At 38.5% G+C, this 101,735-nt stretch overlaps 6 protein-coding genes across 8 annotated transcripts; 4 read left to right on the forward strand and 2 right to left on the reverse strand.

Annotated features, from left to right (window-relative positions):
- Positions 1-4,791: 4,791 nt before the first annotated feature.
- Positions 4,792-30,649, forward strand: dnajc7 (DnaJ (Hsp40) homolog, subfamily C, member 7; the record flags this gene model as incomplete). 2 transcript variants are annotated; one of them, XM_079819675.1, is made up of 14 exons in its annotated part: positions 4,792-4,955; positions 10,411-10,499; positions 12,918-13,042; positions 21,283-21,396; positions 21,500-21,574; positions 21,808-21,926; positions 25,237-25,390; positions 25,470-25,634; positions 25,836-25,927; positions 26,005-26,078; positions 26,156-26,302; positions 26,488-26,637; positions 26,857-26,919; positions 29,080-30,580. In XM_079819675.1, the coding sequence occupies 14 exons, from the start codon at positions 4,792-4,794 to the stop codon at positions 29,115-29,117; spliced, it is 1,569 nt and encodes a 522-aa protein (XP_079675801.1). In that variant the 3' UTR covers positions 29,118-30,580. The 2 variants fall into 2 exon arrangements, with proteins under 2 accessions (XP_079675801.1, XP_079675802.1); XM_079819676.1 differs by having other exon boundaries at positions 4,840-4,955; positions 26,857-26,928; positions 29,080-30,649.
- A 149-nt stretch (positions 30,650-30,798) lies between these two features.
- On the forward strand, positions 30,799-39,401 carry odad4 (outer dynein arm docking complex subunit 4). Its single transcript, XM_079823651.1, has 12 exons — positions 30,799-31,025; positions 31,143-31,274; positions 32,459-32,612; positions 32,735-32,796; positions 32,925-33,072; positions 33,174-33,398; positions 35,613-35,741; positions 35,837-35,915; positions 36,016-36,102; positions 36,214-36,410; positions 36,597-36,697; positions 38,180-39,401. The coding sequence occupies exons 1-12, from the start codon at positions 30,909-30,911 to the stop codon at positions 38,213-38,215; spliced, it is 1,467 nt and encodes a 488-aa protein (XP_079679777.1). The 5' UTR covers positions 30,799-30,908; the 3' UTR covers positions 38,216-39,401.
- Positions 39,402-41,093: 1,692 nt separating this feature from the next.
- On the forward strand, positions 41,094-47,188 carry cnp (2'',3''-cyclic nucleotide 3'' phosphodiesterase). 2 transcript variants are annotated; one of them, XM_079823216.1, is made up of 4 exons: positions 41,094-41,284; positions 43,023-43,724; positions 43,809-43,936; positions 45,451-47,188. In XM_079823216.1, exons 2-4 carry the CDS (start codon positions 43,040-43,042, stop codon positions 45,916-45,918), a joined length of 1,281 nt encoding a protein of 426 aa, XP_079679342.1. In that variant the 5' UTR covers positions 41,094-41,284; positions 43,023-43,039; the 3' UTR covers positions 45,919-47,188. The 2 variants fall into 2 exon arrangements, with proteins under 2 accessions (XP_079679342.1, XP_079679343.1); XM_079823217.1 differs by having other exon boundaries at positions 41,137-41,284; positions 43,026-43,724; positions 45,451-47,181.
- Positions 47,189-50,381: 3,193 nt separating this feature from the next.
- On the forward strand, positions 50,382-82,139 carry aclya (ATP citrate lyase a). Its single transcript, XM_079823132.1, has 28 exons — positions 50,382-50,571; positions 55,727-55,907; positions 57,288-57,410; positions 59,604-59,666; positions 60,081-60,271; positions 62,567-62,646; positions 63,512-63,642; positions 66,109-66,227; positions 68,337-68,473; positions 68,735-68,796; positions 68,897-69,014; positions 69,118-69,272; positions 69,520-69,613; positions 70,355-70,496; positions 70,673-70,841; positions 70,962-71,066; positions 72,962-73,158; positions 73,270-73,351; positions 73,472-73,582; positions 78,179-78,306; positions 78,382-78,475; positions 78,568-78,722; positions 78,827-78,977; positions 79,065-79,208; positions 79,313-79,426; positions 80,011-80,093; positions 80,910-80,986; positions 81,067-82,139. Exons 2-28 carry the CDS (start codon positions 55,749-55,751, stop codon positions 81,159-81,161), a joined length of 3,279 nt encoding a protein of 1,092 aa, XP_079679258.1. The 5' UTR covers positions 50,382-50,571; positions 55,727-55,748; the 3' UTR covers positions 81,162-82,139.
- Positions 82,140-86,711: 4,572 nt separating this feature from the next.
- Positions 86,712-92,087, reverse strand: LOC307124132 (coenzyme Q-binding protein COQ10 homolog, mitochondrial). The gene is made up of 5 exons (XM_079813171.1): positions 91,718-92,087; positions 90,652-90,804; positions 90,374-90,566; positions 89,573-89,674; positions 86,712-88,638 (listed from the first exon to the last, which is right to left on the reverse strand). The coding sequence occupies exons 1-5, from the start codon at positions 91,810-91,812 to the stop codon at positions 88,480-88,482; spliced, it is 702 nt and encodes a 233-aa protein (XP_079669297.1). The 5' UTR covers positions 91,813-92,087; the 3' UTR covers positions 86,712-88,479.
- Positions 92,088-97,303: 5,216 nt separating this feature from the next.
- On the reverse strand, positions 97,304-101,519 carry hsd17b1 (hydroxysteroid (17-beta) dehydrogenase 1; the record flags this gene model as incomplete). The annotated part of the gene is made up of 6 exons (XM_079810597.1): positions 97,304-97,471; positions 98,597-98,777; positions 98,915-99,008; positions 100,756-100,935; positions 101,112-101,273; positions 101,423-101,519. The coding sequence occupies 6 exons, from the start codon at positions 101,517-101,519 to the stop codon at positions 97,304-97,306; spliced, it is 882 nt and encodes a 293-aa protein (XP_079666723.1).
- Positions 101,520-101,735: the final 216 nt, after the last annotated feature.

A 101,735-nucleotide genomic window follows, 5' to 3' on the forward strand; every position in this document is an offset into this window, starting at 1 on the left:
TGACCTACACAACCAATACGCTCTCTGATTGTTTTCTCCTCTTCTGGTTTTTATAAAGGCTAGTGAAGCTTGTTTCAGTCTGAATGAGTTGTTTTTACTAAATTTATTGAATGAATAATGAATTGATTCTTCTGACATCAGGAGACTACAACGGACAGTCCGGACTGCTGAAAGGATTATTGGTGTTCCCCCTGCCCACCCTCCAGGACCTGTACTGTAAAGTCATCACAGACTCCACTCACCCCATGATCTATTTGAACTGTTTCTGTCCGGCCAGAGATTCAGAACACTGGGCACTATAACATCTAGACACAGGAACAGCTTCTGCACAGGCCATTTCCCTCTTAAACAGTTAAATCCCTACCAGGGCCACTCTTGGTGCAATAGATGCTCCCCCTGCTAAGTGCAATATTGTTAATTCACTTTATACTACAGGGCTGTTGAATGCTTGAATCTGATTGGCAAACATCCTAAGGTGTGCAATTATTTTAGTTCTAGGCAGGTCTTGACCGCATTACAGTTCCACATCACTTCACCAAATGATTTCAGTTATTTTTCAATTCTTTACAGATTACAACAGCAAAACCCAACAAGCAAATAAATATAGTAGACTATAGGATAAATCTACAAATGATTTCCTAGGGGTTTTTTTGCCACAAAATTACGTTTTATTATGTGCGGAAAGCACATACTCTCTCTCCCGCTCTCTCTGATCTCCCACTCAAACACACACACATACAGTACGGACACACACTCGCACACATATTTGTTGTCAGCGCGGCTCTGAGGATTTTATCAGTAAAATAGTTTAGCTACTTAAAAGCTATACATGACACAGAGCTGGCAACTTTTCGAAAAATCTTGGAGTGAGATTTGGTGGGGCCAACCAAAATTTTGTTGCCATACAAAGCTATTTGTTTTTACCTCATTCAGCATAGGTATATATATATATCAACTTCATGTCATTTGTAAATATGCATCCTTTCCTGTCATTCAGACCTGCAACACATTTCACAAAAAGTTGGGACAGTAAAGCATTTACCACTTTGTAAGGTTGCCATTCCTTTTCACAACACTTAAAAGACCTTTAGGGACTGAAGACACCAAGTGATGAAGTGTTTCAGGTGTAATTTTGTCCCATTCTTCCTGCAAACAAGTCTTAAGGTGGGCAACAGTACGGGGTCTTCGTTGTCGCATTTTGCGCTTCAAAATGCGCCACACATTCTCTATTGGAGACAGGTCGGGACTGCAGGCAGGCCAGTCAAGTACCCGTACCCTCTTCCTCCGCAGCCAGGACTTTGTAATGTGTGCAGAATGTGGTTTTGCATTGTCTTGTTGAAATATGCATGGACGTCCCTGGAAAAGATGTCTTCTTGAAGGCAGCATATTATGCTCCAAAATCTCTATGTACTTTTCAGCATTAATGGTGCCTTCACAGAAGTGCAAGTTACCTTTGCCAAGGGCACTGACACAACCCCATACCATGACAGACCCTGGCTTTTGGACTTGTTGCTGGTAACAGTCTGGATGATCCTTTTCTTCTTTGGTCTGGAGCACACGGCGTCCATTCCTCCCAAAAAATACCTGAAATACTGATTCATCTGACCACAGTACACGTTTCCACTGTGTGATGGTCCATTCCAGATGCCTCCGAGCCCAGAGAAGTCGACGGCGCTTCTGGACGCTGTTAACATAGGGCTTCCTTTTGGCACAGTACAGTTTTAACTGGCATTTGTGGATGTAACTACGTATTGTGGTACTTGACAAAGGTTTGCCAAAGTAGTCCTGAGCCCATGTGGTGATATTGCTTATAGATGAATGACGATTCTTGAAGCAGTGCCGCCTGAGGGATCAGAGATCAGTTCAGCTTAGGCTTGCGCCCTTGTCCTTTACGCACTGAAATTCCTCCAGATTCCTTGAATCTTTTAATTGTTATGCACTGTTGAATGTGAAATATCCAAATCTCTTCCTATCTTTCTTTTAGGAACATTGTTTTTAAACATTTCAATAATTTTCTCACGTATTTGTTGGCAAACTGGCGATCCTCGGCCCATCTTTGCTCCTAAAGGATTAGACCTTTCTTGGATGCTGCTTTTGTACCAAATCATAATTACAATCACCTGTGGACATCACCTGTTTCAAATCACATCATTATTTAACCATTTTACCTCATTACTAGCCCTAAATTGCTCCTGTCCCAACTTTTTTTGAAATGTGTTGCAGGTCTGAATGACAGGAAAGGATGCATATTTACAAATGACATGAAGTTGACCAGACAAAACATGAACTATTTTGTGTTCATATTGTCTGCAATGAAATACAAGTCAAAGTAAAATTAGAAATCACTTCTTTTTTTTTTTTTGCGTTTTCCATTTCCATTTCCGATTTGGGGTTGTATATATACACACACACTTCAGTGTTTCACCACAGAAAACTCTCTGCATCAGCATTTGAATGGGGTAGTATTGTTTTTTTGTTGTTGATTTCTTTGTCTATTAAGACAAAATGCATCTATAAGACACAATTTTAAAGCACTATGTAGTAGAGGCATGATTTTGTTTAAATAGAACTACTTTAACTTACAAGCTACTTGTAAGTTAAACTAGTTAAGTTACATTCAAGCTACCCTTTTGAAAAAATAGCTAAGTTACTATCAAAAAGCATTTTTACAATGGCATTGTTACAAATAACTGAACAATTGTTAATTAAGAATGTCATAATATTTGGGGTTTCAAGCAACATAATGCAATGTAATTATGATTTCAAAGAGAATGGAGTTAATTCAGGGTTATTGGGACACTTTTTTCCCAGTCATTTCAATGGCAAAAACTGTCAGAATCATTCGATTTTGTAAACCCAATACTTTTTTGGTTGAATAGTTGAATCTGTACTTATTTTAATAATAATTTTATTTCACATCCTGCCCACTGATGTCCTAAAAGCAATGATGATGTTGAAATACAGTGAATGTAATGTAGGCTATGCAATACATTGTGCAAAAAGGGAGTTTATAGGGTGGCCAAAAACAAAATTAATAATATTTTTTAAAAATTCACTAAACAAAAAATTAACATAAAAACAAAAGCATATGAGAATACTTGATTACCCCATAATGTTCACTTTCATAAAAATATATTTACTTGTGGGTTAAAAATTCCACATATGACACATTTACTGTCCAACAACAAATATTTTAGAAATATGTATATTTTAGTCCGAATTATTGCGTTCCTATTCTACTGCGCTCCGTCTGTAAGGCTCGTTCTCGTCAGAACCCAAAACGGAATGTAGCTTTTGGTCGCACTAAGCCGTATTTATTTTCACATTTATCTTCTCTCTGAAAGCATAACTACCATAGTCGATAACGAGTAGCTGGTAACTGGTAGATCTATAAACTCATCTTTCAGGCATTTGACCGACCAGGATGACACTTCAGTGTGAGAAATGGGGGGTGTGGCGTGTGAGCGTGTGAAACCAATCAAATGCGTTTGTCTCACGGCTAATGCGTGAGAGCTCTGATGACATTTCTCACTAGCGAGATAATGATGGCGCTGTTCTTACAGTTCTGTATTAGTAGATGCTGCTGCCGAAGCTGAACACTGTTGAAAGAGACGCACAGACTGAGGTAAGTCACATCTCTCTCTCTCTCTCTCTCTCTCTCTCTCTCTCTCTCTGCGTTGTGGCCGCATTATTACCTCAGGTGTGCATTTTTTTCCTAATAATTAAACGGCCTGTTGTCAATTATTCCTTACTTAATTATCAATACTGTTAACTGTAAATTCATGTCTATGTCTCTGTGAATATGCCTATTCTGTGTCTTTTATACGTTTCATATTTTCATTCTTTCATTTTATGGTAATACTTTACAATAAGGTTCATTAGTTAACTACATTAGTTAACATGAACTAATAATGAACTGTATAAACAATTTATTTATCTTTGTTAATGTTAATTTCAACATTTACTTATGCATTATTAAAATCTTCTTAACAAATGCACTGTGAACTAACATGAACAAACCATGAACAGCTGGATTTATATTAACTAACGTTAACAAATATTAACTAATGCTGAACAGAGGTGTTGTTCATAGTTCATGTTAACATGTTAACTTATACTTTATTGTAAAGTGTTACCAATTTTATTATTATGCATCTTGTCTGTTTTTGTATGTGTGTGCACTGGAAGCTTCATATATTGAGAAAAATCCCTTGTGTGTGTTAGCACATTTGGGGCAATAGAAGCTCTTTCTGATTCGGAATAATTGAATTGAAGGTATGAAGTTCAACAACGCCTAAATATAAGGCTTTGTGTGAAAAATAAAAACCGTGTAAAATATGCAAATATTAGCCTACAGGGCTAGGCATTTTAATGTTTAACTGTGTATTTCTATATTTTATTTTTATCCTAATGTAATCCTGGCTGTACTTGTAAATCGAAAACACGGTCATTTGTCGCCACCTACTGGTGTAATAACACAGTCACCCACGACCACTGAGCGAACTGACCAGTCACAGGAATTAATCTAAACCCCCAATATAAATGCATCCAGTTTTCGCACATTATAATAAGAGTTATTATACATTTTGAGAGGGGTGTGCAGTCTTTATAGTCTCTAGTTTGAAAACTGGCTAAGAGTAGCCTACAGTTTTGAAATACTAAGTGAAGCTTTTCACTTTATCTATAGGCAAGATACTTTGAGTTAAACTTTAGTGTACTTTTATGTTGAAGTTTGAAAAATGTGTTTCTCCACACTATCTTTTGGCAGGATCTGGTATCCGTTGACCTACTATGGGCATATTGCGCACGGCTGCGGAAGGCGGAGCTGAAGGCAGTATGAAAGGCACACATGCCTCGTTTCATTCTCCGCCTCTCTACAGCAAAATGGCGACTGTTGACTACGACTCGTCCGTGGATCCAGAGATGGACTTAACCAGCGACGAGGAGTTAGAGAGGTACCCGAAAAGAGCGATCACTTTCATATGAGTCCGGCCGAACCGTCCGTGCGGTAGCTGGGTTTTAGGGAAGCTCCGATCGGGAATACAGATGTATAAGGACCCTGAGCTCGTGATTGCCGCATAACTTGAAAATCAAGGGGTGTCCATGGCCTAGTGTGCCAGGCAGCTGCTCTTAGTGTTGGGGTGCCTTGCGATCAACCTGGTGTTAATCTTAAACATCCTAAATGAGCGTTGACCTTTTCAAGCGACGTTCAAGGGTGCCATGCATCGTATTATTACGCCAGCTCTGCTGTTCGCCGTGACACAGTTTTAGGGTTAGAATTGGGTTGAAGGCAACGTGACATCATCACTGCTCTTAAGAACACAATGCAGACCCGCTCAAACCGGCACTCGTGACATACAGTTGTGCATCGATGGCATTGTTGCATCTTGTATTAGAAACATTAATAGTTGTTAAATGATACTCTGGGTAGGTGACAAAAAGGTGGGAAAAATTGCACATATAGAGTGAGTCTATAGAGGAAATGACGTTCTGTACCTGCGGATCTCATATCGTAACGTTGGGGGGGCTCGACTTCTGACGCTTGTGTGGACATTTTGTCTATATTAGAAACAAGAACACATTCGCAACTTTTTAAAATGTATCTCTTAAAGGGACAGTTCACCCCAACACTTAAACATTCTGACATTTACGTGCTCGGATTACTGATTTTGGGACACGTTAAGGAGAATGACAACATCAGTCACCGTTTTGTTTTATTGTAATGTAAACAATAAAAAAAAAAGTGAATGGTGAAAGAGGCTGTCACTTCCTAACATTCTGCATGTCTGCTTTGATTTACCGAGTTTTAATTTGGGCTGTACTTTCCCTTTAAATGAATCTGACTTTTCGATTATATGTATTCATTGCCAATTTAGGTGGCTTTCGAGTCATGGCATTCATTTGAACACCGACTCATTGTGTGCGAGCTCTAGCTGACTGGAGCGAGTCGTTCACTTCTGGAACTTTCGGTTTGTCCGAAGTGACTGTGGGTGGACGGGCGCATGACGTGAACTTGATCGGTGTAACGTTACCGAAATGTAACTGTACGCGCCGAAAAAGTCAACCTCGTGTCTGACATAACTTTCCTCGTGCGAACTGTAGTTAAGAGTATTACCTGTCAGACCCATATACTACAAGCCTGTTGATGTTATTTATTAACTTTCAATACTTGCCATGGAATTTGATCTAATTTGTCTGCTGTTTTATGTAGACTTATTAACAGTATCTCTTATACTCTAAATATTGTCATTTGGGCTTTATGAACCTAAAAAATGCACCAATTTGGTTCCTAAATCCTATTCACTTTCTCCATAGAGGAACTGTTTTTTTAAACATTTGTATGCATGCATATTTTGTATCCTCCATACTACTTTTTAATTGGAGTATGTGATACACAATTCTTCATGGGGATTGCAACTCTCTCCCTCAAAGTTTAGTAATTGTGAGTCACCTCATAGTTGGAAGGTTTGGTTCATGGCTTAACTCTTTAACAAAGACCTTTTTAAAATCCCTGTGGGGAAAAATACTTCCGGAACCAAGGCGACTCAAAATGTGAACCGGTACTGTTGCACTCTATAGGAGGAAACACATACTAGGTTTCAAGACTTAATTGTTCGTGTGATCTAAATTGTTGTCAGGTCATGAAGCTGCTCTACGAATGATTCACATCATTACGCCATTCTCTCAGAAAGCACCACCAGCCTGGTTTTGGTGTCCAGATTAACTGCAGGGTGTGTGAACGTGACGTCATCGTGTTGTAGGTCTGAATAAAGCACAGTATTTGCATGACCACACAGGTGGTGTGGAACAAACGCTTCACTACAGCTGCTGTCTGTCAGAGGGAGTGTGAGGGTGAACATTGGTGTGCGATTTGTTGTCCCCCCTCCCCCTGAGAATATTCCAGAATATTCAGCTGTGATATGCAAGTAGGTTTTGAGGAAGATGACATGCTAACTTCCTTAGCATCTGTGACTTTTGTGAATAATCACGTTTCTTGTTTCTCATTTGAGTTAACGGGTACTCTTCAGTGGTTTAAGTCAAACATGATGCCATTGGGGTCTTGGGTAGACCCCAATAGATGGTTTAGTTAACCCAGAAATGAAATTTGTCATTCCAAACCTTTCAGAACACAAATTAAGATATTTTTGATGAAATCAGAGAACTTTCTGACCCCTCCATAGACAGCAACACAATGACCACTTCAAGGCCCAGAAAGGATAAATAGTCCATGTGACTCCAGTGGTTCAACCTTAAAGGCCTGTTCACACCGGGACGATTTTCGCACGCGTTTATCGCCGACGTTTAACGCCTCGGGACTAAACAATGGGCGCCAATGTGAGTGTTCACACCGATGCGCAAAACGCCAGGCGTAAAAGCGTCATTTAAAAAAAAACGCCTCGGGTTCGTTTTTTTATTTTGACGCGGCGCGTAAAAAACTGTCCGACCAATGAGATCGGCGCTTTTGTTCACGTGCCTGGAGCTGCTGAAGTGACAGTAAAACACGACTTGGTGGCGCTCAAGCACAAAACGGTCTTGCCGAGCACACATTGATACGAAGAAGAAGTAGTAAGTAGACAAAGAAGAAGATGAACTGCTAATGCTGCTTGCCAGTTAGCAAAAAGTGTGTGAATGGTTTTGTCCATATACATAATATGTCTATGGTTTTGGCAAGCACGTAAATACTGTCTCTCTTCTCCTTCTGTGTGACAAGCGAGTGTCAGAGGCTTAAAGTGCCGCAGCACCATCTTGTGTACCGGGAGCGCATCGACTGAATGTGCACGTTCACTCGGCGCAGCGCCAGTGAAAATCGCTTGGGTGTGAACACTCAAGACGCGCCGAAAAACGGCACGAAAAACGCTGGCGATAAGCGCGCGCGATATTCGTCCCGGTGTGTACAGGTTATGAAGTGTCTAGAATACTTTTTGTGCGCGCAAAAAAAAAATTTTTTTACTTTAAAAATAATTACTTTATTCAACAATTACTTCACGTCTGTGTCAGTCTCCTATGCTGTTAACAAACCATGTAATGTTTAATCAATCGACCATCCTGTGAAAAAACATATTTCTGCCTGGTGACGGATGAGCTGGATCAACCAGGGGTCGGTTCTTCATACCTCGCTTAATACATCCTGAGATAATTTGACCGATCCCAGATCTTTTAATGGTGATAACTGATCTCTGACTAATTTGGTTCTTCAAACAAATTTGCGGATTGGATTAAAATATCTGGATTAAGTTGTCTAAGATTACTGCGCGTCCCTGTGTTCCCTGAAGAGGGCAGATGCATCGATACTCGAAACCACGATCAGCAATGCTGAGAGCACGATCGTAACGTAATGACATCATATAATTAAAAAAGCCACCTGGCAAAATATAAAATTTCTGGACCTTTATAAGGAAACAGCCAAACGACCAAACCAACATAAATTATAATAGATAAATGAAATGTGCACTTTTAAAAAAAAAAAAACATGATTGCCAATAATTTTATTCACAATTTTATAGTATTTGTACACCCTTTACATTTTTATTTCAATGTTGTAATTGGCAATTAATAAAAAAAAATTTTTTTAATTTGAAGCAGATTTGTTATGTGACAGCATTAATTAAAGTTTCTTAAGATCAAGTTATCTGCATCTCTTGTGCCGCATCAAGCCACTCCCATAAATGAATGCAGTCCCATACCACTCAAATTAATGCACGGCTCAGAGTAACTGTACAACGTGTGTAAGACTGCAATAAAATTATAAAGTAATTATTCCATCACAAATAAATCTCTCAATCAAGTGGCTGTGTCTATAGTATTATACACAACATTATAATATTATTTTCAAATATATTTTTATTATTGTATCATTTTAAATGATTATTGCCCCTGGTTCGGTAAGGAACTCTTGTAATAAAGTAGCAGGGGCTGGGACATATTTTAAGTATCAACGCCTCTTAAAAAGATGCAATCTAATCCTGTTTACATGAGATAAACTGCTCCTGAGAAGGTTTAAGCTTACGGACCAGTCGCTATAACAGCAAGTCCAGTATGAACTCCGAAGAACCAAACTATCCAAGATCATGCCAAATCGTCTACAATCAAATCCTGCTAACTGAGTTAGCCACGTATGAAGAACAGACCCCAGGTCATTGAAAAGAACTGACTCTCAAGAATGATTCAGTTTAACTTTTGTAGCTTTACTAATATAGTCATGGTTATAGAAAAGATCCACACAAAGATTCTTCAATAGATTAAATTTTTCAATGTGAAAATAACAGCAACATTGGCAAATATGGTGCCAAAAATCATCTTCATATTGTCTTAAAATATGTAGAACTGTTTCCTTGTGCCCCACTCATATGTTTTACTCTTCAGTATAGATGGGTAAAGTAAAAGCTGGTAATGTGACACTTGTTGTCCATTCATCTTTTAACGTATGCTGCCCTGCATTGTTTCCCAGAAAGCACTCCATACCACCTGACTATACATCTGTTGGTGTTTCATTGATTTAAAACAGACACTATTGGTTGGTAGGGGAGGATCTGTGTTTGTTTGGCAGGCTAATCTGACTTTGTACGCTTCCACCAGATTGCTATAGTTCAGAAAATAATGTATTTGCTAAATAGACACACACAAACACCCTGTTAATGTTGTGTGTTGGATTATTTTTTTACTCGTGTGTTGGCAGGTATTCTGATGCTTGGGTCCTGACAATGCAGCCCATTCTTCAATGGTCTTAGATTTTCGAAATGTGATATGACTGTGCCAGCAGTGTTTTCTGATCTATATCTAGTTTTTTTTTTTTTTTGTGAGGACCTGTGCCATATGCATGTCCCACAGCACAAAGAGGGTCTTCTGTTTTTTTCTTTTTTCGAGCAGCCGCACTATCACAATTTGTTTCAAACTGAGATCATGATTCTGAAGAGACAACTACACAAAATAACACTATTTACTAGAGGTTCTGACAAACTGTTAATTGCTGCAGTCTATTTAAAATGTTTAATTCATCTTAATTATAAACAAAGAAGATTCAATGACTGAGTCATAAATGGTGTTTTTGAACGAATCTCTTTAACGAATGATTCAATGACACATGCATTTTAACAATCACTAGTTGCCACCTGGTGGTGTAAAGATGTAATCAATATAATCATAATTTGATGTGCCAGTTTGCTCTATTTTGCTTCAGTAGTCATCAGTGTTTTTACCCAAACTATAAACTGTTTTTTCCCAGTACTTCTGTGATTTAATAAGTGTTTGTAACACAGAAATAAAGATACTGTGTTTAAAAAAGACTGTTGGTGAAGCTGTTTCATACCTATCCATGACAACTGCTCTCTTTGGCTCCGCGGCAGCGCGAACACAGATTTGAATGTTCCGCTATGAAATTATCATATTTTTGTTTGTGCTTTGAATCTGTAGGGAAGCTGAAGGCTTCAAAGAGCAGGGAAATGCATACTATGTCAAGAAGGACTACACTGAAGCGTTCAACTTCTACACCAAAGCCATCGGTAAGAACCCTTAAGAGTGTACTAGGCTGTTTATGCCGTTCTTATCTCGCCTTCACTATCTGTCTGCCTGCCTAGCTTTTTGTAGGGATCTTTTGCAATGCCTTAATGTTGCTGGTTTGTAGGGCTGGGACGGTTACCGCATTACCGCAATACCGCGGTCACGTGACGCCTACCGCGGGTCTGAGATCGTCACCGCCATCACCACCACAAAAAAAAAAAAAAAAACCTTGGCCTGCCCTTGTGTGCACGTTGTGTCTAATTCCATGGATTCATTGATTCTAATGACATGGATTGTGTCTAATGACGTGTGTCTTATATGGATTCAAGGTTTTCTAAACAAAACATAACAAAAGATGGAGCAAATCCGACCTTTCGCGAGTTGGGAGCGCAATGTTCCATTATAACATTCCATTTGTACCTGTGTAATGTCTTTTAGCCTATTATTTGAATTTAATTTTACTAAAGCATAAAATACAGGCGCATAAGCAGGACCTCAGTTTTTAATTGCACGTGCTTAACACAATTCTCTCACATGGTTGCGCAGCCGACAATAGCGGGTAGGGAGATAGAAGTCATGAAAGCAGAAAAAGAACGCACCGCCCGGGCCATGGGTTTGTGCCGAACGCTGACCGATTTCTCCCATAGCTGGCAAAAAAAAAAAAACGGCTTCAGAAAGAACAAACTGAGCTGGACCTGCCTCAGCCCTCCTTAGTACTGGTAAGTTTTTACTCTCTTCCAACTCTGTTTGGGAAAGATTGACTACAAATAAGCTGAGCCTGTGAAATTTCATTCAATATAATCAATAAATAATCTATTGTAGGCAATTAAATATAAGTTGGCTATGCGATTCTGAAATTCCAATTTCATTAAAAGGTTATCGAAAAAGATATCCTTCTGGCAGGCTTACAAGCACAGTAGTGTGCGACACTTTGTTAAATTAAATAGCCTTCGTTAAATATTTGAACCACTGAGACAAAAGCGCACACGAGATATATCAATTAATATGAATATGTAAAAATATGAAATATAAATATAAATAATAATTAATAGGCTATACAATCACGGTAGTGTGAGCAGCGACACTTTTTGTTGACACAAAATTAAATAGCCTTCGTTAAATAGCACCACTGAGACAAAAGCGCACACGAGATAGGCATATAGCCTATATATAAATTAATATAAATATGTAAAAATAGGCCTAATATAATATAATAATATGTAAAAATTATTTATGTAATATAAATAACATAAATATAAATAATGTATATGTATGTGATATACAATCATTAGCCTAAATAGCCTTGTTAAATTAGCCTAAAAAGTCTTCGTTAAATAGCCTTGAACCACTGAGACAAAAGCGCACACCACACGAGATATGTAAAATAATATAAATATGTAAATGTTATAAAATAAAATAAAAATTGATATAAATAATAAAATTAGCATAATATACAATCAAGGTAGTGTGAGCAGCGAGTGACTACACTTTGTTAAATTAAATAGCCTTGAGCCTTCGTTATTCTTCATTAACCACTGAGACAAAAGCGCACACGAGGTGTAAATTGTAGCTAAATGTAAATTAATAGCCTGAATATTTTAAAATGTGTAATATAAAAATATAAATACTATAAATATAAATAATATATTAGGCTATAGGCTATTATATGGGCGGGTGTGCGCAAAAGTCGTTATAGTTTAAGTGATTGTTTAATGACGACGACTGTAATCTGAAAGTAAAAATATGGGAAATAAATAAACAAATAAATATATATTACTGATCAATACCGATAAATAAAAATGTTTGTTTGTCTTTTGTTTATGCTGTTCCATCATCAAATCTCTCAGTCGTGATCTGATCTGCTCTCTCAGGAAAAAATATGAAGGCTGGGATGTAAACCATAGCCTAGTCTATATTTCGTTTTGCCTGCACTTTTTTTTTTCAGACATCATTCCATTTCTGTTCTAATTGTTCCTGTTCTAAACGTGAAAAAATAAATGTAAAATAAACATGTTCCTTATTATGTTCAATCGCTGGGGTGTGCGTGTGCTGCTGTGCGCGAAAGTCCAGCGGGAGCCATTTAAAGCGGTTTACCGCTGAACCGCGGGAATTTTTTGCTTTTCAACCGCGGTAAGAAAAAATCCATACCGTCCCAGCCCTACTGGTTTGTTCCTACACACTTCTGATTCATGTGCTGCCCTCAGATTAGACTCAATGTTCACTCAAATGCACATGATTTCTCTTTTCTCCGCACGTTTTCCTCGAAGGCTGTAACGTAATTGCCCAAATAGATTTTGTCATGGCAACCACTTGTTTTAGAAAGAAAAAGGGCACCAAAACGTGCAACAAAAACAACCAGTTTGTTTCTTATCGTTTACTGAAGTGTCTGTCTACATCTTCTGTTTGTGTCCTTTTAACAGACCTGTGCCCGAAAAATGCCAGTTACTACGGCAACCGTGCAGCCACATTGATGATGCTGAGTCGCTACAGAGAGGCACTTGAAGACTCCCAGCAGGCTGTGCGACTAGATGATACCTTCATGAAGGTGAGACGTTGGAGCCCTTTTTACATTCTGAGCATTTATGATCTCTAAAAGGTCTAGTTGGAGCCATGGTCTACATCAGGGTTTCCCTAAACTGGGGTTTGTGAGGGAACTGCAGGGGTACGCGAGTTGATGAAAAGCTAGTAATTAACGTTTTACATTTTTATGACTTCATTAAAATAATTAAAAGATGTAAACAAAAATAAAACTCTTATTTAAAGAGATTTGTTTACCTGCATGTCATGGGACATCAGAGACCCGTGAATGTGGTGTTAAATTATTCAAATATTATTTTAAAATCTCTGAGTATTTCAAGTAAGTATTAGTGATGCACTGAAATATCAGAAGCCGAACATTTGAACTAAAACGGCAATTGTCAATTTTGGCTGAAATTGTTTTGAAGGGCCGAAATCATTCACTGAAACAGTGACATTTGTAATTAGTAGTGCTTCTTTTTTTTTTTTCTTTTTTTTTTACTTTTGAATGCTTTCTTTTTGACCAAAAGAACTTGTTTTTAACTGCATCAGCATCCATTTCATTTCTTACCGACCCCAAACTATACAACTCAGTTGCACACACAAGATATTTTTCATAAGCACTTGTCTTCATGACAAACATATTTAAGCATACATATATAATTAACAGTAAGTAAGCTCCTCTAGTGTTTCTTTATTGCTAACTAACAAACTGAATGAACATAGGGTGACTTTCTGAGGTAGGCTAAATGCAATATATGAGACCTATTGTTTACAACACTGATTGAGTGATTATATGAGTCACGGATTTCGGTAAAATGTAGTGTATCTTTCAACATACCTTTTGATATTCAGGCATGTTTTTCAAGATATAACTTGTTAGGGATGAAACGGTATGGAAATTTAACATCACGATTATAGTGACCCAAATTATCACGGTTATCAATATTATCACGGTTTTGTTCAAAAGAGATGAAAGTGTTCAAAAAGAACAGATGCACACACTTAAAACATTTCAACAAGTTTTATATTTGAAAATCAACAAACAACAAATAACTAAAGCAGCTCTATGCACTTTTTTAAGCTAGATTGTATTCAGTGGGATTTCCTTTCTTATAATGGCCGTCGTCAATAGCAACGCATAACGCATAAATAATAATAATTTGTCCTAAATATAATCTCTAATATTATCTCTGTAAATATATTCTCAAGCAATATTCTCATCAGTGTTCAGCAATGATGCATTTAAATCAGCATATTTTGTGTAAGAGCCCAAACAGTATCCTAGTGAAATAATGCATATCCATATTTCCATATGATTTGACAGTTTATTTTATTAAATATCAAAATGTGTGCATCATACCTGACACCTAGATGATCACTTTACAGTCAGTTTTATGACTGATTCTCTTCAAATGCGAGTGAAATTTGAATCGTGTATAACGTTACCAATGTTGTATGTAACTTTAGAGACAGTCCCTAAATTCGCCAGCGTTATGCCAGTCATATCAGATGCGCTGTGGTTCTGCTGTGTTTTTTTTAAAACCATTTTTGCTGCTGAAATAGAACAAAAACAGCCAACCACTGTATGATGAATGAATCTCCTGCCTACATCACACGTTTATCTCTGCTTTGAGTGCAGATTTCAGCGAGTGAGAGCGGCGCGCGCTCTGAATGAAACTCGACATTGCATTCATAAACTCAATAGAAACACGTGTAAGTGGTTATAATGCGCAACGCGATTGTAACCGATGGCTTTTGAGAAGACTATAATAAGTTCAACCGCCAGAGTGGCAAGTGTGCAGCCGAAGTAACGTTAACGTTACACCCGCAAATGGCAGTTGTTAATGTCAAGCCCTGATTATTATCCCTTAAATGTCACCCTAGTCTTGTCTGAATTTGTTCGTTCGCTTCACGTTATTATTTCCCAGACGTAGTTTTGGTATTTAGGTCAAAGTCCACTTGCCTTGCGTTCGTAGTTTTGAAGTGTTTTAGCGACTTTCTTCTGGCATGTTCTGCAGACAGGGTGACCATCTTCGATTAAGTTTCCCTCAGGACTTTTGTTAAAGCTAAAATATGACCGCCTCAGATTTGGTCCTTTTAATAGTCTGAAAAATCTCCCGGTGCTGTCACTGCCTTCTTCCATTTCTTCTAATTCAAAAAACAGCGGTGCGTTGCGCCAGACTGACGCTGACTGGACCGCGAGTTTTCACAATCGTGATAATCTCACGCGGTTTTAATGATAATTAAATTTTACACGATATTACTAACCGTCACTACATTTTATTGTGAAACCGGTAATCGTTTCATCCCTATAACTTGTATTAAAGTGGAAGAGATTTAGCGCTCTGTGCTGCTGCTTGAACTGAGGCACTACTGTGATCTGTCACGTCACATTTAGGAGCGTCAAAACGGCATTTATTGTTTGAATTTTGTGATAAAATGGACAGAATTTGAAAGATGACACTTTGTTTCTTTTTAGAATTATTGAATGAGAGGTGTGCTACAAATAATGTTTAGCGTAGGGAAAAACTGCAGACCTGGTTTGAATTACGGGTGATTTTCTAGGGCTGGTCCAAATACCATTTTTTGAGCTTCGAAGCTTTGGTAGTAATAAACATTGAATATTCGAAGCTTCGGAGGGAAGGAGCTGAACATATCCTTCTCTCTAATAAAGGCTGGAATCTGGAGAAGCGGCGCGCCTCACGCGGGCAGGCTTATATGCTCCGCGAACGGCCAATGAACTAGTGATACAAAACACACAGGTCTGTTACGTCCCAGTTTTGATATATTATAGTAGCTAGTAAAAATAATTCTGCCCCTGGCTTCGGGCCAATTTTCACGTCATACCTCAAATGCGGGCTTTTTCCTTCATTTTATATTTAGACATTCATTAATTAAAAGAAACAATGAGGTGTGCTGCGCTGGTGGAAACTACATGAGACCATGACACCACGACTGTCAAGGCGGCTTGCACAGTGTTTAGAGTATCAAGTTTACAAGCCAACACGCAAACTGCCGAACGTCTTAGATGCTCAAAAACACAATCATCTTCATTAAAACCAATGAGACTAAATGCTCTTACTGTGCTTAGGTCACTCGTTCTGATATTGCGTTGACGTGAACTCCGTTAAATGTGCACAGGCTAGCGCAAGAATTGAAGATCGGATTTATATTAATTTTGCGGAGAGGTGTAAGACAACCTGCCTGTTTTTTATTTATTTATTTTTGAACACTCAAAAAAGTGATAGTATAGGCTAAACGTTTAAACCAACATTGTGATGCTTGAAGTGTTTTATATCTATGGATTTTTATTATAAGCAAGACAAGTCAAGTGTTGATTTAAGAGGATAAATGGATCAGACATGTGGTGTTAACTCACTGTCGGCCACTTGGTCGTTACTTTAAAAAACTAAAACTTTAATTTAACAAACAAAAAATGCTTTAAACATTTTTCTAAATTAACTTAATAAAGAAACGAAACAAAATATAACTACTTTGACATTAAAAACAAAACTGAACCATTTTAATGGCTGCAATGGTGTGTAATAGGGGGGAATGTTTACTCAAAAAAGAAAAGGTTCTATATGGCACTAAAATAAAATTATAAAATAAATAAAAAAAACACGTCACTTACCCTTTATTTGTTTCGTTTGCGCCGTTGCGAGCAGCTTATCAGCCTGCCTCATCTTGTCAAAAATGCCTTTTTACTGTGGTGCATCACCACATCACAATTTTAAAACGTTTAGCCTACTATCACCACCACCACCGTGATAGTAGGCTAAACGTTTTAAAATTGTGATGCTTGAAGCGTTTTATATCTGGATTTTATTATAAGACAAGTCCAGTGTTGATTTGAGAGGCTAAATTGATCAAACATGCAGTTAACTCACTGTCGGCCGCTGGCCGCTTGGTCGTTACTTTAAAAAAAACTTTAATTTAACAAACAAAAAAATGCTTTAAACATTTTTTTTAATTAACTTTAATAAAGAAACGAAATGAAATATAACTACTTTGACATTAAAAACAAAACTGAACTATTTTAATGTGTGCAACAATGTGTAGACCTAATAGGGAGGATAAAAAAATAAAATAAAAAAATCGTAACTCGGGCCGATAGTTTTGGTAAGCTGTCGGACACGGCCGGGCAAGGGCCTTGATTTGAGGCCTGTGCAGGGCTCTAAGACTAACTACAATTAAAAAACTGAACGTGCCACTTGAGCCAAACTAACGGGTGTCTCAGCACATCAGCAGCAGCAGTCAGATCATATTCTTCACGAGAGCGAGGAGCTAAATTACAAGATGATCACGGAATATTTGGTTTCAAAGCGATGTAAAAGCGCCTATTTAAGAGAGTTTGTCATTGTACTGTTTTGTTGCTATGTTTTTCATTATAGAATAATAGCTAATGAACCCACAATTCAAGCAACCCGCCCCTGAATTTGCAAACCTAAAGTAAACTGTGCACGGCTGCATGCGTTCAGCCGCTCAGTGCACAAGCACTGCAATGAGGGAAACGCTGAGGGAACATGTTTTCACCGTCACATCCCTAACATGTAAAAAGGATAATACATTTTGATTCTATTATTCTATTTTCCACAATGTCAAACGAACGCAGTTTAACCCAAAATGCAAGCTCAGACATGGCTTCTGCCATATAAGCTCATGCAGTTGTGCGCTCTGCTGCAGGGAACACTAAGAAGAAGCAAATATATTTATTAAGTATATCGAGGCTATTAAAAATGGATTGGCTATAAGATGATTGAAAAAAAGTTTTGTATTTTATAGTGTACACATATGCAAGCGCGAATGAGAGCCATTTCGAGCAGGATGCCAGGTGTTTGCGGAAAAAAACAACAACGAATATTCGAATCACAAATTTGAAAATCGAATACCAACCCATCGAACGAATATTCGAATATTCAAATATTCTGGTCCAGTCCTAGTGGTTTCATACTGTCAAATAGAGCCTTTTTTTTATGTAGCAATTTTTTTAATGCACTATTGTTGCCTTAACTTGCCCTAAATTTCTTCACACACAGTATGAATTTCAGTCGGAAATGTTTTTCTGCAACCTTTTTATTGACCGGATACCATCAGCTGATACCGATAATTGGCTAATACACCTGAGCATCTCTAATTTTAATATGTTTTAAGTTGTAATTACTCCTGTGAGGGCCAAGCTGAATTAATTTTTATTGCAGCCATTTTTATTTTAGCATTTAAATGTTGTCGCTTGTGGTAGAATTTTTTTTATTTTATTATAAAGTCAAAAGAAGTATTAAAGCAGCACTAGGTAACTTTTCAACCTTTTATAATATATTTTCAAACCTCTTGTGATGATACATCGACTTACAATAGGTTGAATGACACGTCTGCCATAGCCTGACGGGGTCTGTATCGTTTTTAATCGTACTTTTAAACTTCGGGTTTTGGGTAGTAACCCGAGAAAAAAAAGAACTACAAAATTCGACTGCTTTACGGCTTCAGGCCAATTTATACTTCTGCGTCGAGTGCACGCAGAGGGTACGGCGTACCCTACGCATAGACGCGTTGGATACGCAGTACCCTACGCCGTAGCCTGACGCGCACCTCTCCAAAAATGTAACAACGCGTCAATTCTACGCGGACCGCAAGCGCTGTGATTGGTCTGCCAGAACCCTTCCCTCAGGTCAATAAATAAATAAAAAATCTGCGATAGGAGTGTGTGTGTGTCCAGAAATTGGATGATAGTTCCTTACGTCTGCTATAACACACTATTTTGCAGTCCAGCGATTCTTTATGGTAGTAAATAAATACATAGATCCGCTGAGTATAGTTTATTTATTTTCTCATTAAAACCAAAGATGTTAATCAGTAATTGTATATCAAGAACAGGGACACATTAGGGTATATTTCGTGAATGAAGTCTCCGCAACAACAATCGCTTGCTGAGCCACCGCTGCTGAAAACAGCGGCCACGAGCTCCGCATAGTTTCACAAATGCATTCCAGCGCCAGATCGCCTTATTTAACTTTACTAATCAACTAGAGATGCTAAATTTGTATTAGATACAACAACTCAAGCTGCAAGAAAAGCCGCTCTCTCACTGCTGCTGATATTCCGACATGAATGTACAGATTCTACACATCAAGCTGCTTCTTCTTCGGCTGTTGTCTTGATTACACCAACATGCCCGAGGACACTGCCTCCTAGCGTATGCATGTGGAATTGCACATTGACGCAGACAACAGCGCAGAAGTATAAATGCTCACGACGGCGTCGGCTACCCGCGTAGCCTACGGCGTACACTACGGCGTACACTCGACGCAGAAGTATAAATGGGCCTTTATACGTCACTTCCACCACCACCCCCACTTCCTTAAATTCGGACGTGCAAGAAAAACTATCATTTGTTTGCCGAATGTTATAGTCATGGCCGAAGCAGCACAGAAAAATAAGAAAGCAAAGGTTTTGTCGGAGGAAAGCAAAAAGAGGAAACGAGAAAGTGATCGGATTAAAGGCAGGACGAGGATCAACATTGGCCAGCGTTTGCTCGTTGGCGTGAGCTGAAGGAGGAGGGGCTACATTCTTGCAAGTAAATACATAAGACGTACAAAATCATATTTTAGGATACCTAACATGTCTGTGATATTGGTTTATTTGTCTTGCCTCAAGCTATAATGCAAATCGATTTTTCAAATTTGCAGATTCATCTATGGTAGCTTGATATTATAATATTGACGATATATGGTTATTACCTACCACTCAAACATTGAATTGAGGTATCATTATAGATTCTGTAAAACGGGAACCAATAGACTAGGCTACTATAATGACGCTGGCTTGTAAACTTGAGCATCGCGATCATTTGGCGTTTGAAAAAAAATAAAACCCATGAAATTATATTCAAATGACATGCTGAAACATATGCCACTGTACCTGAGATGAAGACATTTCACACGCGACGCAAGCAGAAAACCTGCATGTGAACTCCTGCAGTGTTCAGGGCTATCATAGTTGTCATGTCAACAAATGCACGTGCGATGCATCCACTGATGTAGAATGACAGAGTTTACGACAGTAGTAGAGGACAATACTGTTTCACAACTGTAGGGGGACCCCGAGAGCAAAAACTACCTAGTGCTGCTTTAATGTTTGTACAACTTGGTTAAAGTCCCTGTAAAGGCAATTCTGAGATTTGTTTCTAAACACATTATAAATGTTAGAAATGTATTGCTGAAACACATTACAAAGACTGTGAACTATTAAGTACTGAATTCAGAAGTTAGACCGTTAAACAGTTTTTCACCGTTGCTGTGTTCAGGATTTTCTGGGCGGGGCTAAAACGGTGGCTCGATGACGCACTGGAGCCACCGAGCCTGGCTCCTCCCCTAACACGATCATAACTAGAGCACATTCGCATCAGTTCGATCGCGAGTTACTGTCAGTACTGTTAGTTACTATAGTCAACAACTTACATAACAGCTTACAAAACAAAAACGATGAAGAAGTGGATTAATTTTGTGAACAGCAACCTTGATGGAGAGCTGAGAATGATCATCACCGACACCTACCTCTGCAGTGACTTTACACCGAATCGTTTTACAAACTTTCACCGGAGACAACTGGGATTCACTGATAATCCGCTGCAGAACCGACTATCCCCCGCCCAGGCTTTCATCCTCCCGTCCCGCCGACATCTGGTGCGTCGTGATCATAGATGCTCGGGATCAGTGAGTGTTGTCCTGTGTGCTACTGCCGCTTTCCCGCGAGTGGGCGTGGTTTCGGCGCCGACAGCGGACACTCCCCCAGCGTTTGAGAGCAGAGAATGCTGCTCATTTTTTCAGGTTTTTGATAAGCTATTTTATGTACTTCCCGGATTTTGTTATGATTCAAATTTGGCTGGGTGGTTAATAACACATTTATCTGTGGTGTGAGAAACTCAGAACACATGTTTAGTTTTGACTTTACAGGGATTTTAAATAAAGGTTATTAATTAAACCAATCTTTATTTTCAGTTTTTGTTTTAAATGAAAAGTTTAATTTTGGTTAAGTAAAAAAATTCAATTCAGTGCATCACTAGTAAATATTATTGATCAAAGGGGTTCATCTGACAAAAAAAAGTTTGGACTGCACAAATTGCATTCAAGATATACATTTTATCAGTTTAAATCGCTTTGGATAAATGTATCTGCCGAATGCATAAATGCACAATTAAAAACACTCAAAAGCATGCTGACTGCATTTACATTTTATATCACTCTTCATTATCATCCTGTCCCACAGGGCCACATGCGTGAGGGCAAGTGCCACCTGCTGCTTGGCAATGCTATGGCCGCCAGCCGCTGCTTACAGAAGGTTCTAGAGCTGGAAACAGACAACAGCCAGGCCCAGCAGGAGGTAGAGTGACCATAAATACCACTCGCAGTCACGTCTCGTTGCAGACATCCATGATTTGGCAGGTGTCATTCAAAAGGCCTCTGACCTCCTGTGTCTCTTGCAGCTGAAGAACGCAGAGTCCATCCTGGAGTATGAGCGCATGGCTGAGATCAGTTTTGAAAAGCGAGACTTCAGGATGGTGAGTGTTCATATTGCTCCTCTATGTACTGCAGGTATGATTTTTATCAGAATGCAATTTATATACATGCACACATACATGCACATACGCACACACGCATACATACGCACATACATACATACACACATACATACACACACACATATACATACACACATATATACATACATACACACATATATACATACATACACGCATATAATAATAATAATATACTGTCTGTCTCTCTGTAGGTGGTGTTCTGTATGGATCGGGCGTTAGAGTCTGCATCTGCTTGTCATAGGTTCAAGGTGCTGAAAGCAGAGTGTCTGGCTCTGCTGGGCCGGTACCCAGAGGCACAATCTGTTGCCAGGTAATAGCACTACAGTATTATGGGAATTGTTTAGAAGTGGTCAGCAAATATGGGGTTGTTCAAATGCCAATACTGATATCTAGAGAACATAAGCTTTAATTTTTACATAAAATGGTTCAGCGATAGCAAATGAAACGCATCACATTAATCTTAAGAGTGTGCTTTTTTGTTGTTGTTTTTGATGCTTTTAAGAGCTCACCAGGAAAGGTATTTTCTTAAATATTTAGTAGTTTTTCTAACAGTGCTGTGAGAGATTTTGCGATAGACTTGGTAGGCGTCGTGTCGTAGCTGGGGGCGGAGTCGACGTCGGGGAAAACAGTCCAATCCCCCACAATGTAAATGGATGGGATTAACCCAGTTTAGCCTGTGTAGAATCACTTTTGCCGCCCGACAGAACAAGATATATAGAAAAACAGAGCCATATTGGGTCAGATTGTCCGTACAGTATCTGTGACTGATAAACGACCCAACGGAATCAATGGCCAGAGGTGTCATTTTCTCATCAAAATACATGCTGCTCCCCTGACCCTCAAACAGGTATGACATGCCTACTTCATAAATCACCCAGTCTTTCGATGAAGACGTTAGTTCAGTGTTCATGAATTTAATGGATTAAAAGTATGTATTGCATACATTTAACGTTTTAAAAAGATCATAAACTTGTCATGTGCTATGAAATTGATATGTGGAGTTGACAATATGTTGTCAGTGTCACAATATCATTAGAATTACTGACAGTAGTGAATTTTATTTACTTTTTTATAGCAACCGTCTTCATCAAAAGACTGGGTGATTTATGAAGTAGCATAGCTATTATGTCATGTAGTATTTGTGGGAGCAGCATGCATTTTGACGAGAAAATGTACAAGTGTCGTACATATAATGTGACTATCAGCTTGAAGCACAAGCATGAGGCCAGCCCTTCCCACCATTAAATAAAGAAGACTTTTGAATGTTTTGTACATTAATAACCTCATGAATTATCTGGCTATGTGATCGCTCCTCATGAAAAACTGCTTTAACGAGTCCCGTACGTGACAAGTATGACTTTATTGGCGTTTTGTTCACCAAACTTTTGGCATTGCAATTAATGAAATCTGTTTTTCATTATACCAGCAGCATGTAGAGCAAATGTTTAAAGGTGCACTATGTAAAAAATTTTGTTAAATATCCAAAAACCTCTAGGTCAGTGTTATATATTTTGTTCAGTTGAGTACTTACAATATCCCAAAAGTTTCCAACTATTTGTAAATCGTGAGAAATAGCTATTTTAACCGAGGAACCGGGACGTGTGAGGGAGTCACCTGTCGATTGCGTCATATCTGCATAACCCTCGTTTTCCGGTTTTATTTTGCAGTGCGAACAAGTGTCATAGCAGCCGCCGAGAGAACGCACAGAGTGACGTCATAACATAATTTTCAACACACTCATATGTGTCTAATATGATAAACAGAGCTGCGTTACCTCATACTCATGAGCGGAAGTGGCGCTGGCGACTGTGTCATAATAAAAGTCCCACCGCTCTTCTCATTAACAATCGCTAGCGCCCTTGCTCAGCTCCACAACACTCAGTCCTGCTCCGCTTCATACTACAGTAACGTTAATAATCATATCCATCAACATGATTTCTACCTATCCTGATTCTTTTCCACTGACTGTGAGGTGAAGACCACGTCCCAAGATTCTGCGCTCAAACGTGGCGTCATCAAACTACACCTTTGTTTTGAACAGGAGACCTCTAGTGGATGGAAAAGTTAAATTGTGCACCTTTAATTATAATGGACATATTGCACAGGCTTTCGGAATTGACTGACGGCTTCATCTGTTTATTTGGCAGTATAAAACTTCAGATCAGGGTTTTTTAACTTACTAGAGGTGCAGAACGCCACATGGCAACTTTTTGTTACTGCACCAAGCAAAAAAAATAGTAATCATTACAAAGAGTAAAGATAAAGCGTCTATCAAGGTCTACGTGCATTTCTTCTAATGGCTTGTTTTCCCCCACGGTATGTGGTGGATATGACGTTCTGTAGACGTTCCCGGTAATGCCGACCAAGTCTATTGTTTAAACTAGTTCTTGCTGTGAAAACAGCCTTTGGTTCTGATTTAAAAAAGTAAAACCAAAAATAAATGTATCTGTAAATTCTTGAGCAGTTAGTCCATGAACAGAAATGGCATTTTGCTTGGTATAAGTGGATATAATTATTGGTCAATGCCTATAATCTCAAAGGGTAAAATAACTGGCCTGGACGATATATATTGATCTTTCACTTGTCTCTAGTATAGCTAATGACTAATAATTTTTTTCCCTTTGTGTTTGTGCATGTATTGTGTATTGTGTATTGTGCATATACTTTGAGTACTCATTTTCAGCAAAGATGCATTATTGATAAAGTGAGAGTGAAGACATTATTAATGTTACAAAAGATTTCTATTTCAAATGCTGTTCTTTTTAACTTTTTCGGCGACGGTCCCACTTTTAATGCAAGTAGAAAACAACATTTTTATGAAGTAAGCTCACTTAAACCTTTTCTGGTAAAATCTTACTAAATAAGTACTTTAGAAATTTTATCACATGTGCTTGGTTTTGAATTTTGTGTATCTATGTAACTCTTATTTAATGCCATGTCAGCATCTGTGGCTATTTTCAAAAATACAAAACTATACTGATACGGAACTTTTTTCGGACTTGATGGTAAATGTTTGTTGAGCAGTAAATCAGCAGTGTATGTGGGGAAAATGTTGGTCTATGTTAACGTTTTATTGGCCAAGCTGCTTGATCAGCCAAGCAAAAGTCTGAATATTCAGACTGCACAATTTCTATATGTAACCCTAGACCACAAAACCAGTCATAAGTCGCACAGGTATATTTGTAATAGCCAACAATACATTTGTATGGGTCAAAATGATCGATTATTGATATTTTGTAAATTTCCTACAGTAAATGTATCAAATTTATTATTAGTAGTAATATGCATGGCTAAGGACTTCATTTGGACAACTTTAAAGGCGGTTTTCTCAATATTTAGATTTTTTTCGCAACCTCTGATTCCAGATTTTCAAATAGTTGTATCCAAATATTATCCCATCCTAACAAACCATACATCAATGGAAAGCTTATTTATTCAGATTTCATATGATGTATAAATCTCAATAAAAAAAGACTGGTGACTGGTTTTGTGGTCCAGTGTCACATATTCTAGCCATTATCAGCTGTTGCCACATTGTTTTCATCGTCCATTGAAAATCAATGTAAGTTAGCCACTGTTTTTTTTTTTTTCCCCTCACTCTTGCCGTCTTGTACTTTCAGCGACATATTGCGGATGGATTCCACAAATGGCGACGCCCTCTATGTGCGGGGATTATGTCTGTACTATGAAGACTGCATTGATAAAGCTGTGCAGTTTTTCGTTCAAGCACTGCGCATGGCACCAGACCATGAGAAGGCCCGCCTGGCCTGCAGAGTAAGTGCAGCATTACTTTGGAGTTTTAACTGATTGCGTATTCAAATTAAATGTGCCATGTCTTTTTTTCCTGTTATAGAATGCTAAAGCCCTAAAGGCGAAGAAAGAGGAAGGCAACAAGGCATTTAAAGAGGGCAGCTATGAGGAAGCATATGGCCTATACTCTGAGGCTCTGACCATCGACCCGAACAACATCAAAACCAACGCAAAGCTATACTGCAACCGAGCCACAGTTGGATCCAAGGTCAGCATTTGATTTACTCCTTGTTTGGGAGTAACATTTTGTTTGAATGCATTATCAGTGTTTGAGTGCCCTACAAGGCCAAACTCTAGACCCTTTTTCCTGTTCTGAAACTGGGTCAAGTGTCTCATTTTTGTCATTGTTTGGCACTATTACATAATGTTTCTGTCTCTCTCTCTCTCTCTCTCTCTCTGGTGTCCTCAGTTAAACAAACTGGAGCAGGCCATTGAGGATTGCACAAAGGCTATTAAACTGGATGAGACCTATATTAAGGCTTATTTGAGAAGAGCCCAGTGGTACGTTTGTAGTTCTTTCTACACTTTAAATTAATCTTTGAATCTTTGGTGTTAATCTTTTGAATTTTGTATTGTAGTTACATGGACACAGAGCAGTATGAAGAGGCCGTCAGAGATTATGAGAAGGTTTATCAAACAGAGAAGACTAAAGGTGTGTGTCCATCTTGGTTGGATGCATCAGAATGTTTTTGATGTGCCAAATCTCATTTCATCTGTGGTGTGTTTCAGAACATAAGAACCTGTTGAAGAATGCTCAGTTAGAGCTGAAGAAAAGCAAAAGAAAAGATTATTACAAGGTTCTGGGGGTGGATAAAAACGCCACTGAAGATGAAATCAAGAAGGCCTACCGCAAACGAGCACTGATGCACCACCCAGGTACATATTTCATTGAAAGAATTTTCACCTTATACAGTCTATATCTGCAAATTCCTGTGACCTTACCCATAAATCTGTTCTATAGGCAGTACTGGGACCACCAGTATGCAAGAAAGTCCCCAAGTTGTGGTGTTTTTTTGTTTCTGCTTCTCTATAATGCAGTCTCTCTGTTGTATTTTTCAAAGACCGACACAGTGGAGCGAGTACTGAGGTGCAGAAAGAGGAAGAGAAAAAGTTTAAGGAGGTGGGCGAGGCCTTCACTGTGCTCTCTGACCCCAAGAAGAAGACCCGCTATGACAGCGGCCACGACCTGGAGGATGATGACATGAACATGGGTCTGTCTCCGTCACACATTCAGGCTCTTGTTCCTTCTGCCAACACCATATTTTTCTTGAATACGAGTTTCACTAATTTGAACGTTTCATGCTTTATTACTTACTACTGTGGTTAAGTTTTACGTGTTACTGAAGCTTAAATAAAAAAGACTTCCATCTATGTTGGCATGTGATGAGTAATGATTTTAACGATGTCTTCTTTTTGTTGTTTTCTTTCAGACTTCGATGCCAACAACATCTTCAAAGCGTTCTTTGGTGGCCCTGGGGGGTTCAGTTTCGAAGGTAATTCATGTAAGGCGGTGCTTTTTACTTCTCTTCATAATCATCCATTATTCAGATGTTCAGACTGAAAATTACTCTACACTAGTGTTCAAAAGTTTGGAGTCGGTATGATTTTAAAATGTTTAAAAGACTTCTCTTATGCTCACCAAGAAAGCATTTATTTAATCAAAAATACAGAAAAAAAAAATTTTACATCGTAAAAATATTTGCACAGTATTCTATGCGGTTTGGCCGTTCGTCCACACGCAAACGCAATATAAGGTCACTGAAACATTTTTGAAAACTCCTGCCAGGGTGAAGATTTTCAGACACTCCGGTTGCAGTGTAGCCGGTGAAACTGGAGGTTTTGGCTTGTGATGTTGGAGGGCACATGGTTATCTCCTTTGTTTGACGTCAGATCGTGCGCCCCTATCTCCTTTGTTTACATGAGGCGAGTCTGTACAATGGTGGACGTAGCCAAAATATTGCTGCTAATAACTGTGCTAACAGGGCTTATCACGTGCACATACATGCACAGTTCTCCCATTATAATGTGAAACAGAGGCGCGTCGAGGATAAACATGGCTTTAAAGTGTCCGAGAAAGACGCATTCACAGTCCGAAATAGACAATTCAGCAGAACAGTGTCTGCAAATGGCCAAGCACCCTCAAATGCAAGCAAGAGCACCCTCAGTTGATATTGTAATAATATATTGGCAAATGCTCCAGTGCATGTTTGTGTCTGTAGAACATACAGTATAACTGAAAGCTCCCAATTTCAACATTTATTAGGCTTTAAAAAAACTTTTAATTTAAGTGAACTTAAAACAATCTTTACATAACCCCATTATAATAAATGTTATTTTTACCTGTGCCTTCCCTGTTAGACATATACAGAAATGTAATAGTTATCAAACACAAATAATCAATTAAAAATAGATTAATCATCATTAAAGCTACAATTTTCTCTGTTGCCGTTGTTCTTTGATGAACATTAATGACAGGCATCATCAGTGCTCCTGTCACTTTAAGAACAGTCGCGAACGAACACGCGGATCTGACGCGCTGTCCCACGCATCTCATTTCCTCACAACTCTTTAAGTTAATTTAAGATGTTATTTAACTAATTTAAGACTCCTAATATGAGTACTCAAAATTATCTGTGTTGGTGTTGTTTGTTCAAGAGCAAAAGAGAACTCGATGTGAGCAGGAGTGTGTGTGTGTGTGTGTCAGTGTCCCTCGATTAGCTGACATGAGACGCGGCCACACAGACAGGACATTGACATACAGCGTGTTCTCTTGTGTCTTGTCGCGCTTGGAAGCATTTACATGAACAGGAACGTAATCATGTAACGCTAGGCAAAAATGGATATAAAAACAGACGCTGCGTTAACTATTTTTAATGCGTTAAGCTGAAAAAATGAATCGCCCGCGTTAACGCGTTCATTTGCCCAGCCCTAGTTTAAAGTTAGTCAGACTCCACTCACTGCTCAAACCGCCAGTTTTTATTCAGTGCCGAGTTATACAGGTTCGCAAAACCTCTCATGAAAAAACAAACTAAATTTGATTAGGATACCTGTAGGCATAATAAGCCTGAGATAAGATGGCTAAGATTTTATTTTGTTATATTGTGCTTTGTTTGTATAATGTCTGCTTTATTTATTTTTGTTTTGTAGTTTATTTTAAAAGTAAGACAAAATGGTAAAAAAGAATTTACGCAATGGTGAGAATTTTTTTCTTGTTATATTGTTTATAATGGATTGATCTAGGAATACTAAAGGTTGATGTCAAACTTTAAAAAATGAATGCGGAGGAGTGTAGTGAATGACGTCCCTGGTCACTAAAGACCCGAGTTATGCATTTTAAGGGTTAAGGAAGTTAACGCTTGTCAATGAAGAGTGGCCAGACTCTGTACAAATAAAATGGTAGGACCGGGCTAGTGCATCCCTATTATACATATAATTACCGTCACTTGATTAATTTAATTCATCCTTTCTAAATATTTTTTTTATAAAACAATCTTACAGACCCCAAACTTTGAAATTGATGTGTACATGTCTTAAATTTAAGACAACTGTAAAAAAAACACTCCGCATCTGATGTAATTCATGTTTACTCCAATTCTGATTCTTCTCTTTTCTGATTCACTTAACTTTTTTTTCCCCCTTCTTTTGTCCTGCAGCATCTGGACCAGGAAATTTCTTCTTTCAGTTTGGTTAACTTGGCAGATTCCAGCATGTATGCAGTAGTTCCACAACCCCTGAATTCCCCTGAACCGGACTGCTCCCCTCCATCCCTGCTCTCTGATGTGCTACACTCTGGTGTAACGGGCCTTCGGGCCCCACAGTTGGACCTGCATCTGTGCCATTGACTTGTTTTACTGCTTACGCACAAAGACACCAACGGCAGGGGCATGACCATTCTGTACCAGGAAAAACATGATGCATTGCACAGTTCTCTCTCTGATCGGTGTCCTATTGGCCCTTGTAATCCAGCTCTAGTTTTTTTTTTTAAATCCACTGTATCGAATGTACCCGACTGCATTGTCATTTTCACATTTATTATTTTGAAAATCAATTTAGAGTTTTTCAGTTCTCAAAAGTGTTGGGGGGAACACGGCATAGGAGTACGTAATACTCGAATCTATTTTCCCATCAGCCCCCTAGACAGCCCCTCTCCCAAGCATTTTACTGATTCGCATCGTCCAAATCCAAAGCATGTCAGAAAAATCACGGGTTAGTACAGGAATTCATTACCGCTAGCGACGTATAGATTGTTTAAATGTGTACAAAGCCAGAATTCACACAGATTATATTTATGCAACATTGCAGACCATTTTAAAGACCTCAGTAAACTTATGTGAATGCAGTGCCTCATGCCAAATCTCATCGTAAGAATAACGCTAGTTCTCATCCGACGATTGGATTGTTGGACTACTGCATACAGAGGTTCAGGGAGAGCGAGTTCATTGGAGCACCTGTTGGCCACGCCCCTCTCTGTAAGGTTCATTTGTCAATGTTGCCATTCAACCCCTTGCTGCATTGTACATTTTACTGGAATGTAAAGTGTTTCTTTGTGTTGATAGTTTATGACTGTTTAATTTTTTTTAACTATGAAAAACACACTTTTTTGATATGTATATTTATTGTAAATTCGCTGGATGTGAGCTTCGGACGGATGGGTGATCTTTAAATACACTAGGATCTGCACTCTTACAGGTTAAAACCAGGGAGAGACCTTGCTTGGCTACTTCTGAATTAAAGAGCCTCTGGAGGGAGTGATGTCAGAAGTGAATTGATCTGGTTATTTGTGGACTTGATTCTGTTGACTCCACAGTGTATGTAATATTGATCTATGTAAACTGCAGGCATGACCAGTGAGCCATGTTTGGTGATCTCTCCCATTTTAACTAAATGTTCCTTGACATTGGATCGCTGAAGATTTGTTGTGTTCCAGCATTCTCTTGTTTATTTGACCAGACCCTGTACTAAAATGTAAGATTTTAAGCAGTTGTCTGGAATACTTTCATATTGTTTATCATATTAAGATCTTCAGTGTATTCAAACGTCAACGTCCATGCTGATTTTGCTCACTCCGCTGGAACAGTCTTGACAATGGACCGTTTTTAAAAAGCCATGTAAATAAAGTAAGCCTCTTTCTGTTTTCCCCTTCACCAAATACTTAACTTCTCTGTCTCTGTTTAATACATTGTTCTTTATTATTAATATTATTTTACGTCTCCAGGCATGTTCACAATCTCGCTTTATTTACTTTTTTATAATAATAATATTTTAAATGTATAAATATATTATACCTAAGCTTTTCAGATTGAATAACGTAGTATGTGTTGGCATGTCAATCAAAGTTCCTACAACACGGTTCATTGGCCCCACTGGGTTTTGTTAGGAGAGTTGCTAGGATACGAGAGGACGGGACGGTCCTGTATTACAACTGCTCTTATTGGTGTGTACTGAAAGGTTTTGATATAATTCTGCTTAGAATACGATTAAGATGTCCGATAACGAGAAAGAACAAGTGCCGAGGAGTACCTTTACCACCTATATGGCTGAAGGTGACCAGCTGTGTCAGAAGGGAGAGTATGTCAAAGCTATCGAGTGCTTTTCCATGGTAAGCTAATAAAAACTAACGTTATGCGAGACGCATATTACATTGCTTACATTCAGATGAAATTAAATCGATTGCTATATTTTACATTTTAAAAGCCTCTTCACTGTTATCCAACAGGCTTTAAGTTTACAGCCGGATGATAAGAACTGTCTGGTCGCCAGATCCAGGTGTTTTTTGAAATTGGGTGACGCAGAGAGCGCGCTGAAAGACGCCGAGACCTCCCTCAAAGACGACAAACGCTACTTTAAGGTGTGTTTATCCGTACTATATTGTTGTGTTTGTGTGTGTGGTGTTTTTTTTTTTTGTCTCCTCGTTTGTTCCAAAAGGTCCCAGAAGCCACAGCTTTGAGCTGCTGTACGTGTACCTGCAGTAAAGACACTTGTCCTGAAGAGGGCGAAGTCGCATGATCTGTTATGTTATCAGATGACGACTCGGTCTCTGAAAATGTTAGATTTACAAGCACGAACACAAAATATATTAGGCTACAAAATTGAACTTTGTGATTTGAATATAAGTTACTGTTTAAGATTTACACTAAAAGTTTTAAGGCAAAAAGGACACTTAGTGAAACATGATAGACTCTGCCTGTGAGGGGCGAATCCACTAAAATGCTAAATGGCCCAGAAAAGAGAGGCTAGTTCTGTGGAAAGTGGCTTTTTCAGATGACACTTGGCTTGATATTTTGTAATGCAATGAAGTTGATTAATTTTTAACCGTGGCGTAAGTTAAGTGTCTGAATACTTTTTGGGGCCACTAAACTCTCCAAAAAAGAAGTGTGTCCAATCCCTTGTGTAATTGTTCGGGGTCAGATGCATTAAATTAATCAAAAGTTATAGTAAAGAGTTCTTCATTTTTTTACTTAACATTATTTTACTTAAATAAAAATAATTTCAAATAAACTTTTATATTTATCAAAGAATTCTCACAGGTTCAACAAAAATATTAAGCAGCACAACTGTTTTCAACATTGATAAGAAATGCTACTTGAGCACCAAAGCAGCATATTAGAATGATTTCTGAAGGATCATGTGAAGAACAGCTATGATCCGCACTCAAAATTTGAAAAAAATTGCGTTACTTTATTTTACGTTGTTTACAGAGGAATGACACTGGCCTTCAGTGTTAATAAACTACACACTGAAGAAGGCCTGCGAGCCGAAACGTGTGTTATTCCTATGTGAACAATGTAAAATAAAGTAACTAAAAGGATCTTCGCTGTACTTTGATGCACCAAAACAGAATACAAGGTATGAGACGAGAGAGCGTGGTATAAATGGCTCTGAATGATCATGTGACCCTGAAGACTGGAGTAATAGCTGCTGAAAGTGACATTTCAAAATTGATTAAAGTATTTTGTAGTAATATATTTCACAATTTTAACTGTATTTTTGTAACCTCTGATTCTCTTTCGTTCTCCATCCTGTCTCCTGCAGGGTCTGTATCAGAAGGCAGAAGCCCTCTACACTATGGGCGACTTTGAGTTTGCATTGGTCTACTATCACAGAGGCCATAAGCTACGTCCAGAGCTGCAGGAGTTCAGACTGGGAATCCAGAAAGCTCAAGCTGCGATCGACAACTCAGTGGGCAGTAAGTCCTCAGACACAACATGATGAGAAATAAGATCATCATATTTTGGTTACACAGCAAAGGGACTTTAGTTACTTTTATCAAAGATTTCAAAACCCACCTCTCTCTCCCCAACCTAAAAGGTCCTTCCTCTGTGAAGCTGGAAAATAAAGGAGATCTGTCTTTCTTCCACAAGTCTCATGGGGTGAGCGCTCTTCTCTTTTCTGTTATACCACCTGCCCTGTCACTCACCCTGCGATTGTTTGTATCTTATGTATATGTTCATTGTAGCAGTGAGTAACACACATTTGTTTGTTTGATACAATCCCAAAGGTTCGTCCCAAGCCTTTGAATCATTCTCATAAGAAGGAATCCAAAAAGCATGCCCAGAAGATGGGCAAATGTGAAAAAACAGCCAAGCAACTTCTGGGAGAACTGTACAGTGACAGAGAATACTTAGAGAAACTTCTACAAGATGAGGGTGTGTGTGTTTTCATGTTTTTTTTAGGCCTTGTTTGATGTTAGTTTGCATCTATGAGGGCGCATATTCTATATAAAGTGTGGCAATCTGCTCCCATACAGATCTTATAAAAGGTAAGATACGAACTGGAGAGCGTGTGCAAGATCTGATCGTGGGCTGTATCTCGTATCTGGACACGCGGACGGCATTCTGGCAGCAGCAGAAACCCATCTATGCTCATCAGCGAGACAGAAAACTAATGCAGCAGCAGCGGAACCGGGTTCTACACAAGCCCCCCTCGGACCCAACCCGATATGTCCTCACCAGTCTGGAGGATATTGACAAAGGTGAACTTCTGCAGAGTTTGAGAGGGGTCATTAGGTTCCTAACAAGAAGGTTTAGCATTAGTTGCACACTCGTTTTACACATGCAAAACCAGCATTAACTACTGTCAAAGTTGGGGGTCAGTAAGATTTTTTTCAAATGTTTTATACTCTTCAAGGCTGTATTTATGCGATCATATTGGTAAATATTATTACAGTTTAAAAGCATTTCTATTTGAACGTTTTAATGTAATTCATTTCTGTGATGGCAAAGCTGAATTTTCTGCATCATTACTCCTGTTTTCGGTGCCATATGATCGTTTAGAAATCACTCGAATATGATTTGAAAACTTTTTTCTTATCAATATTCAAAAAAAGTTGCGCTGCTTAATATTTTTGTGGAAAACGTGATAACTTTCTTTTGTAAAATAAAGGTCTGTACTATCACTTTTGATCAGTTTAATTCTCCCTTGCTGAATAAAATCTTATCTTTCCAAAAAAAATTAAATCTTACTGACCCCAAACTTTTGAACTGAAGTGAATGCAAATGATTATTAGCTAACTGATGAGTGACTGACTTATGACAATATGGAGATAATGTTGGAATTATGATACTAATTATTCTATACATCACACCACAATGTTTGTTTGCAGGTTAGATACATAACACACCCAGCTGATTATTCAAATCTTACTAATAACAGTTAATAGTGCTTACTAAGGACATTTAAACAAACCCCTAACTATCAAAATTAATGGTGTACCATTTGTTCCATGGACATGAACAATACATCAAATTTTGCTGCTTGAAAAGTGCTATTACTTTTATGAAGCTGCAATCAGATTTACTGTTCAGCCAATGTTCGTGGGCAAAATCTAATCTTTTCAGTGGGAATCCACGCATTCTGGAATTTCACATGAGATTCACGTTTTTCACGTGGGTTCACCACGTTGACCAACAGGAAGCTGCTTGATTAAAAAAGAATGACTTCTGTGAAACTTCACTGAAATTGCCACACCTTAAGAGATTTAAAGGGTTGGTTCTATCAAAAATTATTAATTGCTCACCCCTAATGCCGTTCCAAACCCGTAAGACCTTTGTTCATCTTCAGAACACAAATGAAGATATTTTTGATGACACAACGACCACTTTCAAGGCCCAGAAAGGTAGACATGAGGGTAATTAATGACAGCAATTTTTTTCATTTTTCACCCAAATTTCACTCCATTTTTGGGTGAACTAACCCTTTAAGCCAGGGGTGGCGAACTCCGGTCCTGGGGAGCCTCAGTCCTGCAGAGTTCAGCTCCTACCCTGGTAAAACTCACCTGCCTGTCAGCTTCCTGTGGTGCTTCTCAATTCTTATTTGTGCATCCTTGTTTCCTTTCCTCACGTCTTATCTCCACCCCTTCAGGATGCGAGGGTAGGACGCAAGGAAAAGACGTGAGGATGGAGGAATTGAATCAAGTGAGAGATGTCCTCGCTCCCTTTAGCGTCACTTTAAAGCTTCGTCAATTATGTTGCAATAGCTTCAACCTCCATAAAATACCACATTTGTCCATATTTACCATATTACCAGTTATTATTAACAATGAATTATTCCCAGTTATTAACTGATTTTTATTTGTTGTATAGTATTACAGTTTGTTTAATTTTCTTGTGCTTTGATATAATTCTGCTACTGTCCTGCAGTTGTTGTTATTTGACATTTGTGTCTTGTACATATAAACGTAATAATAATAATGAATAAACTCTGGCAAGATGTGAAGGGGGAGGAGAATTAATATCACGTTAATAACGATAAAAACACAAAAGGGTACACCTGTGTATCCTCGCTCATGACTCCTCAGAAAGCCTCCTCGCAGTGCAATTAGAGAGTTTAGATGTCCTACAAGATGGCTGAGCTCGGTCGGTTTCCAGGTCATAGGGTGGAGGACGGAGGAGCGAGGAAACGAGGAGGGATATTGAGAAGCACCCCTGTTAACCCTTCAGATCTTGATTAACTTGTTCAGATTTGTTTGATTAGGGTTGAAGCAAAACTCTGCAGGTCTGTGGCTCTCCGGGACCGGAGTTCGCCACCCCTGCTTTAAGATGTCATGATTTTTGACTAGTGGACAATAAAACAGACCAGAAAAAAATCAGAACACCGTAGCAACACTCTGGTATTGCATGACTTTTGGATGGATGAACATTGTTCAGTATGTTATTGAATTTATGATAATTATTTGTTTAATTGTCAGCCTTGAGTACAGGCAATGCAGAAAGCGGCCTGAAGAAGGCCCGTGAGCTCATGAAGGTGGTGAAAGAATGGTCTGAGGAGGTGCTGCCCAATAAGAGAGAAGTGCTTGGGAACCTGCACAGCTGCATTGGTAGAGTCTGGGAATCTCATCTGCCCAATACTTAAATGTATAATATTAAAAGCACAAGAATCAGAGACTCTGTTAAAAGTTTATGTTCTGTGTAGGCAATGCACTGATGGATCTTGGGAATATGGACAAGGCTCTGCATCATCATGAGAAAGATCTGGAGCTGGCCGAAAAAGGGTGAGTGCTCATGAGAGCAGGAAAACTACCTTTTGTTTTTCTTGGTTGGTTAATAAACTACAATTCATCAGGTGTGTTTGTTTTGTGCTTTGTGTCATAGCGACCTGACAGACAGTAAATCCAGGGCTCTGGACAGCATTGGCCGTGTGTACGCACGGATTGGCAAATTCCAACAAGCTATAGAAGTGTAAGGCATTTGCCTTTAATTAATGTTTACTTTGGTGTTGATGTACACGGACAAGTCTATTGTAATAGTCGTTTTGTTTTCTTCTGTGTGGTTATGTATGCGTTTGCATAGCTGGTTGGAGAAGGTGCCTTTAGCATGTGGCGGGTTAGAGAAAGCCTGGCTGTTCCATGAGATCGGCCGCTGTTACCTTGAGCTGAAGCGCTACGGTGAAGCGCGAGACTACGGCTCCCGCTCGCTCACAGCCGCAGATAATATCAGTGATGAGAAATGGCAGCTCAATGCTGGTGTGCTCATGGCGCAGGCCGAATGTGAGTCCAAACTACATCGCCCAGAATCACAGGAAGTCAGCGGTTTAATGCACTCCGTGACCATGAATAATCTGATTTCCCACAATGCTCAGAATCAATAGGAAGTTAATGTGGTCATCATGTATATTTGATCTACACCGTACTGTGCGATTAGATCATTTTGCATCCTCTTTCTGTCTTACATAGTGAAGCTGGGTAACTACAAGGCCAGTGTGTTACACTTTGAGAGCGCACTGGACCGGGCAAAACTGCTGCAGGACGACTCTGCCAGCGAAGCCATCCAGAAGGTCAACACAGACATTCCTATCCTGCTCTCTCACTCTTTCCCTCATCCCTCTCACCATCCATCTCGCTCGTGGCCTTTTCTATAGTCCCATTCAAACTACATTAAAATGACTGAGATTCTAAATCACACAGGATGCATGCTATTGTTTCTGTGCATTTCAGTTGGACCAAAGGTGTGGTCACATTTACTGTTGTTCGGAAAGTGTTTGCAGGAAAAATCAATATTTCAATAGGAATCCATCCAATCAGAAATTTAGCAAGGGCAAAAGATGCCCCCTATGCAGATTTCCCAATGGGGTTAAAAGCTTGGTTTGGAAAGCTGCTTGGTTTGAAAGTGACTTCTGTGTGAGCTATGCTTCATACATCGCTACTGACAATGGACAACTCACCTTTTTTGCCTGCAAAATTTTGCTGAAATTTCACTAATGTGACCACACCTTATGTTATTTACTTGTCTGGCTATCACCAGACCAAGCTCAATTTAAGATTGAACATTGGTCTGGGGAGTCTGCTCTGTATTTTCTACTGCACAAGAGGCGTGATAAACGAGCATAAATTAAATGACTCTGTACACAATTGGATAGTCCTTCAACCAATCAGACCACAAGAGGCGTGATCAACAAGTATAATTCAAATGACTCTGTATTCAATTGGATAATCCTTCAACCATTCAGACCACAAGAGGCGTGATCAACGGGCAACCACCCATCACTTCTGTATCTGTCATTGTGTTAATCCCGCCAGTAGAGCGGCTGGTGGATAAGCCAGTCTGTGATTGGTTCCCGCAAAAGTGTAACAGAAACAGTAGAAATGAATGTACAGGCAGATCAGGCTGGGTTTACCCAGTCTAGTTATTTACTGTACTATTGTCTAAAGTCTATCCTGTAGAATTCCCTTGAAACTGTCAATTTAAGTCACTCTCGTTTAAAATGGGACATAACCAGACATGAGGAAGCAACATTTGATAAAACATGCTTCTCTTCCATGTTGATACCTGTGTCAGACAACACTATATTTTGTTGTTCGCTTAGTTCCTACTTCTATGGCATTACCCTGTGGAGCTTGTGCATATTAAACATTAAACTGGGATTGATTATGGAAGCTAAGAAACATCTTGTATGACAAAACCGGGACTTTCATAAGGAAAGCAATGAAATTGAAAATAAAAAAAGTTGTGAAAATGCCATCTTAGTTTTATGGCAGGAAAACAGCTGTTCTGATGTTACATTGCGCACATTACATGTCACTGGAATCTTGTTGCGTTGTGCGTAGTAAATACATAACAGCATATTTATCAATACTAGATGTTTTGTCATATCAACTGATAATTGTAATATTTACATGCATTCATTGATCAGGTTTCATTTTTTTTTTGTACGTTATCTGATTCTTGACTATCCCATTGCTCTAATATCATATTTCTTCATGTTGCTCTGATATTATTTGACTCCCTTTAATCAATTCCTCAATTAATCACCTTGCAGGCTCTTCATGAAGCAAGACACAGAGTGACCCAGTAAGACGAGAAACCCCACTGAATAAAATGTCTGCAATCCACCTCCAAGACAAGTCAGAACTAATGCATCCTTATAGTGGAATAAAATCTGCCTGAGGAACATTGTGTTGGATTGCATTTGGGTGTCATTGGTTAAGGATTACTTTATGACTGCCTTCTCTGTGCTTGTTTCCAAACGGTAAAAAGATGTTTTGCATAAACAGACTATCACAGTTTCAGAGGTATAACCAATCATGTTTGATATTTGTGATCCAGTGTCTAAGCGATGTTGCCCAGACACTCTTAATGTTTTGCAGTAGACACACTTGTGCTGTGACCATCTGTTGATATAGAGAAATACTCATAATCCAAACATGGGTTTGAACTGAAAATCATTAAAATGAGTTTAGGTTCGACCTCTAAATAAGTTTACACTCCATCTATTGAGTCAATATTGACTTGAACACAAATATATACCCCTGACGAATTGCTGCCAATTTATGTGTGTGAGTGAGTATGTTTGTGTGGATTACATCTGGTAGTTATATGAATAGGCCTACACCACAAACACTTGTGACAAAGTGGTTGCAGCCAAACTAATGATAAGATGAAGCAGCGAATGTGGTGTTTTTTTTTTTTGTTTTTTTTTTAAACTGCAAACCCTGTCAGTGCAATGTCAAAACGGATAAACACTCAGTGGAGTTCACACGTCCCTCACAGACATCAGCAAGACATAACATGCAATCTTTTTTGCTTGGTATGCTCTTGAACAACAGGCCTGTAAGAATACATTCAAAGAATAATAGATGCCTACGGATACTTTTTTTTTTTTTCATCTTTCCGTAACCTCAAAAATGTTCAAATGCAATATGGAAATGAATACTTTGAAAATGTAATTGGCATGTATTCATTATAATATAATCTCACAATCTTCATATTTCTGTCAAGTTCGCTAGAAGTCAAGTTCATACTTGTAGACAAGGCATGACAATTTTGATGTTTGCATTCACAACTTATCCAAAGATTGTTGAACTGTTTTTAATCTGGGGGGAAACGAAAATGAGTGTGTGGTGGTTTTGTCTCGCTAATCACCTCATCAGGTTCTGCACTCCTATTGGGTTTTGATTTGATTGTTGTTGTAGGTTTATTCAGATTTTGGTGTATTCATATTCTGATAATGTATTGATTAAATTGAAGAATCTGACATAAGATAACACAGATATAACAATACATTTATATATATATGTATATATGTATAAATGTTAATCATAATTAGCACTTTATTGCTTAGTGATAGACTATTTCAGGGGTTTGGTCTTTCAACTGAGAGAGAACATATGCTATTGTATTTAATGAGAATGATGAATTGTTCTGGGAATCTCGAAGCATAATTTTTGTGAGACTTCTAGTTGTCATTTGTAGTGTAGGTAGGGCCCAAACATAAATGCAACACTGTATGTGACCCGCCCAACACATAATTCGCACCCTCTAGCTCAGGGTTGCCAACTCTCTCACGCATTTGGCGTGAGACACACGCTTCCAGGCTCTGTCTCACGGTCTCACCCTGTCCAACTTAATCTCACGCCAAATTGATACTTTTGATTTTAAACAAAGTCTAAGCTTTTACATTTTTTAAGGTTTAATACGAAATTCAAACAATAAATATCGATGTGGCGCACTTAATGAGGCACAACAAAAGCCAGAGAGGGTGCGACATGCTTTCATCTCGCGGTGGCGCGCGCGGTCACGGGGTTCATGCCATGGAGCTCTCAATACTTCTAGCACTGTGTCAATACATTTAAATGGCTTAAGCGGATACACAACAGCTTCACTCTACAGGTGTGTGCAGCAAGTTTTGGTAAACAGTACAGCATAGTGTACATTGATTATTACGTCAACCATATTTACAGTATCAGTTTATGATGGAGATGCAACATTGTTAACATTAATGTTTTTCTTGTATTTAGCCCTCGGACATTCCTTACTAATTGCTCATACTCATTGGTGGTCAAATGTGACCATACACCTTAACAATTTTTCAATTAAATAAATGTTCTATATTTTAGTTCAATAATATGTATTTAATATTTGGAGATCTTTTGGTACTAAATACTATTTGTGCAATAATTATTGTCAATTAAGGACCAACTTAAAATATTTTTCTTCTAATATTTGTATTATTTATATTACAATTAGTGTGGTAATTAAGGTTAAAATGGAGAATTCCAATTCAAAGTCAAATTAGAGAAAAATAATAATTTTCATTTGTAATGCCATTACCCACCAGGTGCCTGTATTAATAATTATAATAAATATACATGTATCTAGTCTAGTTGCTCAAAAAAGTATTGCAGATCATAACTGCTCACTTGTTTTTATGTTTTGCATTTTAATAAATATTTAGACATGATCAAACACTAGATTTCTTTAAATGTGACATTTTAAAACGTTAATAACCTAATATTTTTGAATGATACTTATATGAGCACACACAGTTAATATTAATGAATTCAAGCACATATAATTTTACCCAAGAAACGTTTAAAATAGTACTAAGGCAAACTTATTTTTCGTTATGTACAGTAGGCTATATGCAAATCACCCCCCCCCCCCCAAAACTTACTCTAACCTGAAATTGTAAGTTGGCAACCCTGCTCTAGCTACTCACATTGACAGTATTTAGAATTAAAATGAGTCATTGTTATAAAATTAAAGGTGGATAGGTGTAATAATGGAGGAGTTAAACCATATGATAATTTGAAGCGGAAAGATGTCAGTCAAAAAAGTACAAAATACAGGTTGCTGAGTCTGACGTGCACGGCACTCTGCAAAGCGAAGTAGCGGGAGCGCGCTTAAAATTTGCCTCTGTTTTATCTGCCTCTCCCTTCCGTGTCCGCGCGCTCGTGCACCCAGGGAGCGTGCTCAAGTGCCAGTGGTTTCCGTTTTGTTTCCTGATTATTGCTAGTGCTCGGCCAGTCGGGGGTTTTCTGCGCAGCGCTTTGGAGAAACGTGGAATTTGGCTGTGCGGTGCTTTGAACCTTCAGTCCCGGGGAACGGTGACAGCTTTTCATACATCTGCCAACGTTGGAATCAAGTGAGTTGCATTTACGCGGAACACTGACTATTACTTTTTAATCGTGCATATCATATTTGCAACCAATAAGTTTGATTATGCAAATCTAAGTTTATGCAAAACCCCCCCAAAAAACCCAAAGATTTTACATAATGTGTTTCTGGCATGTGCTCTCTTTTCCAGCTGCGCGAGGCATTGCCACGCTGATTTGTTTTGTCTGCATGCAGCGTGGCCGGGCACTGCCACTCCCCGAATCCCTGGCTTTGTATTGTTACCGTTAATTAACGGAGTTCGCTCGTTTGGTCCTATTTATTTACAAGCTTCTGTAGATTTTAGACATTCGTTGAATGAAATGTAGTTCGCGTTTCTTTTGAATAGGCGCACAAATTGTCCACCAAGTTATCTAAATGTGTGTGCTCATTGTCGTTAAATCAAGTACAGTTATATGCGTGTGACCCGTGACTTCTGCTTGATTTGCCGCTACTGTCTAAGTGAATCTACGGGGCGTTTTGGGTTTTCTTTGTCTTCCATAGATTAGGTGGCGTGCCCGAGTCTAATTTGATCACACAAAGGCTGCGTATCAACCCAGTGAGCTGCCTACCTAGACAGCATTTTGGGTATCGGACATATTGAAATGACTCGCAACGTGTTTGCTTCCTAGAAATGCTGCCTAAGTAGGCAGCTCACTTGAGATTAAAGCACAGCCACAAAGAAGTGGCCCAAATGATGTGCAGGTGTTGGTGTCTCACGGCTCGCTGCTGGGCTCCTGTAAAACAGGCCCCTGCTTCTGCTTTTCACACACTTTCATCAGAATCTGGACTGTGTCCAAGGTTAAATTAAAGCCTTACTTTGTCAAATCTGGCCGCTGCGTAGAAGAGGTAATGTTATTTATTTAGGGGAAGTTATAGGTGCCTTCTGAACCCATGAGGTGTGAATTATCTTGCCTGGCTGATATGAAGGTGTCATTTGATTAAGCTCTATTAATTTGCATGGTTCCATTAAAATGAGGAACAAAAGATGATGACAACTGGTTTCACAATAAAAGCGTGGCATTGCCATTTAACATCTGATGACTCGGTTTCATGTATCTGAGCTACAGAGTACAGACATCTGCTTATTACTCTGGAAACTAGCAGCTAATACATTAGGAGACCGTGATATGATGGTGCAAAATGGCATTGAAACTGAAGACTTCCAGCATAAAGAGTTTCTGTGTGTTTCTTTAGGCCTCTTTAATAGAGTAAAAGATGTGAGGCAAAGAGAAATGCGGAGAAAAAGCAGAGTAATGTGTAATCCAGAGAAAAAGCAGCTCTAGTGTTGGCAGTCTGATGGCTGCTCAAATTTCACTAGAAATGCACAGTGGTGTTTTATTTCATGAGTTTGAATGTGCATTGGACTGAACGGAGCAGTGGTTTTCAGATTTGCTTGGAAGGACAAGAGCTGGATTCTGTACAGAGGTTGCAGAACTGAAATATGCAGTTGTAAAGTTTAAATTTCCAAGAGCCTACGTGCTGTGACGGGTCTGAAGAAGTTGTCATTTCAACTGCATCATGTGTATTGCTTTGCATTTCTGGGCAATTCACTAGAAAACAGACTGGCAGTGAGTTTCTGTTAATCTTTACCAAGCGTTCCTGGAGCTGCCTGTCATTTATCCCCTTGTAAACATTTGCATGTAGTTCTGATCATGTAATTCCACAGCGTAGTCTCCTGTAAAAAATGCATTCACACTCACTATTGCAAATTTTGTCTTGTTTGTTAGCAGCCTGCTGTGTAGCAATGGAAGCTGAACAGAATCAGGAAGTTCCAGAGGCTGTTACTGAGACTCAGGAAGTGGCAGTGCAGCAAGAGGAGAAACCAGAGCCCAAGTCTGAAGAGGTGGCTCAGGCACCTTCAGAAGCAGCAGGTCCCCCAGATGCGGCCTCTGAACGGGAGAAAATCCCAGAGACCACTGGGGAATTGCCAGAAAAGGAGAAGGCGTCCGAATCTGAAGCACCTCCTGTCCAACTACCTGAGCCCAAGGAGGCTCCGGCGAAGTCTCCTGAGGAAACCCCAGCTGCCGAGTCTTTGGAGAAACCCCCTCAGCCGGAACAGCAGGAGAAATCTGAGAAGCCCCAGGTTCAAGTGAGTTCTGAACCCGAGAAGCAGGAGGAAGAAGCTGTGAAAGAGGTGGAGCCTAAGAAAGAAGAGTCCAAACCCACTGCTGAAGATAAGCCAGAAGAATCTGATAAAGGTGAGAAGACTAAGACAGAAGGAGGAGAGGATGAGGTACAACAACAAGAGGCTGATGGGGTTCAAGCCGAGCTTCCAAAAGAGGCCGAGACCCAGCAGAAAGAGCCAGGACTGCCTTTCTTCTTTGGCTGGTTCCTGCTTCCAGAGGAAGAGGAGCGAATTAAGTGTGCAACCATGGACTTTCTCAAGACTCTGGACACTTTGGAGGCCTTCAAAGAACACATCAGTGAATGTGAGTGGCCTGTGAGAACGCGCAGACTCGTGATTCTTCTCAGAGTTTGTGGATATGTTGCTGATATTGTTTTTGCTTTCCCAGTTACTGGTGAGGCAGAGAAAGAGGTGGATCTTGAGCAGTACTTCCAGAATGCACTGCCCCTCCACTGCACTACAAAGTTCTGTGACTATGGCAAAGCAGAGGGGGCAAAAGAATATGCAGAGCTACAGGTCAGTTTTCCACATAAGCGCTCTTCCTCTGTTTCGTATGTAGTGCAAATGTAAGGAGTGCACGGGTGTGTTTTTGGAAGATCTCTACTAAATTATAAACTTTTTGTTGAAGCCGTTAACTAATAATCTGGGGTCTATACTTGTTTTTCACAATATAAATTACAGTATTATAATATTACATTTGGAGTCAGTCATTTAAACATTTTGATTTACAGTAAAGAATGGTAGCTATTTCTTTAGATCAATACTAATAATGGTATATCTGATATGTCGTGTCCCTGAAATTTGGTTAACCCTCTGGGGTACTTCACTTATGGGTCACACTCAGGACCTTCGGGTCAAATGACCCGGAGGGCGGGATTAAGATAAAAAAGATTTGAGTAAAATCAATGAAATATATTTTTGTTAAATATTTTTTCTTTTCTTTTTTGGTGTTTTGAGAGAATTTTATGATTTATAATGAATATTTATGCAATAATTGACCCATTTTTTCCCCATTGAATATAATAATAAAAAAATAAAAAAAATATATATATATATCCACACACACACTTTTATTTTATTATTTTTTATTATTATTATTATTAAAGCTGTATTTCATTTTCGAGTCAAGCCTAGGCCACATGAAAGCAATTTTTAAAATGAGATCGGTGCCATCCGGTGGACACATTGAGCATTTTTATCACGCAATAGCACATTTTTACCACTATAGTGGATCTTGCGTTTTATAAAAATAAAAAATCGTAGCTTCATCGGAGTGGTCTGAAACTTGGTGACTTTATTGGTACTTGGTATATGAACACCCAAAAAAATTGGGGACAGGATTTAAAAAGTCTTAAGTGGTCGTAAAAAAAATAGTCACACTCAGGTCATTTGGGTCAAAAATGACCCCCATAGGAAATGAATGGGAAATTGGCAAAAATATGAAAATACAGAGGTTTTTTTGGTGCATCCAATCTACAAATCAGCCAGGATGCAGAAAAAAAGGACTCAACAGTGCAGGGGTGAATCTTTTTTTTGTCTTTTTTGCACTCTTGATGTTTTAGAGATTCACCCCTTCACTGTTGAGTCCTTTTTTTCTGCATCCTGGCTAATTTGTAGATTGTATGCACACAAAAAAACTAAAAGATGAACACAAGATATTTGGAAGAATGTTTGTAACAAAGCAGAGAGAGCAACCATTGACTACCATAGTACATAGTAAAAAAATACTATGGTAGTCAATGGTTGCTCTCTCTGCTTGGTAACAAACATTCTTCCAAATATCTTTTGTGTTCAGCAGAACAAAGAAACTCATACAGGTTTGGAAAATCTTGAGGGTGAGTAAATGATGACAGAATTTTCATTTTTGGGTGAACTAACCCTTTAACATGCATCATGACATGTCAGTGTATACATGTGTGAATGTCGAAAAATAAATGCTGTACAATTGATGAAACCTAATGCATTAACAAATTGAACAATTGTAAATTGCTACCAAAACATGCAGTACTTATTTGAGAATTTTCTTGCAGGCGGTCAAGGAATCATTTAGCAAGTCTGATGAGCTTTCAGTCACTGCTCTCATAGTGACCCCTCGTACGTTTGGGGCCCGTGTGGCATTGACAGAAACCCAGATGAAGCTGTGGCCCGAGGGAGCGGACAAGGAAGGCGTTTCTCCGGCCCTCCTGCCCAGCGTTGAGTCTCTCCCGGCGGGTAGCCGCGCCCACGTCACATTAGGCTGCTCGGCTGGCGTGGAGTCGGTTCAGACCGGTTTGGATCTGCTGGAGATCCTGGCTCTGCAGAAAGAGGGCAAGGAGGGCACCCAGGTCGAGATGGAGTTGGGTACTTTGTCCTACCTGAGCGAGGGCCGTTGGTACATTGCCCTGAGGGAACCGATTACCGCAGACACCACCTTCTCTAGCTTCTTCGAGGACAAGCCTACCAATGACCAGGGCAAAAAGGATGGAGAGAAGAAAAAGAAAAAGTGTACCATCCTGTGAGTGGAAAGCAAGAAGGAGGAGGAGAAGAGAGGGGGAAGAAGACATTTTTCCTTAGGGCTCCAGCCCTCGGTTGGCTGAGGATGTTGTGTTTTTGCATGTGTAGGTGGATTGCGTGTATGTTTCGCGGCTTTAGTGTGCGCACAGGGATGGCTTGGGATGATTTGGCAGGCAGTGTGAGACCAGACGTTCCAAAGTGGCCTGCTGGCTCCCGGCTCTCTCTTAGCTGGTGCCTTTTTTCCTTTTGCCTGGCAACACGAGCTCAGAGGCCTTAGTATCTGCCTTAAGGTCACGGTTCACTCTGCTGGAAAGTTCCCTTTGCTTTAGGAGCTAGTTCACACGGCTGTTTGGCCGCCACACCATCCCTGTTCCCTTTACACAGGTACATTCACGATTGGTCTTCCTTACACGTGACATTCATGTAGAACACTTAGATTTAGCACAACTTCACTGGTTTGATTAACTGATTTGTACTCTTTCTGAGCTTAGTCCAGATACATGGTTCGAACTGCCTTCAAATTCGGTTTGAGGCTGGCGTTGCTGTATTTTAGAAGATTTCCATTTAGATCTTCCAACACTGGAAGTTTTGGTATAGAGTATAAATCTGTTAGTTTAGTATGTGATTCTTTGGTGTCCCTCTCTTTCTTCTGCTTTTTGTGGAGCTGATAATTTCCAAGAATTCATTCTGCACCACTGTAATCTCACTCCTCTGATAGTGATCAGGTGTGTGTGCGCGTGTGCATGCCTTTTGCAAAAAACAAAACGCATTATTCTTCCTTTCAATCGCGTTACATTGACTAAGGTTTTTCTTTTTATCAAATAAGACTACATACTCTCCGTGACGTTTTTATGCTAAAGTGTGTATGTGTATGAAATGGAACATTCTCTCCTAAACTGTCTTACCGTTTACAGTGTTGGTCAAACCATCGGAGACCCCTTTTGAAATTACAGCCTATCACGTCGGATGAGATATGCCTGTGCTTCTCCATTATATCTGTATGATCAGCGCTTTCATAAATCCAGTATATTCACATGTGATGGTACATTTACTCTCTCTCTGTCTCTCTCATTCATATCAGTTTTGAAAAAATGTGCACTCTAAATACTGTGACGAGCATCTATCTGGTGCCTTCCTCTTCTGTAGGTTTCTAGATGGCCGAAGCCATGCTTCTCATAGGTCTCTGACATCAAGGCACTAAATTTTTGCACTTATCTTGTTTTTCATTTGTTTTTGTACACTTAATAAAGAATGTGCTTGGCTCTGACAACCCTGGCTTTCTGTTCTTGCTTTAAGTGAATTATGTTCTTGATGTTTCTGGGATTTAATTTATTCGTTAGCTTGTTCTAATTAAAGACGCGTGTGTGTGTAATCGTTTTTCCAAATGGGTGGTTGCATGCTCATTCGTTCCACTTCAAATAGTTTCCACCTTTGCCCAAAATGTGTTTAGGCGTAACTGGAGCTAACATCTGGTTCCTAATCAGCAGCAGTTTTGGCATTCATAGGAAATGTAATTATCTTAAAAATGCAGGGAAAATAACTAGTTTAAGATGCTTGTGAAATATACAAGTTTTAATTCTTGACAGTCGGCAGCTTCCCATTCTTAGTTCACTCCTGGGTGTGTCAGTCAGTGTTCTGCCTTTTCCAGTAGGTGGCGATTTTCACCACTGAAAGCTTCCAGAATCTAGATGGAATCTAGATGGAAGCCCATGTAATCAATCTGATGTAGCTAAACAGCTAGCGAGTTGACCAACAAGAGAGGCAAGAATATGTTGGTTTATTCCTATGAATATTCCCTCCATATAATATTTTATTTATTTTTTGCCTTGACAGTATGTTTGTATTAGCTTGCTCAATATCTCCCTGGTGATGATTTCCTGCCAAGTCTCATTTCTCTAAATATGATTGATTGTGTTTTCATACATGCATATAGCCTATATTACAGTTAAGTGTTCTCTTCATACACACACACATATATATATACATATATATATATATATACATATATATATATATATATATACATTTCATTCATTCCATCCTATCCTGCTGGGACCCAGGAATAGACTTTTGTTCACTGTTGTGGACATATTTTAGTACATTTCTCTGACACAATACATGACAGAGTTTTAAGTCTTGATGTCCTGTAAAGAGCACATTCAGGGGTTTTCAGAGATACCAAATGTTTGGAGGTTTTAACAGGACAACAACTTAGTCTCTAGAAATGACACATTAATTTAGTGATCAAATCTAGCACTCCTATGGAAAATGATATTTTGTAATTATCATTTAAATCAGACATTTTCAAATTGTTTGTCTTAAATCAACATCTCAGAAAACTTGATTGGCTTTCTAATCAGAATATGTCTACAAAACAGGGCATTGATTTCATACATTTCTACAGAGGATGACACCAAGCATGTTTATCAGGCATTTTGGGAGACAAGTGAATAGCGAAAGAAATGTATCAATATTCCTTTGAAATATTAGATTATGAAAATGTTGCCAATTGTTACTCCCATTATTACACTTCTCTTTTCATTATATGTTGCTCCAAGAACATATTAGATACAGTGTATAGTTTGAATGGGACTAAAAAAAAATGATATTTGTACTTGAAATACGACAAAATGCTCAGTTTGAATGAATGAGTAAAGTATTTAAAAACTGCTGGCACTTTTAAAAGGGGGAAGAGACAGAAAGAAACTCTGGGTTTACCAAAGAAAACCTGCTCCCGACCAGGTTACGTTCACAGAGTAAGTTACCATGGTATCTGACTCTGAGTAGAAGTTACCTCTCTTTTAGAAACGGGCTTGACTTATACCCTGCTTTCTCGGGTTTAACCTCCCATTCTGAAACAGAAAACCCAGAGTTCATTTCAAGGTTACTCAGAGTTTTCATTTAACCACCTTTCTGAAACGGGCCCCAGGACTTAAAGCATGTTTATCAGGCATTTTGGGAGACACAAGTGAATAGTGAAAGAAATATATCAATATTCCTTTGAAATATTAGATATTATTATGAAAATGTTGCCAATGTTACTCCCATTATTACACTTCTCTTTTCATTATATTTTGCTCCAAGAACATATTAATATTAGATACAGTGTATAGATATATTGTTCTGAACGGGACTAGTACACATGTATGGCCATTTTACCCATATATTGTATAAAGTCAAATGGTATATCAATTAATTCCGTTATATCTTTTGTAACATAGTTGAGAATCATCTTTGGTTTAAAAGAAATCCTGAACCTTAAAATGGAGTGGTTGTTTTTGCCTATACATGTAATTTCATGACATTGAAATTTTTTTAAACAACTGAGTCCTGGTGTCCACTACAGAGGACATAGCATAACGTGAATAAAATATCACTTTTCAAACAAACAAAAATTCTCAGGAATCAATATCGTATAGCCTACATGAATGCAGCCGACTCCCCTGATCAGTGCTCTGACTGCTGAATAGGGAGCTGATTGAGACGCATCCTGTATCTCAGCTGAGGCACAACTTTATCATTGAAATTCACTGCATTAATAATATGGAGCTTACTTTTAGTTCTAATGCTTTTCTTTCAACTGGGCACCAGGCCACGCTGTTAAACTTGTGGCTCCACACTGACTTATCAAAGTCTTGCTTCTGCAAACACTGTTGACATCCAGTGATCAATGGCAATGTTTCTATTTAAAGCCAGCACTGACTGTCTTTGTACATTCATCTTGAGTCATATCTCTTGGCTGGGACCCTTCAAACCCATTAACTGATGCTGCCGAGGACAGAGGAGCCAAACAGTGCATTAGCAACAGCCAGTGCTGCAATGCCCTTTGTAAAGGCCAATTAATTCACCTGAGAAGCTGCATCACTTTGATTTTATCTTACATGGAGCAATAGATATGGAGCTAAATTGAATTGTAAAAGTAAGATTGCGCTGCCTGGGGAGCCTGCCTTTAAAAGCCTCCGAATGTGTGTACAATGATTAATGATTCGGGCTTTGGTTAGCAAATGTGAATATTATTTTGAGACAATAATGGATGTTGCATTTTTCAATACTTTGGTTTGTTGTAATATTATAAATGCCCCTCTCTTCTTGCTAATCCATAGATTAAATAATCTAATTAATATAACGACCTGAATATGTGACCAGACTGTACGTGCAATATGACGCAATTTCTAGCGTCATTGTTTACTTGTCTGGCAAAATAGAAATGATTGCGACAACTTATTTTAGAAATCGTGATTTTCAAAACCCAAGTCCGCATTGCACATTCGGGTCATTTTTCGGGTTCATTGCGGCGCGTTGCTAAACTAAACGCTTGATGGTGCAGTCTGATTGGCCGAGCGGAGCGGAATTAGCCAACCAAACCCTGGTCCGATGAATCGTTCACTGTTCAAGTGGGTGCGGCCTCGAATCACGGCGGATGGCGAGAGCCAATCAGAGACAGAAGAAATCAGCCAAGGCCATCGTCAGATGTCAGCGTAGAGAAAACAGGAACGGCTGAAAGGATACCGAGGGAGGGAGCAAGCCACGCTGTCCAGAGGAGGAGGATAAGTGTCTACTGCAACCATATCTCGACTGTCAACACACTCGGAGAGGCTGCGTACAGTAGGAAGTCACTGAAAGGAAGAAACTTGCAGTCCTTAATCGTACATAGACCGGTAAGTGACTTAAAAACCCTCAAGGTAACGTTACAAGTAATATAAACAGTGAATACCGTAAGCAGTCTTTCATTTGGAAGTAAATTTAGCGTAATCTATGAAAGAGAGAATATAAAACGTACAGTGACACAGCTGTTTTTGCTCAAAACGCTGCAGAGACCAGTGTTGACGAACATTAGCGTAGCTAATCTAAGTTACATTTATTGTTATTTTCATCATGAATATCAGTCACACACACAGAGACCCAAATGAGACAGGTTTTACTGGTCTTTACCTGTCATTGAAATAAATGAATAGCTGAGGTAACACCTTTTCACGTATACGGAAGTGTAAGGTGCATGTTATGTTCTTGAAAAGCAAAATAAACAAATACAGCGCACAAGAAGTAAAAACAAATGTTAATTTCCTTTAATTGTAGTCTAGAGATGTTTTACAGTATATGGCAAGCCGTTTTAAACATATTCCTTAAAAGTACTAGTATCTCTTTTATGCTACTATGTATGTTACTATTAATTCGATTGTAGTGCTTGCACACTATTACTAACTCTATTAGTTGGCATATCTATTCAATTAGTCACTAGTACTTATGCAGTGGATGCTAGTAGGTATTCTCTTGCTGCTAGTCACTATCCCAGGTGCACCAAGACTAGTGTGCTATCAAAGGAATAGGTATTTGTATTTAATGAATTGTTGTTAGTGAATTTGAATCTCAATTGGATTACTTGCTAGCGATTAAAACATTACTAGTAACAACTAACATGCTTATTAGTTTTATAAGAATATTTTTTAATGGATTGCAGTAATGATGCATTTGATTAAAGTAAAATAAAGTGAATACATGTTTGGATGATGCATTATAAGCTTGAGCCTAACTGAGGAGGATTCGTCCTTACTCTTTAGGTGAGTTGAGATCAATCAGGATAGAAATTAGATTAATAACGGCAGTCATAAACTTTAGATTTGGTGTTTCAATTTCTTTAGTGTTGTTCAAATGTAACAGTCTAATACAAATATTTGTATCAGATGTGTGTTGGATTAGTCTGGAGGGTAATAAGATCAATATTTTTAGTCTGACATCCCCCTTTCTCCCCGCATCCTTCCTATGTGATGAATGATACTGCTGCTGTTTTGTGAGTGAGGGAAACGCAGGTTATAAATCAGCCGCATCACTAGTAGTGTGAAACACAGCTGGTTAAGTGTGTGTGTGTGTGTGTGTGTGTGTGTGTGTGTGTGTGTGTGTGTGTGTGTGTGTGTGTGTGTGTGTGTGTGTGTGTGTGTGTGTGTGTGTGTGTGTGTGTGTGTGTGTGTGTGTGTGTGTGTGTGTGTGTGTGTGTGTGTGTGTGTGTGTGTGTGTGTGTGTGTGTGTGTGTGTGTGTGTGTGTGTGTGCGTGCAACTGGCCTGCACTTACAGAAAAGTACCATGGCATTGCTGTCTGACCTCACCATTGTAAATGTGATCAGATTCGGGCACTGGTGACTCTGTGTGCAGTAAAATCAATACTACTAAAACACTCCACCCCGCTCTCAGTAATATAGGAAAGTACATGGCATATCAGTCGCTGAAGCGATGACTATCTACTGAATCTAGAGATGCACTGCCAGTTTTTCCTCTTGCTCATCTATCTTACAAAATGTACCACGGAAACCATGGCTTCTGTTACTGCACTTATTACTAATATCCTAAATGTGTAATAAAAAAATATCCTCAGAATCCTTCAGTAGTTTCTTGTTTTGATGAAATTGCCTAATAGGAAGTTACATTTGGTATATTCTTCAAGAGATGTGCATGGTGAACAATCAGGAAAAAAATACATAACTCTTTATAAATACATTTTATGTGCTCTATATGGTTATCTTAAAAGCTGCACCATTATCTATTTTGGATGCTGTGTTGGTTTCGCAAGTCTACTTGGTTATCTGTCGTATTGTGGTTGACTTATTTTACATCACTGACCTGTGAGTCCAGTGTGGCCAGTGCAATGACTCATCATTTCTGCTGATGCTGGATATCAAATCTAGGAGTAAATTGATACAGCAATGTGTGTTTGTGCATATGCATGTGTGTAGGAAGTGGGTTGTGGTAAGATGTTGTTGGTTTTTTTTCCTTAAAGTCTTTAAATGCTTATCTTTCTTCTCAGTCTGTACATACATTTACAGCACTCCAGTGAGCTGGATGGGTGGTGTGCAGGGAGGATGTTGGGGGTGGAGCGGTCCTCTCTCTTTTCATTAGTAAATTGTTTGGGTCAAGGACCCGACTGTCTACTAACTGAACGCTTTGTTCTCCTCACCACATGCATCCACATCAATTCTCATTACAGAAGGGGGGCTTTATAAAACTGTTAGACTATTATAAAGGTGCATAAAGAAGATGGCATTCTTATTTAGAGCATTCCTTAGTAACATTTGTCCTTAAAGACATTGTTATCCATGAAATCAATGACAATTTTGGGGTGTTTGTAATAGGCAACATTTATCTTCTTAATGTTCATCAATAGATTTTTTATTTTTCAACTGGAATACTTAGCAAATATCAAATTAATAAAACCGTTTAAAAAAGTGTTAGCTGTAATTTTGTGAGAACCCATTTCTGACCGGAGAATTTAGAATAAAAAAATAATAATAATTTGAATCATCAGAATGGTATGAAACTTGGTGACTTTTGACACTTGGAATGTGAACACAAAAAACATGAGGCCGTGATTCGAACAGGCTAAGTGGTTGTAAAAAACTCCTTTGGTCAAAAATGACCGACCATAGGAAATGAATGGGAAATTTACAAAAATCTACAAATCAGCCACAATACTGAAAAAAAAAATACACAGCAGTGAAGGGGTGACACTATAAAACATCAATAATGTGATCTAGACATATGTCCACAAACACACACACACACCTATGAACCACTGTGTGTGTAAGACAGAGCAAAGTTTTGAGAATATGTGAAATCCATTCAATAATTCGGTCAAAATTCTGAAAAAGCTCACAGCAGTGAAGGGGTGACACTCTAAATCATCAAGGCTGTGAAACACACACACACACACACCTATGAACTGCTGTCTGTAACACAGAGCAAAGTTTTGAGAGTATGTGAAATCAATTCAATAATTCAGTCATAATGCAGGAAAAGCTCACTGCAGTGATGTGGTGTCACAGGGTGATTTGAATGAATTGCATTTTTTAAAATAAATTCTGAATCAAAAATTGGGTATCAAAATGCTTCCTTGAGTTCTCTTTTCTAACACAAAGTTCAGGTTTGACTGTAATCATGATGCATAAACTAACACTTCTAATCACTATTTCTAACAAAAAAAATTATATCTTAAGCTTGACAAAAAGTAGTCTTTGAGATTGTTTAAAGGGTCTGGTCACTTTTGACCGCTAAGACCACCAGTGTGACTCCCAAATAACCTCACAAAAAATACTTCACACACTACCACAAAAGTTTGGAGTCAGATTTATTTAATTGTTTTAAAGTCACTTTTACTCACCAAGGCTTTTTTTTGTTTGTTTGATGATGATAATAAAGTAAAAACAATAACATTGTGAAATATTACAATTTAAAAGAACTGTTTTAATATATTTTAAAATGTTATTATTTTCTGTGATGGCAAAGCTGCATTAGCATCATTATTCCAGTCTTCAGTGTCACATGATCCTTCAGAACTCTTCCTAATATGATGATTTGATGCTCGAGAAACATTTCTTATTATTAAAAACAGTGTTGTTATATTTTTTTGTAGATAAAGTTACATTTTTTAGGATTCTTTGAATAGAAAGCTCAAAATATATATATATATATTTTTTAAACCAACACACACACACACACACAATCTTTTGAATGGTAGCGTAATAATTTTGCGACACATTCTTTTTTTGTTGTCTGTGTTTTAGCCAGTATAGTGTTGAATGCAGACTGAGATGGTTGGCCCTTGTCATTCTCTGCCAACTGGTTTATCTAGTCTTTTTGAAACAAATAGGGTTGTGTTGACCCTGCTGACAGCTTGGCACTTTCGTCCTACTGCACGTCCTGGCAGGGTTCAGACAGGCGGCTATGATGTCATCTGAATAGGACTTTAGCCTGCCAATCACAAATGCAGTCATGCATGAGTCGAGTTTTCACTGCGTGGCACTGTTGATGGAGAGAATGGGAATAATAACTTCTAGCTCATATTCTAGCTAATGCATACGATTTGGTGAAATTGTTTGTACCTCATACTGTAAATATGTCTGTCTGGATGGTTTTTCTTTTCTCTTGGTTTAAAAAACGCTTATTTTATTAGTGCTGTACCTGATTGTGCTTCTATCATGTGCCAATCAGGCTGCAGTTAAATGGCACCGCACGAAGTCCAGGTCTAATCAAATCGGGGTGAGCATCAAGCCTATTTTTAGCTGCCTTCCCTGATTCAGGAAAAGGTAAACCGAGAGAGACCAGCAGATGTACTATAAGTGGCAAAGACAAATGTAATTCCGCAAAAGAGAAAATGCATGCAAAATTTACAAATTCTACAGAATATTTGTACATTTACTTGTTTATTTACATTTATTAATTTAGCATTTAATCATTTAGCAGACACTTTTATCCAAAGCGACATATAATATGAGGAAGCGATCTGTCATGAAGAGGTGAATAATTACAAAAAGTGCTCGAAATACTAAATTTTGGACATTGGAATGGAGGAAAGTGGAAGATTTTTTTTTTTTTTTTAAGATGAGGTTGACATGGTGTAGATGGCTTTGTAGATGTTACGTTTGTTTCAGCAGGATGCTGTGTAGATGTGGTCTTTAAATGTGTTAGTTAGGGTGTTAGTGTCACTTAGCCACTTCCTGGTCAGTTTCCTGGTTAAAGCAGAATGTACAAAGCAGTTTGGCTCCATGTATTGAATTTATATTGCATTTTAAAGACATACCAACCTAACATAAGCAAATCTAGTGGAAACTCTATGTATTTTTTAGTCGTTTATTTAGCTGTATTTATTTTAATTACTTTTCATTTAGCTTTTTTGTTGATTTATTAGTCTTTTATTGATTTCTTCTTTGCACTGATCAGACATGCATACCTGCTGCAGGTCCGTAAAGCATTTTGAAAGATTGATGTCATTTATTAGTCTCAAGGGGCTGATGGTTAATGAGTTGCTGTATGTCTTTCTCTCTGCAGTGCTTTTTAGTCAACAAGCACCATGTCAGCCAAAGCCATCTCTGAGCAGACGGGGAAGGAATTCCTTTACAAACACATTTGCACTACAGCCGCTGTACAGAACCGCTTCCGCTATGCTAATGTGACCACAGAAACTGACTGGGAGCGACTGGTCCAGGATCACCCCTGGCTTCTGACGGAGGTAAGACATTTGGCTGTTGGATGTAACTGAGCTGGGATCACATTTGGGTTTGAGATTAAACTGTAACGGCCATGTCGTGCAAGTCAATGACCAAACACCTCATGATCAGTGACCATGAGACCCTTGTACAAAGGCCAACAATTAAACAACAGTGCAGGTGAAATTAGAGAACTCGTTCAGACAGATTTACAAACTCTGTTGCAAAATGAATCGCAGTGTACTCTTGGACAGTAATCGGTACCTTGGTTTTAATCTCTATTCAATTGTTTACTTTGCCATAATAATGCAATGTCTTCGTGTGGGAGGAGGGGGAATATTCAGCAAATATTATGTAAATATTTTTAATATTTAAAAAAAAAAGTAATGTAATTTGAGTACGTTTTTCTAAAATTAGATCATATGCTAAATATTGTTAAATTATAATTCATTATATTATGAATTCAGTTATATCTTAATTCAATTATATCAAATTATGCATATTATATTTTAAATGTAATTCAATTATATTCATTTATTTTATATATTTTTTCCAATTATTACCAAGCATTAAGAAATATGCATCGTATTTTATTGCAATAAAAATGTAACTGTTACAATGATTGTTGTTGTCATATAAAGTAATCTTGAGAAGTTTCTCCAAATGATTCACGAAGGATGTGAAGGGTTATTATTACCAGCAATTCCATCTTATTAAACGTATGAGACCTTTATGCAGGGCAGTTCTGTTGAGGGCTCAGCATGAAGGGTAAATGAGTAAAAGAAATCATATAGAGAGACATAGAGGATGTTGGACGGAGAGGATGGCAGTCATTAGTATGCTTCTTCACTAGCAGATCAATTAAAGCAGTTAAAGGGAGCATAGCAGAATTTCTCGAATGACAGTACAGGGACAGTTTCTGCTGAAAAAGCACTCTTAATCACCTTTATGGAGGAGCCCAGAGGGGAAAATGATATTAGATATGACTCATGTCTCCAGCGACTGAGACCGCTATAGAGAACGGTCTCATTTAGAAAGTCACTTATAGATCTGACATTTCATTTGATCATCCTCCTGCCTTGTGTTTGTTTTTTTTAAAAATGAATAAGGAAATCCAGTTTTCTTAACACACTGCAGCTTCCAAAAATGTTTTTTTTTAATTTTATTTAAAACTTAGATTTGAGGATTTTTAAAACAAAGGAAAGAATTTCAGTCTAGATCTCATAGTCCTTTTGAAACAAGTTAGTTCAGCCTTGGCTTTTGTCACAGATTGTCACATTTGTGTATTTTCTATTCATTGTTGTTTTTGCAATAATTCCAGCAACAATATTGGCAGCATGACTTTGTATGTTATAATCAATATTTGATTGATTTATTGTTTTGTTTCTCATGTTTCTATCCAGCGGTTAGTCGTCAAGCCAGATCAGCTCATCAAGCGCAGAGGAAAACTGGGACTTGTGGGTGTGAACCTGGATCTGAAGGGTGTAAAGGAATGGCTTAAACCCCGCCTTATGAAGGAGACAATGGTAAGGACAGATACCAAAACTGCCTCTTATAGTGCTACTATTATGCTATTTTAAAGGCTTTTTGTTTTGGATGTCTCCTACAACAGGTTTGCATGCATTAAAGGTCAAATAACACTTTCATTTTATTATAATATACATTGTGCATCACCACATTGTTCAATGATTCTCAAATGACTCTGGATGAACCAGTCTCTCTAAATCCCTCCTTTCCATGAGCCTACTCTGCTCTGATAGGCCAGATTGGCCGGGAACTGTATCAATAACAGCGCAAACATTGGCCGACTAACGTGAATGACTGACATTAAAGTTTGCATAACAAATCTTGCTCCACCCTTTATCTTTACTCAAAGTAGAAAGACAATCTGCATTAACAGACACCGTTTTAGGTAATAGTGGCCCACAGCTGCTTAGCAGAAGTATTTCAGTAAGTTAGCTGGAAACATGCACAATATAAAACACCAAACTATGTATTTTGAACAACCGGTAGAAAATATATACATCAATAATTTTTCATACTTACAGGTTGTGATTCTGAGGAGCAAGCTGGTCCAAATAAAATTTGGTCCAAAGTACTGACCCATCTTTTAAGAGTTAGCGTTTTGTGTGTGCGTGTGTGTCCTTTTAATGCAATTCGTTTTAGCTTGATAATCTCCATTCGGTTTTCACACATTACCTTTTTTCATGCCTTTTGCATATCATTGCACCATTTCATGCTTTTCATCTTCAGACAGATCTTTCTTCCTCCCCATATTGTATGAGAACTGTTTAATAATGTGGAACAACCTCTTTAAGTAGGGTTTCCATTTACCTAGATTGATACCAGTTATCTAAAAAGATATGGACAAATAAAACAAACTAAAATCTAAATGTTTATTCTACTGAAATCCTACTGGACGTGCTTTATGTAGGCTAAAAGAGTTATTAAGCACAATGAGCCATTTAAAAATCCTAATGAATCATAATCTAATCGAATTGTGAGACAAGTGAAGATTCACAGTCATGACTAACTATCTGCACAAAGTTTGAGACTGACCTGTTAACTTGTTAGGGCATTAGGCCTAGTCCTGGATTTACTCCAAATGTTACACAGTGAGATTTTCTATGGATGTTTTATATATTAATGGATATATATAGGCCTATAAATGTCATTTTCTACTGAGATTTCATTTTACTAATAAAGTTATAGCCTACAAATCATTAGAGTGAACTGACTTGGTAAATCAAGCTCTTGTGGTGCCCCCATTCGTTTCAATGTTTCTCGCTTTTTGGACATGCACATCATAATAAATAGACTTGTTTTACAAAACTTAGAATTTTCCCATAAATGTGTCCTATATCACTGAAAATGGGAGAATCTTCGCTTTAATGTGGTATATGGCACGCCACATTATCAGAATAATAATGGTTAAAATGTTTTACAATTTCAAAAATAAGCTTGATTTTAAAATTGGAATTTCTCAAAATCATGATTTTCTGAGGCCGAAATTCAGCTAACTTTTGACATGATCTTACTCAGTCAATATTAAAGATATCAAGGTTATATTTTCACAGAATGTTCTTTACATTATGTAGGATGATTTTATGTATAAAACAGCGAATGACAAAAAAAATGACTTTAGCTGGGTTTTCACAGACAGGGTCACATTTGTGTAACAGTAAATTGTAGAATATTTATGCAAAGATCTCTGTCTTTCATCTGCTAGACTGGTCATAGTCCCTCTTTCAAGAGAGCGGTTTGTTTTTTCCACCTTGTCATCCTTTTATTTTTCTCTCCCTCTCTTTGAAATGTCACCTCGCCTTCCTCTTTCTCTCTAGCTGATTTATATCAAATGGCCTTTTGGCCCACTGTTGTGACTGCAGCACAAATGAGATTGGTGTGTGTGTGTGAATTTGGCTTGCGGCTCTGCTTGTCAAATCTTTGACTTTCTCAGCGAGTCTCTAAACACTGAGGTGCAATCACTGGTGCTCAGCACAAGCCTTTATACTGTCTGAACACTTGCTCTCCTCTTCTCTACTTCCTCCTCCCCATCTCTGGCCTCCTTTTCTTCTGCCTCTTACATAATTTTCTTTTCATTGTGTGTTTTTCATTAGGAGAAGCTTTTAGATTCTGACTGAAGGCAGTTTCTGATGTTTAACCCTTAAGGAAATCCTGATATACAAGCATAAGCTTTTAAAAATCTCTCTGTATCTCAGGTGGAGAAGGCTAAAGGCATTCTCAAGAACTTCCTGATTGAGCCCTTTGTAGCCCACAAGCAGGTGAGCCTGTCCAGTAAATGCTATGTACTATGCTCATTAATAAATTGGCTTATTTAATAATAATGATAAGAAGAATATTAATAATAATTAATTTTATACTACTACTACTACTACTACTGATAATGATGATGATAATAATAATAATTAATTTTAGCTGCAGATTTTTATTATTTAACAATAATTCAGCATCTAATATATATTTGTATTATACATTATTATTTTAGGAAATTCGCATGCATTTATTGGAATGATATAATAATAATAATAATACATTCTATTAAAACTATATAATGTTATTATATATATATATATATATATATATTATATTGTTTTATATTATATTTTTTAATTTTGTAGTAGTGGTTAAATTATTTACACGGTTGTAAAATGCATTCAAATGTGACTTTCCCTCAGGAGGAGGAGTTTTACGTGGGCATCTATGCCACACGTGAAGGTGATTACATGCTCTTCCATCATGAGGGGGGTGTGGACGTGGGTGACATAGACGCTAAAGCCTTGAAGCTCCTGGTAGCAGTGGATGAGAAGATCAGCGCGGACACAGTCAAGAGTCAGCTCCTCATAAATGTCCCTGCAGATAAGAAAGAGTGAGTCAGATCAAATGCATAAATATAATATATTGTATGAATATAAATACATTTTACCATGTTTACTTCTATTCAGCAGGACTGCACTGATTTTCTATAGTATCTATAGTTTTTTAGTATAGTTTATTTAGCCTTTTTGTGTTATGCCGAGTTATTTGTACTTCATTTTTATGTTTTAGTTCACTTTTAATTTAAGTTTAAATATGGTGGTCAACATTTTTGTTTTGTTGTCAGATAATTCAGCTTCCTTGTGAAGATCATTCTAGGAGAAATATAAGCATCATTTAATTGCATCAAAACCCTTAAGGGTTAATTCACCCAAAAATGAAAATTACCCCATGATTTACTCCCCCTTAAGCCAACCTAGGTATAAGCTAAAGATCCATATTTAACACGTTATAAAGTAAAATATCTAGCTTCCGGCAGACCACCTTCTGTATTCAATGTAAGGAGAAGGCGTGACTGGATGTCGGACATAGTGTAAGCATTTTGAACTGCGAGAGGCGTTACACTTTCTTCGTAATATGGAAGGCGGTCTGGCGGAAGCAAGATATTTTACTTTATAAAGTTTTAAATATGGATATTTTTCTTACACAAACGCTTTGCTTCAGAAGGCCTTTATCAACCCCCCTGGAGTCGGATGGATTACTTTTATAATGGATGGATGCTCTTTCTTTTTTTTGGGCTTCAAATTTTGGACTGCCATTATAAAGCTTGGATTAGCCAGGACATTTTTAATATAACTCTGATTGTATTCGTAAAGAAGAATGTCGTATACACAGGATGGCTTAACGGTGAGTAAACGATGGGATAATTTTCATTTTTGGGTGAACTATCCCTTTAAGGGTCCCCTCTGTATCACAAGAGGCTGCAGGCAATTCTTGGTCCTGGTACATTCATATCAGGACAGGATAACGGTGAGCAAAAAATGAGAGAGCGGAGAAAAACAAAGCAAATGAGATGCTCTCAGCTGTGCTGGCAGTGGTTGAGGGCACTTTGATCCATTACACAAATGAGATCTTTCCTCTTTCCCCATGTCCTCCCACCCTCCAGTAGCCTATTATTCAATTCACGTCTATAAACCCTGTCCGTCTTTTTGATGGCACACACACACATTGACTTCTCGTTCTGGCTGGCCTCACCGTCTTGGCTGACATTGAGATTGACGGGGAGACTTTCTTTCTTTCTTTTCATCCATCTATTTTTACTCTTCCTCTCACTCTCTCTCTCTCAGTCAGACAACCATACATCGCTCTTAGAAAAAAATGACTGCTTGAAAAACAACACACAACTCCCTCTCTCAAATATTGTGGCATTTTTTTTCCTCCTAAATCTTCTTTTGTCATCTTTCACCAAGTACATTTACTGATTTACTGGCATCCCACGAGGTCCTCCCTCTTCCTCCAGTGATTCAGTGTCCTCGTTGTTTCTTGTGTATAATTTGTGTTCTCTGGACTATGGGCTGTCACAGTTTTTTTTATGAGGTAGATGACGTATGATTCTCTCACTCTCTCCTCCCTCATGTCTCCCTTTATTTTCCCTCATTACTCCAAACACCAGCTGTTCTGGCTTAGATTGGTAACCGATTCAGTCATTTAAATTGAGTGTCATTTCTGTTCCCAGTCTCGTTCTGTTTTCAATTCATTTTTTAAATCAAATTAAATAAATTATGTTCTTTTGAACTTTCTTTTCATCGAAGAGTGCTGATATAAATTGATCAACTGTTTCAACAAAAACATTAAGCATAACAATCGTTTATAACATTGATGATAATAGGAAAGTTCAGCATTGCCACCACAGGAACAAATGCAACTTTAAAATATATCAAAATAGAAAACGGTTATTTTAAATTGTAGTAATATTTCACAATTTACTGTGTGTTTTTATTGCAGTTTTATTCGATTCTTGGTAAACATAAGAGACTTCTTTCAAAAACATAAAAACAAAAAAAATCGTACTGACCCCAAACCTTTGAACCGTAGTGCATCTAAAAATCATTTAAACGAGTGCCAATTGAGTAAGGAAAAAATAAGCTTAATTTCAGAGTCTTTGTTTTGCTTTCTACTTCCATTTGTTTGTTCATTTATTTAAGTTATAATATTGACTGTCATTTAAACTGTCAACCACAAAGTCAATGATGAGATTGTCGTGTTGGCACTTGGCATTGTTTTGTGCTTTATTGTGGAACTAAACTACTTTGTATCAGTTTAGCATGTTCATAAAATTTAATGTAACAATAATATTCAAACAATTGAATATAACATAGACGTGTTTTTTTTTTTTTTGTCTCTGCAGGATGTTGACTAGTTTCCTGGTGGGCTTGTTCAATCTGTATGAAGACTTATACTTTACATACTTGGAGATCAACCCTCTTGGTAAGTCACAAAAGCAGCCCACCCCACCTCAGCTGTCAGCCAGGCATGGATTGGGTTAGTGCACCCACCCAGACCTCTGATTCAGTTCTTCCTAATGTCTTGCCACTGTTGGTTTGCACTATGGAATCCAAAGACAAACCACTTCCAGTTCTTTTCAGGGCAGTAAAAGCTCTACATGCTTATTATGTTTTAATGACTAAGTTATGAAATATTTTACACTTTATTTGCTTATTTTCTTTCATTAGTAAAGGCCTCTGATGTAAAAAAAAAAAAAACATCATAGAATGTTTTGAGAGAACATTTAATTTGAGAAAATGAATGCGATGGATTGCTAATTAATTAACATTGATGCTGTTTGATGGTGAGTAGGAATGTTTCATAGGGCACTAATTATTAATAATCCCTGTGTGCCCTATGGCGTCTGTTCCTGTCTTATGAACTGAGTTTCTAACTTCCTTTGATGTTCCTGTTTGTGATGTTTTTTTTTGTTTTTTTTTGTCAATATAAATCACATTTTAATCATTTCACGTTAAAACAAGCAGCGAAAGTCTGAAAATATGATCTGTCTGCACGAGTTTCACATTCTTAAAACCATAAAAATGTGCCTTTATCCAGTGGAATGCATGACTCAAGAATAATATAATATAAATAAAAATATTGCCACACTTGGATGTGCCTGACACATGCCATCACAACATCACATATCCACAGCACAACTCAAAACATTCAATAACTGAGATTTAAGTGAAAGATTCTTTGGAAATGTACATTTTATTATTGCCTAAGGCAGGCAAGAAATGCAAAGTGCAATCAGTTTGTGAAGTTCCAAGCTGGTATGAACAAATGCTCTCTTTCTCTCTGTCAGTGGTCACTAAGGATGGAGTGTATGTGCTGGACATGGCTGCTAAAATCGATGCCACAGCAGATTACTTGTGTAAGGCCAAGTGGGGTGATGTGGAGTTTCCCCCTCCCTTCGGCAGAGAGGCCTATCCTGAGGTAACAATATTTGTCACATGTATTTTGTTTTATAGTATTGTAGTGTTAGGGAATAACAGTTTATGACCCAAGACCAGTTGTGAAGAATGAAGACCAAGAGTCAGGAGTGCAGTTAATTAAAGGAAAATTTACTGAAGAATAGTTTGCAGTTTCATCAGCAGAAGCCAGCTTCAAGTCTCGCAAGGATTTCGTAGGCCGCTCTCTAGTGGTGTCAACAATAATTGATTCGGCAATGCGGGGCATGCACGATTCAGCATCGATGCGGCTAAGTGCCATAATCGATTATGTCATCGTTTATTTTCTGGCCTTGAGTTGGACAATAAAGTTGTGAAGTTTCAATTACTTCCGGTGGTCATAACAACAACAACAATCAAGATGGCTGAGGCGGAGGGAGATTACTGATTAATTAAAACACTTATGTTCACTGCTGGAAAAAGTTGGCTGTTATTATTGCTCTATTTAATTTCAAATGGTTATAAAGCAGAGAAGAGAAACATTTCTCATTCAAAGCAGTGAATTATGTTTTCTTTTTCAGGTTTGAAAATGCCATATCCAATACCCTGTACCATTCAATTTTATTTTATTTAATGACATTTATGTCAAAGATACAGGAGAGTGATAATACACACATAGCAGCCAATACAATCTGTTGTTCAATATCTGACTGCTTGTATTGACTCATGACTGATTAAAAATTTGCCTTGTTGTGTGCAGTAGAATTGTGATGCATCGTAGAATCGAATTGAATCGAATCGTTACCTGGTGAATCGTAATCGAATCGAATTGTGAGGGCAGTCCCAATGCACACCCCTACCGCTCTCCCTCTCTACCAGCTTTCGTACATACACTTTCTCAACAGTTACATTGTTTTCAAGGTCTAGCTACGTCATTACTTCAGGTTGAATGATTCTGATTGGCTTCGAGAAAAATAGGTAGTCATAGTAAATTTCCACACATTGTCAGTTAATCAGATTAACGTGTCCAAAGATCACTTGTTGACGCTTTCACCCTGGAATTAGGCACGTAGTGACCTTCCAGATCTGGAGCAGGTGCCAGCTTGTCCAGAGCAACATACTGTCACTCTCCCTAGGATGCCCGTTGTACACCTTCGATACTGCTCTGTAACACAGAATACTGCGCACATACACAGATGCACAGTCTCTCCAAGGTTGGAGTTGATTGAGCTCCAGTTCTCACCAGAAAGTTTCCCAAAACATACTGATAACGTGCTTTCTCTCAGTAAGAGGTACAGACAGTATTCACCATCATTTATTTAGTGTTTCAGTAAATGAAAATATAAAATGAAAGACAAATCCATATTTCATCTCTGGAAGCCGAAGTGAATAAGCACTCTTACTGCACTCCTGGCATGTTAGGGGTGTGTGATGCCTCCAAAATCCAAACACACGACAACATGTTCTGCCATCTAGTGTTTAGAGACACATCACACATCCCTAGGCCAGACCCTCAGTCACTCCTCAGAAACCAAATACAAACTTTAGAAAACGTGTAAAGAAACAAACAATCAGTGGTTCTATTGATTAAGTAATATCATAACCTCATTAAATCGTTAAAAATCATTATAATAATATAGGAGGATAAATATTGATTAATGCTTTGATTATAAATTTAATTAGGATGTATAGGTATATTGAAGAGGCAGTAGATTTCAGAATCCGCACCCTTCAGTAGATTTTCAGTGACCGATGCCATCTAAATATTATTTTGTACAAGTTAATCTATAAGCCCAACAAGGAACAAGAAGGATTTGCTTGCCTTTTATCGTTTTGTTTTTGTTGATTCATCAGTCGGAAGCTTGTACCTCTCGTATTCTGCTGCGTTTGCTTACTTTCACTTCTTCTAAAGAATATGATTGAATAATTAATTGGAAGCAGTCCTTCATGAATCATTTATGGCGTTCAAACTCACCACACACACAGACAGTGACGAGTGGTTGCAGGGAGAGAGTGATGTGTGTCCTGCTCTCCGTCACTGTTGGCAGTAGCCTATGTATTGAGGCAATGTTTATCGGACAGAAGGCTGGTTTAATTGGTCTCACACACACACAAATACAATAGCTGTCATAACAGACTGGTTTAGCTGGAATAATGTCAGAGTTGGCTTATTAATAAATAACTTTAAGTACAATGTGTTACCTTTCTGTCTGATGTGCTGCTATAATTGGTCCATATGGGTTGAACAGGAAAGAGTGTTTGCTTCATTAAATATTTGGCCAAAACACTGTCCAAAAAACATTTTATGATGTTTCTGTTTACTGTACCTGCACAAGTTTCTACCTTTTTTTTGTCATTTATGAGTAAATTATTTGCTTCATTGTGGCATTTGCTTTTGCTGAAATGGTTACATGTTGCTTTTTTTACCAAATGATGTTAACCAAACCCAGCTATATGGGAATTAACAGAAAAAAATTTACAGTATAAAAGCCTTTTTATAAACTTCCTGTAGGAGGCATACATAGCGGATCTAGATGCTAAGAGTGGTGCCAGCCTCAAGCTCACTCTCCTGAATCCTCGCGGACGGATCTGGACCATGGTGGCAGGGGGCGGAGCTTCTGTTGTGTACAGGTACCTGTCACTCAGGACTAGTTTGCGTATATGCATATGGATCATGTATGAATGAATCTTAATTGCTTAAATTGAAAGTGATATTTCATCCATGTTCCCAATCTGTATAACTTTCTTCTGCAGAACACAAAAGATATTTTAAAGAATGTTTAAACTCTTCTACCCATACGATGAAAGTCTTGAAAGTAAAATGAAAGACTTTATTGTTTAGACAAAAAAAAACCACCAAGACATTGTTTAAAATATCATCTTTTGTGATAAAAAGTCATGCAGATTTGGAACGAAATGAAGGTAAGTTAATGATGACAGAATATAAATCTTAGCAGAGTAGCTTGGAATGGCAAAATTATAGTTCGAGAGAGTTTGAAGGGAGATTCTGGTATAATGAGCAGAACTCCTGTGCTTCATGGTCTGAGAGATGAAGCAGATACCTGTATATGAGCCAGACGCTGAGAGCTAAATGACATTACCCATCCATGCTTGATAACTATTATCTAGAGGTTTATCTTTCATTACTGCATCTGTCCTTCTCTCTCTGGATGGAGGGAGGAGACGGAGCGAGAGAGACTAATTAGGATGCGTATGTGCTGTCCTCTGAGAGTGGAGCAAATGATCAAGAAACCAAATGTTTTCTTATTTAATGCTCATAAACAAACAAATAAAACCCCTGCTAGATTTACTGGATAATTTGACTTGCTCTATTTGCTCTGTAATTTTGAGATTTAATTGGGATCTCGATGATAAACATTTTTACATAACATTTAAAGGGGGCAAAACACACACAGTTCCTGCCAGTCTCATGTTAATCTTGAGTACCTATAGAGTAGTATTGCATCCTTCACATCTCTGAAGAGTCTTTAGTTTTATCATATTTATAAAAGACAGATACACTTTACCGATTCTTTCCGAAAACAGCCGAACTCGTGAAGGCGTGCAATGGGCGGAGCTAAAGAGTCACGAGCGCACACACACACAATACATCATGGCATTATTCCTGGATAACTTTCGATTCACTATACGTTCGTGTTGTTTACATTATATGCACTTACGTGCATATTGCCAACAAAACAGCCATTTGATGCAGTTTCACTCACCACCTGCGGTTTCGACTCATGACCGGGAACAAACAAACTCACTTGCAGAAATCCGTTACTGCTCCGGCAAAACAAACTGCATCCACTGTTTCCTTAACGCCGAGTTATTTGGGAAGGTGAACAAGTTTATCTTTCCCTCAACCAGAAACATGCTTCTTTAGTGACATTGTTGATTTTCGTGGTCTAAAAATAAAATGACAGCGCTGCTGATGGCTCCTGTAACCCGAACGAAGCTTGTTGATGGGCGTGCTCTTGCTCTGGTTGATGTGCGCACGTGCTCATCCGGAAGAAGTGCCCATACAAAGAATTATGCCTTGTATGACGTCATACAGGGACATGCTCGGAAAAAAAAAACTTTCCAAAACTTGTTAGAATCCTGAAGGAGTGTATTTGGCACCGAAAAAAAAGGAGTGTATTTGTCATACGTCCAACAAATTTTTAAAAATGAGTTTAGCATGAGAATCCAACTCTTTAAGAGTGTAAATTAGGGCTGGACCAGAATATTTGAATATTCGTTCGATGGGTTGGTATTCGATTTTCACATTTCACATTTCGCTTTGAAACCAAATCTTTTGCGTTCATCTTGTCATTCAGCTTCTCACTCTCGTGATTGAGATCTGACTCCCGTTCGGCTCACGCTGCACGTTCAGTTTTTAATTGTAGTTAATCTGTTCTCTAAATTAACAAAATGATTTTTACTACTATATTATATCAAAATTGGGACGTAACAGACCTGTCTGTTTTGTATCACTAGTGCAGTGTCCGTTCTCGGAGCATATAAGCCCTGCTTTTAGAGAGAAGAATATGTTCAGCCCCCTCCCTCCGAAGCTTCGAATATTCGATTTTGATTACTACCGAAGCTTCGAAGCTCAAAAAAATGGAAGCTCAGCCCTAGTGTAAATAAGCCAGAATGCATGAAATAGCACCCCCTTTAACTTCACGTTTGATGTTATGTGTTTTTGTGTCTGTCTACTAGCCAACAGTTTAACCTATTATGATTTTTCCTCCCTCATAGTGATACAATTTGTGATCTGGGTGGAGTTAATGAACTGGCCAATTACGGCGAGTATTCAGGTGCTCCTAGTGAGCAACAAACATATGATTATGCCAAGACCATCCTCTCCCTCATGACCCGTGAGAAACACACCGATGGTACGTTCACTATGATGTTTTGTCCAAGTGCTTCTTTATTAGTCTTTCACTGATTAGAATTTATGCTAGCACTGCTATCATTACAAAACCAGTTGCTGTCTGAGAATTTTCATTCAGAAACAATTAATTCAGCATAATTCAAAGTTAATAGACTAACTTGTGTTAGCAATCTTAAAGGGATAGTTCACTCAAAAATGAAAATTGTCACCAAGTTTCATGTATTTGTGGTATCCTATGTCACCATTAATTTCTCTTGTATAGGTAAAGTCCTGATAATTGGAGGCAGCATTGCCAACTTCACTAACGTAGCAGCAACGTTCAAGGTTAGACACTGTTCATGACATGCTATTTATGTACATTAGCAGAATATGAATACTGTAACGCACCCATTATGTGTTTGTTTAACTGTTTGAAATGTACCAGGGTATCGTCAGGGCTATCAAAGATTACCAGGACCCTCTGAAAGAGCATGAGGTCACTATATTTGTCCGTCGTGGTGGCCCCAACTACCAGGAAGGTTTAAGAGTGATGGGTGAAGTTGGTGAGTTTGATCATGTGTGTGTGTGTGTGTTGTGTACAAAAAAAAATCTATACTTCTGTACTTGATCTCATGTTAATAATATCTTGTGTATGTGTGTGCGCAGGAAAGACCACCGGTATCCCCATTCATGTTTTTGGCACCGAGACCCACATGACCGCTATTGTTGGAATGGCACTAGGTCACAGGCCAATCGCCACACAGCCTCGTGGTGCTGCCCACACCGCAAACTTCCTTCTCAACGCTAGCGGTGGAACAGCAGTGAGTGATAATGTGTCTTACATTCAGTGTGCTTACATTGAAAACCTCTTATAGCCTCAAGCATGTCATTAGATGATCCAGGGCTTTTAGTAAAGTGTTGAGTCTTTCTTCACTTGTTTTAGAGATGTAATATGCTGTTTGTGCTAGACTGTAAGGGTCACCGTGAAGAGTGACAAATTCACATTATGACCAATACATAATTCTCTCTTGAGATCTTTCTTACTACTGCCCTCTCTCCGGCTCCCAGACTCCCGCATCCTCCAGATCAGCCTCTTTTTCTGAGGTCAAAACTGGAGCAGAAAACTCATCAGCTCAAAAGACTCGTGCTGGACTTCCTCCAGGTTAGTGCAAATTTGATCACACTCACAAGCAGACAATCACAGTAACTGAATAGATTTATGGTAAGCTGGTGCGCCCCCTACAGACCCATGTTAGGAGGATTTTAAACACTCATAGACCCAAAAGGTGTGTTAGACTTGAAGTGGTGCTACCCAGACCGATCGTGTATGACATCAATATACCGTGAGAGCAATTCGAGAGCAGACGGTTCCTTATGCTTTCGAATCGCTCAAGTCAAACACACCTAATGATAATACAATGGATTGTTCTGGCTCTCACTTCTAAATGGATGGCCCATGTTCAAAGCTGTTGTAAATACTTCCGTTGCAAACTGTATTAATGTGGCATGTTGCTACATTGCACAGCAATCGTAAATGGCCTACAACTAATGTCTATATTTTATTTAATTAAGTTCAGTGGCTTCTGGCTTGTAAAATCTGGATGGCAAAGTCCCAGGTCTTCAAACGTATTCAAACTTTAACATATTCAGCCCTAATCTTCAGATTAATTGAGATTTATAAAGCCCACATTGTGCTTAATATTCTGTACATTCATGATGTTTTCTCAGAACATTTAGTATTGGAAGCATCCCCTTCTTGAATATACAGTATTTTGTTAACCTATAAAGACGGACTTAAACAGTAGATTGCCCTGTTATACTCTCAGAAGGACATGCAATGTAATGTTTTTTTTATCTTTCTTCCCTCTGTTGTTTCTTTGTCCTTCTGTCATTACCTCTTTAGCCAAAAGCACTACTTTGTTCAGTAACCACACCAAGGCCATAGTGTGGGGGATGCAGACACGTGCAGTGCAGGGCATGCTGGACTTCGATTATGTGTGCTCACGTCAGGAGCCGTCAGTAGCAGCCATGGTTTACCCCTTCACGTGAGTCTTATGAATGCATTTAAAACCCTAGCTGGGGACAGCTGTCATGATAGATTGATATCTAGTGGTGGAAAGCTCCCGAGATCTCATTTCTATTCAACAATGTGGTCTTGTCACTTAACCCCATATGTATAGCTATGGCTAATGTTAGTACACTTTATTTCTGTTTTAATCAGTGGAGACCATAAGCAGAAGTTTTACTGGGGCCATAAGGAGATCCTGCTGCCGGTCTATAAGAACATGGCTGATGCAATGAAGAAACATCCAGAAGTGGATGTGCTCATCAGTTTTGCCTCCCTCCGCTCTGCCTATGACAGCACCATAGAGACCATGCAGTTCCCACAGGTCTGAGATCCGCATCAGCTGACTATATATTCATATGGCGGTGCAGTGGACTAGACCTACATGTTCATAAACCATTGTGGTCTGATTGTTTATCTGTTCTATGTGTTTTTTTATATACAGATTCGCACCATAGCGATCATAGCTGAGGGTATCCCGGAGGCTTTGACTCGCAAGATCATCAAAATGGCAGATGAGAAGGGAGTCACTATCATTGGACCTGCAACGGTATGACTCCAAACTACATTTCTGTTGGATATTTGTGTGTGTGTGTGCATGAGTACACGTACAATTTGGGGACAAATTGGTTTGTTTTAATGGGATTTTTGTGTGCCCTCTACAGGCCAATTATAGGAGACCAGAAAGTCCTCATAAGGAAAAATGATTTATAAATGTGTGTCATAATTATATAATAATAATAATAATAATAATAATAATAATAATAATAATGGAAAAAGATTTGTTTATTACTTTTTTTATTAACCCTCTGGTGCTCTTCGGTAATTTCTGACCGGAATTTTTTTTTAAATGTTAAAAATCACAGCTTCATCGGAATGATATGAAATTTGGTGACTTTTCTTGCATTAGGTATGTAAACGCACAAAAAAATTGGGGTCATGATTCGAGCATGCTAATTGGTTGTAAAAAAAAAAGTAGCGTTCATTGTCTTTGGTCATAAATGACCGACCATAGGAAATGAATGGGAAATCGGCAAAAACTCAAAAATTCACAGAATATTTGTTTGTACAATCTACAAATCGGCCACAATGCTGAAAAAAGTACACAGCTGTAAAGGGCTGACACTCTAAAACATCAAGAGTGTGATATTGACTCATCCGCTCACACACACACTTACACACTTACACACTTACACACTTACACACACACACACACACACACACACACACACACACACACACACACACACACACACACACACACACACACACACACACCCACAGCTATGAAAAACTGAGCCTATGAACCACATTTGGAATTTTTTTAAATCACAGCTTCATCGGAAAAATATTAAACTTGGTGACTTTTCCAGCATTAGGTATGTTAACACAAAAAAAATTGAGGGCATGATTCGAGCATGCTAAGTGGTTGTAAAAAAATTACTCCCACTTGTGCTCTTTGGTCAAAAATGACCCCCATAGGAAATGAATGGGAAATATGCAAAAATTCACAGAATGTGTGTGTACAATCTACAAATCGGCCACAATGCTGAAAAAAGTACACAGCAGTAAAGGGGTGACACACTGAAACATCAAGAGTGTGATATTGACACATCCACTCACACACACACGCACACACTTATTCTCACACACACACACACACACACACATACACCTATGAAAAACTGAACCTATGAACCACGTGGAATTTTTAAAAATCACAGCTTCATCAGAATGATATGAAACTTGGTACGAAGAGCACCAGAGGGTTAATTCTGTAGTAGTAGTAGTAGTACTTGTAGTCGTAGATTTATGACTTGATTGATCATTAAATAACTAATAATGGTAATTAATAATTATTATTATTTATGTATAACAATATTATTATCATTATTAATAGTATTACTACTTTGTTAGATATAATTAATGGTGTTAGTAGAAGTAATAGTAGTAATAATTATTAAGTGTTTCTAAAATAATACATTTTAAATAATTAAATGATTTGACTATTATAAATTAATCAGTAATATTTTTAGTATAAAAATACAAAATGATCTAACTATTCTACAGTGCATATAAAATTATTATTATTATTAATAGTAGTAATACTTTATTTGATAAAACAATTTTTATGATAGCAGTAGTAATGGTAGTAATAATTTAATTTTAAATATATTTTAATAATTATATAATTTGACTAATTATTAATTGGTAATGATTTAATATTGCTATTACAAAATTATTATACATTTTAGAATAAAAATACAGAATGGTGTAACCTTTTTTTATTCAATGCATATAAAATGTATCATTATTACTATCTATGATAATTGGTAATCATTTATGATGTAAAATGTATATAAATAAAAAATGGATTTTATTATAATCATATAATTTATGAATAATAATAAAAGTCTGTGCTGTGTATATTTGTGTATGCTGTAGGTCGGCGGTATTAAACCAGGCTGTTTTAAGATCGGTAATACGGGTGGGATGCTGGATAACATCCTGGCGTCTAAGCTGTACAGGCCAGGAAGTGTGGCCTACGTCTCCCGCTCTGGTGGAATGTCCAATGAGCTCAACAACATCATCTCACGCACTACAGATGGCGTTTACGAAGGAGTTGCCATCGGAGGAGACAGGTGTGTGTGTTCAAGTCAACATCTCTTTGATACTAAATCTAGCTTGATGCATTTCATCAGTGTCACAATTTGCGTGAAAGTTTAAACCTGTGGCATATGTCTTTCCTGCAGGTATCCAGGCTCTGTGTTTATGGATCACGTGTTGAGGTATCAAGACACACCAGGAGTCAAGATGATTGTTGTGCTCGGAGAGGTGAGTGTGCCATTTATTCAGCCACTTCCTCCCCTTTAAACATAATAAGATTTCACTGTCACTATAAAACTCAGAGCCTGACTGCAATATGACACTCATGGGTCTTCTCTTCACTTACAGATTGGAGGAGATGAAGAGTACAAGATTTGCAACGGCATTACAGAAGGTAGGATCACCAAACCTGTGGTCAGTTGGTGCATCGGAACCTGTGCTACCCTGTTCTCCTCTGAGGTGTGTATGACACATTGATATAAGACAGTATTGAGCATTTGCATTGCATATAATGGCCCTCATTTATCAAAAGTGCGTACACCAAATTTCCAGCGTACACCCGAAACCACGTTGACTTTGAGATTCATCAATATAGACGTTGGCGTACGGCACGCTCAAATCCTACGCCAGCTCAGGAGGTGGTGTACGGCTATCATACGAATTGAAAAACAATTCCTAACACCACAAAACGCAGTGACAAAGATATGCTATAGTATGACCCACTGTAAAAAAACAACAACAACTAAAGCCCTATTCGCACGGGATAAGTATTATCTGGGGACCTCATGTGATTTAGAAATTACTCCCCCACATCTGAATTTTGCGTGGCGCATTCGCACGGGATAAGCAAGCCTGTGATTTTACTCGAATTTACTGACTTATCTCCCGGATATGATGTCAAGACTTGTAAATGTTTTTTCGTTATAGATATAGCTGTATGAAATTATAAACAGTCGTATCGATATCATTTTGATTGTTTTATAGTAATAAAAATAATTTCGTTCCGTTAGAGAACAGACGCAATTCAAAACTGAACTGAGCAATATAATAACAATATACGGCGGAAGATTCTGTTTCAAAGCTAAATGTAAAAGCGCCTATTTAAGCGAGTTGTCATTGTACTGTTCTGTTTTTGTGTTTTTCATTAAAGGGTTAGTTCACCCAAAAATGAAAATTCTGTCATTAATTACTCACCCTCATGTCGTTGGACACCCGTAAGACCTCCGTTCATATTCGGAACACAAATGGAGATATTTTTAGTTGAAAGCTGATGGCTGAGAAAGGCTTCAATCAGGCCTCCATTGGCATTCAGTACATTGACACTTCCAAGATCCATGAAAGGCACTTAAAACGTCGTTACAAAGTCTATCTCACCACAGTGGCTCTACAATAATCTTACGATGCGACGACAATAGTTTTTGTGCGCAAAAAAAAATCAAAATAACACCTTTATCCAACTTGTTCTCGACTTCCATGTATGCCTCCACGACGCATGCGCGAGAATATGACGCAGATCCGGCGTTCGGACATATGACCCAGAAGCGATTTGTTTACGAGCAGAGGAAGACGCGCGTGTCTCAGCTGTTGGATTCTACATTGATCGTGCTTTAGGTCTCGGCGTAGTGCTCAAAATGGGGCTTAAGTGTGTATTTCATGGATTCCCGAACACCGGCGCTACGTCATATTCCCGCGCATGCGTTGTGGAGGCACACACGGAAGTCGAGAACAAGTTGGATAAAGGTGTTATTTTGATTTTTTTTTGCGCACAAAAACTATTGTCGTCGCATTGTATGATTATTGTAGAGCCACTGTGGTGAGATAGACTTTTGTAACGACGTTTTAAGTGCCTTTCATGGATCTTGGAAGTGTCAATGTACTGAATGCCAATGGAGGCCTGTGTGAAGCCTTTCTCAGCCATCAGCTTTCAACTAAAATATCTTCATTTGTGTTCCGAATATGAACGGAGGTCTTACGGGTGTCCAACGACATGAGGGTGAGTAATTAATGACAGAATTTTCATTTTTGGGTGAACTAACCCTTTAAGAAATTGGTGCTCATTCTAAAGTGAAAGTATAATCCGCGCGGCCGCACAGGAATTCATAACGGTGTGCATTATGCAGCCTAGCTCCATTCTTCGTGAAAGATAAAGATAGAAATGTGCACAGGAAACAAAAACCTTGCAAAAATGATATACGATCCGCCTAATCCCGGCTAAATCACAGAGATGCCGATAGGGCTGGGCGATATATCGCATGACATTGTTAGGCGCATCTCGTCAGTAAAGCCGGTTCCTTGATTAGTAGTAAATCGCCATCACCTGCTTTCAGATAGAGCGGCATTTACTACACAGAGCCGTAGTTCACTGACAAGCTGAGCCATATCGCATTAATTATCGCAGGCGATTCGTCCGTGATAATTAATGCGATATGGCTCAGCTTGTCAGTGAACTAGAGCTGCAACTAACGATTATTTTTTTGTCGACTAATCTAGCGATTATTTTTCGATTAGTCGATTAATCTAACGATTATTTTTCCGGATTAATTTTATGATTCTTTTTTACTGATTATTGTATTTCAAAGAGGGTAGTGAATTTGTATATTATTTTAACATTAAATCAATGAATGATGACAATATTAATTGTATTTCAGGAGTAGTGTACATAGTATGCCATTTTATAATGAAATATATGAACACAAGAAGCTTTTTAAACATAATATATAATGATACTATTCATCATAAAATGTATACAGAGTAGGCCTAATTAGGAAAAGTTGTTTACTATAGTAGTTGAGTATGATTTACTTATTGATTTGTGTCAATAGTAAACGAAAATGCACTTCACATTCAGGAGCTTTCAGCATAGTTTTAATATAGTATAACTAGTCGTCTATTTTGAAGATACATGTGCATAAACAACGACTAAAGCTGCCAGAAGTTTTTGCCCAAACTTCAAAGACACATTTAAATGATTAAAGCTAGAGGCATATCTTAACTTTAATGTTACTTTAATCATGCAAACTACCTATATACAGCATCTTATTATGCATATGTGTTTGGGACAGAGGGGAACCAGGTCGCATTAACAGGAGATATATGCAGCCCATAATAAATAAAAGCACGAGATCGGAGAAGAACCCCGGAAAATGTGACCGTCTGTTGCAATACACGCGCCACGGTTCAGCTGCGCGAGAGAACCATGGAGAGAACACTGGCAGCAGGGTTGCCAGGTTGACACAACAAAACCCACCCATTCGTTACTCAAAACTAGCCCAAAACAAGCCCAATCGCGTTTGGGAGGTTTTCCGGTAAACATTGCGTTCGGGGGGTTAAATATGTGGGTTTTTTTGCAGGGCTGCCTGCTAAAAGTCTCATTCCCGGGGCTAAATATGACATAGTTGGGATCGCGTCAACCCGCGGACATGAGACACAGCCCGCGGCAACAGTGTAGAAGTAGCCCAATTCCACGGAAAAAACCGGGACTTGGCAACACTGACTGGCAGTGTGAAAGCTCCCGCTCTCCACGCGCACAGCTCCTGCTCTGCCACCGCGCGCAGTGTGAAACCGGCATTACAGAGCGAACAAAGCACAGTTTTATTCGGCTTCTGTTTAAAGTACTCCCACACTTTTGAATGTCGCGGCCTGGCTTTATATGATAAATTATCATTTTCACTATGCCCGGGAGCAGAAGCTGCCATTATTCTAGATCTTCTGTTCCATTCTAGAACGTAAATAATGTGCCGCCGACGCGTCGACGCATTTCACGCACGTCGACGTATTTTCGTAGTCGACGCGTCGTTGCAGCCCTACAGTGAGCTACGGCTCTGTGTAGTAAATGCCGCTCTATCTGAAAGCAGGTGATGGCGATTTACTACTAATCAAGGAACCGGCTTTACTGACGAGATGCGCCTAACAATGTCATGCGATATATCGCCCAGCCCTAGATGCCGATTCGCATGAGACTAATATTATCACAGGACCTCTGTGTTTGGCGAAATATGGTAGGTAATTTGCGGGGGAATTTTTACTTTACAAATTACAGACATGGCCGATTCGCACGGGATTAAGATCACAGACATTCTCTGCAATTATTACAAATCACCAGAGGTCCCCACATAATAATCCTGTGCGAATAGGGATATAGTGATTATAAACTTCTGTGTTTATTTTTGTGCAACATGGACTTCAATGTTTAATTTGTGTGACTTTACCAAAGCATTTGATTTGTAGGCATATGTATCCCTCCAGTTGCGAGCCTGTACGCTTTACCTGATGTTTCAGCTGCGCACGGACTGGGACTGAAAATAATTCAGACTGACAAAATAATAAAAATTACATTCTTCTTCTAAATAACAATAAGCGTCATTAATAATACAAATCAATAATAATAATAAGAAGAAGAATCTTACAAATTGTCATGTAATTATTAATGTGAATGAATGGTAATCCACATCACATCATCACTATTGTACACCCCAATACATGTGACGTTATACGAAATTAAATGCTAATTGTTTCAAAACACGTGCTGTAAAATAATGCATTGTGATAGGTAATTTCTCATCCAAACAGCTATTTAAACTGGATTTCCACCGTACACCATATTTTGTTTTTGTGGGCGCCTTTAATCCCACTCTTTAAAATCCCAAATAAAACAATTTTGTTTTTTTCCACTTCCCTGGTGATGGTCTCGATCTCCACGTCGGAGAAGTTTCGCTTCTTTGCCGTCTTCCGTGTGTCCATGGCGTAAAATGAGGGCGTGGGGGAGGCAGAGACTTGAATATATAGGGGCGTGTTATTCTAATGACGGCAGTTTTCAGCCGCTGCATTTATCAAGGGCAGGTATTGCGTACGCCTGGATTTCAGAGTGGCGCACAGCTTCATAAATCAGGCGGTGAGAGGAGTGTAAGCATAATCTTACGCCAACATATACGTCCGTTTCTACGCAAGATTGATAAATGAGGGCCAATGTGTTTAAATGACTTGCTTAGGACACTAATATGAGTTTCAAATGTTAATGGCTGAATTAACTGATTGTAACCTGCCTTTTGTGTTTAGGTCCAGTTTGGCCATGCTGGAGCTTGTGCTAACCAGAAGTCTGAGACTGCAGTGGCTAAGAACCAAGCTCTGGAAAAGGCAGGAGCATTTGTGCCCAAGAGCTTTGATGAGCTGGGAGAACTCATCAAGTGTGTCCTCTGTCTACTTATAAATTTAACATCTTAACCTGGCCTTCACTAACCACATATTTGTGTATCCTATAGGTCGGTGTATGATAATCTGGTAGGCATGGGTGTGATCGTGCCTGCTAAAGAGCTTCCTCCGCCCACAGTACCAATGGATTATTCCTGGGCACGTGTGAGTATTAATTATACGTTTGGATGATAAATACTCACTTGCTTAGTCTTACCTGGTGGTTTATAGTCATCTGTATGTCCTTCTCTCTTTAGGAGCTGGGTCTGATCCGTAAGCCTGCGTCCTTCATGACGAGTATCTGTGATGAGAGAGGGCAGGAGCTCATTTACGCTGGCATGCCCATTACTGAGGTCTTCAAGTCTGAGATCGGGCTGGGCGGCACCCTCGGCCTGCTCTGGTTCCAGAGGAGGTGTGTTTCACTCTTTGTTATGAAAACTGCCAAGTTTCTTTCACTCTTTAACCACCAGGACCTCACAAATCACATCTAAAATGATTTTCGTGCGCATATTGCAGGCTGCCGCGCTATGCATGTCAGTTCATCGAGATGTGTCTGATGGTGACGGCGGATCACGGCCCTGCTGTGTCTGGAGCTCATAACACCATTGTGTGCGCACGTGCTGGCAAAGACCTGATCTCCAGCCTCACCTCGGGACTCCTGACCATTGTACGGAAACTAAATACTTATCCACATACATGTCAGTTTAGCATCAGAAGAGCATCTGTTTCATCACTGGTTTTATTTGTGTTAAAGGGGGACCGTTTTGGAGGTGCCCTGGACGCAGCTGCTAAGCAGTTCAGTAAGGCGTTTGACAGTGGCATGCTGCCTATGGAGTTTGTCAACAAAATGAAGAAAGACGGCAAACTCATAATGGGCATCGGGCACAGGGTGAAATCGGTAAGTACACTAACACACACAAATGTAAAATGTTCGCAAACGTGTTGTATTGCAAATTGATCAATTTAACACTGCTTTTCACACTTGGATTTGATTTTTTTCAGATCAATAATCCTGACATGCGGGTGCAGATCCTCAAAGACTTTGTGAAACAGCATTTTCCTGCCACTCAGCTGCTGGACTACGCTCTGGAGGTGGAGAAGATCACCACCTCAAAGGTACAAATTTAAGAATGGGATGATAGTCATTTGACTCTATATTCAACAACAGCAGCTCGTTTTGTGCACGTTATTTCGTCATTTCTGCGTCTTCACATGCGCAGAACTTTCCAGTTTCGATTTTCAATTCGATCAAGTTGTTTATATGTCCTATTGAACGGATTAGAAAATGTTTAAACCACCCCTTATAATCCAACTGAAATTTAAATTGTATTTGGCCAATTCAATCCAATTGACTTCTTGTCCGATTGCAAACCGATTTATTAGGGTCCATGTAAGCAAGTGACTCGAGCCCTCACACAAAATTCCAGATCGCATGGACTACGGCTGTGACTACGGCTGTAAAAGGAAAACAAGGAATAAGGAAAATCACACATCTTCTGTATGCCATATGCTGTGAGACAGATAATCTGCATTTGCTCAAAGCATAGGCTATGAATAAATGTCAATGAATAAATGTAGTAATTGAATTTTGTTTGTGACCAGATGAAAATTCAAGTATAGCGTTTTGTGTTGTTGTTGTTGTTGTTGATGTTGTTGTTGTTGTTTTAATCTCATAAAATGTCTCCCTTTTTTATTATCAGAAACCAAACCTTATCCTGAATGTTGATGGTTTCATTGGAGTGGCATTTGTGGATCTGCTGAGGAACTGTGGCGGCTTCACTCGGTCAGTAAAACCCCTTTGTTTAAAAGAACAGGGTTATTTTTGTATTATTTTTATACTATTATAGTATTCATTGAAAACAATATGCACCACATATGCACTGCAAACGTATATGTGTGAACCTGGTGTTATACAAATGTAGCCGTCATTCCCGTTCTAACTGATCAATTATATATATATATATATATATATATATTTAATTACATTAAAAAAATGTAACAATATAATGTATAATGCAGTTAGAGCGTGAAATAGCATCTGGATAGCATTCTTGCAACGCATGCAGAAGAGCAATTAAACAACATTTTAGGATGAAGATCTTAAAGCGCTCTTTGGTTTTTAACTGCGATTAACTAATGTGCTCACTCACAGAATCAAACACTCCTGCTTTTTAAATAACATTTCCCGTTATGAATTATGATACAGCTTGTTTCGTTGGGTCGGATTGCTTTATCACCTCAACCAAACCACTCCAGTGTTTGTTTTCAATTGGGCCGAGACCACCTCATTCAGGCAAATTTGGACCGATTGTTTTGGTACAGATCCTAGCGCGATTGACATGCTCATAAATACAAGGTGAAAACACACCAGGTTCTGAAACAAGCGCTCGAAGCAAGCCAAGTGTGCTTTTGTCATTTTTAAGTCATTTTTTAATATTCATTTTTAGTAATTTTAGTTCTTCAATTGAAAATCATTTTTATTTTTTGAAATAAACTAAAATAAGTTGATGACAATAAGAGCACTAGTGAAGAAAAGTGTTCACGTAAATGGTAGTAAAAATAAGACTGATCTCTCATGCGCTCTCTTTCTCCTGTACAGCGATGAGGCAGATGAGTTTGTCGAAATCGGAGCTCTGAATGGAATCTTTGTGTTGGGACGCAGCATGGGATTCATAGGTGTGTGTGAGATCTCTTTCTCTTTTTCTTTCTTTTTCCCTTGTAATGTTATTTAAACAACCTTATCTCTTTTTATGCAGGTCATTATCTGGACCAGAAGCGGTTGAAGCAGGGTTTGTACCGCCATCCTTGGGATGATATTTCTTATGTACTTCCAGAACACATGACCATGTAATGACACAATCCAGATCTCGCTGAACCTGTACGCTATGAAGTCTTTGTGTGTGTGTGCAAATGTGTATATACACTCCTCCAGCTCTGAGTGTGTTTGTTACGTTTTCTTTCTTTCTTTTTTTGGCTCCCTGTTTTGATGTTTTATAATCTTGTAAGTATGTAAAACTGAGTTACTGTCCTGCTATAAACTGTAGTTGTAACCTGTCAATAGGCTAATTGCCTGGTATTGATTGTGTTGCAAGGCATTTTAAAACTGTGATAACATCCTTACACATTCCATTTCTCCGTAGTAAACATCTCATGTATATGTACAACACGTTAATCTGCTTGTCATGTCAGTGTGCCTACAAAAGGGAACTAAAATGCATGGTTGCTGGAATCTTCCCAGCGTCATTTTTTTTTCCCAAGTAGCCAAGACCGTAAACATTGGCAGACTCGAGTGTCCCAATAGTTAAAGTGTGTTATTTTTTAATGTTATTTTGGTTAGTATGTTGCCAGTAGTGGCATCTGTAATTAACACTTAATTTAGTGCAATAATCCACTGCGCATAACGGCAAGCAATAGCTTCATGTGTGTTTATAAGTCTTAATTGTCTTAAATGTCAGATCAACTAATTTGCAGGAACAAAAGAAAGTTGCTATTTTTAATAACTGATATATACAGATTGAACAGGTATTTTGGCCATCAATGTTATTTGTAAACGTGCAGAGTGCCATAAAGTGTCACAATGTTTACAGTCCGTCTGCCAGTGCAGCTGTATGAAGATCAGATGAAACGGTTCAGTGTCTGATATTTAGCTGGTTAAAAATAAAACCCATTATAGAAATTCAATAAATCTTTTTTTTTTTCATTATATCCAATCTCATCCGTGATGACCGTTAAACTTAAGTTTGTTTTAAAGCAGATTCATTGGGTATGTATATTTTTCATGTTGTAATTATAACAATAAATAAATGTATCAAAGACTAATTACTCTATGAACATTGGTGGTGATGACTTGTTGCAGAGCATTACTGTCAAACAAATGCTCACTAGATGGCAGTGTTGTAATGCACAAATGCTGTCCAGAGCTCAGGCCTCGCAGGAAAACAAAATGGTCCCCTTATTCCAGACCTCCATCAATGCTGTTTGAAATGTGGATTTTCCAGAAAAGACACTTTCAAATGAAAATATTATACAGGTAAATACTATTTAGAGTTTGTTTATTTATCATTAAGTTTGTAAATGTCACTTTATTTGATTATTTAGTATTAATAATAATATGTTTATTTTATATAGCGCCTTTCTCAAACCCAAGGTCGCTTAACATAGTAGAAGGAAATCTAGCAACAAACAGACAAACATAATAATAATATCAATAACAATACAACAAAACAAGCTGTGTATGGAGCTATGTGTTGGGTGTAGAGGAGAAGTGATCATTAAACAAAAAGGTCTTGAGATGTGCTTTGAAGAATGGACGTGATGGACAGTCACGAAGAGGTTGGGGGAGGGAGTTCCAGAATTTGGGGGCCAAGGCACTGAAGGACCTGCCACCCAGAGTGGAGAGTCTGGTGCGGGGGATGACTTGGAGGTTTTGGTCAGAGGATCTGAGTGAGCGGGAAGGAGTATAAGGGGTCAAGAGGTCACAGATGTAGGGGGGAGCAAGGTTGTGGAGTGCTTTGAAAGTAAGTAGTAATACTTTGTATTTAATCCGGGACCGAACTGGTAGCCAATGAAGTTGATGGAGAATGGGGGTGATGTGTGCCGATCGTTTGGTATGGGTAAGGAGCCTGGCTGCAGAGTTTTGAATATATTGCAATCTTTGAAGGGATTTAGAGGGGAGACCAAGGAAGAGTGAGTTGCAGTAATCTAGACGGGACACAATGAAGGAGTGGACCAAAGTCTGTGCATCACTAACAGAGAGGAAGGGTCGGAGGCGGGTGTTGTCTGATTTCCTTCACAGCATGCAGCGTTTCATGTTCTGATTCTGTGACATGTGCTTTTAAGTGTTAGTTCACCCAAGTGAAAATAATGTCATTTATTACTCACCCTCATGCCGTTCCACACCCGCAAGACCTCCGTTCGTCTTCGGAACGTGAATTAAGATATTTGTGTTGAAATCTGATGGCTCAGTGAGGCCTGCATAGCCAGCAATGACATTTCCTCTCTCAAGATCCATTAATGTACTAAAAACATATTTAAATCAGTTCATGTGAGTACAGTGGTTCAATATTAATATTATAAAGCGACGAAAATATTTTTGGTGCGGCAAAATTATGTCGTCTTCAGTTCCGTTCAGTTCAGTCTCCAGACTCAATTAGGACATCGTAAACTAGGCTGCTCTTGGTTATAAGCCTGTGTAAGGTGTCGTTGAGCAGGAGCCAGGCCGCTGAGACACTGGAAGGAAGGATTGCACCAGTCACCAATGCCAGCATGAGTTTACTAGGGTTTCATAATCTGATTCTACGGTCAGGGCTGAAAAAGAATGAACATTGTGAAGACCAGTCTTCTTCTGTTAAGTATTTGTGTTAAATTAGTTGTGATTCAGGGCCGTGCAGAGAGTTCTTCAGGGGCAGGGGCTCAAATGTAAAAAAGGGGCAATATGTAAATATATATATATATATATATATACATATATATATATCTTATGCTCATCAAGCCTGCATTTATTTAATCAAAAATACAGAAAAAAACAGTAGCCTAATATTGTGAAATTTTATTACATTATGTTCTTTTTAACTTTTTATTAATAAAAGAATCTTGAAAATAGTATCACAGTTTCCATCATTGACATTAAATCCTCATATTAGAATGATTTCTGAATGATCATGTGACACTGAAGAGTGGAGTAATGATGATGAAAATACAGCTGTGATCACAGGAATAAATTATATTTTAAATTATTTTAAAATAGAAAACCATTATTTTAATAATATTTCACAATATTGCTGTTTTTTATCAAATAAATGCAGGCTTGATGAACATAAGAGACTTTCATAATGCTGCATAATATTCAAAAATGGTAATATAATAAAGTCCTTTCACGTAACCATTTCGCCGGCCTACACTTCACATAATAGGCCTGTAGGTGCTGGTGGCACTTGGGGTTTGTTAACTTTGATAGTTTAATGAAATAGTAAACGGTGTATCAATATACATAAATACAAGTGAATTTGACACTTACCATTAATGCGACTTTTGCTGCTGCTGCATGGTTTTGTGCAGGGATTTGTTTGTTAAAATCCATTTTGTCAGTGATGCAATTTAAAAAATCAGACAAACCGCAGGAAATCGTTCCACAAACGTTAGTTTGTCTGTCCATGTAATTTTCAACCGATTTATGAATAAGAACAGAAAATTACCGCTTCACATCGCCCAATGGAATTTGAACTTGCTTTGCCAGATCACGATTGGTTGGTGTATATACATGACAAACGGGCATTGGTGAATTGTGTAATACTTTAAAATATATAATATATAGATTTGTAATTAAATCAACACATTAGCTTTGATTATGGATGAAAAAAAAATATTGGTTTACTTTTTTCCCGTAAGGCCACACTCTCTCTGAAAGGACCATATTTGGCTCGAGAGCCGCTTCCGAACAGTGGAAAATCAGCTGTCAATCAAAACGCACGCGACCCATAGCAACGCGTTACGGCAACACCTCAACAGAAATTGTCCGACTTTTGAGCCGTTCGTTACTATTGTATACATTGTCATGTTATAATAATCACATTTATTTAGTTTTATTGACCACGATATTATCATTGATATTTGTCTGAGAGGGGCACTTTTGATTCATTTTGAATCAAATGAGTCCTGTTGTGATTAGACATGGAACTGCATAAGACTTAAGATGAAGACCGGCTTTGGGTGCTCGAGCCCCTGCCCTTTTTCAAAATGAATGCCATAAGTAGACCAATCCATGAAATGTATTAATATCATATCGTGTCTTGTATTGGTCTGCCTGCAAGCGAACACTGTTTTAAGATGCTTTATTTAATAATAATCAAACATAGTTTGCAATAAATCTGCATTGTTATTCTGTATTCTATACCACTATGGAATTAAATATCAGTAAAGGTTTGTGTGCTGTATGGTGCAAGGGAGGACAGGAGGGGGAATGTGTTGAAAGCACAGCAGTGTGAGATGTGCAAACAGTGCATCTGTCCTTGCATGTCATGTCACAGTATCACGATACACTGCTGACCTACAACTATCTAAGGCTGCTAGCGTGATGAGCGTCCTGAATCTACCCCAGGACAATCCCAAAATAAGATCAGATGCTGGCCAAGGAAAGATACAATGAACCTTAGGGATTGTGTAACTAGCATGCTACTGAGCTGCGACTGCGAGTGAGAGGATGCTGATGTGCTGTATTACTTCATCATGTGTACGCAAAGTAGGGGTTATTATAGTTAAGCCACATAAAGAGACCAGTGTGCTCAATGGAGACAAGGAGTCAAAGCTAAGTCACATACGTCTCATAATAATAAAACAGGCGGTGTCTTGAAAACTACATCCACACAGAGCACTGATACAAACTTCTTTCTACACATGATATACTGTCATAGTTTAACATATATTGACCAATTATGCTATAAAACCTGTAAAGAATTACACCTGCTAAGTATGCATATGTGTCAGTGGATACATTAATGACCTTAGACACATTTGTCTTTACATAAGTTGTTCTATCATAAGAATAAGTTCAAACCGACCATTCTTTTTCTACAAAATATGGTTAATTTGGTTGTATAAGCAAAAAACTATGATTTCCAATTCATTATAAGATACAAGAGAGATTGTAAGTCCACCCCCTTCAGCAAAAAGTTTTGTCTTAGTTGGGAAGTCCCTATTTCGTATCTGAAATCAATGTTTAAGTATTTTTCTTGGCCTCCTTAAAAGGGGGCATAACACACAGTTTCTGCCTGTCTCATGTTAATCTTGAGTACCTATAGAGTATTGCATCCTTCACATCTCCGAAGAGTCTTTTAGTGTTATCATATTTACAAAAGACATACTCACTGTACCGATTCTTTCCGAAAAACCGAATCTCGTGGAGGCATGCAGTGGGTGGAGCTAAAGAGTCACGAGCACACACACAATACATCATAGCAATATTCCTGGATAACTTTCGATTCACTATATGTTTGTGTTGTTTACATTATATGAATGTATGCACCGATTGCCAACAAAACACAGACATTTGATGCAGTTTCACTCCCCGCCTGAGGTTTCGACTCATGACAGGGAACAAACAAACACACTTGCAGAACTCCGTTGCTGCTCCGGAAAAAACAACTGCATCCACCGTTTCCTTAACGCTGGGTTATTTGGGAAGGTGAACAAGTTTATCTTTCCCTCAACCAGAAACATGCTTCTTTAGTGACATTGTTGATTTTCGTGGTCTAAAAACAAAATGACAGCGCTGCTGACGGCTTCAGTTGATGGCCGTGCTTTTGCTCTCGCTCTGGTTGATGTGCACACGTGCTCATCTGGGAGAAGTGCCCATACAAAGTATTCCGCCATACTCGGGGGGGAAAAAAACTTTCTGAAACTTATTCGAATCCTGAAGGAGTTTATTTGGTACAGAAATCCTCCGTCATACGTCCATTTTGGCCTTTAACAGTGTAAATGAGTCAGAATGCATGAAATAGCATTTAACCCCCCTTTAAGCCAAGCAGAATGACATTTGTCAAAGTTGTGCACAAGCTGTGATTAAGATATCTTGAAATAAATGTAAATAAATAAATCTATTGTGAATGACACCTCAAATTGTGAGGTGTGTTGAGGACGGCTGTGCCATTACTTTTTTAACAGATTGAGAGTGAGAGAGGCTCCTGGAGTGACCCAAATATCATCATCATCATACAGCTGCACTGGCCATTTATAACACAACTTGTCATCATGACTCTGAAAAGAACATTGTATTTTCTTCAGAAAGTGTAAAAATCGAATTAAAATAATTGATATAAAATTACACTTACATGGAAATGGGTGTTAACGCAATCTGAAATGATTATTTAATATGTCTGTGCCACTTTAACCACACAGAACTGGCAGTAATAGAGATACCTGTCCTGAACAAGTCATGATCTATCATAATTACTCTGTGGTTTGTTCCAGGCAGCATCCTGGGGTGCCACATGATGTGAAAAAGCCCCTTCTGAATCAAATGGCAAAATAATATACAGAATTGGGTTACTTTTTTTGCATTCGGTGTGCATTAAAATGCATTGTTTGAGTAGAATTTATTCCATAACTGGAATAAAATTCAGGTCGAATTACTGATTTATCTTCTAACTCGGGAGTTGCAGGGAACAACAAACGCTATAGCTACAAACGCATCAATTATGAGTTGCAATGTGACATTTGACAGATATATAGATGGAACAAAAAACTGTCAGTCTGAATCGTGTTGAATATTTTCACTCTAAAGGGGGTGCTATCAGCTTATCTGTGATTGGCCGACACTGAAGAAACAGGAGGAAGTTGGCTGTTTAGAAAGAAAGGGGTGTGGTCTCCGCTTGCAGCTGGGGTTTATGTAAGTGATCCTGAAATCATGTGAGTTTCTTGGAACATCTTCAAGACTTCACACTGAAAGAACATTTTTGAATACGATACTGTGAGGGTTCAGACATATAATGCTGTTAAAATAGTTCAGGAATGTATAAAGTATTGTTTCAGCTTAAGAGTTCAGCATATCATATTTGTGGATAATATAAGAAATATGGCATGTGACATCACCTAAACTAGAAGAGGAAGTGATGCATACCTATTATGTCTTGTATCTCTCATACATGTGCAAAACCTGTCATCCTGTGAAACATTTTGTAATATTTTTGTACCTATTGTGGTATTGTTTTTAAGGATTAAACTTTGGATGACTATAGTGTTGTGTGTTTCCGACAACGTATAAATACATAAAACACAGAGGATTAAGAAAATATATAGTTTTTATTACAAGTCTGGAAAAAGTGCACTGAATAATAATTTAGAGCTGATTTTCCCCCCCTTTGGTCAACCATGTGAACATAATGATCATAAACATGAAAAAGCATCCTTAAACACTTTACTACAATCATCATCCTCTTTCACTCCACAGATATAAATTATACACACGCGTTCATCGTCTCAATAAATTATAACTCTTATGGTTTAAATAAATAGGCTTTCCAAGCACGTGTTCTTTTTTCAGCAAAAATCTGTGCTGACATTAACAGTCCAAAATCCAACAAACTGGGTTAAAAAGAGGAGCAGTTCTTCTTCAGAACTGACCAATTGTAACAATGTATGTGGTTGTAATGTAACTCCTTGTGTCTATTGTGTCCTCAGGTTGCTCTTCTGAGTGAAGTCTGCTGTCGATGGACGCCGGTGCTGTAAAGTTTGGTTGCTCGTGTCTCAAAAGCGTTGACCATCTGTTTGACCACCTCGTCGAAAAACACCGTCACTAATTGTGAGTGGAGCAGAGATTTGAACTCAAATGACACCTAGAGAGGGGAACAAAGGTTTATGGGTAAAATTAGCACAATTTTAACCGTCATTGTATGATTTAAAATAGCTTGCTTTTTTATTTACTTTATTCAACAAGGGTTTTGTACCAGTGTCATTGAGATATTTTGAATTTGTTTTTTATGTTTTATGTTCTTTATGTAACGGACGTAGGCCAATTGTGCGTGTAAAGCAGGTTGAGTAGGACCGGTTACATTTGGTGCCGTGACTCGGATGGAATTGAGGTTTAGGGGGGGGTAAGTGTAACGGACGTAGGCCAGTAAGAGTTGTGCGTGTAAACCTCACTCCCCTGGCCTCAAGAGGCACTCTAGCAACTGACACTAGAGACTGCGGTCTTTAGCGTCCTCGCCCGTCTCCCACGCCAGAGACGCCAGTTCAGATCCCGCTCTGAGCAGTCAATAAGACCGGTTACATTTATAATTTTCATTTTAATTTCAGGTTAAATTTGAGTAATTTTGTTGTTTTAGTAACAAAAATGTTTTTTTTTTAATGGTTTTAGTTTTATATAAGCTTTAGTTTATATAATCCTGCTTTGTACTGATGCTAACATTCATTCAGTTTTGATTCTTCTTCAATGGGTCCTTCCTTTAATCTCCCGAATCCCTGTCGTCTTCCTGTGATGTCCATCGCACCCTGTCTAATCCGGTGACATTTAGGTCGTAGAGTTCCCTCTAACACTGGAATGCTTATCATCCTGTCTTCATTACTGGCTATTTAAGGAGAAACGGAAAGGCAACCCACATGTGGTAAGAATAGCCTCTAATCTGGTCTAATACCTCTGCTCACTTTGAACAGGAATTATGAGATTAATCCACCAAAGAGGAGGCACGGGCGAAAAGGAAGTGTCAAACTGACGAGTGTAAATTGTAAAAGTGTGTGCGTGTCTCTGTATTTGCTGGTTGCACTACTTACAAAGAACTCCACGTTGCATGATTTGGCCTGGCCTGCAGCTCCAGGAGTGAATCGCCACAATGTCTCAAGGTGATTGAAGAGCGTCCCGTCTGTACACACCGCCTGAAACACATGCACAGACTTCAGACAGCTTACCTAGTCAATATGTAAGCTGATCCTATGGTGCGCAGACATGTTGAAGGCTTAAGACAAACATCAGATTTACCCTTGTTAAATGAGTACCCCTCATGGGCGTCGGAACTATTGTGTGTGGGTGGGACAAGACCCACCCACTTTTTAAGACCAATGATATTAGACCCACTCACTTTTACCCTCTCTAATTCAGCGCATATCTGTTCACATACCCCTAACCGATAAACACTTTATTATTAAACACGTGTTATTTCCACTTTTCGAATATTTATATTGAAAATAAATGCCTTTCCAAACTGATATGTGATGGGAAAAGGGAGTAGAGCGAGTTTAGCAAAAGGCGGATTCGAAACCTTGGGTCGACTTGCGTCAACTTTCTCCCATGTACATTATTCTGCTGTAAATAATTTGTTGTCTTCTGTAATTTCGTCTGGCCCAACCAGACGTTTAGTAAACAAGGCGGGTGGCTATTTGAACTAAATGTAAATGGAATCTACTCCAGAAAGAAAATTCTAGGGGAGGACCCACCCACATTTTTTCCCTTCCGACACCCATGGTACCACTTAATCTAAAGAAATCTAGTTCCAACTCGCTACCTATTTTGTTAAAACAGGAATAATGTCTTCCATTCACAATTGAAATGGCTTTCTGATTTCTAAATAGACTCACTCGGACTTGGTGGTTCGGGATGACTGTGACCTCAGAGGTGTAGCGTTCGACGATAGGGGGGAAGCCGATCTCAAGTTGAGCTTGCATGTCCCCGTTCCGCCCCTTTGTGACCTTTGACTTCTTGCACCAAGGCACAAACTGCTGGTACTGCTCCACATTGGCAACAACGTTGTACATCTGCTCGGGTGAGTAACTGGTGAGAAAATGAACTTGTGTTACCAAAGATATTGTTAAAAGGGAAGATTTTATGGTTTTATGTGACAGTGGTGTGTACATACCCAATGCTTCGGCTCTCTAAGTACTCCATTCTCCGTGTTATGAGGGGGGCTGATAAGTTAATGAAGCTCCGGGTGGGCACCACCTGAGAAGATGCTGAAGGAGGAGGTAAACTCACCCGCCGGGTTGCTAAGATGCCACGTGAGCTCAAATGTCTACAGAAGAAACAAACAAACAAACAGTTATTCAATTAACATTGTCATATGTCTAAAGGGTTGCAGCTTGCATGTTGACAGGTTTGTTTACTACAAATACGCTGTGACGCAGTTTTTTTTAGACATTTCTGTGTTGACCCGGTAAAATTCTAGTAAATAGTAAAGGACAGGTAACCGTGTTTCACAGTTGCGTGGCACACGGCCAACAACAGCGCGCAGGCGCGCGCACTGGCACTGCATTATTCAAACGATGAACACGCTTCGCTTTCAGGATTTTGTTAAATCTAAATAAATAAATACAAATCTTTCAAAAGCAAAATTAATTTAGTGGGCGAACGCTATTGTATATTTACGATATCGCACCAAGATAATTTGACATAAATACTATAGTTTTTTTTATCTTCTGGTACTCATGGTAGGCTACTTTTCGCTCACAGCAGCTCTTCAGTTTCACCGTCTCGTGACTTCTCACTCCCCTGTGGAGGATTTTACACCAGCGCTAGCTGCTCTTCTGCTTTGTTCAACATTCCCACACAATTCACAACTAACTTAACGTTACTTACAACACATCCAATTCAACAGGTTTACACACCGGCAACAATTTTAAATAAACACTAGACGCATATAAGCTCATTTAGCCTATTGTTAAAGTGTAACATACCAGGAGTCTGGGCTATTTTTTGAGCTGTGTGTGTTGTGTGTGTGTGTCCCGCTGTGGACTTTTTTTGAAAATGTAAAAATGCATTTCTCTGATGGGTAACGTTTAGGGTTAGTGTAAGGGGATATAGTTTGTACAGTATATCCATTACGTCTAGAGTCCCCACAAAGATATTGTCAGTGTGTGTATAAATAAATAACCTGTAGGCTACAATACTAAGTTAATTGCTGTAAAGGTTGAGTTATGCGCTTTTACCTGAGGGAGCAGTTGGAGTTTCTCCTCATGACATCGCACGACTGTCTTTCCGACATCAGAGCCCGAAGTACAAGCGAGGTGGTCTTTTTTGCCATTTGTGCTATTAGAAGCTTGTGAAATCACTACTATTCAAAAAAGTGCCCTGCGCAACGATAACCGTGTCAATGGCCGTAATAACCGGCGGCTCCGCTCGCTGTAACTGAACGCCAGTGTGGAGGGCTTTACTATTAAGGGCAGAGCTGTGGAGTGACGCACTGAGAGGAGGAGTTGAGAACCGACTCCCACAGGTACTTAGACGATTATGAAGTCATTCACCTTCAGGGCTTTCCCTTTGGCGAGTCGACTGTCTGGAACAAGGAGAGAATGTGCTTTAGGACGGTGATTCTCGACCTTTTTGACTCCAAAGCCCTCCATACCAGATAAAGATAAAGGGCCAGATTTACTAAACAGGACAAAACGAGCGCAATTCCAAAAAAATTCAAATTCCTGCTGTAAATCTTTACTGTTTCTACAAAATATTTTAGAGCTTAGCATAACTAGAAAAATGTAAATTAATTAAATATATAAAAATGTCCATGGAGTTATAAGATCTTGAAATTACACTATTAAAAATTCAACTCATATAGCCTACAGTACCTACAGGTTTTCCAAGACCATGATGTAAACCAGATGTTGAGAGTGAACAAACTAAATTTGTTCTCATTCAAGAAGCTGTTTCACTTCGATATACGCCACTATATGGAAGAAAAGACGATAGTTGCATTCTGATTTTAAACCATTTTAAGTCATATTGAAGTCCCCTTGATAAAGTTTGCTGAGGTCCCCTGTTTGAGGATCACTGCGTTATGGATTTAATGGCATCCAACAGTCTCCTTTCTACAGAATTGTTTTTGTTGCATTCTATAAATACTTGAAAAAATTTGATTGACCCTGAATATTACATTTAATTATTATCATTTTTGTATGTGTCATCTGCCATCAAAAGTGTTTTACAGAGAATATGGTCCATGATAACCTGTCTAGAACAGAGGCAACAGGATCTAAATGATTGGAGGGGAGGAATCATGCACTTCTGCCTGAGCCTGGCCCAACATGTCATTAACCCATAGGAACAGAAATAATCCTGATAAGGCAGATTCAGTTGGAATTGAGGTGACGTCACAGAAAGGCTTAAATGTTAACTTTTCAGTCCGTACAGGATTGCAAAGTGCAGCTCATTTGTGTTGTGTAATACCTAGAACGTCAGCCATGACATTGTAAGGATGGTCTTGATGTAGAAAATTTGTTCTCTCAGAGTCAGATCAGAGTCCACAATTTCAGTTGAGTTGGCACTGCCATACACACCACAAACACATAGTCAATGATACACCTTTACTTTATCTACCTAGTGCATGAGAGGTGTGTGTGTGCGTGCAAGCTATATTAGCAATGAATGCGCTACACACTTGGTCATTATAACTATTTAGCTTTTATTAGGAACACACATTGTATACACTAGCTGCTTCATGACTATGACATGCTCAAGATCAAACACAGTATAGCTAAAATGGCCCCACTGCTAAAATTTGATATCTATATTTAGTTCTCAGGGTCAGATATCAGTCTTATTTTCTTACAAGTCCAAGAAAGTTCAATGTATTCTGTTGGTATTATTCCACTTATTGAAATGTATTATGACCTTAACCCTTAATCGTCCCTTGGGGTCCAGCTGACCTCACTGGACTTTTCCTCCATTTTTTAAAAGTGTTCCCTTCATCTCAGGGCCATGAGACTCTGTGACTTTTCCTAAATAATCTATCTAAACATGCACAAAAAATCTGGGCTTGATTTGGTTGTTCTAAAGGTGTGTAAAAAAATTTTTACCGTTTAAGTCCCTCGGGGTCAGATTGACCCCACATTGAAAATGAATGGGAAAGTGTAAAAAATACATTTTTTTCACTTTTTTAATAATTTTTTTTTACTAAATCCAGTATAAATCTGAAAATTTCCACATTTATATCAAGGTCTGGTCCTAGAGCATAAACACAAAGTAGAACGAACTTTCTGTCTCATACACACACGCACACACACACACACAAACACACACGTGTGTGACTGCAACAGAGAGCATTTTTATAGAAACTGGCAAATAAAATCAACAAAACTGTCATAAATCTGAAAGATTTTCATACATAAATGAAGTACTAATACTAGAGCACAAATGCAATATGGAACAAGCATGTTCACTCACACGCACACACACACAAACACAAACACAGGTGTCTGGAGCATTTTTTTGGATTTTGGCAATGAATGGGAAAATGTAAAAAATGCTTTTTTTTTCACTTTGTTTGTAAAAAAAAATCAACTAAATCCAGTATAAATCTGAAAATGTCTACATTTATATCAATATCTGGTCCTAGAGCATAAACACAAAGTGGAACGAACTTTCTGTCTCATACACACACGCACACACACACAAACACACACGTGTGTGACTGCAACAGAGAGCATTTTTATAGAAACTGGCAAATAAAATCAACAAAACTGGCATAAATCTGAAAAAATTCCATACATAAATGAAGGACAAATACTAGAGCACAAATGCAACATGGAACAATCATGAGAAAGAGAGGGAAAAGGGCAAATAAAAGAAAGATGAAAGGCAGCTTAACTTTTGCATAACTTCCCTATGGACCTCTAGTGGATAATGTGGTCATTGCACTCTCTTTCTCTTTAAAGGTCCCATGGCATGGCATTTTTCTATTATTTTATAGTGTTTTCTGAGGTGTACTTATATTATTAGTATGATTTTTACATCATAAAATGTCATAATTTAGAAATAAAAGGCATTTTTTCTATACTGCTGTTTGCCCTGTGGCTGAATGCCCTGCTTCAAGAGGCGTGTCTGCTGTGAGACTTCAGTAAAAACGCCCACTGTTGTGATTGGCTGACATCTTTGCATTTTAAATGAGCGGAGGGGGCGTGGTTTAACGAGGCACGAGCAGGCACGAGTCTGCCAGAGAGACGGATGGACCTGTGTTCACTTCTCATCAGTTCTCTCAGCATGTCTCAGTTCAGGGTGAACTGTTGTAGTTACTAGCATATACTTCAGGTTATTAGTTTATTTCTAGTCGGAGGGGCTGTCACTCATGTCAGAAAGTTAGTAACTTTAGTAAATTATGGATCAGCGCTGACTCGAGACGCGAACCGTTTAGAACGATTCAGTCCGATTTGGTGAACTGGTTCGGTTCACTAAAAAGAACCGATTCAAAAGAATGATTCGTTCGCGAACCGGACATCACGGAGACGAAGCGATTGCTAACAAAGTTATTTATAGTAACTACTGAGTTATGAGAGCGCTGTCAGTCAGCGCGAGTTTATTGTGTTTGTATCTGAGAGATCTGAATAAACACGAGTCCCAGTCACACCGAGTCCTCTTCATCATTATTCTACCAACTTTGTAACACATGCAATGTACCATTACAGCGAGATGAACGAGTTAGTAAGTGTTGAGTATAGCATTATTTCTAGATATGTTCCAATCATATGAATAGCGTCATTGACGCGCATTGAGTAACGTTACACAGCGCAAACAAAGACACAACAGCTGTAATCGAATAAATCTGTTTATTGTGGGGTTTATTGTGGGGAAAGCTGGCTAGCCTAGCCCAGATATGCTCACGCTTACCCCCCTTCTGCTTAATCTCACGCCGCGTTTGGTGCCTCCGCTGTGGGCCAGATGCAGTACTGGGGGTCGGGGATTCCAGATGCAGTACTGGGGGTCGGGGATGTTGGAGGCCGAGCTTCGGCGTGCGTGAAGTTTATCTCTAAAGATGTGACTGCTGATGTTAAACAGAAAAGACTGTATGCCATTTTAGAACAGATAGACGCGACAAGGACGTACAAAAACACTGACTCACAAGATAGAAAACACGAAAACACAGTTCTGTCGGGAGAGAGAGAAGCCGCTGCGTGTCCACAAATAATAAATAATAAGCTACACATAAGAAATCAATGATCACAGATCAGAAGGAACTGAAGAAAGACTTCTGTTTTCATTTGTACATCCAAACACTGAGAAACTGCCAGTGTTCACTCGTTCACAAGTAACGTTAATGATCTCGAGTGTTTGCATGGGTGTGCCAGATTCTCTGGGCGGGGGAAAGGGAGGAAACCGCTCCTGCTTGGACGTCAAACCAGGAGACTTCAGGATTGGCTCGTCTGGCCTGTCATTTTCTCAAAGGCAGAGAGAGACAGCCAGAACTCGGGTTTACACCGATCAACATTTCTATCCACTTGGGGACAATATTCAGGCTAGGGGAACTCATATTAATGTTGAAATACCTCATAAAATGAAAATTTCATGCCATGGGACCTTTAACTATAATTCCTAAAGTTTTTCCACAAACCTACAGATGGCGGTATTCTATCCCTAACACATAGAGCAATGTCCAAAAACTATTTATATTTATTTAAGATCATCATTCAAGTGATTTTTTTTTATAAAAAAATGATTTTTAATGAGCCAATTTATGACATAGTTAAGTATTTGTGCAGTAAATAGGTAAAAAACTACCAAATACCCACAAAAACACAGCATAAATGTATAGTTGAGAAGTAAATATAAAAAATGATATATAGTTTTCCATGTAAAAAAATTATATTTCCTTATGCAATCGCTCTGTAAAAGTTTGGGGTCTATCTGACCCCAAGGGACTCAAACGTAAACCCTACTTGAGGGGCGATTAAGGGTTAAAAGGGTCAACCCTTTGATTTATTTCAAACCTTTGAACTAGTCCCACGCATTGCAATGGCTGATCCTTGCATTAAGTGGCTTAAGTTGGTTATGTGACTGTCCCACCAAAACAAATCTATCGTGTTAGATCTAATCCTATTCTACAGTCCCTGAGTCCCGAAGGAAGACCGAATATAGTCAGGATACTGTGACACGCAAATTAGTACGTCATGTGTATATGTTACTGCACCTTATCAATGAACTTATCTCATCTTCCTTCCTTCCAAAGGCAAAGGAAAGGTAATTTCCTATTATTATGCAAAGTATCACACAATGTTTTCATAACTGACTTAGGTTAAGGAGCTATTATTTCATTATGCTATAGACCTGAAATTATATGAATATATCAGAATGACAATCAGTGACGTCTGCATGTGACGATCAAGATCAGTGTCCTTGAATGATACGCTCACAATATAGAGTAAAATATTGACCTTTCACAGATTTAGAGTGCTCTGCCCTCATGTTCTCTGATTCTTGTAAACAAATGAAGAAAAACGTAAAACACTGACGGTTTTAGGTGAAAGGGACCGGACAGTGCTGAACTCTGTACAGAATTTCAACTCAAGGGCTGAGGTATAGAGAAGAACACAAACTGGTAGACAAAACACCCAAAGCTTTTATTTTCACTGCCTCTGTTGTACAAATCACAGTTATTCAGAGTATGTTAGTGATTCTAGCATAAAGTACCAGCAGAAACACTTCAGTTTCAGCTGAATGCTTAATATGTCACAACTTTTGAAATGTAAATGTATTGTTTTTTTTGTAGTTGAGGGCTTATGAAAAGAATCGTACTGGTTGAATTAGCATCATATCTGTGGATCTGTATTGGGTGCAGAGAAGATGAGCTTGCTCATTGCTCGGATGTACTGAGAGCCATCCATGGAGGTGAGTTTCAGGCTGCTCATGGGTAGCAGGGCTCTGTTAGTGTAATATCTGAGGAATGGAGTCGGTGCTTCTATTGCCTCCAGATATACCTAAAAGTGGAAATAAGAGCAAGATGGAATATGTTAAAATGGTCAAGGCAATATATTTGGTATATAATATCTTATAAAACAATTGGTAAATAGCTAATATATAATGGGGAAATCTGTTTAGATATAAGTTTAGCATGTACAGATTGATTATACATCAGACAATGTGTTGTTAAGGGAAATAAATGGAAACTATTTAGTTGTTATAAAATGTAAAATTAATCAAAAAGGCCACTACTGGGATAATATACAGTGCATATATATGCTGTGCTCAAAAAAGTTGATTAATCGTGATTAATTGCATCTAACATACAAGTTTTCATATATAATATGTGTATATATTATAGTTATATAAGTGTGTGTGTGGCGCATACCAATTTATGTATGCATATAAGCTATATATTATATATATATAATAATATATACACACATATATCATATAAACAAAAACTTTTGTTAGGTGTGCTTGATTGCGATTAATCGATTTGACAGCACTTTATATATATATATATATATATATATATATATATATATATATATATATATATATATATATATATATATATATATATATATATATATATATATATATATATATATATATATACACGCACACACATATGTTGATATTCAGATTTAAACATTTCATCAAAAATAATTAAATTCACGTTGTCACAGATCACTATTTTCTAGACACAAAGTTCACAAAGAACAATTAACCTCAAAGCTGTTTGGACAGACTAAATCTAAATTATGTTGACATTCAGTTTAAATAATTACATGTGCCATTGTTGTAAACAGGGCCTCATGTGATTTCAGTATTATATTTACTATATACTATTGCTTTTTACGATTTATTTTATAATATTTTATATAATATAATATTATATATAATATTTTTCATCGTATTGCTAGACCAATTGTTTACTCACAATAGATGTTTTTTCTTAGTGGAAGCTTTACAATAATATTCAGGTAAGATTATAAAATAATTACAACTCAAGTCTATATTTATTTATTTAGCTCTGCATCTGATCACTCTGTCAGGTTTTGACTGTTTAGAGCAGACACTGTCCTTCACCCTCGCTCAGAGGGTGGCGTTCTTGCTGCCAGTGCTGAATGTAGCACCTGTATGATGTCATCCGTATCCTGAGCTGCATTCTGGAACACTGACTGGCAGTGCTGCAGGTACTGATCATACAGGCTGCGTGTGTGTGCGTCAACCTCCAGGGCCTCATCGCTGGGCTCAGTCCTCTTTAGGTTCATCAGGAAGTCTGTGTTGACTGGTCCACATTCAATCAGGCTCACACTGCAGCAGGGGAGACGGAATGTTCAGATGGACAAATTGTATGGGTGCCTGAGCAATTTATCTGGAGAACATTTAATAGGCAAAAAGGTTCTATTTGGTTATACAAGTACAAATATGTTCACTCATTTAATACTCACTGAATGTCGAAGTGCTGGAGTAGAATGGCCAGGCTCTCACAAGCGCCCTCTACTGCAAATTTGCTAGCACAGTATACCTCATTGAATGGTAAACCTGAGTTTTGAACAGAGAACATAGTTATTTTATTCAACCCCATTAGCAAATTCTAGGATTTCTTGTTGCAAGCAAAAATGTCACAGGATTTACTGAGGTTTAAGCTTGGAAAAGGGGCAGTTGTGGCCTAATGGTTAGAGCGGTGTTTCCCAACCGGGGTGCCGTCTGACGAGAGCAGGGGTGCAGTGTAAAAAAGTCCTTCAAATATATATATGTCTTTGTTTGTTTTGTTTTTTTTCTCTCTCAAATTTTTCAAATAATTCTCTCTTTGTGAACTTTGTAAACTATGTAAGTGCTGCCGTATGTTCGAATGTGACCAGTCATTTTCGCCGTCATCACCCGGGTGTAGTGCCAGAAGACGCGAATGAGAAGTCGCGCGCGCACTCATCCGAAAGCGCGCACACGTCTCAAAGCGCGCAAATATTGAGTTCTGTTTCAAGTCTTGCTCTTGAACGGACAAACTCACACAAAAGTATGTCAACATGTCCATCTTGATGAGTATCCTAGCAGACATAGTCTGTATATGCCTTAAGTAAACTTTATACAGTCGATAAAGACGACGCATATCCATGCATTAGGTCTTAAAGGGGCAGTAGCCTTTACTGCTGTCTGTTTAATGTCAAACAACAAAAGACAAGGACATCACTCACTGCTCTTGATTGAATAGCTTTTGTAAGTTTAATAGGATAAATTTTTTATTTATACAGTCAAATATGCAATGTTATTTTACATTTGATCAATTTCTGTACCTGAAAACTAATGTTAGACGTAGCATACCTGAAAAGCATAGTTTATTTTATTAGTAGGCCTATCTTTGCTCAATAATATTTATTTTTGCTGCTGCTTGATTTAAATTATTTCTTCTTATTATTTTCTTTATTTTTATTTGACAGTAGTCCTTTTTTCCCTGAACATAGCAAATACTGAACCGTACCGAAACCGTGATACAAACCGAACCGTGAGCAATCTGTACCGTTACACCCCTAGCGTAACGTATGCGGGGGGGTGCCACAAAATGGAGAGAATTTTCAAAGGGTGCCATGACTGAAGAAAGGTTGGGAAACACTGCTTAGAGAGTCGGACTTGAAACCTGAAGGTTGCGGGTTCGATTCTTAATACTGGCAGGCACATAAACCCCAATAGCTCTCCGGTTATCGCAGTGAATGGCTTCCCACTGCTCCGGGTGTGTGTGTTCACTACTCACTGCTCCTAATGTGTGTGCACTAACTTGGATGGGTTAAAAGCAGAGTATGGGTTACCATACTTGGCCTTCACGTCACTAAAACAAAACAAAAAAAGCATTTTGCAATGATGTAAGAGAAACAAGAGAGATTTTTGTTTCTTATAGGTCAATCTTGTTTTATGGATGTTGCTCATTTGGCTTGCTCATTTGGGGTTTAAAAGACAAATATTCAGTAATATTGCTTCAATTGCACGACACTGTCAGCGAGAACAAAATCTGAACTTAATTGATCTGGATAATGACACTATTGTCTCCTGTAGAGCTTGTTTTGTTTTTGCTCATAATTTATGAATTCTCCATAATTAACACGTGTCAAAGCAGCTTCACAGAAATAAACAGGAAAATAACAAAGTGCTACATAAATAAATGTGACATCTTGACGTTTTTTCAGAAATGGAAAAACAAGACAAAACATCTGATTAAGAACATCATTTTTGCAATGAATTTCTTTGCTTCACTACATGTTTTTGAAAAATGTCACTTTCTCTCTCCATCCCCACTCACCCTGTAGTCCTCCCATGCTGCCGGTCACAAGGATTCGTCCATGTCTTTTTCTCTTCATGTCCGGTAGGAAGGTCTGTATGGTGCGAAGTGTGCCCAGCAGATTGACATCCAGGATTCCACGCATAGTGTCCAGTGATTGAGCTTCCAGAGGGCCCATTAGACCTACACCTGCATTACAAACTAACACAAAGATATCAGGAGGGAATCGATGAAATAACTGATCCCAAAGTCCTTTGTTTAAAATAAGGGGTTTGTAAGCACAGTGAACTCAAACGATGTTCATGTGGGCTTTTAACCTTGTCTTTAGACACACCTTTTCCCTTTGAAAGGGCATAATGTCTTATACTTTCGCTTACCCAGTATGTCAATTCTGCCCTCTGTAACATTTCTTTTAGCATCAAGTATAGACTGCTGGTCTGTCACATCCATCTGTAGTATGGCCATAGTGTCTTTATGGAGCCCTCTCACACTCTCCAACAGCCGTTGCTTCTTGTCCAGGTTCCGCATGGTCGCATAAACTAAACAACATCGATAATCACTCACACCTGTTTTAAACAATGATTGTAACTATATAAAAAGCACACTTTCTACTAACGTTAACTGTTATTTTCAGACATGCATGTCAGATAAGTACCACAGAAATGCACTGTATTGTTACATCAGTTACCTTTGTAGGTTTTTGACGGATTTGATGCGAGATGCACAGCAAGGCTGAGCCCAATCCCCGAAGAGCATCCAGTAATGAGAACAACTTTCTGCTCCATTTGTGCAATAAAACATCAGTCTGCAGCACCAAAGAGACGAGCGCTGCAGTGGAAGTGTTCCATCTAACTGCTTTGTCTCTGATTCAAATGTTTTAGATTTCTCCACTATCACAAGGCCAGCTTGGTGCAAACATTTTTGGTTCACACTGTTTTTTTGTTTGTTTTTTTCTTCCTTCAGCAGGTGCGACTTCCAACAGACACATACTGTACATGTCA

This window comes from Gobio gobio (genome assembly GCF_949357685.1).
Source record: "Gobio gobio genome assembly, chromosome: 1".
NCBI classification, from domain to species: Eukaryota; Metazoa; Chordata; class Actinopteri; order Cypriniformes; family Gobionidae; genus Gobio; species Gobio gobio.

What these genes read in the sequence shown, in the direction of transcription:
- aclya (XM_079823132.1), top strand. Translation starts at nt 55,749, where the DNA reads ATGTCAGCCAAAGCCATCTCTGAGCAGACGGGGAAGGAATTCCTTTAC. An exon ending in CTTGGAGATCAACCCTCTTG is followed by an intron (nt 62,647 to 63,511) that starts GTAAGTCACAAA and finishes TCTCTCTGTCAG; the next exon opens with TGGTCACTAAGGATGGAGTG. An exon ending in GAGCTGGGAGAACTCATCAA is followed by an intron (nt 78,307 to 78,381) that starts GTGTGTCCTCTG and finishes TGTATCCTATAG; the next exon opens with GTCGGTGTATGATAATCTGG.
- odad4 (XM_079823651.1), top strand. Translation starts at nt 30,909, where the DNA reads ATGTCCGATAACGAGAAAGAACAAGTGCCGAGGAGTACCTTTACCACC. An exon ending in TCTGGAGGATATTGACAAAG is followed by an intron (nt 33,399 to 35,612) that starts GTGAACTTCTGC and finishes TTTAATTGTCAG; the next exon opens with CCTTGAGTACAGGCAATGCA. An exon ending in GCTCATGGCGCAGGCCGAAT is followed by an intron (nt 36,411 to 36,596) that starts GTGAGTCCAAAC and finishes TGTCTTACATAG; the next exon opens with TGAAGCTGGGTAACTACAAG.
- cnp (XM_079823216.1), top strand. Translation starts at nt 43,040, where the DNA reads ATGGAAGCTGAACAGAATCAGGAAGTTCCAGAGGCTGTTACTGAGACT. An exon ending in CAAAGAACACATCAGTGAAT is followed by an intron (nt 43,725 to 43,808) that starts GTGAGTGGCCTG and finishes TTGCTTTCCCAG; the next exon opens with TTACTGGTGAGGCAGAGAAA. An exon ending in AAGAATATGCAGAGCTACAG is followed by an intron (nt 43,937 to 45,450) that starts GTCAGTTTTCCA and finishes ATTTTCTTGCAG; the next exon opens with GCGGTCAAGGAATCATTTAG.
- LOC307124132 (XM_079813171.1), bottom strand. Translation starts at nt 91,812, where the DNA reads ATGGCAAAAAAGACCACCTCGCTTGTACTTCGGGCTCTGATGTCGGAA. An exon ending in TTAGAGAGCCGAAGCATTGG is followed by an intron (nt 90,567 to 90,651) that starts GTATGTACACAC and finishes TTTTCTCACCAG; the next exon opens with TTACTCACCCGAGCAGATGT. An exon ending in TCCCGAACCACCAAGTCCGA is followed by an intron (nt 89,675 to 90,373) that starts GTGAGTCTATTT and finishes CATGTGTTTCAG; the next exon opens with GCGGTGTGTACAGACGGGAC.